Source organism: Lontra canadensis, unplaced genomic scaffold, assembly GCF_010015895.1.
Source record: "Lontra canadensis isolate GAN:19392208 unplaced genomic scaffold, GSC_riverotter_1.0 scaffold105, whole genome shotgun sequence".
NCBI classification, from domain to species: domain Eukaryota; kingdom Metazoa; phylum Chordata; class Mammalia; order Carnivora; family Mustelidae; genus Lontra; species Lontra canadensis.
The window spans coordinates 2,532,939-2,674,165 of NW_022631099.1; the positions used below are offsets into that span (position 1 = coordinate 2,532,939).

The window sequence follows — 141,227 nt, forward strand, 5'->3', positions numbered from 1 at the left end:
GATGACATAGCTTGAGTCACGAGCCCACTCCACAGTTAAGGAGGGCAGGGTGCCCTGACCGACCTTCTTTCTAGATGGTGTTGGAAAAAGTGGTTTTCCGGAAACAACCAGAGGGTTCAAGTACTAGAAGAAAGACAGGATGTTGGGTGCAAAAAAAAAAAAAAAAAAAAGAAAGATCACTGCAGGTAATATAGAAGTAAAGAATGGTTCAAGAGGGATCACTTTTGGGAGCTGGCTGACCTTAGCTCAAACTTAGCTCTGACCTTTGGTCAAACCAATTCAACTCTTAACCTTCAATTTCCTCATCTGTGTGTGTGATAAGAATGAGATGTATTTAATCTACTAGAACATAAACTCTTGTGGGTAAGGACTTTTGTCCACCACCCCCTTCAAAATGCTCTATCCCCAGCACCTCCCTGAGTGCCTGGCTTGTAGCTGATGCTAAAAACATATTTATTGAATGAATGAGCAAATGAACTCTACATTTGTCCCAGAATACCTTTTATGTAGGGAGCTACTTTGTTGAAACTATAACATGATAGGTGCTTGGAGCGGAAAGTGAGCACCTCCTCCTGCCTCTCTGGCTCCCTCCAGGGAGGGAGGAGAAGGAAGAGAAATCCAGGCAGCCACTGGGGTAGATGAAAGGACCTCCAGTTTGCAGACTCTTCCCCTGACACACTCCCCACCAGCGCGCTGACCGGCTTACTCACATCAGTCACTGCTCTCATCCTCGCAAGTGAGGCTCTTTGGCTGAAAACCATCATCCCACGTTGAGTGCAGGATGGATTCATTCTAGCGATCTCCAGGACGTCCTGGTATAACGTTGGCGTGTTAAACTCTGCTGATAGGTTTGATGGGTTGGGAAGTCTGCAGTCACCACGCCTCTGCATTTCACAGTGAACCACGACACAGAGTGGCAAACGGAATAAATCACAGCCCTGGAGAATGCGTGCGCTGTCAAAAAACAAAACAAGACAAAACACACACACAGCAGGACATCACTGGTGAAATGAATGCATTTCGACTTTCTCAGTCTTGTTTTCATTCACCAGTCTCGACAAGACGAAATTCTGAGTAGTTTTGTTCCCCAGGGCCACTGTAGAAATACAAAGCATGAAAGAAAGAGACAAGCTTTGAAGAAATAGGGATTTGAGTATACTTGGTCCCTCCCAATAACCAGCACCTCTGCCTTATTCATTGTCACCTGCAGGAGCTTGGCCATCAGCATGCCCACAATTACCACCATGGCCGCTGCCACCACCATCTCCACAAAGCCACCAATCCCCATAACACCACTATTTACCATTACTGTTTTTATTTTAAAATTTATTTATTAATTTGAGAGAGAGAGAAAGAATGACAGCAAGCAGGGGGGAGGGGCAGAGAGAGAGAGAGAGAGAGAGAGAGAAGTTGGGCTTGATCTCATGACCCTGAGATCATGATCTGAGACGAAACCGAAAGTCAGACGCCCAACCGACTAAGCAACCAGGCGCCGCTGCTATTACTGTGATACCAACATCATTACTGCCACCACCACCATGCCACCAACTGCCATCAATACCATCGCCACCATCCCAACCAAGCTTAGTGTTACCAGCAGTGGCAGTAGCCCACCCCCAACCGCAGCTACCACTTCTAGTATTTCCATCTCCATCATCATCATTGTAAAAATGATCAGCATGCTCATCACTACATAGTAGATGATACCGGGACCCCGCCCAGATGCCCTTTACCAGGCTGGTACACTCATCTCTCAGCTGCTGTGAGAGTTGGTTGCTCACAGGTCATGGCTACTCCCTTCTGAGAATACTCCCCAGCCAGTGGAACTGCTTGGCCAGGAAATGCCTGGGGAGTTGCGCCCCTGAAGGTAGCCTGCACCCGTGACTTGACTCACTGGATGACTGGATGTGTAAGTCCCCGCCCCCTTGCTGCAGGCTGGGATAACCCACTGTCAGTGTTCATGCTCCTTGAACTCTCTTTGAAATTAGACAGAGGCAAGACTTTTTTTTTTTTTAATTTGGCCAATCTTTCTTCCTGTCCTATTCTGCTTTCCTTAGCCCCTCGAAGGCTTCACCTAGGTGTTCCCTCTAAATCACTTGAACAAGAATTGCGTGTCAGACCTTGCTTCCAGAGAACCCAGACTAAGACACACTACCTCCACTTGAACCATTATTCTAGGAGACATCTTTTGGCATGCTTTCCCTGTCCATACCCCCTTCTTGGAAAATTTCCACCAGGCATAGACTGGCCAGCTCTAGCTCATGAGGGTCAGTTGCACTCATTCTTCCCATCTCTGTGTCAAACAACATCGCATTGATAGCTTGGAATCAGACATGGTAGGAGGATTCACACAATGGAAATTGGCCAAAACATTTTTTTGTTATTGTTTATTTTGGAGTGCTAGTTGTGAAATATTTACTGGCATGGCACTGGGCATAGGTTGATCAAACAATTCCAAAACTTTGTTGGAAATGCCAGCTCTGAGGTGTAACATAAGGGGCGGAGGTAGACTCCTACCCCTGGGGGGACTTACCCATAGGCTTTTAGTGGCGTCTGAATTATGTGGTGAGAAAAAATGGCTTAGGTCTGCAGGTGTCTCATGGCATTGGGAAACCAATAAGTTGGGGCCAGTTGGCAAGGAGAATTGAATAATGCTAATAAGCATAGTTGCCATTTATTGAATGCTAAGCTAAGTATGTGTTGTGCTAAGCCCTTTGCATGTATTATCTTGTGTAAGTCTTATGATACCCCTTGTAGGAATGCTATCACCCCATTTTATCAGATTGAACAAGCTCAGGGAGGTAAAGTCCTTGCCTAAGGCCACATAGCTTTTTGGTGCAAGAACTGACCCCCCAGTCTTTCTGACTCCAGAGTCTTAGCCACAGCCACTCCTGAAACAGATGTGGGGGCCCAGATTGGCAAAAACCACAGGCACAATGATACTAGGAGTGAACAGAAACCAGAGTAAGGCAAATGTGCTTGTCAGGACACTTTGGTTTCAAGTTACAGAAACTAAACTTGAGTCAGTTTCAATAAAACAGGATTCTTCCTTGGCTCAAATCTATCCTCAGGAGGGACAAAACTAGGGCTGGTTTTAGGGCAGACTGGAAGAAGAGTCTGGAATACCAAACCAAGCAATCAATTCATTCTCTCTCTCTCTCTCTCTCCCCCCAACCCTGCCTCTTTCTTTCCCTTTTCCCCTTCTTTCCTTTGTTTCTCTTTGCAAGACTTTTTTTTTTTTTTAATTTGGCCAATCTTTCTTCATCACAGGGATGCATCACAGGGAAAGGCTGTCCCAGCTACCCTGCGCTGTTGGTCCCATCTGACTTCAGAGGGTAGCTATCCAAAGCACCCAAAGGGTAATGGGGTCCTGAACCCAGAGTTCATGCCAGGTGACTCTGATCAGTGAGGAGACAGAGGGATTATGAAGAAGATGAAAAAAATCTCATGGGTAGTAGATAGTCTCCATAGCTCATCATCTTTCCCCATGATTGGAATTCCTGGACTTGACCACAAGTCTTGCCCACCAGCAGGTTGTGTGAAATGGAAGAGAGGTAGTGCAGGTTTGGTGTCCAGGAGATCACGACTCAAACAGCAGCTTTCTCATCCCCACTCTGTACATTGCCTGGGAGACATTTGATGGTTAACCGGCAGTGTGGCTTTGGGCAAGTCGCTTCACTTCTCTTAATCTGAAAATTCAGATGCCCATCTATGATGTGGAGATGACCATCATGCTTAGCTAACAGCATTGTGAGGATGAAATGAATAAGGTGAAGTCCCTGGACCAGAGATGGTGCTTAGTCAGCGTGAGTTCCCACATCCACTTGCTTTCCGGCAGAATCAGCTCTCCTCTCTTAGGTTATTTCCAATTGGGCTTGTGGGTTGGCCTCCACTCTTACCCAGGGATACAGGAGAAAGGGAAATATATTATATTATAAATATCTGGATGAGGCCCTAATTCTCTGTTCTGCTAGCAGTTACATAAATCCTAAAGTCATTTCTATCTTTCCCTGCCACCCTGGCTAGCCTCCAGACCAATTAAACATTGATGATGTAGCTATACTTATCTCCAGTTCCTTCTTCCCACCAAGGCTTGGTCATCAATTCTCTCTTTCAAATAAAAAATTTAACCCTCACATTTTTTGAGTTCTTCGGCTTATGAAGTACTTTCAGATTCACTGGTTTCACATACTTATTATAGCAGGTAAAGCAATATGGAAAAGTACAAAGAAAAAAGTGAGAAAGTCAAGGAATGAAGGTCAACATCACGAATGGTAAGTCATGTTGATATTATGTGCCCCTGTTGTGATGTGGTAAGAAGAGTATATCGCTCTCCCCCAAAACCTACAACCTCAGTCTAAGAATGAGAAAACATGAGGCTCACCAAAATGGAGGACATTCTACAAAATATTTGATCAAAAATGTGTCAAGACTATGAAAGACAAGGAAAGACGGAGAAACTGTCACAGGCCAGAGGAGCCTGAGGAAACATGACATCTGAATGCAATATGGTATCCTGGTTTGGAAACTGGAAAAGAAAAAGGACATCAGTGGAAAAATTGGACAATCCTAATGAAGTCTGTAGTGAGTTAATCACATCTTACCTCTCACCAAGTTAATTTCATTTTGATAAATGCACCATGCTTATGTAAGGATGTTAATGTTAGAGCAAGTTGAGTGAAGAATAAATGAGTTGGGACTTTTTGCACTGTCTTTGCAACTCTTCTGCAAATCTACAATCATTTCAAATTTAAAAGTCTAAAAACAAAAATAAACTAAAAAGCCTGGAATTTGCATAATTCAAATGAACTGAAAGTCATGCAAGCATCTTTCAAGGCATGTACACAGATAATCAGGAATAATTTTATCAGAATCGTTTCATATTACAATACTCTTTCTCAATTTTGAAAGACATTTCAAATATCTTTCATCATTTGCATCATTTATTTGGCTGGGATTTAACAGAATTTTTGTAAATGAAAGTAAAGATGAAAGACTGAACTTTAAATAGCTCTTTTTCCACCAAAAGCAGTATTAGCTCATCAAAGATCCCTCCGGAAAACATCAGGAGGTTGCAGTCTTCATTGTTTTTAGCTAAATGTTTCGATTTCAGTTGGTGACTACCTGCAGTGAAACATTAGCACTGTTACGCTTTTCCCCATCTCTTCTCCCCAAACTTCTCATTTTGTAGGGTTTATTATTATATTTACATTGTTGGGTGAAACAGTTAAAGATTGCTTTTAGCCATGGGTTACAGTAAACCAAACAGTAGCTTAAAAAAACAAGTACTGAAGAGTTAGACAGTTGTTGCTGCCTCTGGTTCAGGGCCTCAAGGATGTCAGGATTGCAGTCTCTATAAGTCTCTTGGGGTTTTCCTCATTATTACAAAAGAGCTGCTACAGCTCCAGCCACCATGTCCTTATTCCACTAAAAGAAGGAGAAAATGATTCTATCAAGAAAGTTTTCCACAGATTCCTAGCCTATATCTCATTGGCCACAAGTGCATTATATGCTGCCCCTGGCTGCAGAAGAGGCTAGGAAATGTGGGATTTTTTTCTTACTAAACACATTTGACAGACCTAATAAAATTGATATTTCTTAGCAAGGAAGGAAGAGCTGCTAATTCTCATAGTTATTTTTTCTTGTTCTATATTTAAGCAGATTTAATATTTACAGGTAATCTTATATACCAAATCTTCTTTATACCTAAATTCTTTATTTTTATCCACTTCTTGGTTGGCAGGATTTCATTGTCAGGGATGAGCTGAGGCTTAGGAAGCAGCCACAAAAACCTGCCCTGCACCCCCTCTCATTTCTCCACTGCCCTGGAATCAGACTCTAAATGGAAAGAGAGAGTCATGGGAGCCCAAACCCGGCTCCCTTACCCAGGCAGAAGCTGTCCCTTTAAAAGAGAGAGGAGGAAGAGATGGCTTACTGCTGCCAGGAAAGGCTTCTGATTGACAGCCAGCATGCTCCCCAGAGGTCTGATCTCATCGCCAGTGAGCAACAGGGCCTCTGACTGGCAGCAGAATGAGGAGCCCAGGAGCTAGGAGCCGTTGCAGTTGTGGGGTGACTGGGACGGTTCTGTGCAGCACCTACCCCAGCAGCCTTTGAAAGCTGCAGTGATTTGTCTTCAAGGCATTCCTTTGAGTCCAACCCAGGCTCTTCAGAGCGTCTCTCTCAGCTTCACCTACCAGGCAGGGCCAGGCACTGAGCTTCCTTCCTCCATTCTCTCTGTCCTTGGAACTGCGGTGTCCTGCCTGCAAGACCGGACTCCATATCACGTCCAGAGTGCCAGATCTGGGGCACAGCTGGATCTCAAGTGCACGGTCTCCTCCCCACACCTTCTCCAATGATGAACTTGACATTATTTTTTTCTAACTGTAAAACTAATATAGACATTGTTTAAAAAGAAAGGAAGGGGACGCCTAGGTGGCTCAGTGGGTTAAGCTGCTGCCTTCTGCTCAGGTCATGATCTCAGGATCCTAGAATCGAGTCCCGCATCGGGCTCTCTGCTCAGAGGGGAGCCTGCTTCCCTCTCTCTCTCTCTCTCTCTGCCTGCCTCTGTCTACTGTGATCTCTCTCTGTCAAATAAATAAAATAAAATCTTAAAAAAAAAAAAAAGAAAGTTTTCCTTCCCTCCTTCCTTTCTTTCTGGGTGGCTCAGTCAGTTGGGTGTCCAACTCTTGATTTTGGCTCAGGTCATGATCTCAGGGTCATGAGATCTAGCCCCACCTTGAGCTCTGTGCTCAGCGTGGCATCTGCTTGAATTCTTTCTCTCCCTCTATCTTTGCCTCCTCTGCTTGTGTGCTCTCTCAAAATAATAAAATAAAATAAAATAAAATAAAATAAAATAAAATAAAATAAAAAGAAAGGGAAGAAAGTACCCATTGACTCTTGGACGTTGGTGACCCCCAAGCAATTGAAAATCACGTATAACTTTGGACTCCCCAAAACTTAACTATGAACAGCCTACTGTTGACCAGAAGCCTTTTGATAACATAAATAGTTAATTAACACATATTTTGCATGTTATATGTATTATATGCTGTATTCTTACAATAAAGTGAGCTAGAGACAAGAAAGTGTTAAGAAAACCATAAAGAAGAAAAAATACATTTACAATATTAGACTATATTTATTGAAAAAAAATGTGTATAAGTGGACCCGTGCACTTCAAACTGTGCTGTTCAAGGGTCAACTGTAGAGAGCACTATAAAGAATAAAATGAAAATTATATTAGCAACAATCACCACTATTCCTTTCCTTCAGGACTTTTTCTATGCATTTACCTATTTTTTTTTTCTTTTTTAGAGGAACAAAGCTTATATAAACTTATATAAAGCACACAGATTTTAATTATACAACCGGATTAATTTTTATGTATGAACAGACAAATGTGACCCCAACCCAAATCAAGATCTAGAACATTTTCAGCAACCTAGCAGACTTCCTAATTGGCAAACCCCCTCCCCACAATCTTGATCACCACACTCTAGTCTTTCCTACTTTTGAACTTCACAAAAATGGCATAGAGGCATTTAAAAAGTTAAAATGGGACATAGCTGTTCTACAATTTTTTTGGTTAGTATATCTTTAGTATTTCCCTGTCATAATTTTTTCAAAACTTCTTTTTAATGGCTATTATTTCATCATATGATTCTACACGATTTACTTAATTATCCTTCTGTTCTTGCACAATTAAGTTTATTTCCAAATTTTTGCTATTCGAAACAGTGCTAAGGGGCACACCATTTTTACACAGCTTTCTGGAGGGCAGGAGAGTGAGGTGGCTCAGAGCATGGGTTTCAGAATTAAGAGATTGGGGTTTGAGCCCCAGCTTATCACTTGCTTGGCAGGCTTGAATTTGTGTGATTTATAAGCCCTTGTTGAGCCTCAGTTTCCCCACCTGAAAATGGACATGGACATGGCAATAGTCATCTCATTGGATGCAACTGCAAGGTCTAATTGAGGTAAATGTAAAGACCTTAACATATTGCCTGGCACCGAGTGAACACCCAGTAAATGTTAAGCTGCTATTATTCATCTTTGTGTTCACTTCCAATTATTTCCTTAGGAGAAATTCCTAGAAGTAGAATTGCTGGATCAAAGAGTGCTTGTCTTTAGGGTTTTTCACACAGTCTGCCAAATTGCCCTCCAGAGAAGCTGTGCCAATTCACAGAACCACCAGCTGCGCGGGACAGTGCCCTTCCACCACAGTCTCTCAACAATCAGTATCACCATAAAGAAGAGAGGGAGTGAGCAAGCAAAAACAAAGGGAAGGAAAAAGCAAAAAAGAAACCTCACCAATCAGATAGGTGTGTGTGTGTGTTGGGGGGGAAATCCCTTATTGTTGTTTTGTTTTCTAGTGAGATTGACCATTTTCTTTTCTTATATTGGCCCTTTGTTTTTCTTCATTTGGAGATTTGCCTGCTCAGGTCTTTTGCTATTTTTTTCTTGGGACATGTGCTGGTGTTTCAATAATTGGACTGTTACCTGGTTTAAGAAGTCCTATTCTTCCTTGTATGGGCTACAGTTACTGTGCTGGGTCTTTGGCCCTGCTCCTCATTCCCAAGTTCCTACCTTGGTGGTCTACCTGATGTCCTGGTCCCTCTAGGTTTGGGCTTCTGCTTCATTCTTGCCAGGGCCATTTCTCTCTCACTATCCCATAACTTGCCAACCTGAGATGGATAGTGCCCAGAGAAGCTAATAATCCAGTGTCTCTTTTTCCCTTTAAATTCATGTTTGCTCGCCATCCAAAGAAATGAAATCTTGCCATTTCCGACGACGTGGATGGAACTAGAGGGTATCATGCTTAGCGAAATAAGTCAATTGGAGAAAGACAGCTATCATATGATCTCCCTGATATGAGGAAGTGGAGATGCAACATGGCGGGTTAAGGGGGTAGGAGAAGAATAAATGAAACAAGATGGGACTGGGAGGGAGACAAACCATAAGTGACTCTTAATCTCACAAAACAAACTGAGGGTTGCTGGGGGGAGGGGGGGTTGGGAGAAGGGGAGTGGGGTTATGGACATTGGGGAGGGTATGTGCTATGGTGAGTGCTGTGAAGTGTGTAAACCTGGCGATTCACAGACCTGTACCCCTGGGGATAAAAATATATGTTTATAAAAAAATAAAATTAAATTAAATTTAAAAAAATAAATTCATGTTTGCTCAACATTTGCTTAGAAGGGAGGCTGGTTGAAGCATAAGAAAAGAGCTGGGAAGGAAGAATCCTTGTGGCAACAAGCAATTCAGCTCTGCCCCGAACTTGCATGACTGGCTTGATGAGATTAGTGGCCTGTAGTTGAGCAAACCCATCTTCCTTAGAAGGCAGTTTAACAGTGCAAATCACCTTTTCCCTCCCCCAGTACCGAAGCAGTTTAAGTATCCTTTTCAAATGAGCGTATTGGTATCCTTGAAAGGAATCCAGGTCAGTACAATTCTTTCCATCTCATTTCGTAGGCAAGGTTCTTTCAGAGCCTCAGAGATGCACAGCACTTTTGACAGATTTGAACTCTTGTCAACTGACCATCTGATGATTGCTTTCCTGGTTCCACCAGGTCCCGGTAGAGGACATTTTTGTCCTGGTGGGGGACATCTTTGGGGTCATTCCTTGCCAAAGAGGTGATCCAGGATACAGAGTCATGAAGGGAAGTGTCTAAAAAAACCTGGCTGTCCTGAAAGAAGATATTATTCCCATCTATTAAAGTGGAGAATATTAAAAAAGAGAGCGAGAGGAGAGAAAATGAATTATCCAGAAATTAACTTAGCCAAGCATGTCAGAGAAAGCTCACTAAAGGAGAGGTTTATTTCTTGGATAAATAGAGATATATTTGTGAAAGGAAAGGCACAGCATTGTCATGGTGTCAACACATATAATTCTAACAAATATTTGGAGAGAGAAATTGGATAAACCAATTCTAAAATTTGCATGAATAATAAGTTTCCATGAGTAGCTAAGACAAAGTAGTCTCTAAAAAAGAGCAAAGATGGGGATCTTACCCTACCAGATATTAAGATATAGTATAAAGTCTAATTTTTTGTAGTGTAAGCAGTACAGACCGATGGAACAGAAGAGAAGAATCCAGAGAGACCCATGCATGTTGATATTTGTATGTGATAGAGAGGGCAACATAGATCAGTGGGGAAAGGATGGATTATTTTAATGGTGTTAGGAAAGTGACTTCACAGTACGGGAAAAAAAATAACATCATATCTCATACTATGTAAAGACAAATTTCAGATAGCTTAAGAAGCTATAAAAAATTGAAAGGCAAATCTTTATGATATTGAGTTAGGAAAGCATTTCTTAAATAAGATACAAAACCATAAAGGAAATAACTGATGGATTTCTGTTCAATAAATTACATCATGAAGTTAATGAATGATTAACAGTCTAGGAAAAGGCACTTGCAGCATATGTATAACAACAGATGATAAAAAATTAAAATCTCAATTATATGAGAAACTTAGTAGCAAACTCACTTTCTGAGGAACTCAAGTTTTCTTACAGGCAAACTCACTTTCTGAGGAACTCAAGTAGTGAATAAACATATGAAGAAAAACAACTTACTAGAAATCAGAGAAACAAAAATCAAAACAGTGACATTCTACTTTAGATTCATCAGACTGGCAAAAAAAAAAAAATCAAGTGCTGGCCAGGATGGAGGGAGATGAGAACCTAATGCATTTTAAATTATCATAGCACTCTAAAGTGTCATTTCCAAGTATTTCATGAAACTGAATACATTTTACTCCATTATTTTTCAAACTGTGAGTCATGGGCCATTAACAGTTTACAAAATTAGATTAGTAAGTTGTGATCAATGTTTAAAAAAGGAAATTGAGTTAAGTAGAATAAAACAAACCAGAATGTTTTTCTTATGATAAAGATAAGCATTATTTCACTAAACTTTTGTTTCAATTAAGTTCATGGAGAGACCCTTACCAGATTCTGATGTAAAAAATGTATTTCTTACAATGTGTCATAGTCAAAAGAGTTGGAAAGACACAGCTAGGCCTGTCACCCAACAATCCCACTTGTGCTTAGAAACTCTAGCAGAGGTAGAGAGACAGGTATGGAGATGTTCATCACAGCGTTGTTTATAACAGCAACATGATGGCAACAAGTTCCATCAGTCTGCAGGTGAATCTCAAAAATAAAGACAACAATTAAGCAGTTGTTAAAAGAAATGACTTTGAGTTACATAAGTTAGCACAGATCTCAGTAAAAAACAAAAACAAAAACAAAACACTTGTATTGATTGAACAAAAAGGGGCAGTAGAATGTAATACGTAACACAGTAGCCTTTACATGAGATTTTATAAATGGCCTCTCAAAGCAATATTGTATATTGTTTGGGGATACACACACATATATATAAACAAAGGTTTTGAGGGTGGATTGTCCATGCTTACACATCTGACATGTGAAGTGGGTGCCCGGTGGTGGTGGGGAGTGGGAGCTATGCAGTCATGGGACTGTGATAACAAACACCAAAAAAAAAAAAAATCACAAAGAGAATAGCTCATTTGAGAGAATGAGGAATAATGTCATATGCTTCTGGAGAGTGAAGCGTGGGCCAATATTTCTCAGGGAGATTTGTCAATACTTATTACAAGCTTCCAAAACATGCATCATTTTCAACCTGTGCGTCCACATCTAGAGAAACTATTAAGTGTATGTCCAACAGCTGAACTGCAAAGAGCATTTCTTTGAATTTTAACATGAGAGCAAAACCATTAAATCATATGAAATGTTATTCAGTAATTTAAAAGAGTGGCATAGAGGTATATTTACGGTTGTGGGAAAATGTTCATGATAGGAAACTAAGTGGAAAAAAACAGACCACAGGCCATGAAACTACTTACAGTACTAGACCATTAAACAAGCACTTTATATGAAACACGGTCAAAGTGGGGGGAAAGGAGAAAACACATCAGGTTAAAAAGTGGCTGTCTCTGGGTGGCATGACGAAGATGATTTTCAATTTTGTCTTTGTGCTTCTTTTCTTCCCACAATTTCCTGAAAGGTGCAAAAACTATTTTTGTAATAAAATTCATGTATTTTGATTTGAAAATTGAGCAGCCTACCCAGATGATTTGTCAAATGGAAGGAACTAGGTTGAGAAGAGAGAACGAGGCACAAAACTATCAGGATGGGAAACTAGGAGACAGGCAAGAAGCTCAGAAGCAGGGAGGGCAAGGAGAAAGTCTAGAGAATAGAGGGTCTGGCAGTGTCTTATAGGGACCCTGCAGCCTAGGGGGTTGGCCCGGAGGGAGTGGTCAAGGGTCAGAGTCTCAGCCCTGACCCAGCCCTACCTCCGGCAGGCAGGTTGCCAGTCTTCAGATACCCGGTGGCCAGGACTCCACCATCTCCCAGCCGTGATCCTTCATTTCATCACTGTCCTGTTTGTCAGGCTGGGAGTGAAGATCCCCCCAAGTATAGGCTCTGTTTACCAGGGGGAAGTTCAAGCCACTATCAGCCTCAGCTGGGTGCATCCAGCTTGGTCGCATGTCATAGCCTGCAGTCTAAACGGTACATAAAGGAGCCATCCAACTGGGCAGGACCTGGAGAAGCAATAGGACAGAAGGAATGTCTTAGTCATGTATTGCTGAGTATCAAATTACCATGTACATAAGGATTTAAACACACACACACACACACACACACACGCACGCACACATGCATTTATTAGTTTCTGTGGGTCCGGAGTCTGGGCAAGGGTCTGCTGGATTTTCTGCTTCAAAGTCTCTTGGGAGGCTGCAGTCTAGGTGTTGGCCTGGGCTGTGGTCTCATCTGCAGACTCAACAAATAAGCATCTGCCCCAAGCTCACATAGTTGCTGGCAATATTTGGTTCCTCTGGGCTTTGGGATTGAGGGTCTTTGTTCTTAGTGGGCTGTTGGCCAGAGGTTGCCCTTGGGCCTGCCTGACATGACCCCTTGCCTCATCAAGCATGCAAAAGGAGAAGGGCGAGAGAGAGAGTTTGTCAGCACTGTGGATGTCACACTGAACGTGATCTAATCATGGGCATGACATCTCATCACTTTGGTCTCCTGTTACAGGTTGGAAGCCATTCACAGGTTGCATCCACACTCAAGGGTATTCGTGGGTACTTGGTGCATGGGCATGGATCCAGGGTGCGAGGATCATCTTGGAGTCGACCCACGAAAAGGGTAACCCAGAGAACAGCAAGCTGAAACAAGAGGGTGTGAGATTAAGGAATGGGATGGGAGTCCCTGGGGACAGGATGTCCAGAGCCATCTCAATTATAGCCCTGAAAAAACACCTCCATCCCAGGGAAACCAGAATGGTTGGTTGATCATCCCACCTAGCAGGACACAAATGATGTTAGGCAGTGTCACACTACCTAACGTAGGAGAGTCTCTGTTTCATGGACAAAGTCTTTACTCAGCGATGCTGTGTCTTACCACTTCTCTAAGACTGTCAACCTGCCTTTTATCAAAGACATCTCTGGCTTCGGACCCAACCCTTCTGCAGGCTAGAGTATCTCCCTATAACTTAATGTTGCTTCAGTTTTGTCCTATTTACTTATCTGGTTACTTTCTATTTATGGCAAGTGATACTGGGTTCTTCATTTATATAGTGTTATGAAATTTTCATCTCAAATAAATGCATTTAAACAAAAATTAAGTCAGTTTAAGGAATAGCAGCAAAATAATAATGTTTGTGGCTGATGATCATTGCACAAATCTGGAAGGCCCGTACCACCTGCCACTACTGTCCGTTAGTACCTGTGTGACCACATGTGTTCCACCTTCCTCTTCATTCATTCACATTGGCCACCCTGGCCTCCTTGCCTTCTCCTCAGGCCAGCAGGCACACTCCCCAGCACAGGGATTTTGCACCTTCTGTTCCCTCTGCCTGGAACATTCTTTCTCCAGTTGTCTGCACGAGTCATCCCTTCATGACTTTCCTCAAGTGTCACCTTCTCATGATGTCTTCGCTGGCCATCCTGTGTGACATTATCAGTCCCACTCTGGACACTCCCAATTATCCTTCTCTATTTCATATACTTTTTTCAATAGCACTTACTGCCATCCAAATGCTACAGTTTTTTTTTCTTGCTTATTTCTCTTCTTTATTCTCTGTTTCTCCCCATTAGAATATCAGTTTCATGAGGACAGAAAATTTTGTCTGTTTGAGAATTGTTTTCTGTACTCCCCAGGACATAGAATGGTGTCAGGCTTAAAGGGAGTGCTCCGTAAATCCTCTCCAAGGGCTTTGTGATGTGGTTCGCAGGTACAAGGCTGGGGAGATGGCTGTCATTACCTTACTCCTCTCCCACACTTTTCCCCCATGGTTCAAGACCTGCACTCATATTCTTCCTTCCTGTCTGCCTCTTTTCCTGCAAATCAGTAACAAAGACACCTGCCAAGAAAATCAACATTTAGGGGCGCCTGAGTGGCTCAGTGGGTTAAAGCCTCTGCCTTTGGCTCAGGACATGATCTCAGGGTCCTGGGATTGAGCCCTGCATCGGGCTCTCTGCTTGGCGGGGAGCCTGCTTCCCCCTCTCTCTCTGCCTGCCTCTCTGCCTACTTGTGATCTCTCTATCAAATAAATAAATAAATAAATAAATAAATAAAATCTTTAAAAAAAAGAAAATCAACATTTAGATGTGGCTTGGACAAGCTCTGGCTGAGTCTGGGGTTACTTGGTAACCAATGAAACATATTGAAGAGATGCAGGAGAATGTCAAAGAATCATTGGCAGGAAATAGAGTCAGATATGTATATCCATAGGGTGCTTTTGGTGACCCAAAACAACAACACACACACACAAAACCCCCAATAAAAACAAAAAATAAAAAACAAAACCAAAAGCCCAAAGCAAAAATACATTAAACAATAATGAAATGTAAGTGCTAACACTTACACCAACCCACTAAGTAGGGCAGTGCCAAGGTTGGTTAATTCAGTGGCTCAATGACATCATTAAGGATCTGGGTTCTTTTACCTGTTCTGCTGTCCACTGTTGCAGCTTTGTCCTAATTTAGCTTCCCTCTTGGTTGCAATTAGAATATGTCCAGCCATGGAAAAGGTGATGTTTCTCTCTCGTGTCTATTTTTCAAGAGTGCAGGCACCTTTCCAAGTAGCTGTTTCCCCCCCAAATTTCACTCGATTCACAATGGTCAGAACTGGGTCCTAAGCGTACACCAAATATGGGCCAAGAGAGATGTGGGGTTTGTCGTGGAAGGTGACTTACTCAAATAAAAACAGAGGAAGGGGCAGGAAGATGGATTTGGGTGGGCAACCTACCATGTAGGTTTCAGGTGACCTTATGTAGGAATGGAACCTGGAACGGAAGTATCAGGCATCGAGGTAGCCTGCTCCCTATTCCCACAGCTTGATTTGCTCTGTTCATTTGCACAGAATTCTTTTTCGCTCCCCTGCTTCTCTGGGCAGCCTGGCTTTCTTCACTCCCATGGTCCATGGCTCAGACAAGGCTCCATTACCCTCGACTTCAGTCTCCTTCCCGTTAAAGTACAAACACCCAGTAGTGAAGGTGTTCAGCTGGGGAAGGCGAATGCTGTAACAGACACGTTTGGAATCTCAACAACTTCAGACAATACGATTTTATTTCTTGCTTACATCCCAACCCAGTGTGGGTCAGAGTGCCTGTGTGTGTGTGCGCGCTGATGGAGGGTGACCCATGAAAAACAGCAGCATCTTCATTCTGGGGCTGCTACAGGTGAAGCCTTGCTTGGGGGCACCCCAACCGGATCTGCAATAAAGCTCCAACTTTGTCCGCTGTCTTCCTGGCTCGCATGATCCCCTCCCTCTCTCTTGCTTCTGCCTCTACCTCTTTGGTTCTTGTGTCTCTCTGTTACTCTGTCCCTCTCTCTTTTCTAGTCTCTGTCTCTTTCTGCCCTTTGTTTCCTTTTTTCTCTGTCTCTTGTCTGAAGTGGTGGTTTATTGGATCAGAAATCACACCCAGTTTTTTTCTCTCTTTTTTTAAATCATTAATACTCTTCACCAAATGGTAACTGAAGATACTCTTTGTGAAGAAGGGAAGAAGGTGTATACCTGCTCCCTCTGCTCCCTGTTCCCCCCACACACTTGCTCCCTGGAGCACATCAGATGCCTCCCCAGAGGGAGAACAGAGCCTGGAAGTCGTAGGAAGGAAGCAGCAGAAAGCAGGAGACGGAGCCATGCAGTGGTAACAAGTCTTGGCTTTGTCCCAGCTCTGTCTGCCCCTCCAGATGACCCAGGACTGCCATCCTACATAACTATCGGATCTCTTGGCAGTTTTTAAATTACAGGTGTGCTCAGAATCTCCGTAAGGCAGATTCTATGGCGAGGATGCTCTATCCGTTCCGTGGGTCCAAGGAGGGCACAGGCTGTATCCAAGGTCACACAGGAAGTTGGTGGTAGAGGCACTTAATGGCTTCTGCTATAGGGAAGGACTCACCAGTTTCTAGCTCAGGGGTGGCCCTTAGCAAAGTGCTATTGAGAATTGGCTGAAATATACCGGCCACTGCAGTGATGATGACGATGATAGTTAATATCGTAAGCACCTACTATGTGCTCTGCAGTGTGCTAAGTGTTTCATATGCAATAGCTCATTTCATTCACTGTGCCACTCCCAGCCCTTTAAGGTAGATACTTGTATCATCTCCATTTTATAGGTGAGAAAACCAAGATACACAGAAATTTAGTAAATTGCCTGAGAGAGAAAACTACACAGCTAGTAAATGTCAGTGCAGTTGAGATGAATAGGTGGGTGGCTGGATGGAGGGGTGGCTGGATGGATGGAAGAATGAAATAACGGTTAGGTCATTGGTTAGGGACTTGGAGTTATAACATAAAAGATTTTAATATCTCTAGGCCTCTCAGCTTACTCATGATTTAGCCACTTGAAGACAAGGAGTAAGCCAAGGAAATACTAAATTCTCTCTCAAGCTACCAGTCTGCATGGACAAGCAGCATTCACGCCCAGTCAAGGCTGAATTCATACCAACCAGGATGCAGAGAGGTAGATACAAGCGCACAAGAACAGAATCTTACAAGGATATACAAATACTACTCACACAACTTGGTTACACACACACATACACACACACGCGCGCATGCCCCAGGATGTATGGTACCTTTAAGACCAGACTGGACTCACTTCACACAAGAACACACCCCTTGCAAGGACATGTTTAGAGACAAGGTCATTCACAGACAAGGACACAGATATGCAGATATGCCCATCTTTTCTGAGATATGCACACATAAACAGAGATGTTTTACACACACATGCACCAGCACACCCACACACCCACAGAGATATTTTACACACACACATACACGCACAAGCACACGCACACACACACACCCCAACTCAGACAGGATCAGTCTCTTTCTGACAAAGCTGCAAACCAGGCCGTGTCAGATTTAGCTATATTCTAGCCACTTACTCCTTTTTCTAGAAAGGCACTCACCTGGGTCTTGATAAATATGCAAAATTTAGGGACCTCATCCCTCAAATGCTTTGTCTTAGAGAACTATTAAACAGGAGATGTTCCATCCACGTGAGTGGTTTTCTCTTGATGCTTTGAAGCTGGGCAGTGCCCCTGTCTTTCCTTTTCCTTCCTGGTCTTCACTAGTCCAGTCCATCTCTTAGTCTGGCTCAAGTCATCTCTGGAACTTCCTCAGGGTTAGCCTTTCTGGCCCCTCCTCAGCCTTGTCCTTTGTTGCCTCCTGCCAATGTCTGGAGACTTAGGACCCGGCGGGGGGGGGGGGGCCCTCCCTCCTCCACTTCACCTTTCCACAGCTCAGCCTCCCCAGCCTCTCCTGGGGAGGAAAGAGTCAGTGGTCTTTTGGTTCAAAGTAGGACTTATCTGAAGAGGAGGAGGAAGGCATCCCTCTGAACTGACTCCAATCTATTCCTTCCAGAGAAGCCCCAGAGGTTATTTGAACATGCACATGTATGGGCAGTGGCTTTATTTTATTTACTGATAAATATAAATACTAATAAATATGTCTATCTTCTCAGGGCCAAGAACAGTGCTGGGCACAGAATAGGTGCCATTCTCAGCTTAAACACCACCTCCCCAGGGAAATCTTCCCAGATTCCCTCAGGCAGGATTAGATCTGCCCTACCCCCTCACACACTTGCAGGTGCAGACAGGCACACACATGCGCTATAAAGCATGTAAATATCTGTCTTGTATGACACTCATCGCAATTGTAATTGAAATTATTATTACAATAGAGCGAGTATATCATGTTATAATTAAATAATTATTGGCATAATTATATGTTTAATGTTGCCAGTTTATAAGTGCCATGAATTCAGGGACCAGGTCTGTTTTATTCCTCTGTGTGCATTTAGGGCTGAGTACAATGACGAGACTGGGTGGACCCTGCAAATTACTCAATGAATGTATCTATTAAGTACCTACGATCTGCCTGGTAGTAAATTTACATCCCATCTTCACCATGACTTGGCAAAGTGAATGCGAATTATGCTCTTTTTTTGATGGGAACCCTGAGGGGACTTGCCCAAGGTCGCACAGCTAAACTAAGGATAGGCACTTACACTCAAGGCAGGCAGTCCTTCTTCAGCTCCGATCTACTGAGCTGTCTGGCCCTTGGCATCCTCCCTCTCCCTGGGCTGTGAAGCCCACACCACCAGTTTGTTCCTGACTCCCCACTGTTCCCTGTTCCAGACTCACCACTTCCCCCACCCACCATCTCGAGCCTTCCCACCATCAAACTTGTTCTTAGAACACATGATTCATATGCAGGTACGAGTAGTGGACAACTTAGACTTCCCATGGGAAAAATGATCTATTTACAAGGGATCAAAGATTTAAGCTTACAGGGCCAAACCTTACTGGGGGAATTTTAGGCATGAGCTAACCAAGAAAGGAGAATTCACACCAGGAGTCCACTGCCTATATTGCTGGCCGGAGGCCAAGTCTGTTTCTGTTGGCTGCCTCTCCTCCTTGACACTGCCAGCTTTGTCTGCATTCACCCCAGGGGCCCCCTGCCTCTCTTGCCAGGTGAGACACAACCTGGAGCACAGCAGGAAGAGCATCGGGCCAGCTCAGGACACTTCTGTTGTGGTAACAGCTCTGCACCCATAGGCTATGCAGTTTAGGAAGTCCCTTGCACTTTCTGGGCCTCAGTTTCCCTCTCTCCCAGCGGAGGGACGCATTGGATGACCTTTCCGATTCCTCCCAGCTCTGGACGTCTGCCTCTGACAGATGGGGCTGTCCGATCCCAAGCTCACACTTGCAGAACACGCACTGTGTTTGGGCACTGTTCTAAGAACTCCACATTTATAACTCACTCTGTGATGACACTCACACTGGGAGGCATTGTCCCCATTTTACAACTGAAGAAACAGGCCTGGAAGAAGTTCATTTGCTCGCTCAAGGTCATGATTCCATCATGGCCTACAATATTATGCCCAGACTTAGGGTGTCAAATGACCACCATTTATGCTGTGGCCCAGGAATTTGGGAAGGGCTCAGTGGAGCAGCTCCTGCTTGTGTGTCCGTCATGCCGCTGCCATCAGATGTCAGTTGGGGCTGCATCAAAGTTAGACACCCGAGATCACTCACTCACAAGCCTGGGAGATTGTTGTTGGCTGTTGTCTGGGGGCTCAGCTGGACCCACTGTGGCCTCTCTAACAAGAGTGGCTCAGGGTAGTCAAGGTCCATATGTGGACGCTGGCATCCCCCAGAGTGTGCAACCCAAGCAAGCCAGGAAGAAACTACAGGAAACTTTCTGACCTAGCTTTGGAAGTCATGCATGTTGCTTACTGCATTCTACTGGTTACAACCCAGTCACTAAGGTTGACCCAGACTTAAGTGGAGGGGACAGAGACCCTACTGTTCAGTGGGAGAGCGGTCAAAGGATGAGCACACAGGCTTTAAAACCACCACAGCGACTCAGATGATAAGTGGAAAAGCTAGAATCTGAGCCTCCAAGCGGGGTCTGCAGGCTGAACCAGCACACATGTCTACTTTCAACATTTAGGTGTGTTTCCTGGGAGTCTCACTGCTGGTCAAACAGACATGCCTCATGGGTCCCCGAGACTCCTTCTCCAGCTCCAAGCCAGCCTTTCCTGGCCTCTCTGTTGTCCTGTCCCTTCTCTAGGCCGCGGAGTGCTGCTCTCCCTCTGGCCTGTCTTCCTTGTGCTACGGTCTTAGGTGGCCAGCAGGGCAGTGGCTGGAGTACTGGCATTCCCTGCTCTCTGTCACCTTGAGTGTGTCATTGGCCCTCTGAAAGTCTCTGTTCTTCATCTGTCAGCTTGATGGGAAGGTATTTATCTAATCAAGGATCTACTGAGCACCTGATTTTTGCTAGGCATCCTTCTAGGCTCTGGGTAGGAGAGAGAGACAATAAGCAAATAAGCATGAAAAAATATGTATAATGCCATATACATATACGTATGATATGTCAGAAAATGATAAGGGCTAGAGAGAAAAATAAGGCAGAGTAAGGAGGACTAGGCATTTCAGGGAGGGGTATCGCTACTTTACAAAGGGTGGTGAGGGAAGACTTTATGAAGAAAGTGATGTTTGAGCACAGGTCTGTGAGAATGAGCCACACAACTCTCTGGAGGGAAAAGTGTTTCAGCCAGAGGGAACAGCAAGGTCAGGACAGTGGGTCTGGAGCTGAGTGAGCCAGAGGAGTGGTAAGAGGTAGGCCAGAGAGGGAGCAGAGCCAAAGGACTTAGGACCATGTCCAACTTGGACTTTTACCCCTAAATGAAATGAGACCATGGAAGGGTTTTTGGCAAAGGAGCAGCCCCCTCTGATTTCCGTTTTTGACATCCTGATACTGACCTTGAAGATAGAGGAGGCTGTAAGCAAGAACCAGAGGGCCATTTCTAGGAGTTAAGGGCAACTCTACAGCAACTCCCCAGCAAAAGGCCAGCAAGGAAACAGGGGCCTTGTCCCTCAGCTACAAGAAACTGCAGGCGGCTAATGACCTTACTTTTACATTACAATTGTAATGAGCTTACAAGCAGATTCTTTTTTTTTCTAAAGATTTTATTTATTTATTTGACAGACAGAGATCACAAGTAGGTAGAGAGGCAGGCAGGAGAGAGAGGGGGGGGAAGCAGGCTCCCTGCTGAGCAGAGAACCCATGTGGGGCTCAGTACCAGGACCCCGGGATCATGACCTAAGGCTTTAACCTACTGAGTCACCCGGGTGCCCCATAAGCAGATTCTTCTGCAGAGCCTCCAGACAAGAGCCCATCTGGCCGAGACATTGTGAGGCCCCAAGGGAAAAACTCTGCCAAAACTAAGATTTCTCACCTACATGACTGTCCACTAATACACGGATGTTGTCAAGCCTCTTAGTTTGTTATGCAGCAACAGAAAACTAATGCACGTGTTATCTTAATCCTCACAGCCATCCCAAATAGAGGGTCTCCCCATCGTACAGATGACAGAGCACATCAGTGAGGTGAAGGGCTTTGCTCTAGGCCACACAGAAGGGTAGTGTCACAGCTGGGATTGAAACTCTGGGATCTTGCCATCTCCCCAGGCTGCTTTGTAAAGAGTGTGTGAGAGCAGCTGGCAGAGGTTAGACATCTGAGGGTTGGCTGCATGGGGACCTCAGGCCCTAGGTTAGAGAATGGAGTTTGGGTTTCTGACTGTGATTGTGTTCATCCTGGGGGCTTTGAGCGTCTGAAACCGTGTGTGTGTGTGTGTGTGTGTGTGTGTGTTTGTGTGTGTGTGTCTGAAGATTGTGGGTCCTGGAGGCAGATATGTGGGTGTGTCTGTGTGAGCATGTGATCCTGGCAGAGTGTGTCTCATTGTGTGTGCATCTGAGGGAATGGATCCACCACTGGGAGTGACTGAGGCTGTATGTCTGTGTCTGGGTGTGAGCACGTGTGCCCATTGAAGTGTGTTTGAGTGACTCTCTGGGTCTGGGTCTGAAGGTAACCGTGTATGAGTTGGCCAGTGTTTGCTAGCATTTGTGTGTATGAGTGAATCAGTACTCAGGGAGTCAGTGGTCAGGGGCACTGAGTGTCTCTGTGTGCAGATCTCAGAGTGCGTCATCGGAGTGTGTGTGTCTGTGTGTGAATTTTAGGATGTCTGTGAGTAGTGTGGGTGCATGACTGTGTGTGTGCCTGTCTGAACTTCTCTGTGGGTTTGTGTGGGATCTGAAGGTCTCCCTGTATGGCAGGGAGTGGGACAGTGGGGGGGGGGGTGTCCCTGGTTTTCACTCTGAGTGCCTCTGCAGGTCTCCTTGAGAGTCAGCGTGAGTGTGTGGGTGTATCTACCTCTGTGGATCTTGTGTGAGAGTCTGAGGGTGTCCACAGGTGAAGGTACCTGTGTGGGTCTCTGGAGACCGTCAGAGGGTGTCAGGGGATGGATTCAGCAAATGTCTCTATGAGTGAGTGACTTTGTGGGTGCATCTCTCCGGGTGTTGTGAGTCTGAGGGTGTCTTGCAGAGAGAATGCACTCGTGTGGGAGCCTATCTGAGCTCCCCTGAGGGTTCACGTGGAATCTGAGGGTCTCTGAGTGGGAGGCTGAGTGCCGCGCGCCGGTCGCTCTGAGTGTGTCCCTTCTGAGCCTGTCTGCGTCCCCGGGTGAGGCCTGTCTCGGTTGGTGCCTGGACTCCTGCATCCGGGGCGAGTCTGAGGGCTGAGTGTGGGGTCGGGACAGAGCGGGGGGGCACGGCCCTGGGACCAAGGCGCAACCCGCTCGTCCCGCTCCTCCCACCGGGCGCGCACACCTGCCCCGCTGGGGGCCGTGAGAAGGGGCCCAGCCTGCGCCCTCCCGGCTCCCACGCCCCCGCGCGCGGCGCCCCCTCCCCCGGGCGGCGCCGATTGGCTGCGGCTGCGGCTCCGAGCCCGCCCCGCGCGGCCGGCTGGGGGCGCCGCGGGCCAGAGCGCTGCGCCGCCACCTCCGCCGCCGCCGCCACCACCACCATCGCCGCCACCACCGTCGCCGCCGCCGCCGCCGCCACCGCCGCCGGGAGCACAGCGCGCTTCGGGCTCCGCGCGCCGCCCGCTCCCGGCCCGCCCGCAGCCCGCCGGCCCCGCCGCGCCCGCCAGCCCCGCCGCGGAGCCCCGGCCTAGCCCCGGGCCGCCGCCACCACGCCGCGCGCCGTACTCCGCGTCAAGAATGGGGCGGCCAAGCTGCCCAAGCCGCCCGCCGCCGCGGCTGCCGCCGGCGCGGCCGAGGCGCCCGGCGCCGGCGCGGGCATGGAGCGCTCGCAGAGCCGCCTCAGCCTGTCCGCCTCCTTCGAGGCGCTCGCCATCTACTTCCCGTGCATGAACTCCTTCGACGACGAGGACGCGGGTAAGCCCGCGGCCCGCCCCCATCCCCGGTTGGGGTGTGTGTGTGTGGGGGGGTGGTCCCGGGAACCAGGGCCGGAGGACCCCTGCCCGACCCGGTGCACCCCGAGAGGGGCCCGCTCTCTCTTCCCTACCCACAGCCCTGCTCGGGATACGCCCCCACCCACGGGGCCCCAAGGTCTGCCTTCCAGCCTCCAGCCGCCCCCAGGGACCCCTAGGCCCTCTGCATTCGTCCCTTTCCCGCAGGTGGGTCCCTTAGGGTCGTCTGGACCAGCTCTGTTTACTCACCTGAGCCTGCTGGATGCCCCCTGTCTTGTTCCTGGATCCGACCTGCCACCCTCCCTCAGACTCCCTGTCGCGCCCACACCTCGAGCCCCGGGGCTTTGGCCGCCTCACCCCTGGGGCGCCGACGCGCACCCCGTCGCTGGAGGTGGCGCGCAGACCTTACCTCTCCATCTTTGTCTTGCCTGCATCCAGAGGCTCCCCCAAGACCCCCCGCCCTGAGCCCAAGGCCTTGAGCGTCCTCATTTGGCTCTCTTCCCCTTCCCCCGGAGGCTGGGGCTCCAGACTCCTGGTTCCTATCAGACTGGGGCGGACCGCGGGGAGACTGGCCGGGTACGGCCTTTCCTCCCCTCTGATCCCAGAGGGAGGCGTAGGGCGGCGCCAACTCCTCACCTGCGCACCGCCCGGAATGTGCCCGGACCTTGGGTGCTCTTGTCGCTGGAGTAGCCCTTCTCGGTGGGCTGAACCCGGCCACCATCTAGCGGCCCAAACCTCGCGCTCCCGGGCCTGCGCGCAGCCTCAGCCAGAGCCCGAGGGGCGGGGAAATGTAGGGAAACCTGCTCTTTGGGGCCCTGGAACCAGGCAGAGGGAACCTGAGGGCTCCAGGTAGATTTCTGTGGTGAGGAAGCCAATCCACCAACAGGTGGGGTAGCAAGAGGGCTTGGGTGAGAGTTCCCCAAGGAGCGGCAAATTGGGAGTCAGAACCAGGTTCCAGTCTTGCTTTACTTATTAGCTGTGACCTTGGGCAAGTCATGTCACCCGTAGCCTCAAATCCTCATCTGTAAAATGGGATAACAGCGCCCAAGACACATGATGCAGTTAAAAGTGTTTTCTGAAAATCTGATGTAACAGAAGCTGAACATCTGAGAGTATTTGAGTTCAGTGAGAGGACAAAACGGAGAGGGGCGTTTGTGGTGGGGAGGAGCAAAATGGCTTCACGGACACTTTTGAGAACCTGACGAAAATATAGACTATCTCTTCCAAACATACACATATGAACCATCCTCAAAATTTTGTCTGCAGTTTTAGGGCATTTATGGGTCCTGCTTAAGACTCTCTGCCTGCAGGGACCCTTGTCTGCTCTCCCAAGTTATCTGGTGAGACATGGGATGAAGTGGTGGGTAATGGGTGTCCACCTCTTCCTGCTGGAGCAGGATGCAGGCAGGTGGGGGGGGAAGATTCTCCGGAAGACTTTGTTGGCCTAGTGAATGAATGAGGGGTACGTGAGGCAGACTCCCGACAGACCTAGAGTTGGGGGTGGGTTAAAGATGGTTATTGCAAAGCCATTTTACAGAATCACCATTTTATGGAAAAAGTGAGTGAGGCTCAGAGCACTGATGAGCTTGATGTAGCTGGGGGAGGTCACTATTCTGGACAGGGCAAAATGAGAGGAAGTGGGGAGGCTGGCTAACACAGGCCTGCACTGGAGGAGATCAGGTTAGCATGAGGGCTGGGAGAGGGACCCCCACCAGGACAGGTGAGCTGACTCTTCCTCCCTTCGCCTAACGGTCAGGGACTCGCCTGAAGTTCAGCAGGCCGCTTGGGTCTCAAGAGGCCGGTGGGGCAGGAGCAGGGGTTTGTAGGAGCAGGGACCCTTAGGTTTTTTTTTCCTCCTAAGTCATGCTCGGTGTCCTGGATCAGGTTATCATTGCTGGTTGCAGGCAATGAAGTCAGAATAGAGAACTTCATGTAGTAGTAGAGATTTTTTTTTTTTTTTTTGAAGACCTACCTGATGTTTTTTCCAACAAGTTTCTTCAAATTCTTGTTTTTGCACTTGAAAGAGACCTAGAAATCATCCTGTCCAACCCCTTTTTGCCCTCAGATGAATATGTGTGTGTTTCTGTGTGTGTGTGTGTGTGTGTGTGTGTGTGTAACCCAAGGTCACCCAACGAAGTAGGCACAGAGCTGAGACTAAAATCAGGTTTCTGGTTCTCTTTCCAGTAAACTACTAACCTTCTCTCTGAAAGAGGATTTTTTTCAAAAGCCAAATCTCACTGTGTGGAAAACGGTTCCCAGGTGAGGGGGTCCCAGGGAAGGGCTGACAGCCAAGAGTTTGCTGTGGGCATCTTGTGCTCATTGTCTGCTCATCTTAAGGGATGCTTTGAGTTTGGGAGGGGGAGGGAGATAGTCAAGTTTCATTTCCAGGAGACTAATGAAGTGTCTGGGAAAAATCGGAAGTAAGAAACGTTGTCTTGGTGCTTAATTTCTCTTGTTCTTCTCAAAGTCATTAATTTTCTCCTAAAAAAAGCCTTTTGGATTTATTCTTTTAGAACAGCCCCGTGCTGAACTAATTTCTAAAAGCAGTTTGAATAATCTGTCACATACTGGACAGAGACTGCTTCGGTAGGAGGGCTACTAGACCTGGCTTCGCTCCGCCTTCCTCTTCCCTGATCCCTCCTCTGGCCCATTAATGCCAGGCTGTCTGATGGCTCAGAGGTGTGTCCGTGATGGCTTCTGGCTCGTCTAGGTGCCTACTCTTTGATGCTGCTTCCAGATCCTGTGGAATGCATCTTGTCCATCACCCAGGTTGAGCCAGAGCCATCTGAGGGCTTTACCTGCCCCTTCAGCTGGTTTCCTGAGAAACTGTGAGAAGCCTATCTCATTAGTCTTAACTGGGCCAGAGTACTTTCCTGTATTGGGCTTGGGAGCCTTGGACGTTTTGTGAGCATAGGAAGCTGCTCTTTCCTCCCCCCCCCTCCCTGAGGCTCAGGATGCTGATCACTGTAGGCTCCTAGAATTCCTCCCAAGGAGCTTCTTCCCTCTCTTTGTGCTCTGAACTCATTTCTTATGCTGCCTTTGTCCCTTTTCCAAAGATGCTGGGGACTTTAGAGAGACATGACCTGGGGGCATAATTGGGTAGGTGTCATCATTGCTCAGCCTTGTTGGCACTGGCTTTGTAACTGGGGAGTTAGATGCATGACCTCAGCTTTTTCATCTGGATGAGGAATAAAATAATAGCGTGGACCACATAGGATGACCTGCATAGGGTGAACATTTTTAAAATGATTACCTTTCGAAAGGCATCCTCCTAGGTATTTTAAAGATATTAATTCTTTCCTCATAGCAACCCTATAAAATTAACATTTAACATCCCCATTTTCAGATAAGAAAACTGAGGCACAGAGAATATTCATTCAAGGTCACTCAGCCAGAAGTGAGGGAGTTAGGATTTGAACTTGAGGTATCTGACTGAAACATCCCTGCTTTTGATTATTATATTGTTTGTGGTCTGCAAAGGGCTTAGTACAGTATCTGGCACGAGGTGGGCTCTCAGTAACAGTTAGCTATCATGTAATTATCAAATAAGACTTGTTTTTGAGCATGACTGTAAAAAAGAATCTGTGGGATCTCAAAATGTTAGCTTTTATAATTTTTAGAAGCTAATTTTGTTGCATTGTTGTAGCTGTTAAGGCAGTGTTGGATGCTCTTTTTTTGGCAGGGGTTTAAAGACGGGGATTTGGGGGGGCTTGCATGTGGAACAAGAGGGTGGGGAGCGGTCCAACTCCCTGTTTCCCTGTTCTTCCTGAACAGTTAGTTTTCATCACATCTATAGTCCTACCCCTGCTGTGGTGCACTGGGGCATGGCTGGGGAGCAAGGGTGTCTCCACTTTCCAACAAATGCCAAAGGGCGTTGTTAATATCAGTGTCTGGAATTGATGATGGTGTCCCCGAGTCTCACCAAGTGGTTTTAGCATCCAATTCTCCCTGGTCTGGGAGAAGGGCGGAGAAGCCGGAGCAGCAAGCTCTGATTTGCCCATAGGATGCTTCGATCCAGCACAGGAGGAAGTTACCATGGCAACACTGGGCCGGCTACCGGTCCCTCTCTTAGCGGTTAGGGCCACATCTCTGGGCTGCAGAGCCCTTCACTGCACCACCCTCTTCCGTTCAGGCCACATTTGGTGGCTGGGGTGGTATGGTAGATGGATCCCACAACTAGTACCAAAGCCCACTCCCTCTGTTTTTGGACAGAGGGAAATGGAGGGGTTGTCTGTGTTTCTTCTCCTGGATTGTGGGGTGGAGATGCCTGTATCTTGCCAGACAGATCCCCGGAGGGGGAATTAGAGCTCTAATTCTTGCCCACACCGAGGCACCTGGAATGATAGCACTGGACCTCCCTACACGCCCCCCCCGACCCCCAATTTACTCCATTTGGCAGAGTTTTCTTTCCCAGACCAAGTGCGAATTTTTGTCCTTGAAATTTGACCTGATCTTTTTCTGAGAAACAAAATGTCATGCTGTTCCACCCCTTTAGTGCTAAGAGGGTGGATGGGAAGGGAGTACTTGAGCCCCAGAGGGGGTTAGGGCTGAGTGGATAAGGGCGGATGGTGAGGGAGAGGCCTTAAAGCATCCTTTGGGATCAGGTCCACTTCAGGTGTGAGCCTGAGGTTTTGAAGCCTCCATTCCCACCCTCTTTTCTAGGGCACACCACTTCCTGTCCCCTCACCCCCCTCCCGCTCCCTCCCCCAGTTTACCACCAAGTGCTGTCATCTTCTTTGGTTTTGGGAGTTGGGCAGAACTCTTTTAAATTTGGGTGACTGAGGCATGGTAAAGAATTGACCCAACGTTCCCCTGGTTCATGTCATGGGGTGGGATGAGAGTATGAACCCAAACCACTTTATCTGAATCAAATTATCCTGAAAGAAGCATCTCGGAAAAATCGGGTGCCTGGGGATTCAGCCCCTCCTCCGCTCCCCAGCGCACTGCCCTGCAGATCTGCCTGGATGCCTCTAGCGCTCTTTCCTTAAATCCCTCTCCATCCGCCCCCCCCACCTTCTCTGTCCCCAGGCAGCCAGACTCCTGGCTCCGGCTTCCTGGAGTTTGCAGAGGCAGGAAGGCCTGTCTGGTTCCGTTGGGTGGGAAGCGGCAAGGAGGGCTCCAGGCGCCTCAGGCTGCTCCCTGGGAGGGTGGTGCTCTGGCTCGCTCCCCACCCGCCTGGGCCCGAGGCGTAGCCGGTTCTGCCGGCAGGCTGAGTGAGGGCGGGGCGGAGGTGTGGAGGAGAGCCGAGTGTGAGCGCCTCGGAGTCAGCTGACCTGCTCTCCAGGCTCTGAGCCTTTTACTTTGCCTCCTCAAACGTCTTTTCATTACGACCTTAACAACCATCGTTTCAGCATTTCTTTTAAGAATTGTTGGAAAAGTGCCACTTGTGGAGAATGTGTTCTCAGGGGTACACACGCGTCCTGCCCTGTAATCTGTGCCCCCCGCCCCCTCCAAGGCTACTCACAATCCCACGGTCTTACTCTCAGAGCTCCAGGTTCCCTAGCGCCAGTCACCTGGAGGGACCACACTGCAAACTCCTCTCTCCCCCACCAGTTTACTCCATGGGGCTGGCACTGGATTCCACTGTGGCTCTGGGGCCTCAGACAGGTCCTTTAGTCTTCCCTGGCCTCAGTTTCCTCTTCGAGAAAAAAGGGTTACTTATCCTTGTCTGAGCATTGCTTAGGATGGTAAAAATAAAATGACTGAAAGTGTTGCTTGGCTATGCTCTGTGCATTCCATGATCTTACCGAATCCTATAGCAACCAGAAGGGATTGCTACTGTTGCAGATGTACCCATTTTGCTGACGAGGGAAAGCCCGGCAGCTTGGAGTCATTTAGTGACTCGCTTGGGTGGCACAGTGGTGATTCAGCCTGAGGTGTGTTTGACTCCAGAGGCCACCCTCTGCCTCTTGGCATGAACCCAGAGTCCAGGTGGGAGAGGGCTGTGCACGCCCTGGGGGCTGTGCTTGTGCTGGCAAGTAACAGCAAGTGACAGAGGCTGGGGTGTGTGGGGTCCTGTTCAGATTCACACGTGCCCCTCCAGGGTCCACCGTCCCACTACAGTCCACCCCAGTCCGCTGGATCGACTTTCTGGGCTTCTTTTCCTGGGTGATCCCCATCACTGGGCTGCCTGGCCTTCTTGAAGAATCCAGTTGTCTGCCGTGGCCCTAGGGGCCGAGCCATCACCTGCCTCTCTAGACCGATGTAGGCCAGTGCTGGATTATATTTAACGCTGTGCTATTTCCACTTGACAGCTCCAGAGCGTCATCCCCCCTCCCATTTTCTCCTTCCTCCCTCCTCCCTTTCTGATTCACTCGGAAACTGACGTGGCTGATGTCAGCGCCTTATTCTTAGCCCCCGTAATTGTAACTGCATTTAGCAGTGCGCACTTCATTAACGGTTTCTGCGATGGGGGAGTGAGATGACTGCGTGCCTGGGCAGGGACACGGGTGGGGGGGTGAGGAGCTGTGCAGGGACCCTGGCCAGCTGCCTCTTCTGGCCGGACTGACTGGGTGGGTTCCAGGCCTCACTTCTCAAGACTGGAAGTCTTCAGGAGAGCATCAGGTCCAGTCCCCTCATTAGGCAAGGAGGGAAACTGAGGCTCAGAGAGGCAGAGTGGTTTGCCAAGGTCATGTGTTAAGGATCCAGGACTCTGGCCTCTGAGTCCAGGCTTTCTTCCTTGGTATCTACTTATTAACCAATATTTAATTGGCTGCTCAGTGCCTAACAGTATTCTAGGTGCTGAGGATGTATTGGGGAACAAGGCAGACATGGTCTCTGTGCTCATGGAGTTATGTTCTGTGGTGGGGGAAGCAGACAATAAACAGGGAAGCAATTAAAAAATAAGTAATTTCAGGTCGTGTTAAGTGAAATGAAAATAAAACTGTTGGGATAGCGGATAAGAGTAGGTGAGGTAGGCAGGGGAGGCTCACTGAGGAGGTTACATTTGAGTTGAGGCCTAAATAACAGCCAGCAGTGGGCCTCTGAGGGGGAGGGTGATCCAGGCAGTAGCAGCTGCTGGTGCAAAGGCCCTGAGGTCAGTGTGAGTTTGGGTGTTTATGGAACAGAAAGCAGACCAGTGTGGTTAGAGAGAATGGGTGAGGGGAGACAAGGTCAGAGACATAAGCTGGGAGCAGATCATTCAACCTTGCAGCCAATCAGGAGTATCAGGTGGGGAAACCACGGTCCAACATGGAAGAGAAAATGCCCCCTAACCGTGTAAAGTCAGAAAGAAGCCGAGAACTCATGCCTCCTGAACCCCTGTCCTTTTTTGTTCCTTGGACATAGGTGGCTGCGCCTTTAAATGCATCATTTGGCTTCTTTTCACCCTGTAGTCTGGGCAGGGCTCTTTCTGCCCTGCCCCCCACCCTGCCCACCTCCCCTTCTTGATTCTCACCTGACCCAGCTTTATAGCTCTCTAAGCTGATATAGCTGTGAGAGACCTCAGGGAGCTTCTCTTGTAGGATGGAAAGAACATGGCTACATGGCTTTGAAATCTGACAGACCTGAATTCTCATCCTGCTTCTGCCACTTCTAAGTTGTGTGACTCCGGGCAAGTGGCTTTCACTCTCTGGGGCTCAACTTCCTCATCTCTAAAACGGGGGAGGCATTCTTCAAAGGGTTATTGTGTGGGATACGTGACGTGATGCACAGAACTCACCTAGTCCAGAGCAGGGCGTGCGGAATGGAGGTTTCCTTGGTTACAGGGATGAATGAGATCGTGTGTTTCATGCTGAGCACATAGTAGATGCTCAGTTAGGGGGAGCTGCTGCTGTTGTGGTTGTTCCTGTCAGTTTCAGTGGGTCAGAATAACCTAAGGGACTAGTGAAATCACCAATTGCTGGTGCCACCCCAGCATGTTTCATTCAATTTGGAGTAGAAGAAGAGCATCTTATTTTTAAGAAAGTCCCAGGTGATGCTGATACCAATGCTGCTGCTCCAGTGACCCTACCTTGAGAACTGCTGGGTTAGGGAAGAAAGATGGAGAGAAATGAAGGGTTCTTCTCCACTTAGGATGTCTCCTGCCTACCTGTGTCTTAGATGTGGGGACGCTGGATACCAAATTCAGGAGCTAGGAATAGTCTTCAGGTGTTCCTATCACCAGCACATGGTTCTAGATCAAATGAGCCTCCAATGCCCTGCTTTGTACCGGGTTTAATACATGGGACCCCATAAATCCTTTTGGAAGTCATCAAGATAAATGATAAATGAGTCGACATGAATAACACATCAGGTCTTAATATCCTTTTGTGGGATATCAGGCTCAGACAGTTCGGGGATTCTGAGGGGTTCATGTCTAGCATCTGTACCAGAGGGAACAGGACACAGTCCCTTTCCTGAATTGGAGAAAGGCAGGGCTATGTCTTAAAACCAGGAGGTTCATTTGAGGACAAGGCTCTGCTGGGAAGAAGTAAATCAAAGGAATCATCGATGTAAAGGGGCAAAATGCTTGGAAATGCTACCAAGGGAATTTACTGAGTCAGTTAATTTAGATGTTTCTAAGAAAAGGGTCGCTGGTAATTTTCGAGGGAAGGTTTGAGATTTAGCTCAGGTTGGAGGAAGTAGGGGACAAACCTTATTATGTGATAAGGTTCCCACCCAGGCCTATGAAAGTCTGAGTCTGAAGACAAAGGCATTTACAGATAGTTTCCAGGTGGGACTTGTCTTAAACTGATAGGAAACACTCCAAGAGGGGTGGCTCAGGGTCATAAAAGAACCCAGGCTTTGGGTTTGAGTCTCTGCCGTGTACTGGCTGAAGCTATTTTTTTTTTTTTAAGATTTTATTTATTTATTAAAAAAAAAAAAGATTTTATTTATTTATATTTGACAGAGAGAGCATGAGCTGGGGGTGGGGTTTGGGGAGAGGGAGAAGCAAGCTCCCCGCTGAGCAAGGAGCCCACCCTAGAGCGCCACTCCAGGACTCTGAGATCATGACCTGAGCTGAAGGCAGAGGCTTAACCGCTTAATAAACTGAGCCACTTCAGCACCCCACCCCCAAGATGAGTCTCTTAACTGTGATATGTAACTGTTCTGCTCAGCCTCATCCTTTGCAAAATAGAGTGATAACTTTCACCTTGTGAGAATTAGAGATAATGTATGTACTGCTCATAGGGCATCCAGGAAATGGAAGCTTCTGCCTTTCCTGCTAGGGTTGACTGCCCAGGTGCAGGACTGGCAGGATGGTGGGCGCGCACATCTGGGGTTGGGCCTTGTGGCTCTGGTCTGGATACTGGTGTTCACTGTGGTCTGAGGGGAGCCCTAGAGGCTGCATGAGGAGTCAGAAGGGGTCTCTGTTCAGCCGCTGAATTTCAGTGTCTTCACTAGCCATGTCCCTTTGTCTTTTGGGCCTCAGAATTACCACCTGCAGAACGAGGGTGGTCTAGTGGGCTTGTTTATTACGTACAACCAGAGTCTCCCAGAAAACAGGACACTGGCTCAGTCCCCTCCCCCACCCCCCCGCCAATGTCCTCCTTTGGATGTCTCCCCACCTCAGCTACAGCCCCTCTGTGGTCATTTTTATCCCCAGAGCATCCCCTCCTGCTACAGTTTCTCTCTGGCTGGTCCTTGGCTGATCGGTCAAGGAGTACTTTTGAAAAGATTAAGTGCTGTTTGCAGTAGGTAATAAATGCAGATGGTGTAGCATTTACAAGCCGTGAAAAGTGTCCTGGGCACCTCCGTCCTCTGACTCTCCCAGGACAAACACTGTTTCCAGCTCTTTCTGCTGTTACTGATATGTTACAGTAAACAGGCCAGGCAGCACCAGTGGACACCCAAGGGGGAGCATCAGCCTCCTCCCACCTCAGCCACCCAGGCCCACCCTCAACACCGTCGTGGGCTTGTAGGCTGCCAGCTTTTTCTTTCTTTTCCAGATACCACATTCTAACTAGGCACTTGTGGCGGTGTTTAGCTCTGTGCCAGGCACTGTGAAGGTGTGGGAGTGGTCAGCTTAGACTGGGCAGTATAGCTTGGTGATGGTTATGATACAGACTCTGCAGCCTCATGGCCCGGGTTTGAAAACTGGCTTTGCTGCTTATTGTCTGTGTGTCCTTGAGGAAGTTAGTTAGCTTTGCTGAACCTCAGTTTCCAGGACTATAAAATGGGTTAATAATAACCCCTCCCTGCTCTGAAGCTATCATGAGGATTAAATGAGTAAATATTTGTAAAGTGCTTCATAGGGAGCCTACACACAGTAAAAGTCTGTCAAGAGTGTCCGCTGTTACTGTCTTAGAGCCTCCCAGCTGGAGTCCCTCTGAAGTCATCTGCTCATCTTCATGCGAGGCCCAGAGGGGTATTGCATGGTTTACCCAAAGGCTCACAGCAGGTCTGTGGCAAAGCCAGGAATATAACTGATGGTTCTGTATTTCCCAGCCAGGGCCATTTCTTCTCCTATGAGGTACCCCAAGTGACTACCTTGGACCCTATTTCCACGTGAAGCTTTAAGTCCTCACCCTCTATCTCCAGCACTTGGTGTCCCTGGGAAATCCTGCCTGGAGTCACCTGGGGAGTGGGTGGGAGGATGTGTCCTAATTGGGGCCTGTAATGGAAATTAGTTAGTTCCTCAGCAAACGTCTCAAGAAACATCTTTTCATCTGCCCAGGCCCAACACCAAGACTGGACCAGGTGCCTCTGGGGCCGCCCAGGCCAGCCTGTCCCCAAGCCATCTGGTCCCAGGAATCTGGCACTTTTGCCCATCCTCTGTTGGGTGCGCTGAGTTCTGGGAGAGGGACCCCCACACTGGGAAGCCTGGCCCTGTTGGCAATCAGGTGGGTGCCGCTAGCTTGGGAGGAATGAACAGGAGACGTATGCTCAGGCTCCTCCCAGGAGTCTTCAAGGGGAAAAGATTATAGGAGAGGGGAGAACTCTTCCCTCTTGTCGCTGCTGTCTCAGCCTGAGACATGGGCTCTTGTGCAGGTGAGGGGCTGTGCGGTGCTCTCGGGAGGCCTGTGAGAAGGATGCATGACAGCAGGAAAAGGAGCAGTTAAAGCTGGGTCCTCAGCTGCAGCCTGATTTGGGGGAAGTTCTTGGGAGCAGGTAGCATTGCAGAGTTGACTGGTCGCCTGTATTCCCATATCAGTCATTGGCTATGGGCAGTCCTGAAGGTCAGGACATAACTTTTTGGGAAAGTCGCTCCCATCTAAGAGCAGTTCACAGAAGGGGAAGCTGGGAGCCAGGACCTGCAGCTACTCGCAGCAGCCATGGGTTGGGTGTCCTGCTTGGTGAAGGGGATCTGGCTGACCTGGGGACTTCTAGCTGAGCAGTGTCCACCCCTAATTCAGGTCACCCTCCCCACAGTTCCACAAGGTGTGTGTGATCATTGCAGCAGGTGGGCTGGAAGAATCAAGTACCTTGACTTGGCTGTGGTCATACAGCTAGTGAAGGCTAGCACAGGGCTTCACATCCTGGTGTGTCTCCCAACACTTACGGTCTTTCCCAACACTCTGTACTGCATTTCTTTTTTTCTTTTCTTTCTTTCTTTCTTTTTTTTTTTTTTTTTTTGTGAATGTGTTTGTATAAGCTTCTTAATGGGTTTCTGAGTATGTCTTTGAAGGGTGTCTTTCTTGATATTCAAGCCTTTCAGGTTTGACAGAACATTTTTGTCTGTTTGATCTCACTTGATTGTCATGGAAAGTTGGCCCTGTTTCCAGAGAGGTGGGCTAGGGTCCTCACAGCCTGCCTGAAGGGAAAGGTTAAGGGGTAGCTGATTTGTCATGGAATGAGCCCTGGCTTTGTCATAAGAAAGCCTGGATTTGAGACCCCATATCTGCCAGGTTGCCAGTTGAGTGACCCTGGGCAAGTCATTCTCCTCTTTGAGCCTTGCTTTCCTCTTCAGATGAGCAAATCCGTGGCTGTAAGCCACAGGTAGCCCTGCAGGTATTCTAATAATACTGCAAGGACTTGGCAAGGCTTTGACTGGTGTGGGTGTGGGGTGTTCAAAACTAGGGCTGACTTCTGCCATGTATGTACAGGGAACAGTCTCAAATTAGGACCTATCTGTCAGATGGGCACAGTGACATTTACCCTGCTGTCCAGGTTTGGGTTCCCCCAGAAGCAGGTCCCAAAACAAGGCTTTGAGTACAAGTATTAGGATGGGCCACATGAAATTGCTATTTTTAGGGGTTAAAACAGTTGTATGTTGTTTGTGTGGTTCATGGAGGTGATGGATGAAACTGCAGGAGAGGCATTAGAGAAAGTGAGTCAGGGAATGGTGTGAGGAAACAGTGTGTTATCTGCCAACTTGCCCCTAACTGAGGGCAAGTGGAGTTGAGACTTGCTGGGGCCTTCTGGGCCAGACAGTGGAATTTTAGTCTTTGTGGACCATAAGGTCTCTCTTACCACTGCTCACACAGTTGGAGCTCAAAAGCAGCCCCAGAGAATATGTAAATGGATGGGTGAGGCTGTGTTCTAATAAAACTTTATTTACAACAATAAGCAGTGAGCTAATTTAACTCGTGGGCGTTAGTGTGCAGAACCCTGGAGTCGAACATGAGCCTTGGTTATCCCATCTAGGGGTGAGGGAGCTGGGGTATTTATACCAGTTCCTGTCAGTCATGGCTTGGGGGCCATGGCGGCTGGGCTGGCGATATTCCTTCCAGTTGTTTGCAGCCGGCTACCAGGAGGGGGCCCTCAGGCCAGGGAGTATATAGTTCCTGGACCAATGGTCACTGACAGTAGTGAAGTAGTGAAGGTGAGGGCTACAGGACAGGGGACCACCAGCATTGCTCATGCCAGCTCAGGGGCATGGCTGTGTTTGAAGAGTGGACTGGAAAGAAGGTGGCCGGATGAATACATTTTTGGGTCGGGTCAGATTATTTCACTTCCTGTTTCCAGGCTTTCCAGCCGTTTGTTACTTTCAGGAAAAATTGGCTCCTCTATTCTCAGCAGTTTTGTTTTCATTGTCTACCTCCATGCCTCTGCTTCAGATCCCTTTACTGGGATGCCCGCCCTCCCACCCCTCCCTCCCTTCCCTACAGGGCTCCAATGCCACTGCCTCCAGGAAGCACACCTGTCTTCTCTCACACGGAGTTGATCTTGCAAAGTGCGGCTTCTCTCATGCTTCCACTGCCACACCGAGAGACCCTCCAGGGCAGGGACTGTGTGATTCCCTGTCTGCATCCCCCCCATTGACCTGGGAAAGGTGGAGCTGAATCCCAAACCCTTCCCTCCCTCCTATGCTCCCTACACTCTCCACTTTTCCCTTTTTTCCACCAGAACTCGCTGAGGGGCCAGGCCCTGTCCTAGGTGCTGAAGAGCCGGGAAATGCCCCGTCTTTGCTGGTCTCATGGAGTTTACAGTCTGGTGGGAGGAGGGGTTAGGCATTATATTACTCAAAGGAATAACTAAAATTCGATCACTACTGTGGTGAGTGCCGTACAAGACAACTGGAGAGTGCCAGGAAAGGCTGGAGCTGGGAGGACTGACCTGTCCTGGTTGGGAGGAGAAGGGGGTGGGGACGGCTAAGCTGAGACCTAAGGGATGAGTAGATGAGTTTGCCAGGCACAGGAGGTGGGAGTGAGATAGGATGCCATATGCTGAGAGGACAGACTTGGGAGTCAGTTTTGAGAGTGGGGGGGCTTCAAATCCTGGATTCTCTCAATCTGTGTCTTTGTTTTCTACCTCTTTTTTTTTTTTTTTTTTTTTTTGGTGGTGGTGGGTTTTTTTTTGTTTGTTTGTTTGTTTTGTTTTGTTTTGTTTTGTTTTTTTGTATTTTCCAAATTTTCTACAATGGATGTGTCATGGTGAAAATTGAGGGCTTCAGAGTCTGGAGACCACACTCGCAATGGTAGTTGTGTGACCTTAACCATGTGATTTAATCATGTTCTGCTTCTCCTCCCTCTGCAAAATGGGGATAATCTAGTGGTGATTAATACATGCTACCCCTCACATTCTGACACTTCCCCTCCATTAATTTATTCAAGCCTCACAACCACTCTGTGAGCTAGGTACTATCACTATGCCTGTTTTATAGCTGAGGAAACAGGATTAAGTATGTTGCCCAAGATCACCCAACTGGTAAGAGTCAGAGGCAGGATTCAGACCCAGCTGTGTGACTCCAGAATCTGACTTTAACCACTTGGCTCTACCACCTACTTCACAAGGTAAGAATGAAAATCAAAGAGAGGACACCTGTCAAACCTTTAGCATAGTGCCTGACACTCAGTTAGTGCTCTATAAATACTGGCTCCTGTTCTTACTGGGAGCTGTGTAAAGGCCCTGTGGTGGGAGGGGCACATGGTGTTTTGAAAGCCCAGGGAAGGGAGCATGTAGTTGGCAAAGTATCAGGACTGGCTCATACTAGATCTTTTAAGTCAAGAATCCTAGACTTGAGCTTATAGACAGTTGAGCCCCTGTTGGGTTTTTCACAGGGAAGCCACAGACTCAAAATCTATGGTTTGCAAAGATTCTCTGGCTGCAGGCGGGATGAATGGAGCCAACAGGCCCAGGGATGGCTCCTTTTGGTTATAGCGACTATCCTTAAATGGGTCTGACCATTCCAGCATTAAATCCACAGACTGTGGCAGTGAAGATCTTCCAGTGTCTGGGCTGGCTGCGTGGGCTAGAGCGCAAGACACGAAAAAGTCAGGAGTGTGTCACCAGCCTGGTCTGGTGATGCTGGGAGGCTGGGAAGTGCTGGTTTGAAGGCAGGAACAAATTACTCTCCTGGAGGTGAGGCCGGGCCAATTCCTGCCGTGTTGCATTATTAAATTTGTAATCTTCATTTTTATACTTCCCAGCAGTGAATAAGAACCAAATTTAAAATGCCGGCTTTACATTTCTGGAATGAAGCTCTTTGTCAAGAACTCTTGAAACCCATAATTTCTCTCCAGAGGTGAATGTCTATGTCTTAAAAAAATATTAAAATTAAAACATAAAAGAATGTCACTGTTGTAGGTAGAGTTTGAACTGGAAGGGTTGTCTGAAACCCCAGCCCCGACCAGGAATCGGGAGTGGGCCTTCTCTGGGGCCACCCTAGAAACAAACCCCTAAATCTGGGCTTTGCCAGGGAAAAGAGGGGAGAGAAGCCTTATGTTCACCTCACCCCCAAGTACTTGGCAAATCTGTTGATTTTTGAAAGGGTTTGGTAAAAATGAGGACACAGTCCCTGAAAGAATGGAGCCACGTGAGGCTGTGGTAAGTTTTCTTGTACCTGTGTGGGTGAGTGGTAACCCTGGCTGCTGGGCAAGCCATGGGCCTTGCTGTTACTGCCCTCATACCTGCCCAGAAGGGCCCTGATCTGGGGCCTGCAGCATTATTGGGCAGCTCTCTGGGCGAGGAACCTATAGATGTAGGGGCCATGCCCACCTGGACCCCTCCTTATCCTCAGGGTATGTGGGACCCTGGAATTTTGTGTCCAGATGGCCCTAAGTCATCTTCTTGGGTGTGTCCAGACCCCTTCCCTAGGTCCATCCTTCCGAGGGTGGAGTCTGCCCATTGCTGGTGTCCCATTAAGTGGCTTCACAGTAGCTGTTTGTGGAGGTGAGGACAGAACACAGATGTGCAAAGTGGGCCCCTTTATATGAGGGGGTGGGGATGAAGGAGGGCCAGGCTGCAGCTGAGGGCCGGCTCCCTCCTCACTCCATATTCAGCCATGGAACACTGTGGATTCTAAATTTGAACCTGGGCTGGACTTCAAGGTCATTATGTAGGCCTATTTGTCAGGATAGAAGGATAGAGCATATTTTATTTAATAGCCTCATTTATAACTTTTAAATATTTAGAATAAGTATGAGGGCCTCCATGTACTCTTGCCCTGGGCCCCACAATATTAGGGGCGGGGGTGGGCGGTGGCCTTTGTGTCCTTCTCTGAACCGAGAGTGAGACCAGCCCAGGGATGATCCTTCTCATGGTCCCATTTGTGGTGCACATGGCTTGCATGGGACGTTTGTGCAGTTAGAGAAGAACACTTCTCACACCCAGCCTGGGTGACTGAGTAAAGAGATGGCACCTCCTATAGAGGGATGAATCAGAAAAAGGCCCCCCTTCTCCAGCGCCAGCTCAGGAAGACAGGCTGTATTTCTGCCCTGGGCCCACCCTCTGTTGGCACCTTTATACCGACAGCAGCTTGCCCCATAGTCCGCAGGGCCCCCTGAACCTGAACCAGAGAGGAGCCGTGGGCAAGACCATAGGGAGAGTGCTGAAACTGTGGGGTCCCTAGAGAATCATTACGTCATCTTACGTTTCTCATAATCATCCTCGTGATAGCAAACGTTTAATTTTGTTTCATACACGCGAGGTACTCTGAGCACTTTCCCTGGATTATCCTATGAAACATCAGCATATGAAGGGGGCAGAATTGTCCTACCCATTGTACTGATGAGGAAACTGAGGCTCAGAGAGGCCAGGCTCCTCTTTGGGCCAAGGTCATTCAGCAGGAAGGTCAAACAGGCCTGCCTGGCATGTGAATCTCTTAGCCTGACCACTGCCATGCACGGCCCTTTATCATTTTTAAAAGCCTTGTTTATGCAGTCAACGTATTTACTGGGCTCTGCTCCGGTGTGCTGGTTGTTTGAAGGTAAGCTGGGGGCCTCCCTCAGCCGAGGAGGAAAATGAGCAGAACAGGTAACTGGGTGACCCCATTGAGCAGGGGGTGCTGAATGTGGCTATCAGGATATGTAGTCAGGGAGGGGCTCCCTATGGTTTATCGATGTCTTGTGGGGGCGACGGAGATACATCAGGAGGAGATAGGTGGTTGGGAAAGGTGCTAGTGCCCCTACCCTACTTGGAGACTAGAACTTTCTCACCCTCTTTAGGCTTCCTGGGCCCTTGCCGACATGGGCGAGACTTATTGTCCAGCCTCCACCACCAACCTTTGGAAAGGGAGAAAAGTGAGATTGAGAGGGTGATTTGCCGTGTCTTTGGCTGGGATGGATTTGGGACCCAGGCCTTTGAGCCCTCCTGGGCCATGGCCCAGTCCCTTCACTGGTCTCCTGCTATGCTGGGCGTGGTAGAGTCACTCCTTATCACTTTAATTTTTTAAAACCATATTGCGTTTTGACTAGTCACAAACACGTGTAGTGTTACACTAGCTGACATTTGCTAGCACAGACCATGTTCCAGATGCTACGCTAAGATATCACACGTGTTACCTTGTACAGTCCTCAGTCCTGTCCAGTCCTGTTGCTGTGCCCGAATTCCCCCAAGGTCACAACCTAGCCAACAGCAGAGCCGATTTCCTTGGGCCTAACATCTTCAGTCAGTGCCATGTGTACCCATGGTGGAGATTCTGAGAATATGCAGAGAAAGCACACAAAAAGAAAATAAAAATGACTCTCATTCTGTCATCCAAAAGCAGAACGTTTAACCACTGGGGCTGTTTCTCTCCAGTGTGCGTGCGTGTGTGTGTGTGCGCGCGTGTGTTTGCAGGAATGTGTTTAAACCAAGGCAGGGTCATGCTGTGATACTATTTTGTAAACTGAAGCCAAGACTTAAAAATCACCTTAAAAGGACCTTCACAGGCTGGTCCGCCCCCAGGGACGCTCTGATTTCTAGGATCAGGTTTAGAACTATGTATGATCCTTCTGTAGACCTCAGCCCCGCCAAGGCAGGCTCAGGGACAGCACAAGGCCACTCACCCTGAGAGCCGTGGCTCATTTTTGTTCTTGCTTTTTGCTCTTGTTCTTGTAGAAGATAAATAAATAAATAAATCAAAAACTGACAGACACCCAGGATTTTATTCCATGCCCGGCCTCGCATTTAAATGCGAGAAGCAGAAGGCTTGTGAGCTATAAATAGCACAGGCCGATTCTGAACAGTGGCGGGGAGAATTTGTAGGTTCTGTTTCCTCCCAACCTGGTGACCTGGATTACTTCCTTCCTGCAGCGATGGCTCTCCTCCCTGCCTCCTGTGCCCATCCTTCATGGAGCGGCACAAGTCCCTCTTGGCAGGTGTTCAGTGAGCACCTACCCCGGGCCAGGCCCTGGGTGCTGGCCATGTGGATCCGAGTGAGCCATCCGCCCCCATCACAGCCTGGGGTGGTGGGGGTATACGTAGACACAGATGTTTGCAAGTGGAAACCTTGTCATTATGGAAGCTCAAAGAGGGGTCCCTAGCTCTGGGGGTGGGGAAAGGCATCCCCGTCCTGGAGGGTGTGATGCTGGAGGCGAAAGAGGGCAGGAGGAGATAGGAGCCCCGGAGAGGAGGGGTCTCTGGGGCAACGGGTGTGCTGCTTGGCACCGAGCAAGGTTTTGTTGTTACTCAGCGATTGCATGCTTCTTGGGGGCACTTCCTAGCTTCCTTCAGTGGCTCCTGTGGTTTCTAGAATCCCGCAGTCCTGGGTAAGGAAGGTGCTCAGCGTTTCACTAGTCCAGTGAGTCCCAGTCCGCTGTGCTCATGCTTTTCCACCTGACACCAGGATCCTGAGCTCCAGCCCGATTACTCAACTGTAAGTTTCAGGTGGGACCCAGGAATCTATTTCTTCACAAGCTCCCCAGGTGATTCTGATGTTTGATCACACTTGGCATTTGCCGTACTGATCTGGTCTCCATCTGGGGACCCGCCTTGGTCCCCTGTCCAGTCTCCCTTGGTGACAGTGAGGGACAGTCCTAACTGTGCAGGGCAGTTCCTTCCATTGACAGACAGCTTGATGGCAGAAAGTCCTTCTTTTGTGCCCAGAGTCACCTTCACCATTAATCCTAATATAATAATGATGCTGAAAATCAAATTTGCACAGCCCTTTGTTGTCTACACGATTACTTATTTAATTTGAGAGGCAAAACCACATAGATTTTAAATTCAGAGGGACCTTCATTAAAACCTTACCTCTTTTCTTGTTCTGCTTTACTGGCTGTGTCCTTAAACCAGTGAACCTCTCTGTGTCTCAGTGTCCTCATCCCTTAAGTGGACATAATCATAGTATCAGGGGTCATGGAAGGACTGAGTAGAGGGTGATATGGGCTCGGGACAGGAGTAAGACACCAACTTCATAATCATCGTCATTATTTTTACTGCTACTATGTGAGACATTTACACTCTGCATTCAGAGTTTTTATGGAGCGCATGATGTGTGCCCAGCACTACCGTGGGTGATGTGGTACATCGCGAAAAAGCTCTCACTTGTTGGCAGTCGTCATCAGTATTGTTAATGTCACTTGAACCTTCAGAGTTGCTGGAGCCTTCGAGCGTCTTGCAGTCATAAAGGAGCCCTTGGGGAGAAGTGTAGGGTCTGGCTGCTCCGCTGGCTCTGCTGGGTTGGGTTTGCAGCCCGAGTGTGGTTAGGGTCTTCACATCTGCTCTGGCAGCTGCGGGTACAACCCCCACTCCACCCTGAGTCACCCCCCGATGCCCACAGCAGGACTTCCCTGAGTCCAGGTCTGACCAGATTGATTGGGTCCAACGCCGGCCCTGGCTGCCTATAGAACGCCGTCTGCTCTCGGCCTCCTCACCGTCCCAGGGAGGTGAGCAGGAGTTTTGGGCACTGAGTTCTCTCTTCCAGGCGGGGGCGGGGGGGCTTGCCACTCAGCCTCATCTCTCTCCAGTAGATGAAAGGCCCCATCTCCTGGTAAGGAACCACGGACATCAGCAAGGAAATGAGAAGCCTTGTAGTTAAAAGAGGGTCCCTGTAAACAGAAATTCAGGGATGTTTGCTGCTAGCAAGGTGGGTCCCAAGCCAGTGACTCACATATCTTTTATCCTGTATTAGAGGTCGATCTCAGCTTCCCTCTTAGGAGCCTTTCTCTGAGCTCATTTGCTGTCTTGTACAATTCCAGCTGCCCTGTTCCTGCCTCCCCTTCCACCCACTTCATCTGGCAAATCTCATTTCTAGTAGCCTCTGACTGTGGGAAAGCTCTAGGTCAGGAGTCAAGAGACTGAGTTGTAGACAAATGCTGTCTAACAGAAATTTCTGTGATAATGGGAATGTTCTGTATCTGTACTACCCCGAATGGGTAGGCAGTAGCCCCATGTGGCTGTGTCAGCTCTTGATGTGTGGTTAGTATAACGGAGGAACCAAATGCTTCATTATTAAAAATTATAACTGATTTAAGTGGCCACTTGTAGGTAGTGGCTACTATGTTGGGCAACACAGCCCCAGAACCAGCTCTGTGTGTGCTGAGCTGTGAGACCTTGAGCAAATGTCTTGCCCTCTCTGGGATTATGGAGGGGTGCAGTTGGAGAAACCAGAAGGAGACTGTCTGGAATAGAGACTGAGGTCTGAGCCAGCTAGATCTGGGGCAGATTCCAGCTCTGTCAAAACCAGCTGTGTGGTCTCGGGCAAGTCACTTAACCTCTCAGTGCTTCAGTGTCCTCATTTGGAAAGGGTGCATAATAACAGTCATCCCACAGGGTTGAAATGAGGTTTAAATGAGATAAAACAAATCTACAGGTGACCCACTCCCAGTAGGCTCTTGACACATAGTAGAAGTAGTTGTGGCTGATCTTACAGGAGCCTGTGTTCTCCTGCCTCTTTGGACAACTCTGATAATTCTTGCTTTTGCTACAAATGTGTAAAACGTGCTTGCTTTCAGGGCCAGAGGCTTGAACCTTGAACCTCTTGAAATTATGTGTAGGTTGTGTCATTGTGCACCTGTACTTTTTTTCTGGAGAAAACCAGACTTTTTTAATAGAGATAAACAGCTTTCAGAAGATTTTCAAAGGAGTCTGAGAAGTTAAAGAACTCTGGGAAGGAAAGAAGCTGGTACTCACGGTCTGTGTGCACCAGGGCTGGTGTGTTCAGGAAGACAGAGGCTTCTGGCCCCAGACTGCCAGCCAACTCCAAGCTGAATAAATATTGCTGAACCTCAGCTTCCCCATCTGTAAAATGGGGATAAGATAGGGCCTCTTTCATGGATTGCTGTAGGGATTAAATAAATGAATCCACATTCATTGTGTAGCCCACACTGGGCATGTGACCATTGTCCAGTGAATGCTGGCTGCTTCTGACATCATCATCGTCATCGTCACCACCACAACCACCACCCATTGTTTCCATGCCAGGCCCGGTGCGAGCTGTGTTGTCTGCCAGAGTCTCTCCTTCTCCTGCCGCCTCATCTCAGACTTCACCTCGTACCACTGTCCCATGTTCATTCCACTCCAGCTGCTCAGGCCTCCTTGTTTGTCGGACGGGCCTGACATATGTCTGCCTGCGGGTCTGTGTTCTTGGAGTGCTGTACCTCCAGGCATCCATCTGGCTTGTCCCGTTCCCTCCTTCAGGTCTTCACCTGCATATTATAATGAGGCCTTCCTGACCACCCGTCCCTCCACTCGTCACCCTGTACCACCCTCCATATCTTCATGTATTTGGGTGGTTCAGTGTTTCCTTCTCTCTCCTAGATTGGAGCTTCAGGAGGGCTGTTTGTGTCCCTTATTTTGTTCCCTGCTCTAACTCTAGTGCGTAGGACAGGCCCTGACACAGAGAAGGTGCTCAGAAAAATACTTAGTGAGTCAGTGAATGAACGATTGGATCTCATTCAGTCTGAGGTAGGCTCCTGTAGGCTCCTTAAGCTCCAGAAAATGTCTTCTAATACTTTCAATCAACACATATTCTCTGAATCCTCCTCTGTGCCAGGTTAGGTGTTTGGTTCTGGGGATAGAAAGATGAAGAACATGTCAGCTCTTGGAGAGCTCACAGCTGTGGAGGTGACCACAGTGTAGTCCCCTCAGTTGTAACTGTGGAATTGGGCTATGACACTGGGGTCTGTCTTCCACCCTGTCCTGGAAGGGTCCGGCGGACCAGGGCCCCCATCTACCTTGCTCCATGCTGTGCCCTCAGCCCTCACCAGAGGCTGGCGCACGTGTGTGCTGGGTGCGTCAGTGAGCAGGGTGTAGTGGGGTAGGGACTGGCAGAGGGTCTATGGCTGCGCTGAGGAAGAACACAGCCTCCCTCACATGGGAGGAGAGGAACACTCTCCCGTCCCTTGGCAGCCCGCTTTAACTCTTACTTGGCCAGTGATGCAGCATCTTGGGAACCATGGGAGGATGGTGGCTTCCCCTCCATCAGGAGGCTGGGTGGCGCGCCGCAGCCCTTCTGTATTTCAGCTTCTGCCTGGGCCTCTGTCCTTGGAGTTAAAAATAGCTGAGGATGGGAGTGCAAGGACATGCTGTCCTTCTCTGCCATGGAGTGGGGATTCTGCTGCCGCATCTCAAAAGGGGCGGCAGGTTTGAGAAACCAGCGGCTTAAAGAATTATCCCTTCTTGCCCTCTCGAGGACAAGCATGGACTTCTCTTCCCCAATCTGGGATGACTCTAAATGAGCTATGGAATGTCACAGCTGGAGGGACTCTAGGGAGTAGGCTGACAACTGGCAGGAAGCCAGTCGCCTCCAGGCCTGGGACCTTGGCAGGCATCACCAATCAATTAAAGCCCCTCTTTCTTGGGCACATGGCAGGCATCACCGATCAATCACAGCACCCTTTTCTGCCAAGTCCAGACACAGTCTAAGAATTCTTAACACCAGAATATTTCAGGCAATAGCTATCAGAGTTGCAAAGAAGAGAAAACCAATTTATCATTGTAATCTAGTCCAGTCCCCTCCTGGTGGGAAAACTGAGCTCAGAGAGGGGTAGAAACTTACTGATGTCACACAGAAAGTCTATAGTAGAGCTAGGACCAGACCCCAGGAGCTCTAACTCTGCTGGGGCTTTTTTTGTTCTCTGTCCCCTATTGCATCTCTTTTTTTTTTTTTTTTCAAATGAGAACGAAAGTGTGTCTGTCTAAAAGAAAGGCTTTTCACTGGACTGCAAACCTCAGAATTTTATGCAGCGAACTATGTGTATATATGTGCTGACAAGTACTTTTCTAGGGAAGAGAGAATAGCTCTTGTCAGCTTCTCAAGAGGCTCCTTGCACGATCAGGAAAGGTGAAGAAATCCAAGTGCTGCTGGAAGTGTGGGCCACAGACCAGCGCAGGGACCTCACCTGGGACTTAGAGATGCAGAATGCCAGACCCCACCCAGGAGCTACTGAATCCGGTCTGCATTGTAAGCAGATCCTTTGATTCATGTGCACATTAAAGTTTGAGAAGCTTAGGGCTGGAATTTGGAAGCTCCACCTTTGATTTGCGCAAGTGTGTGGAGCGCCTGCTGAGGGCCGGCACCTTTGCAAGTCTGCAGGGAAGACACGACCCTTGCCCTTATTTGAAGGAGTGGAAAGACACTGAGGCTCCTTGGCCAGGATGGGGCCCAGCTGTGCTCTGTAGCTCTGCTAAGGCCAAATCAAGGGAGGCATTTGTTTAAACTGTTGGAAGATGAAGGGTAGCAGTTCACTCCAGCGTGCATTAAGCAGGTGTCGGGGAAGGCCTTGGCTGGTAAGCCTTAGTGGGCTCCTGCTTAGCTTCCCTCCTGCAGAGCAGTGTGGAGGGGGCCTGGGTGCTAAGCAGCCATGATCTTTGGATGAGCCAGAGTTTGAGGCCAGGTTTACCAGTGGCCTTTGGTGCTGAGAACAGCTCATTGAAGGTGGGTTTGCTTTGGTGAGTGCTGGGGCTGGTGGTTCCAGCTGGTTCTAACTGGTCGCAGCTGATTCTAGTTGATTCTTCTGAGTCCAGTAGGCTCTGAAGCCGGCTGACCATATGTAGACTGAAGAAGGTGCCAGTGTGGAGCCAGAGGCACAAACAGAAGTCTTGCCTCGGTAGGGCTGGGAGTAAGGGATTCCTTCTCTCTTTCCCATGTGCCCACTGCATGTCTTCATCTGTGCGCCTTTGTGGGGCTGTGAGTGTACGGGTGTGCTTTGGAGATGGCACACCTCGGGTCCAGAGGCCTCTTCTGGCCTTCGCAGCAGGCTTCCCATGCTGGCCTCTTGCTCAGCCGGAGCCCTTTGCTGCCCCTGTTGGAGGCCTGCGCTGACCTGCAGAAGCCTTACCCACCCCCCAGCTACTGGCTTTGTGTGGAGTGTCAGTGTAGAGTAGGGGATAAGAGCAGGGCCTAAGAAAGAAAATGGTTGCATATGGAAAGAAAGCTATAACCATAGACCACGCAATTCACTATGTAATGTGGACAGCTCAGGGGTTGTTAGCACACTCACCATTGTACAGTCCCAATTGTGGGACATTTCCATCTCCCTGAAAGTAATCCCTATACCCAGTAGTATTCACTCTCCTGTCTCCCCTCACCCCTACCCCTAGAAATGACTAATCTTTCTATCTCTATGGATTTGCCTCTTCTGGAAATTTCATATATATAGTCATAGACTATGTGGTGTTTGATGGTTCATGTAGCTTCTTTGATTTTGCATGTTTTCAAAGTTCATCTGTGTTGTAGCATTCATCAATTCTCTATTCCTTGTTGTGGCTGAATAATAATATTCTATTAAATATATATAAACATATACGCATACATGTGTATATATATGTACACATACATGTAAAATACATTTTGTTTAGTTGTTCATCAGTTTGGGCTGATTCCACTTTTTGACTATTATGAATAATGCTGCTGTGAACATTTGCGCTCAACTCTTTATGTGGTTGTGCAGTTCAGTTTTGCATACTGCCCCTCTGCTAACTTGCTGTGGGATCTTGGGCAAGCCGCATTAGTTCTCAGAGCCTTGGTTCTCTGAGAGTTTCTGGGAATTGGAGACACTGGTATCCATCTCAGAATATTGTTGAGAATTTACTGAGTGCCTTTAACTTAACAGTCACTGTACATATGTTCTGTCATCGAGGTCAGCCCCGCATGGGACACGAGAGGATTTATTTCACAATTAATGTGAATCTGCGCTAAAATAGGCTAACACATTGCCTTGTTATAACAAATCACTTGGTGGCTTAATGGGTTCTCTTTGCAGTGTGAGTACAGGGGAGAGAGCTCCCCCAACTCCTCTATACCCTTAGCCTTCTCACATTATTAGGGGACATATTTCTTATCTATCCTTTTGTATATTCTTAAACATGCTTAAATATATGTAGAGAAAAGCACAGCGGCTGGAAGAGCTGCCTCGTGGTTTCATCATTTCTATTTTCCCTCTGCCATGAGATATCATGTCCCAGATAGGGTTTGCTCCTTCCTCCTGGATTCCAGAAGAATTCATGGGATACAGCTACAGCTAACTCATAAGGGATGTTTCATGTGAGCAAGCACTAAAATTTATTTTGTGAGCCACTGAGATCTGGGCGTCGTTTGTTACTCTAGCATAAGCTAATGAAAGCTGATCAATATTACAACAATGAGAAGTGGGTTCTATTATTTCTCTTTTATGAGGGGACCAAGGCCCAAAGAGGTTTAGTAATTTTCTTTAGTTTATTCAGAATGTGGCAGAAGGATGCTGTAAATCCTGAACCGTTATTCTGGCTTCCAAGCCTGTGCTCTTAAGAAGATGGAAGTATGTGGGCTGTATTTGGTTAATGATGAGTGATGCAGTGTGGACAGAACACCTGGTATGTTTGTGATGTCAGAGTTGTAGTATAGGTTTGGGGCAGGTTCTGGAATTGTGAGGGTTCCCAGTGCCAGATGGGACCATAGACTCTACCTTTTTGCCCACAACCCAGCTTCTTCCAGAGCTTGCTTGGCTTGCCCCAAGGGCTGTTGGGAATGGCTTCATGGGGAAAGGTAGCCACATGTGGGGGCTGTAAATTGTTTTCCTTCCAGTGGTTGCTGGAATGACTTTCCCCTGACCATCCTGATAAGTGTAGGATCCCTTCCTTCCCCAAATGCCTTTACTCTGCATTCAGAGTTCTTTGTCCTCAGTTGACATTTTGGTTTTGCCTCTTTGCCTTCTCCCTACATATTTGTCAATATGGCTTTTGTTTGTAAACTCCCAGAAGGTAGCATCTACGATAAAATCTCACTTTGATTTTATTTGCAACCAAGTATATAACTCAGTATTGAAATAATAATTCTTAAAACTGAAGCACTGCCTCTACTTCCAGTGCTGTATTAATTACTCCTCTGTTCCCCCAGTACCATGTGTATATCTCTCTCCTTGAACTATTGTATGTTGTAATTATAACAGCTTGTGTTATAATTGCCCGTTTACTTGTCTGTCTCCCAATAGATTGGGAGTTTCAACAATGTCTGGGTTTAATTCATCTGTATTAGGAGTCTCCTGCTTAGGCCCTGGCACTGAATAGGCACTTGGTAAGAGTTTGTTGAATGAATGACAGTTACTTATCTGTTATCTTTCCCATCCCTCTCTGCCAACTGTAAGCTCCTTAAGGACAAGTCTTCTTCTAATCTCCAAGGCCAGGAAAAGCATGGGATAGGAAATGAGCTTCCATAAATGCATATTTCATCAGACAAATGAGAACAGTTATTTCCTTCCAGGGGCAGAACTCTTTAGAGTTACAAGGCACATTCATATACTTTACCCAGTTAATTCTCTCAGAATCTTTAGACTCTCCCTGTCTAGTGTTCTCAGATTCCTATCACGTGCCCTTTGCCTTCCTTGCTCCCACCAATTTCAGTCTGTGTCTTTATGACCTCTCCCACTTCCCCCTTCGTATCCTCTTGGACAACGTTCTAAGGAATTCACACACAGCCCTCTCCTCTCATCCCTTCAGTGTAAAGCAGCCTAAAGGGCAAATTACACTCGGGTCTGCACTGAACCAAGATCATTCTCCCACTTAACAGCTTTGCCATCTTGGGCAGGTTCATGAACCTCCCTGAGTCAACTTTCATTTCTGAAAATCGAAACAGTAGTGGTTTTGAGGATTAAATGAGGTAACGTAGGTTGAGCTCTGGGAGCTCGGTAAGTGGGAGTTCCTGTCTTTTCGTGGAAGGGTGGAATCTGAGACATTATTAAGCCGGTGGAAAGGAATTGTGGCTTAAAAACGAACATGGGGTGGGAGTTGCTTTGTCCTGAGATCTTCCCTCCCTGTGAGCTGCTACCTCTGTCCCAGGCAAGTCAAGACCTCAGCACATGAGACAGCACCACGGACAGTTCCCAGCACGTAGGTCTATTTCGTTCCTGTTCTGTAATAACTCTAAGAGACCTTCACTTCCAGGTCACAACTTTATTTTATACACCTTCAAGAAATAAAACGTCAGAATTTAACAGATGTGCCCTTGGTTGTCATTCACATCCGAATTTCAGAAGTCTTAAAATTGTGTGTCTTAGAATCAATGAAATAATGACAGTATATGAAAGGTGGTATCAGTGAACCATTGGCCAATGACCCTTGAAGAGGTTAATTTTAATAGGCATCATTTATTGAATGCTTACTGAGTTCCAGGCCTTTTTTGCCCCCCCTCTTCTGTCTTGGGTGCTGTCTGCCCTTTACACATTTACTTAACAAATGTTACATTTGGGGAATATAAATGTGAGCCAGATAGACAGTTGGTCAGCAGTTTTCCCACCATCTTTCTTCCCAAAATATTTAGCTCTGAGCCTCATTTCTTCAGAACATTGCTTCCTGGTAAAGGATAATCTGTGTTAACCTTTCCAGTCCACATCATGCTTAATTCATTTAAAAAGCATTTTAAATGCATATCCTTAATTTCACCCCCAGGTTTGTGCCTAGAAAAAGTGCACAAATGGTCAAGAAAAGACATATATGAGAGTGTCTTTGGCAGAGCCTTTTGTAATATCCCTAAACTGGAAAATACAATGTTCATCAGCAGTAGAATTTTGACATATAAGAGTATGAGAATGAATGAACTGCATTGAAACAGTGTGAATGAGACTCAAAAACGTAATGTTGAGTTAAAGAAGTCAATCTTGGAGAATATACAGTAGATGATTCTGTGTATACAGAAGTACAAAAGAGGCGAAACTAACCTGCGGTGTTAGAAATCAGGATAATGCTACTCTTGGAGAAGTAACCATGGCTCATGAGGGGCTTCTGGGGCATTGGCAAGGTTCTGTTTCTTGATCTGGGTGCTGGTTCCAGAGACGAGAGCACTTTGTAATATTCATCAAGTTATACACTTAAAATTGTACATCATATAATTGTACACTTCCATATATATTATATATACGCGTGTGTATACACACACACACACACACACACACACATAGCAATTCAACAAACAGAGTTTTTTTTTTTTTTAAAGATTTATTTATTTTAGGGGAGGGGCTGAAGGAGAGGGAGAGAGAGTCTTTAAGCAGACTGCTGAGCACAGAGATCAGTGCAGGATTCAGTCTTAAGACCCTGAGCTCATGACCTGAGCCGAAAAGAAACCAAGAGTTGGACGCTTAAGTGACTGCACCACCCAGGCGCCCCAAACAATTGTTTTTAAAAGCATCTTTCTCCAGAAGAGAAGGGGATGGTGAGAATTTTATATGCAGGATGATTGGCAAGACATTTGGGGGTAGTTGGTCACATGGGATGTTTGGAATTACCTGAATTATTCAGTGTGAATGGAATGGAAAGCACATTGGAGAAAAGGGAAAAAATAGGCTGAGAATGTAGATTGGAAGCAGATCCGAAAGGCAGTGTGTGTTAAGGCCTTTGGAATTTATTCTGTAAGCATTGAGGTATGATTGGAGGTTTTTGATCAAAGAGATGACATACTCAGGATTGAGGTTTTAGAAAGTTCATGCAGGCCACAGGGTGGGGAACTGGCAAAAGAGAATGCTCTGGTGCTGGGACCCTAGTTGGAGTAGAGGCTGACCACCTGACCAGGCATTCGGGGCACCTGGGGATCTTCTGAAATTACAGATTCACAGACCCTACCCTAGCCTACTGAAACAGAATCCCCAGGAGAGGAGACAGAGGAAACTGGGTTTTTAGCTAAGTTCCCAATGTATTCCATACTGTCGGATCAGCACTGGCCTCCAGGTGGATATTTGGGAGCCTCTACATTCATTGACTATTGCAGCAGTCCAGGCAAGTCCAGGCAAGCTAAGGCTGTGACCTTGCTGATACCAAGTAGGGCTGATTTTGAGTCCCCAGAAGGAGGCGTGGAGACACAGTTTACTTAATTAACAAATACTTATATGTCATTTACTCAATAGCACTATGTGCCAGACCCTGTTCTAAGTGTTTTTTTTTTTTTTAATTACCAAATATTAACTCATTTTATCCTCATAAAAATGTTATGAAGAATTTGCCATTGTTTTCTCCATTTTTTTGGAGAGGAGGAAACAGAGATACGGAGACTGTAAGTAACTTGCCCAAGATCACATTACTAATAAAGTGACCAGGGCCAGTTATACAGCTCAGGCCATTAGGCGCCATTGTTCATGGTTTTAGTCACTACTCTCCAAGAGTAGACTTTGCTATTTCCGGGACATGCTTCAGAAATAGTGGTGAATGGCTATTTATGGTGAAAGGGGCTGAGAGGTTGACAGTGAAGAGACCTGAATTCTAATTTCAACATAGTCATTGACGCATGTCCCTCTGTAGACTTGAGTTGCCCCTCTACACAGGAAGACATTAGTCTGGATGACCCCAAGTTCCCTCCAAATGGAATCTTCTCTGATTTTAATGGAAGGCAGATTTTGACAGCTCTGGAGAGAAGAGGGGGAGGTAAAGCGCCCTCAGTCAGGGTTTATGCTTCCTCGGCCTGTTTTTGGAGACAGCCAGAGGCAACATCAGGCCTAAGGAGGTTTGAATGCTTGCATGTCATCTCAGCCTTGATTTTCCGATGACTTTTAAGGCATGGACAAGGGAGATATATGAGGCTGAAGTCACTTGGAATAGTAGGCCAGGGAGTGGTTGACCATGAAGAAGAGGCAGCAGCTTCCAGGGTATTCATCTCAGAGGAATAAGAAGGGCAGTGCTAGTGGGTAGGGGGAGCAGTGAGTCCCAGGGGCCATGATACTTCTCCGATCCTGGTTTAAAATAACAGACTGACCCAGAGCTCTTGTGTCCAGGGGACTTCACAAACTGTGATATGGATCTGTAGTGGGCCTTTCACAGAGACAGGAATTCACTCTGGTCAGTTATGTGGTGAGGGGTTTTTAGAGCCTGGGGATCTGGGGTAAGTCTTAGGACCTCTCTCAGCTTTGGGCTCCTCATCTGGAGAACAGCTGTGAAGACCCATCTTTGATAAAATGTCAAAGTGGAGAATAGTTGTATTTCTTCCTTCCTCTACCTCCCACCAGCACATTCTTGGAATCTCTAGTGGTTAAGAGTATAGGATCTGCTTTCACACAGATCTGGGTTTAAAATCTACCTGTCTTGTCTGGCGTAAACTTGGATAGGTAGCTGAACTGCTCTGAGCCTGGTTCCTTTTTGTAAAATTAAGATACCCAACCCTTGACTCTCAGAGTTTTGGTTAAATTATATCTATCTATCTAGTGTCTAGCACAGGGTAAGTTCTAAGAATGATGGTATCTACTCTAATTTTTTTTCTTTTTTAAATTTTTTATTTCTTTTCAGCGTAACAGTATTCATTGTTTTGTTTTGTTTTGTTTTTTTAATTTTTTAAATTTTTTATAAGTCTATAATATATTTTTATCCCCAGGGGTACAAGTCTGTGAATCTCCAGGTTTACACACTTCACAGCACTCACCATAGCCTATACCCTCCCCAATGTCCATAACCCCACCCCCCTCTCCCAACCCCCTTCCCCCCAGCAACCCTCAGTTTGTTTTGTGAGATTAAGAGTCACTTATGGTTTGTCTCTACTCTAATTTTAAATTTATCATTATGATTGTTTTATTATCTCGTTCCTTATGAATGCTTGTTTTTGGGAGAAAGTACATTAAACACATTTATATTCAGGTATAAACACCTGAGTGAAACTTATTTGTTTTCTTTATTGGAAGTTTTGCATTTTTCTTGGGGGCACGTCCTAAAAATAAAGCCAGTTTAGGGGCACCTGGGTGGATCAGTGGTTTAAGCCTCTGCCTTTATTTGTTTAGCTCAGGTGATGATCTGAGGGTCCTAGGGTGGAGCCCTGCATCGGGCTCTCTGCTCAGCAGGGAGCCTGCTCCCCTCAACCCCTCACCAGCCTGCCTCTCTGCCTAATCGTGATTAAACACTATTCATGGGGATTAGACACTGTCCTTGGTGCTGAAGGGAAGTAAGGGAGGAATGAGCTTACACTGTAGACTTAGGTACCCACTAGTTTGACTAAGGACTGTGTTTCAAGGTGCAGTGGAGTAGATAACTTCAGGAGAGGTGAAGATGAAGTGCCCCTGGGACTCCGGGAGTCTAATCAGGGAAGAGATGTGGAAGAGATGACATTTGAGTTCTGTGGTAGAGCTTAGGGAGTTTAGTTTAGTGGTTCATTAAAAACATGGTTATTGGAGTTTGAAAGACCTGGGTTTGAATTCCACCTCTGTCATTAGTAGGCGTGTGTCTCTGGGAGTGTTCCTTAACCTTCTGAATTCTTATTTTCCCCTCCTATAAAATGGGGCAGTAACTGTTTTGCTCACAGTTTATTGTGACAGTTAAATGATATGATGCCTCTTAAAATACTGGGCACAACATCTGACACGGTGGTGATAATAATAGTAATAGCCATCTTTATCAAGTGCTTGTGGTATGCCACCTCCCACCTAGGACATCCTGAAGATTAAATGTTAGTGTTATTATATTACTTTATTGTTACATTTAATCTTCATAACAGCCCTGAGTTTGCTGAGTGCCGAATAAATTGTGTTATTTAAAACTTAGCTCTGGAGGATGGCTAGAATTTTGATAGAGAAGGTGAGGAAGGGAGGAAAGTAAAGGAGAGAAAACCAAGGTGAGGAGTTGCTGAGAATGTATCTGGGGTGTGAAGAATGGGGGAGACCAGTAGCAGATGGGCTAGGAATCAGATGATGGCGTCTTGAGTGCCTGGATGCAAAGGTTGAACCTAATTTGACATGCAGTGGGGAGCCATTCCAAGGTTTTAAATAAGATCATGGCATGATTGAAGTGATTTACTTATAAATTTATATTTCACCTTCACTTATATATAGAATTAATACATTTAACTATAAAAAATTCAAAGGTCATAGAAACATACAAAAGAGAAATAAAACTTTCCCAATGTGATGGTTGCAGTGTAAGTTGGTACAAATACTTTGGCAAGTCATTTGGCAGCTGAACAAATGCTTGCCCTGTAACCCAGAAGTTCTGTTTCTATGTATATTTCTGAGACATACGTGTGAATCTTCCCTAAAGGCCAAGCACCGAAGTAATCATGGCAACATTGTTCCTAATAACCCCATACTGAAAAAAAAAAAAGCCCTAAATTATACAATGGATAAATAGATTGTAGTATATTCATACAGTGGAATCTGTATAGCAGTGATAACAAGTGTCTACAACTACATACAATGTGACTGGATCTTATACATTCACCATAACACTGAGCAGAGGAAGCCAGCTTCCCCCTCCCCAAAAGGCCATTCTCTGCCTTATAAAGTTCAGAAACAAAAATAATATCTGGTGTTAGAGATCAGAATAGTGGCTTCCCTTGTAGAGTGAGAGAGACCAGAAGATGGGGCACAGAGGGCTTCGGGAGTCTTGGCAATGCTCTGTTTCTTCATCTGGGTGCTGGTGATATAGGTATGTCTGCTTTGTGAAAATTCATCGAGCTGTACGCTTTGAGTTTGTGCACTTTTCTTTTTTTTTTTTTAAGATTTTATTTATTTGACAGACAGAGATCACAAGTAGGCAGAGAGGCAGGCAGAGAGAGAGGAAGGGAAGCAGGCTCCCTGCTGAGCAGAGAGCCCGATGTGGGGCTCGATCCCAGGACCCTGGGATCATACCTGAGCCAAAGGCAGAGGCTTTAACCCACTGAGCCACCCAGGCGCCCCTTGTGCACTTTTCTGTATAGATCTTGTAGTACTTAGATTTGAAAGTTACAGAAACACATCTGTCATACCCCTCTTCTGACAGTGTTTCTCCCTATAGTTATTCCCCATTAACAGTTCGGTTCATATCCTCCCAGATTTCCTCCCAAATATATATAAGCTATCTATAGCTTTACAAAAATGGTATTATGATTTACATAGTGTCCTGCAGTGTACTTTGTTAACAATATGTTGAGGCAGTCTTTCTGTGTCACTGTGTGTGTAAAATCTAGATGATTCTTAAAAAAAAAAAAGATTTTATTTTTAAGTCATCTCTATACCTAGTGCGGGGCTCGAACTCACAACTCCAAGATCAAGAGCTGCATGCTCTCCTGACTGAGCCAGCCAAGCACCCCTAGATGATTTGTTTTCACTGTTACACGGTATTTTATTGTGGGGATGGGTCATTTAGTAAACTAGTCCCCTACCGATGGACAGTTAATTCCAGCATTTCACTGGTGTGAATGATACACGGGGAGCCTCTTCATGCATATCTTTGTGTACTTTTGTGACTATCTGTGTAGAATAAATGAGTGGGAGTAGAATATCTTTGTCTGAAGTGAAAATTTAAGATGGTTAATCTCTTAGTGACTTGTTGGGTGGGTGGGTTGGAAGCAGGGAGACCAGTTAGGAGGCTGCAGGCATAGTTTGGACTTGAGGTAATCAGGGTGGTTGGCTGTGAACATGGACAAGGAAGGGGAGAGATAAGAGCTCTTATGTGCAAAGACCTTATAAGACCTGCCATTTGACGAGAGAGGGAGAAAAGTCAGGTCCTGAGGGGATTCTGAGTCTGGGTGGCTGAGTTGATTGGGGGAAGTAGGACCAGGGGTGGGTTTAGTTTTGGCCAGGTTGCCTCCTGGGATTCTGCTCGTCACCCACGCAGTGATGCTCAGAATGCCATCGGAAGTGTTGCTTTGGCCAGAGTTAAGGGGTTCAGGTTGGGGTGGGATTCATTTGCATAGGATGGTCCTGAGGTTGTGGGAGGGGAATGACGTCATCAGGGGGCAAGGTCTAGAGACAGAGAGAACCCAAGGACTGCATGGCGAGGGCCTCATGTATAGGGATGGAGACAGTGGTCAGAGGGACCGGAGGAGATTCATAAAATTTACTGTCAGGGAAGCCAAAGGAGAAATCTGAGGTGACTTTATTCAAAGACTACAGTAATCAGTAGCATGCATTAGTCCCCCTCCCACTGGCCCCCCAGTGGCACTGTCACTCCATTTTGTACTTGGTCTTCAAAGCACTTACAGCACTTGTGTTTAATTGTGCGATCATCTGTTCAGGGTCCACCTCCCCCTCTGAACTGTGAGCCCCGTGGAGGCAGGGACCATGCCACTCATACTGTCCTATCTCCAGCATGAGGCACGGTGTTCAGCACACAGTGGTGTTGGTACCCCAAGTTGTTGCTGTTCACACTCTGTACCACCACCCTACCCCCACCGTGCAAATTGTGAGAAGAGGGATACTTAGGACCCTGTGGGAGAAAATTCAAGCTGCTCAGTTCAAGTTTTGGGTACAGCAAGTTGTGAGTGGGTGGCCAAAAGTGGGTCATCCAAACTCCCATTTATTTGTACATTACAGTAGCCAGCTACAGTTGGTGCCCAAAGCCTATAGGACTCAAACTCCAAACCTTTCCAGTGAGGCACTGTGATAACCGGGAACAACGTAGCTTCTCCTTTGCTCCCCTTGCCCATCCCTTTGGAGAGCAGGCCCTTGCCCATGCCCCCTCTCATTATGCACCAGCTCTTTTTATCACCACATTCATGAAGGGAACAGTGTTCCCATTGTGATGCTGGAACCCACCAGTGCAAAGATTTTTGAACTTCGACCTCCTTAGGGTGCCAGTCAAGGCAGGTGTCTTAAGTCAGGTTTCCCCAAAAAGTACCCTGAGATGAGATTCATTGACGGAAGTGTCCCCACAGGAGACTGGGGAAGCAGGAAGCACACGTGGTGTGGGGTCAGGCAGATCCCACAGAGGGCAGCTTCAGCCCCTTGCCCCCCACTGGGTTCCTCTGGAGCCTATGTAATGCCTCAGAGTTGTTCTGACTTGAGGCATAGGACCTGAATTGAGGGTTCGTTCTCCTGTTCCATTTAGGCTTTGACTAGGGGGATCACATGTTATAAACCTCCAGGCACTTCTGCTTCTGTCTAGCTGGGGGCAGTGTGGGCTTAGTAGCCCCAAGGAAGACTGAGAAACAAATGAAAATTTGGCAGGTAGATGGCTTTCAGGAGCCAGTTGGGGGAGGGGGTCACAGGAGTGGGAAAAAGGGAGATCTGTGAGGTCTGGGTGGAGCGTCAGCACTGTCTGCTACAACGGGTCAAGCCTAGGTCTTTTCCTGGGACCTGATGGACCAAAAGCAGAGGCTGAAGCACCTCTCTGTCTTCCGTCCACGTGCACTTTATCAGTGGAAACCAGCCCTTGGAAGCACATTTCACATCTTCGTGAAGTCTTCCCACTGGACCAGAAGGCACTCAGTAGACGGGCGCTGCGAGAATTGGAAGCACCCCAGTTCAGGAGCGGGGGGCTGAGGCGAGGCCCTGTCCTTGGTCCCGAGCAGCCGCTGGAGACTGGCTCAGGAAGCTGTGTGAATGGAATGGAAGCCACACTGCCCAAAATGGCAACATGTGGTTGTCTGTGCTCAGAAGGAGTTTGCTGTTTGAAGGGGGTGGTGGAAGAAGCGGAGCCTTGAGCAGACTTAAAGGAGGAGTGGAAAGAACCAGAAGAGAGAGAGGTGGCAGATCCAAGGCCCAGAGAGGACAAATGGGAGGATGAGTTCCTGGTGCAGGTGGGAGGAGGTGGGATGAGGAGAACAGGTGGTGGATCAGCCTTGGCCAGGAGAAGGGTTACCCCCTCCTCTGAGAGAGCAGGGGAGGGTCGAGGGGCGTGTCAAAAGGTCTGAGGATGGTGCAGGTTGGGAAGTGAGAAGGAGCAAGTCACAGAGACACATCGTTTCAGCCAAGTGGGGGAAAGGTCATTGGATGGGGTGACGGGGTGACGGGCTGGGGAGAGAAAGCATTGGCACAGTCACTTTGGGGACCTTGACTGAGTCATCGAGAGATGGCCAATGGAGGATGAGATGGCTGAGGGTGGATGGCAGAACTTGGTGTGGTTGGGCACCAGATTGGGGACACCCACGGTGGGGAAGGTGGCAAATTGAGGGAAATGGAAGATGGTTGGTGTGAGCAAATTTGGAGAGTATTGAGAGGTCTTACTCCGCAGTCACCGTGGCTACTTCCTGTTTCGCACCTACTACGTGCCGGGCTGTGTGGCAGATGTCCAGCAGCTCCATGGGGTCGGTGCTACCTGACTTGCCCAAGGTCTGGCCACCAGTGGTTGCAGAGCTGGGACTCTGTTCCTGCCCCGACTGATTGCAACACCAGCCTCACCTGAGGCCCATATAGGGTACTTGGCTGTGAAATGCGTTGGTGCTGAAGAATGCCACACAGATGTGAAGCACACCTTTCCAGAGCGCCTCCTTAGCCCCCATGGGGACTGAGTTGCGTCATGCTTTGGTTATCCCTCTTCCAGGAGAAATGTTTCAGACCCTAGTGGGTGGGGACAGACCAGCGTGAGTGTCCAGAACACGGCTCTGCAGGGAAGTAGAAAGCCCAGGCAGGTGTCTGCAGCCTGCCGGGTGCTGTACCCCCGATGTGGGGGGAGTGAGGTTTGTCCCTGGACAGTATGTCTGCACTGTGTGTGTGTGAGTGAGCTGCTGAGTGAGCATGTGTGTGGTTCTGGGTCTTACTCTGTCTTAGCACCTGCTACACACAGAGGAGCATAGAAGTGGTTGGGTGGATCGCAGATACAGCTTAGGGAAAGAGCAAATGGTAGGATGAAGGGAAGCTCAGAGACGGGGACACACGTGTTCCCCCACGTGTCCAGAAACACCCAGGTGACACACACACAGAAATGCACAGTGTCAGTTTCTCTCTGTGCTTTCTTGAGTGGGTTGGCGTATACTTCTTATGGCTGTGCATCTGTGTGTATGACTGGCACATACCCCGTTAGCCTTAGAAGCACAGCATGATGGAGACTCACGGAAACGCGCAAATACCAATGCTCAGACATACATTAGTGTGCTCTGTGTCTTTGCATGTGTATTCCTGCACGTGTGTGTGCTACCATGTATTTTTCTGAGTGTGTGGACATCTGTGTGCCTGAATAATGCAGATACATGTGGGAGACAAACGTGGGCACACACACTGAGAAACACAGTGTATGTGTGAGTGTGAGTGTGTGTGTGTGTGTGTGTGTGTGTGTGAAAGTCAGGGAGAGAAGGGAGGAGAAGGCCAGTGGGAGGTGTCCTGGTCTCGCTCTGCCTCCTGGCATGCAGCCCCAGGGCCCTTACCTCTTGCTGAGCAGGATGGTGGGATTTGGATGACACTGCTTCTCTCCAGCGGGTTGACCAGCCAGCACTGAGGAAGCCCCTGAGGTTTATGAGCTCGTCCCAGCCTTTGTCAAGACCTGGGGAAGCTCTCCCTAAAGACCTAGCCCCACCTCTAGTGCACCCGCAGTCCCGCCAGGTGCCGGGGATATAAAACCCACCCTGATAAACCGGGCTGTGGAGCATGGAGCAGAGAGACCCTCCTGGCTCAATTCCTGGTGCCAACACCCCCCCCCCCTCGCTTTCTGGCTCTATGGGTGTGGACAAGTGGCTTAGCCTCTGTGTCTTGTGTCCTTGATGCTTAAGTGGGAGAACAGACTCATCTCTCTCATGTGGGAGTTGAAGAGTAAGACCACTCTCAAGGCAGGCAGTTGTCCAGCAGTTATTAACTGAGCACGTGCTGTGGCTGGACCCTCTTCTTAGCCCTGGGGCTTCAACGGTCAACAAAGCAGAGTACCATGTCCTGAGTTCACCTGCTCTGGGGAGGAAGCTGGTCAGTAACCCAGTAATGCACAGACATGTCTGGGGTAGTATTGGGAAGAAAGCCAGAGCAGGGAGACAGGACAGGGGCTAGGTGGCAGGGGCTAGAGAATGGCAAGGAAGGTCATCTGAGATGACATTTGATTACAGAAGGGAAGCTAGCAGAGGAGAGGGTATTTGAGGGGAGGGAATAGCAAGGGCAGAGGGCCATTCGTTATAAGCCTGTTGTTCTCCCATTGTACAGTTGAGGAAATAGAGGCAGAGAGAGGCTGAGTGATTTGCCCAAAGTCTCACAGCCAGTGAGAAAGAGATCCACACTTGAACCTGGGCAGGCTGGTTTCAGAGCCAGTGGTCTAAATCAGTGGTCGTCCGTCTGGGGTGACTTTCTCCCCCCACCCCCACGCCCAGGGGATATTTGGCAATGTCTGGAGACATTCTAGATGGCCACCGTGGACTGGAGGGTGCCACTAGCATCTGGTAGGTAGAGGCGGGGGATATCGATCGACCTTCCAGAATGCACAGGACGTCCCGACAGCTAAGCGTGGTTCCATCTAAACTGCTGGTTGTGCTGAGGTGGGGAAAACCTGGTCCAAATGCAGGCAAAGCGCGCAACAGAGTGTGACACAGAGTAGGTACTCAATAAAGAGCAACTGGAGAGGAGGAGGAGACAGACCTGCAGAGAGTCGCAGGGGAGAGGTGAATCCAAGGGGGGAAATGTACCTGTAAATGAATCCGTCCGTTACCGGGACTCCTGCGATTCTTCTTGTGGGGTGGGTGTGAAGGGCAAGGCCGCCCCAGGGAGGGGGCTGCAGGGGAGGCTGGTGGTAGGAGGAGGGACTGGGGGTGGGGGCCGACCCTGGGCAGGGTCCAGACACTAACCAGATGACTTGTCTCTCTGTCCCTTCCCGTACCTTGTCTCTCTCCCCATTGCTCTTGGCCTCTCCGCCTAGAAGGGGACAGCCGGAGGCTGAAGGGAGCCATCCAGAGGAGCACGGAGACCGGCCTGGCCGTGGAGATGCCCAGCCGGACGCTGCGCCAGGCCAGCCACGAGTCCATTGAGGACAGCATGAATAGCTACGGCTCCGAGGGCAAGTGAGTGTGGGGCCCGGCCCGCTGTCAGCCCTGCTGGCTCTTGTGGGCCCTTGCGGCGGAGGGGGGGGGGGCGCCAAGCCACACCGTCTGGAGCCCTGGCTCAGCCTCAGGCCTACAGAAGGGAGGCAACGAAGCACGCAAGCTCTAAGGGGGCAGCAGAGCACACTGGCCGTGTGGCCCTGGGTGAGTCCTTCTCTGCGCCTCAGTTTGCCCATCTGTCAAACCGGCTGATGCTGGCGGCCTCAGAGGGGGTGTTGTGAGGACTCAGTGGGTTTGTACTTACAGAGAGGGGAGGACAGCGTTGGCATGTGAGTGCCGAATGTCAGTGTTGAGAAATAAAGAGGGGGGTCGAGAGGGGTTTTATCGTGATGTTACTCTTTCCTCTTTACTTTCTTAGTTTCTAAAATCATGATTGGTTTTTAAAGATACAGATTCCTGCTTGATAAGGAGTTTCACACATGTCAGACCACGAAATATTAGATATGACCGTGTCCTCGCCCGTGTTCTCTCTCCCCTGAATGTACATAGCCCCCCCCTGGGTATTTGTTTCCGATACAGACTGCAGACCCCATGCCCTGAGTCCGAGCCTCTGGGAGTGGAGCTCGGAACTCCGTTTCTTAAGGGCTGCCTGAGGGAACATATTCTAGACTGAGGGTTCTCGTCTTTGCAGCAATTATGGGCTCTTTGAGAGTTTTGGGCAAGTTTTGGGCCTTTGTTCCCCTAAGAAATATGTGCACCTACACCGTAACACACACACACACAGTCATGGAGTCGCACTCATTCCCACACGCAGCGACACGCGTTCTCTCACACATACACTCACACTCATTCTTGCACACAGTTGTACAAGCATACTCTTCTCATAATTCCAGTGGGTTCCCAGATTCCCCTAGAGCCCATCCATGGATTCTTAGCAAAGAAGCTTGGCTCGCAAGTGACTTTCTCATTGTACAGATGACCAGGGCACTCAGAGAGGCTGGGGAGCTTGTCCCAGGTCACAGAGCATGTTAACATGTCTGGAACTTGAGTCCTGTGATTCCCGGTGGGGGGCTCATTCTGTGGCAGCACGTCGTTCCCTTGTCTTAGTAGACCTCAGCCAGGGTCGTGGGGGTTCTCATCACCCTCATGAGGACACTGGGGCTTGGGGAGGGTCCGGTACGGTGGACACCAGGCATGTGGCTATTGAAATATAAATTAATTTAAATGGAATGAAATGAAATATTCTGTTCCTCCACCGTGCTGGCCATGTTCCAAGCGCTCAGCAGCACGTGCCCCGTGGCTGCTGTTTGGGACAGCACGGGGATAGAGCATGTCTGCCCTCGCAGATGGTGCCATTGGACAGCACTGGCTAAGGGGCCTCTCCAGGCGCAGACACCAGGGCAGGCCCAGAGCTGGGGCGTGGCCGCCACCTTCTGCTTTTCTCCTGTTCCTGGCGCTACCTCCCAGCTGGGGGTTCCTGCTGGCTGGAAGCCTTCCCACCCCCAGCCCCTCCTAAACTGGGCATCTCCGGCCTCTGTGAATGGCCTTGCCTTGGCAGATGCCGCTGTTCCACCCACCTCCTGGGGAGGCTTTCCGGAGGGCGAGAAGAGGAGGAGGACAGGCGGAAGGGAGAGGAAGAGGAGGAGGAGGAAGGGAACAAATGTTTTCTTTAACCTGAGAAATTTGGCAAGGCAGCAGTGCTTGGAGGAAGGTATCATAGACCTCAGGGTAGCAGTGGGTCTCTGCCGAGTTCCAGAGGGTCAGGAGGTTTGGGTCCTAGTCCTGGGTCTGCCAGTGACCAGCAGGTGGCCTTGGGCACATCTCTTGGCCTCTTAAGTGTCAGGAGGCTGGGAAACATCTGGTCTGTTGGTCTCATAGGCAGCTCGGGGGGAGCGTGGTGTGGTGTGGGGATTAAGATCAGGGGATAAAACCCAGAGCCCCATTTTACGGATGGCTCCAAGAAGCCCCGTGACTTGTCCAAGGACAGCAGCATAGGAGGGCATCGTGAAGGAGAAATGAGCTGATGTCTGCACAGGACAGGTGCTTGGGAGGTGGCTCTTGTGTCATTTGTTACAATGTGCTTTAAGGGACCAGAAAGTCTGAGTTAGAGTTCAAACCTGGAGTCAGACAGGCCTGGTTCGTGCCTCATTTCTGCTTCCCAGTAGCTGTGTGACTTTGGGGAAGTTACTTCCCCTTTGTGAGCCCAGTTTCTTCATCTGTGGAAAGGGGACAGTAATAGCACACAGAGACTACTCTCAGAGTTGTTGTGTGGCTTACATGAATTAACACAGGTATGGGTGCTTAGGACGGAGGCTGGCACTAGCAGGCACTATTAGTCTGTTGTTGTTGGTTGGGATTCTTGTTGTTCCTTGTTGGTTTGCCCCTATTAGTTGGGTATTTTGCTCCTTGTGTCCAGCTGTATCTTGCTGGATACAGGGGCTGCCCCAGATGCAGCTGTGTCTGTAAAGGACTTAGCACAGAGCAAGCACGGCCTTGATGTTGGCTGTGACATTTAGGATTGTCAGAAGGTTTGGGTGGCTATCTTGAGCCCAGCTGAGAAAGGATCGGGTGGGTTGGAGGGTACCGGCTCCAGCAGAGGGGAGAGTCTTGATGGAGCCCAGCCAGGCTCCACCACTCCACCTAACACCGGGGTAAGGAAGGGGTATAGAAAGGACAGGGGCACGTGGAGCTGTGGCCGGCCTCCTCCTTGTTCTGGAGGTATTTTGGGTACTGGTGGGACCCAGATGTCAGGCTCTGAAATAGGAAGGGGTGTGACTGTCCTCCCCTTGGGCTCCTGCCAGCCCAGCTGAGGCTTACTCCGAGCCAGTGGGCTGGAGCAGCCCCCATGAGCCCACAGCCCCTGGCGCTGCTGGACCTGTCTGCCTGTGCCCTGGCTCACTGGCGTGTATATTCCTGCAAGTGGGCGCAGGGGTTTTTCTTTCAGCAAATGCGACTGAGTGCCTACGGTGTGCTAGATGGTTGGGCTGGACACCTGGGAGGCCCTGCCTGGCACTGACCAAGCAACTCGCAGTGAGTTAAGAGCTTCCAAGGACAGGCGTAGAGAACATTGGAAACCCTGCATCCTCACCAGGTCTCTGGGCTAGGAATGGGGTGTGTATGGGTTGGGCCACTCTGTCACTGAAGCTCCTTGGGCTCCAGGCTGCATGGTGGTAGCTGGCAGTGACGTCAGCCTTTGCTGTTCCCAGTGTGGCCCCCAGTCCAGCATCAGCAGCATCCTCTGGGAGCTGGTTAGAAATGCAGGGTCTCCGGCTCCACCCCAGACCTCCTGAATTGGAAGCTGAAGCTTTACAAGCTCTCCTGGGGGCTTGTGTGCACGTGGAGGCTGAGAGGCCCTGGCAGTGGGAGTCATGTTCTAGAGCTGTCCCTTACCGGGCACTTGCTCTGGGCAGACACTGTGCGAAGTGCTTTTATATATGTTGGCCCATTTAATCCTCACAACAGCCTGATGACGCCAAGACTGCAAATGTCCCCATTTTACGGATGAGGACACAGAAGCCAAAAGAGGTTAATTAACATGCCCAAGGTCACTCATCCAGTAAGTGGCTTCAGATGCCAGGCTTCAAATCTGGGCCTTGAAATCTGCCCTTAATCTTTACACTTGACTCTTTTCCTTCATTTAATGGTTGCATTCATCAGGATTTCGGGAGGCGGACACTTCAGGGTGGTGTGGTGGCTCAGGGAGTCCCTTCAGCTTTTCCCTCCCGAGATCTCAGCAGGTTGGACCGACCCTGGTCTGTCTTCTGGGGCTGGGGAGGGGCTTTCCTTCCCAGACCCCCTTTCTGCCCGGTGGAAAATTGGAGTTCTCTCTGTTAAGGATGGAAGGGAACAGCTCTGGGTTCGGGAGAGCCGAGCTCCGCACCCCCCTTCCAGCAGTCCCATCTCCCCCAGATAAAGGTCGGGGGTTCAAGCCCCCTGAGAAAGGACCACGAACAGCGCCTTCCCACACACCCCCCTGAACCTGAGCTGCTCCCTCGGTGACTGCTACAGTTTGGGTTCCCCAGAACCAAACCCGAGAAGTGGATTTGAGTGCGAGTCATTCACTTGGAGATGATTCCAGAAAACCACTGTGGAGGAGCATGTGTGAGGTGCCGAGCAGAGCAGGCATCCAGAAACATGGGCTTTAAGAATCGAGCTGCCACTGTAGGCTAGAGCTTGATCCTTCCAGGATCTCTGGGAGCCAGGTGGAACACGCACCTGAGTGCTGTCCCCCGGTGTTGGGGGAGCCGAAGTAGTCACAGTTGACCCTCCTTCTTAGGGATTGGTGGCTGCTTTCTGGGGACTCTGCTACCCTCCCTGCAGCACAGTGCTTGCTAGATGCAGGAGGGGTACAGGGACTGGCAGTGAGAGTCCGAGAGAGTCTGTGAGCACGGATGAGGGGAGGGTCTGGAGGGGGGATGGTGGGGAAGGAGCAAACAGCGCCACTGGCTCCTCCTGGCCGCCCAAACCAGAAACCTGGGGTTCTCCCAGGCGGCTTCCCCTCTCACTTTCCATTTCCATATCCAGCCCCCCGTTGGGCTCTTCCAGTTTATTCCTAACTATCTTTGACTCATCCATTTCTCTCCCTCCCACCCCCCTGGTGAGGCCCCTCATCACTCTTGCCTGCATGCTCGCAAGTCTCCCTTTTGGTGGAGACTCAGCAGTCTGTCACTCAGCATTTACTTCTGCTGATCCCTGCCATCCTCCCCCAGGCCCCGACCATGTGCCCCCTGCTCCAGCGCCCTGAACGTCTTGCACTTCCCTCCGTCTCCCCTGCCGGTCTTCGCTTCGGCCTTCGCTTCCTCTACCTGGCACTGCCTTTCCCACCTCTCCTCCCTCTCCACCCTCTGACTCATTCCTCCTCCAGATCTCAGCTCAGAACTGGCACATAGGCTTCATCTCCGGCACCGGCTCCAGCTAACTGATAGTGGCTGCCTGGAATGCTGTGCAGAGAAGGATTCTGGAGCCTTGTCCAGCCTTGGCAGGAGTGTGGAGGTTGATTAGTAATGTCTGCCCTGGGAGTGGGCAGAGGATGGGGAACGGCAAGGTCAGCCATTCCTCTGGCTTCATCAGCAGCTTCCACGGTCTGTTCTGCCTCCCACGGCACCCTCCACTGGTCGTTAATGGTCACGGGTATATCTAGTTCAGTGCTGCCCAGCCTAGGACCCGGCCTACAGGTGATATTTTGCAAATTTTGATGGATAATGGGTAGGGGCTATGAGCAGAAGCACCCCCACATTCCACTCCTTCCTGCCCTTCCTTAACCTCCATCACACAGAATCACAGCCTCAGCATCTTCTCTGGGTCCCAGAAGCTCTGGAAGCCAGCTCCCAAAGCCTCGTCCTCCTTCCCTCTGTCCCTTGTTGTCCTGAGGCGTCTGGGTCACTGACATCCAGCTCCTTGGGCATCTGGGTCACTGTGCCCACAGCCCTGGAAAGCAGGGTGTGGGAGCTGGTGCGTGGCCACCTCACCTGGGCTCAGGGTCATGTTTTTGCCAAGTCTATGTTTCCCTAGTCACCAAAGGCCCCAGGGGTCCGGCGGGTGGCTGGGACCCCCTTTCCTTTGCCCACCTCTGCTCTGTAACGGTTTGTGCCTGAAGGATGGACCGGGACTGGCTGGGGCTGTGAGCTAGGAGACACGGGGGTTTGTTTTGTTGTGTTTTGTAAACATTAGTATTTATGGCACATTTGGCTGTGCCAGATTGAGTTCTCAGAAGTTCATCTTGCTTAGTACTTAAAACAGCACCGAAGGGCACCCTGTCATTTATTCCTGCCTCACCAAAACGGAAACCCGGATTCAGAGAGGTGAAGAATGTATCTCCACAGCTACAAGCGGGGGTGGGGGTGGCATGGGGGGCCGGGCTCCCAATCCAGGCCTGCCTGACCCACCCGGAGCCCAGACTGCAGACCCTGGGGCTTGGCTCTGGGCAAGGGGACGCTCTCCCTGGGGCGTGTAGACACATCAGAGCAGAGTGGTTAAACAGATGCACTCTGGAGCCAGACTGCCAGTGTCTAGCAGAGTGATCTTGGGGTTATGTAACATTTCTATGCCTTGGTTTCCCATTCTGTTATTTATTGGATAAATAAAAAAGTCAAATCCCTGGCATCAGGCCCGCGAGCCACACTCATGTGCTTGGGGGCAGGTGTGGAAACATCTGGGTGCTTGAGAAGCTGGAGTTGGGATTGTGGATTCTGTGTCTCCTGGCACACAGCCAATTCTGCAACACCGCTTGTTTTGAAAACATGCATTTGTTCCAACACAGTTGAAGTATTAGGGAATAGTTTGAGCACGATACAGATTTTGCTTTTGCTCAGGTGTGTTTCATTCTGAGAAACACGAGGGGAACGCTGAAAACAGCACCCACGTGGGAGCACCCCATACAGCCCTCCAGCCGCTCCCTGCTCCCGCGGCTCCTGCCCCCTGCCCCCTGCACACTGGGCCTTACAGCTCTCTTCCCCGTCTCAGACAGCCCTCCTCCGCCACTTCACAACAGCTCGTGGGCTGCGATCCTTCTGACACTCATTTCCACAAGCAAACTTTAAGGTCATTGCCTCGGTAAAGCACCACGTTTATTGTAGTCTGTATGTATTTCTTAACCATTTAATGTGTTTAAAGACTGTTTTTACTATGTTCCTGTTGTGTGTGTGCGTGTGTGTGTACATGATACTGACATAGTGTTTGGCTGTTGTGCCCCTAACCCTGTTTTCCCCAAAAGCTCCGTGATTTCTTCTGGGAGGATTTTGCCCTGCAGAGTGATTTTTAGGAATGTCTAGTTTGCATGATAGCAAATGAGTGTAGTGGAGGCTCTGCGGGTCTGTGGGAGGGCAGATGGATGGGAGGAAACATGGGGGCAGACAGTGAATGGGAGAACAGCAAACCCGTAAACCACTAAAACCTTTCAGAGCCACATAACCTATAATCACCACGAGGGCTGTGCAGCCTTTTAATTTCGGATGCAGTTGACATAGGTGATCCATGCGGAAAAGAGAAGAGTCAACCCCAAGTAACCCAGTTAGTTCTTTAACTGTCGAGAGCACAGAAAATCCAAACAGAGCTCCGGCCAAATGGAGCTCAAAGGTTAATAATAAAAGACAAATGGGTTTCAGTTCTGCAAACAAAACTAACAAGATTTGAAATGCAGGAAATCTTATTTCACCATTAACACAAAATAAAAGGCCAGCGGCCCATGGGTTGTAATCCTGTTTCAGGCCTGTGCCTCTACCCATGTGGCTGGTGTGTGTCCTGGGGGGGAACCAGCTGCTGCGGTCCTCCTCCATTTTCCCCCCATCCATCCTCCCCTCCCCACCCCCCCCCCCACAACACACACACCTCCTCAGAGCCTGGCCTTGGTCTTAGGCATCCAGATGCTGCAATTCCAAACAGGTCTGGAGTCAGAAGTGCCATGAAAGTACCATGGCAAGGGAGAAGAGGTCCTCCCAGGGCAGATAGCAGAGGCCACATTCATTCACCTGGCATATATCGTGTGCTGGGGCCCGTGCCGAGTACCTTGCCTGTGCCTTCTCGCTGACTCTCCCCACAACCCAGTAAAGTGATCACAGCTTATCCCCCTTGCATCCATGAGGAAACAGCAGCTCAGAGTGGTTACAAAACTTACCCCAGGTTGCACAGCACTGGAATCCAAGGTCTGTTTCAGGCCAGACTCCAGTCTCAGCCACTGTATTTTCCCAGTTTGGGACCAGCTGAAGGGTTTGACAGAGAACATTTTTTTTTTAAGATTTTATTTATTTATTTGACAGAGATCACAAGTAGGCAGAGAAGCAGGCAGAGAGAGGGTGGGGGAAGCAGGCTCCCCGCTGAGCAGAGAGCCCGACGTGGGGCTCGATCCCAGGACCCCGGGATCATGACCTGAGCCAAAGGCAGAGCCACCCAGGTGCCCCTGGCCGAGAACATTTATTGAGTTCCTACTACATACAAGACATGGTTCAAGAACTGGCATGTGTATGGTATTTAATTCAGCAGACTCTCTTCTATCCCTTTGCGAAGGGACCCTATGAGCAGAGATTTTTGAAACTTTTAAAGCTGATACAGCACAGGCACCCATGGGTGGCATCACTGCACACTGTCCAAGAGGGAGGTGGGAGTGGTCTTGTGTGCACATGAGACAATTTAAGCACAGAGATGCCAGCAGCTTGCCAGAGATCACAGAGCAAGCAGGCAGCCAGTGACTAGAACCAGCTTGGACTTTTGTCCTCTGCCTTTTGTCTTACTCCAGGGAAGATCCCGAGGTGAAGTGAGATCTCTGATACAGTCGACCCTCAGGCCAGCCCGAACCTGCCACTATCCCTTCTTCCTTCCTCCAACCCCATGGAGGATGTGATAACCCATTCAGGGCTTCTGGGGCATCTGCCTGGTTCCTTGGCAGCCAGTGAGGCACCCTGGGATGGGAAATCAGGCAGCCGCCCAGATATTATAAACAATTACTGCTAATTACCAGGCCTGCCAGTTCCCCATTGTCTGCTCACGATCCCACCAGGAACCGAGGAGCAGACAATGGTGATGTTGGAGGGAACTTTCAATTTCAGTCTGCAGAAGCCTCGCTCTGCCTGGGAGGCTGGGCCTTTTGGTGACTTGGAACTCAAGAGGCACCACTATTTCTTGGGCTTCTGGAGCCCAGACTCTCCTTACAAAGGGAGCCTGGAACCCACAGATGGCCGGGAGCACGGGGTGAGAGAGAGACAGGGCCGAGGAGGAAGGCCCATGTCACCAGTCGTGACAGTCTAGGTCTTAGCTTTGATGTTAATTAAGGATCTTTGCAAGAATAATAGATACACATTTCTATCCCTCGATATTTAAGTTGTTTCCCCCAGACTCTCTCTGTGAGACTGTTGCATAATTGCTGAGATAATAGATTCAGAAGCCGGACTGCTTGGATTCAGCACTCCTCTGCCTGTCTTGGTTTGGCCCTCTCTCGGGTGTGCCAGGAACATATGCTTCTCTTGGGCTTGGAGGGACACACAGCCTGAGTGACAGGTTCACGTGACGACACCACACAGCCATTTCTGCAAAGCATCATGCCCTTTTCTTAGCTCCGCCCAAGAGGAAGGATGGGCACAAGTCTCCTCTGCTTTCAGATGCCTCAGGCCTGTGTGGGGGTCCCCAATGGGTCTCAGCAGCACCAGCCCCGTCCAGGGACCCAGGCCTTCCCTGAGGACCCTCCAGCATCCCTGCTCTCCCCTCCTCCCTGACTTCCGCTGCTCCCTGGGGCTGGGGAGTTGCCCTGTATCTGGGGACAGGACAGCCTGGTTTTTGCACGTATCCCCCTACGTCTATTTCTTCTTGGATTTGCAACTCAAAGGCCAAGAATCTGACCGGCTTGTTCATTGCCTTCTACTGGTTCATCACTTATCTGAGACTGTTGCCTGAATGGAAGAGGGCGGCAGGGATGGTAGGAGATCACGAGAAGGAAAAATAGGCTACAGTGTCAAATTATCATTCTGCCATCGAGCCTGCCAATAACTTGAGTAGAGAGAGAAGTTCCTGGCACGCCACTCAGGTGCCCCCCATGGGTGAGAGAGCAGCATGAGCAGCGAGGCCTGGGGGGCTGGTTCGGGGCTCTTGGGGAGGGCCGCGCACAGGGCTCCGTCCTCATGACTTTCAGTCTCTGGGATTCTCTTTTCTTGTTTCCTGGGGAGTTTTTGTGTGAGCTTGGGTCAGGTGTCTAAGCCGTGGATCCGTCAGCTCTGCCGGAGAGGAGGGGAGGGGGCCCTGTATTTAAGTAAAGCCAGTTACCGTAACCGGCCTCTTTAATCGATGACTGAATGACAGCACCCGTTTCTGGTTCATGTCAATTTCAGGGCAGGTGTTTCTGGTCGTTGGGCCCAGGCTCCCTTTTTCTTGTGGCCTCACCATCATTAGGGTCCCTGATGGGGGAGGAGAGAAGGTATATGAGGTTCCGAATTGTGGTAAAATACACAAGATACCAACATCGTAACAGTTTTTCTCATTGAAGTAGAGATGACACAGTGTTACATTGGTTTCAGACATACAACATAGCGATGGGACAACTCCGCCTGGGACTTATGGTTCCATAGCTGGAAACCTGAGCCACCCCCTCCCCTTCACCCATCATTATACCTTTTTTTTTTTTTTTTTTTAAAGAGAGGAGGGGTTTTGGGGAGAGGCAGAGGGAGAGGATCTTAAGCAGGCTCCTCGCCCAGCACAGGGCTCAGTCTCATGACCCTGAGACCATGACCTGAGCCAAAATCAGGAGTCAGACACTTCACTGGCTAAGCCACCCAGGTGCTCCCGTCATAACGATTTTTAAGTGTGTTGGTTCGGTGGCATTAAGTAGTCACATTGTGCGACCATCACCACCGTCCACCTCCAGAACTCTTCATCTTGTTAAAGTGAACTCTGTCCCCAGAAAACCTGAACTCTTTATTTTTCCCTCCCGCCCACCAGCCCCAAGCCCCTGGCAACCGTCCTTCAGTCTCTGAATTTGACTGCTCGAATATAGCCTACCAGTGGAAACATCTAGTGTTTACCCTTTTGCGACTGACTTATTTTGTTTAGCATGACATCTTCAAGACTCATCATTACAAATTTTACACATTTGTAAAATGTGTCACAATGTCTTTCCTTGTTCAGGCTGAATAATAGTGCGTCGTATGTATAGACCCTTTGTCCTCTGATGGACACTTGGGTTGTCTCCACCTTCTGGCTAGTGCAGATGATGCTTCCATGAACAAGGGTGTACAAATGTGTCTCAGACACCCTGCCTTCAATTTCCTTGGCATACGCCCAGAAGTGGAATTGCTGGATCATATGGTAATTCTATTTTTAATTTTTTGAGGAACTGCCATCCTGTTTTACAGAGCGGTTGTACCATTTTACATTCCCACCAACAGTGCAAAGGATTCTGATTTCCCCACATCCTTGCCAACACTTGTTATTTTGTTTTCTTAATTTTATTTTGTTTTTGATAGTAGCCATTTCAATGGGTGTGAGATGGCATCCTGTGAGCCCTGGCAGGTTTGGTTTTGTTTTGTTTTGTCTCTATAATGCCAGTGCCTGACTTCGGCTCTGACTGCTGAGGCGTTCATTTCAAAGAGGCAAACAAATTTGTCAGCCACACAGAGCCGGGCCACCTCCTCCACGGTTGAGGCTCTTTTGTTTTAGAGATCTTGACTGATTTCGGTAGCTGACCATTTGGGCCACTTGTCTTTTCTCTTCCCGTGCTTTAAATTGCTGCTCTTATGTTTTAAATTCACCACTAAAGAGTGAGCCCTGAACCCCTAGGCGCCCACCCTGGACCCGCACAAAAGCAGAACCCCTGGTCTGTGCGCTCTCTCATGACCACGCTGTGTAGTCCCAGGTGTGCTGTGCAGTTTCCCAGGTCTTGTAGGTAATAAGCCTTTATTTCTCCAAAGTTCCCTGGTGATTGTTGCTTACAACAACAAAGATCCCTGGTGATTGAGGTATCTTGCCATCTTAGTAAGAACCACAAGGGTCGGTCCAGTCCTCACACTGGTTTGGAGAGGGGGGAGGTCTGTGGCAGGTACGCGGGGGCCCAGGTGAGTGCTCCAGACATTTCTAGCCTAGGGCGTTACTGTCCTTAGGCTGAGACTGGCACAACGGACGGCATGGGGATGGGCCTGGAAGGGGCCTGTACCCCTTCAGCTCACAGGGGCCACACTTGGTTACAAGTCTGGGAGACAGACTGAAATGTCTCTCCTAAAGGAAGAGATGAGGCGAGCCTTCACCACACTCAGAAAGGCATACCGGGCTTCTGGGAGCTCACCCCACATACTGGGACCAGTCCTAGACTAGGGGAGGGTGTTGTATGCCGTGGCAGCTGCCTGAAAGGTGTCTTCCACAGGCTGACTCGGGTTCTAACTCTGCCTCTCCACCCTCTTACTGTGTGACCGTAGACAAGTGGCTTTCCCTCGCTGAACCCCAGCGTCCTTGATGTTAGCTCAATAAAATCATGCCTGTTTCCCTAGAACCACTGCAGAAGTCACACCAGAGGGTATGGCCCATGAGGACAGGAATTGATAAGCCCTGGAGCCCTGAGGGGTGCTGGCACATAGTAAGCCCTCAGGACTGGGGTACCCAGCCTGAAGTAGGTGGGCCGGGGACTGGGTGTGTCTCAGTATATTGTCCTCTTTGGTCATTTCTTCAGCAGCAACACATTTCCCCCAGCAAAATGGTGGGTTCCTAGTGTACAGGGTCTTGTCTCAGGAAAGGCACCGGTGGTTCAGAAGCAGGAGGGGGCACGTGTGTGGAGTGCATCCCCAAGCCCCACCTTCCTTGGAAGCTCTTGGAAGCTCGTCTTGCTCCTTCAGGTTGAGATCCCAGCAGGTTTCCGGAGAGGGGAAGCTTTGGTTGGTGGGGGTGGGGGGTGCTCTCGGGCAGTGAACCAAGCGTTCTCTGCCCCCGAGGCCCCAAAGCAGTTTCCTCCTCCTGCTCAGGGACCTCCCTGGCTGCTGCTGGGCAACCTGCCACACCATAGGCACTTGTTAAAAGTCCACTAGTGTTCTTGGGACCTGCCCAGGTGGAAAGTCACCAGGGCTTGGCCTTGAAAGTGTTATATTCAAGTGCTAACTCCCTGGGAGCTCTGTGGCTTTAGGCGGAGCAGGACTTCCTCCTCTTCATCTGAATAGTGATGGTAAATCTGAGCCACCAACCTCTTGGAGTTGGAGTGAGGGTCAGATGAGGAAGTGGGCTGCCAGTGCTTTGCTCCTAAAGATAACAGTACTCATCTCATTTAATACAACAGACCTAGGAAATGGGAACATTATTATTCCCATTTCAGAAATAAGAGAGAAAAACTATAATTAAAATGGGCTGAAGCAAAATAATAATAATTTGTAATAATAATAGTTGTTATTGACTTATGTAACCAGAAAAGAGATGAAGTATCTTGCTTCAGGTAGAGCTTGACCCAGGAGCTCACGCAAGGCCTTCTGCCTATCTGATGGCTTCCTCCTTTGGGTTCCAGATGGTAGCGAGATGGCTCCAGTCTTCTGTCTGAGGTTCGAGTCTGGTGGGAAAAGTGAGCTTCTTACTCCCCACAGTTCACGGGAAGCTTCCTAACTAGATTCCTATGGCCTGAATTGGGCCATGCACAGCTCTCTGAGCCAGCACTGGCCAAGGGAAGGAATGTACTGATGGCCAGGCTGAGCTCACACCTGGGCCCTGGGGCCTGCTCTGCTCTGTTCCATGGGAATTGGTGCCTTGGGTGGGGGGGCTCTTCAAAGAAGATTTGAGGTCTCATTCCCAACAGAAAGGGCAGTGGCCTTTGGGCAGCCCCATAACAGCAACAAATACAGGCCGCTGAGGCTGAGCCACGGGTCCTTTGCATCTCAAATTATCAGGTGCAGACAGGTCTGCTGGGGCTCTTGTTAAAAGGCAGACTGATTCAGCAGGTAGTGGTGGAGTGGGGTGCAGATCTGTTCCTGATTAGCTCCTGGGCACTGCTGCTGGTCCCTGCACCACACAGTGAGCATCATGGCGCTAAGCCACGGGAGCCTGGCACTGACAGCATCACCTCCCACGCGTCTTACAACCACCCCAAGAGGCAGGTATCATCAGACCCATTTCACGGAGGTGGAGCCTGAGGCTTGGTGAGGGGAGGTGAGGGGATGGTACAGGACACAGAAGCTAAGAACTAGAGTTTTGAAGTTGACACGGAGATGTTAGGACCATGAACATGGAAGGAGGGAGAGATAGAATAGAGGTCTGCCCACGGCCGGGCGGTGGATATGGGCAGAATCCCTGGGGACTGAGAGGAGCTCTGGAGGTGAGTGCCTGAGTCATCAGAGCCCCCAGTCAGAGCTGGGGAACATTTGGTTTTGTCGCCTCCTTCCTTCTCACAGCCTTAACTACGGGGGCGTGTGCCTGGCGTCTGACGCGCAGTTCAGCGACTTCCTTGGAAGCATGGGGCCGGCGCAGTTTGTGGGCCGCCAGACCCTGGCCACTACGCCCATGGGTGAGTGCCCCGAGACCTGTTCCAGGTCTTTCCCCTACTCCCTCTACCTTGGCTGCATCTACTGAGCACCCAGCTTAGAGCCCGGTCCCACCTGCCAGGCCCTCAAGCAGTCGGAGTTGTTTCTGGTCTTGTTTTGGCTGGGAGCAGGGGAAGGGGGTTTCATCTCTAGAGAGGAGGGGCTGAACCCTTGGGCAAGCTTCTAAGTTACTTCCAGTCGCTTTGCTTGGGGCCTCTTGCAGGGGATGTGGAGATCGGCTTGCAGGAGCGGAATGGCCAGCTCGAAGTGGACATCATCCAGGCTCGGGGACTGACGGCCAAGCCAGGCTCCAAGACACTGCCAGGTGTGAGGACTGCCCTTCTTTCTGCAAGGCAGGGGTGGACGTCGGGGAGGAGTTCCTGAAGAGTATTTGGGTCGAGAAGAGAGAAAATTGGGCCCAACTACAAGGGGACCCCTTTGTCCCAACTCCATGACTCACATGGGACTAGTGGTTTAGGGTTGGTTCTGAGGACACACCTGAGATTGTCAGTTGACCTTATTGGTTTCCTCCACTGGTTTGAGCTTCTGGAGGACAGCCTTGGCACAGTCAGGCTGAGCAGATGTGTCCGTGATGAGTGTGGAAGCTGGGGAAGGGGTGAGCAAATCAGGGACTGAGAGAAGGAAGAGGTCAGTGCAGGCAACTGCCCAACGCAGGCTGCACCCACCCCTGTGGCTACCTACCCAAACCTCAGAGCGGGGCAGTCTGACCCCCAGCAGTGACTAGGCAGCATCCCTCTGCTGTGCCATGGGCCCACCGTTTGGGGCCCAATTGGAAGTTACCTCCTGGCCTCTGTCCTCAGCGGCCTACATCAAGGCCTACCTGCTGGAGAATGGCGTCTGCATTGCCAAGAAGAAGACCAAAGTTGCTCGCAAGTCACTGGACCCGCTGTATAACCAGGTGCTGCTGTTTCCTGAGAGCCCCCAGGGCAAAGTCCTGCAGGTGAGGGGCCCTGGGGCAGGGGTGTGTGCGAAGTTCCTGAGGGAGGGGGGAGCGCTCCTGGGAGGAGGGGAGGGCCTGGTGGGGGGCGGGGGCAGCTGGAGGGAGTGGAGCCCTGTGGTTGGTCTGAGCGCCACAGTACAGCTTGGAGCAGGTTCCTTTCTGAGCCTCAGCCGCTTCCTCTGTAAGATGGTGGGGGGAGGGTGGGGGGCTGCCTGTGTTACCTCCGGGGAACATCACTGTGACAGTTGACGTGTGTACTTTGTGCAAGAGAAGTGTAAGTCTGGCCTATAGGGAGCATGCTGCGTGGCTGCTGCCATCGTTCTTGTTGTTCACGTCAACACGGCCGGCTCTGGAAGCCAGGGCTTGGCCTGGAGCACAGAGATCATCCGCTGGGAGGCGGTGAGGGGCCAGAGAAGTGAGCCGTCTCCTGGTCGTTAGGAGGTCCTCGGGCTGACTCGGATGAGGAATTGGAAGTAACCGCCCATCACGGGTGTCAGCAGGGCCCAGGTCGGACGCCTGTGGGAACCATGTGTCCACCGTCTCAGGACCGCCGCTTGGGCACCTCAAGCTGCTGCCTCCCTGCCTGCTTCTAACCGGGGCAGGCAGAGCAAACGAGGGCAGGCCCGGGGCGCTCCAAGTGGCCAAGGCAGTGGGACTTCTGCCCAACTGGGAAGCCCAGGGCCTGTCTGGGGCAGAATTTTTCAACGTGAGGGTTAAGACCCATCCGTTGAGCGGAGAAATCCGTGTAGTGGCTCTCAACACGTTTGTTTGCTTGTTTGTTTAATGGGCTGGACTGAGAAAGGAAACATTTATTGTTCTTCGGGAGACAAGTGGTCGCTGGTGAGGCACTTGCTTCCTTTGGGAATCCCGTGTCTGCACCCCGTGACGCTGTGAAGCTCTTACTGTATGTCCCTGTCAGAAAAGCTTGGGGAAAGTCTTCCAGCCTAGAGGCATGTAAATACAACGTCAAACCCCAGAAGACCACCCAGGGGCCACATCTGGTCCTCTAGAGGAAGCTTGTGCCTTCTGGCCTGGGTGTCTTCAGAGAAGCCCCGGAGAGCACCCTGCCTGGGATGTGGAGGGCGCGGGGCAACAGACAGCCTAAGGGGTCCTTGCTGTGGAGCGCTCTGACCGCCACCAGAGAAGGACAGACCCACCGGCACCATACTCGAGGTCCAAATGCTAGTTGTGGTAGTGTGCGAGGGCTGCCGTGGCAAAGTGCCACCGGCTGGGTGGCTCACATAATAGAAATTTCTCACGGTTCTGGAGCTAGGAGCCCAAGACCAAGGTATTTGGTTTCTTCCAAGACCTCTCTCTTTGGCCTGCAGACGGCCACCTTCCCTCTGTGGGTCCTCGCGTGGTCTTTTTGCTCTGCACACGTGCACCCCTGTGGCCTCTCCATGTGTCCTGATCTCTTACAACTCCAGTGGGACTGGATTAGGGTCACCCTAATGGCCTCATTTGAATATAAGGCCCTGTCTCCAAATCACGGTCGCAATCTGGGGGCTAGGGCTTTAACATGAATTTGGGGGGAACACAGCTGAGCCCACAACTCCAGTTTAAAATGAATCCCTGCATGCACTAGAGGTGGGCTCCTGCTCAGCTGCTTCTCCCAGTTGAAACAACTGAAACGAGCGTTTTTGTGGGGTTGTTGGGAAGATGGCCTCTAAGGCCAGTATCACCTTGGGGCAGTCCGACCCCGCGCCTCGTGGCGTGGGTTCACACGGTTCTCATCTCCCCTCCCGTGTGCTAGAGGAGCTGCTAAGAGTTCACAGGGAACTTTCACATCCGCTCCTCTGATCCTTACCCGCGAGGTAAACTGGGGGTGATTTCATTTAGAAACCAGACCTCAGAGACCCCGGGATGTTAGATGCCTTGCCCGAACCATTAAGCCAGGACTGGGATCGGGACCTACGTGTGTCTGAGCCTGGAAGCCGTGCGTGCGTTCCCACAGGCTCTATGGGGCCGCTGAGCCGGCCCACCTTCAGAGAGGGCACGGGACCTGAGCACAGGAACCCCCCAGCTGGCTGCCCCAAGACAGTGTAAACCACACAGCAGGGAAGGCACTGCAGAAAGGAGGCTGTTGGACACAGGGAAGGGCATCGTCAGCCACTTATAAAAACTTTGTTTCACGTGGGGGGTTTCCAAGGATCTGGAAGCAGAGTGCCTGGTGGGGGTTGTATCGGGGACCAGGCAGGGGACTCCCCATGTAGGGTCAACCCTCAAGGCTTGGCATTCAAGGTGGAGGAGGGTGCGGAAGGTGGAGTGGAGAGGGCTGGATGGGAGGCAGGGAGGCAGGAAGCCAGTCGTCCAGGCTAACAGTAACGGTGGCACCAGAGCCAGGAAAACGCAGTCAGGCTTGAGCCATTTTAAGACGGTAACATCCCCAGGACTCAGAGGTGCAGGCGTGGGGGTGACCTGGAGTCTGGTTCTGGGCCTGTTAGCAGCCCCGGCAGGGTCTGACCCACGGTGTCTCTTGCCCCGCAGGTGATCGTGTGGGGAAACTATGGGCGGATGGAGCGGAAGCAGTTCATGGGTGTGGCCCGTGTGCTACTGGAGGAGCTGGACTTGACCACCCTAGCCGTGGGCTGGTACAAGCTCTTCCCCACCTCCTCCATGGTGGACCCGGCTGCGGGGCCTCTGCTCCGGCAGGCGTCCCAGTTGTCCCTCGAGAGCACCGTGGGGCCCTGTGGCGAGCGATCTTAGGGCCGGGGTGGGAGGGGCTCCCCGACAAGGCCTGGAGAACGCCCAGCCCCAACCTGGGACCCCAGGCCCAGGGGCACATTGAACAGAGGAGGATGGGGTTCTCCCCCACAGTGGGGAAGCAGAATGGGGAAACCTGCCCCCCAGGGCCCCTCCTCACCCACTCTTTGCCTCCTATCCCCTGAGACCTTCCCTCTCCCAACGGGATTGGCTGCACTTTTGACTTGGCCGGTTCTTGCCCTGGTGGATGTGGCTGCAATCCGGAGAAAGGAGAGACTGAGGTGGCAGAGCAAACCATCCTCCTGTCCCAGACACTGTCCGACTGCTCCCCCTTTTCGCCTCCTCAGAAGCTCGCTGCCCGGAGCCAAGTCCAGAACCCAGCGGCCATCTCCATGGTGCCAATTACCAGCAAGTGTCTTTCCTGCGGCACCGGGTTCAGGCAGCTACTCCTGCCCCAAAGCCGATGGGGCAGGCTTGCAAGGATCCGGAGCCAGCTCCGGGGGGCCCAGAGCCTCCTGCTTGATGAGGAGCTTGGCCTCCCTCCGCCTGCCGGTGGAAGGAGCTTTGCCGCAGCCTGTCTGAGTCCATCTGTCTGTCCCTTCCTGCCTGCCCCTCTTCCGGTGGCTCTAGGAATTGGGGTCCAGCAGGGACCAAAGGAAAGGAGGCAGTGCCCTGGGCCTGGCACAGACCCCCAAAGTGCCCTGCTCCGTGGGACTGCAACAAGCTCGTTTGAAAATGGTGGACTGGAAAGAACTGGGTCATCTGCGTTTTGGTGAAGGTCTGCGGGACCCTGATTTTTGAGAACCCCAAATCCAGAGAGCTCACTGCCTCTGAATTTTGGAGATGCTGGATTGGAGAGGGAGTCCGAGTAAAGCCGGGATTGGGACTGGTGGTGCCAAGGCAAGGGTTTCTCAAATAGGAGAATCCCTCCTCGTTGGATGAGGTCAAAGGTCTTCTTGTCTACTCCTCTGCCTCCAGGCTAGGGGTTTGGGGAGGCAACAGAGCTTCCCTATTTTAGTCTTTTTAAACAAACCATCCTATACTAAGGGCAGAACCCACTGCCCTGGCCTCAACTACCTTGGCTCATGAGTGTAAGAATTGGGAGATTCCTTCTCAAGCAGGCCTGGGTAGCTGCCTTCCTGGCCCGGCCCTCCCCGAGGCCTACGGAAGCCCTTTTGCATGCTGGGAGGACACAGGCTGGCCCCTCTATAGAAGCACATTTCTGCCACCTCCCCCTGGGAGGCACCCAGCAGCCCACCACCCCTCATTACCCAGTCCCTGCTGTGTAGGGCGTAGTCCAAGTTAGCTGGGTAGACTTAGTGTTCCAGGCCCCAGGGCCTGTTCTTAGCTTGCATATAGTCCTTACAGAGCTCCAGGACAGGGGTGGAGAGGAGACGGCGGTCTCCCTGCTGGTCTGGGTCTGGGCCTGGGCCTGGAGCCTGGGTCGTGGGAGGCCAGCCAGCCATTCTTCCCCTTCCCTCCCCCCACCCCCAGGGTTGTAGCTGGAGCTGCCCCTTCTACTCAGATGTTCTGATGTATTATCCTTGATACAGGTTTTATTTGTGAAGCACTCCTGAGGGTTGTGGGCCTCGGTGGAAGGGTCTGGGCTCCGTTGGACGGACCAGGTCGTCTTCCACCCGGAGGCCCAGCTGTGTTCAGTCCCACCTTCTCCTTGGCCTCACTCTAGGCTGTGGACCAGGCGATTTCTTCCACCCGGAACCTCTTCCCTCCCCTCCCCGCCCTCCCCTCCTCTCTCTGCCCGTTTAAGCCCTGGGGAGCCTTTAACGTTCTGGAAGAGTTATCTTGCCTCCATGGAGCTTCCCATGCTGCACTGGGAAGGGGAGACGGAGATGCCCCTTTCTTTTCTGGATGAGCTCTCCGGAGCTTCCTGGGATTGTGCTGGGTGGAATCCCAAGGCTGGGGCAAGAGGCCTCCAGGGCCCTGGAGGGCTTCCCATCTGAGGCCCGGAATCAGCCCCTCCCCTGTTTTTTTTTTTTTTAACCAGTGTGATTTCTCCGCTGTTCGTTTATTACTCACCATTTGGAATATTTTGAGCCAGGAGAGCGCCTTCTCTCTCCAGCCGTCACTGCTCGGGTTGTTCAGGGGTAGTTTTTCAAAGACGGGGCAGAGCCTGGCTGTCCCACATAGAGGGCGAGGGGGCTCGGTGCCGCCCCACCCCCCACCCGGCCAGAGCCTACCCTCCGGGGTCTGCACAGCCTTTATAAAGAGAGAACGCGCTCCAAAGCAATAACAACATCTGGGGGTGGTCACCGAGGGCCCCCCTCACTGACTTTCTTGTTTGTTCTGTGAAATCTCAGTTCACCTTCGGGTGGGGTGGGGTGGGGCTGGAGCCCTGTTTCTTTGTCTAATTGTTGTGAGCACGTGCCCTGCTTCCAAGGGGCTCTGACCATTTGGTGCGGGAACCACTGTCTGTCCTCACCAAGAGATGGGGTTTTGGGGGAGGGGGTGACGGTTCTCAGTGTTAGCTTGTCCCCACTGCTGCCTGACCCTTGGCGCACTCACACTCCACCTGGAGAGGAGCAGAGACGGGGCCCCTTAGAAGTTTGGGAGCCGCATGCTAGGGGCTGATTCTTTTCTCAATCACTGGGCCAAAAGTCACACGCAGGGGTACTGTGGGAGGATGTCTCCATTTCCCTTTGCCAGAATCTGCTTTTCATACAGATGGGAAAGGGCCTTTGGGACCATTAGTGAAGTCCATTTTACAGAGGAGGACTGAGGCCAGGCGAGGCCTGCCTCTGGGATCACCTGGGAATTCAATGACACCCCCTAGCCTGGGTCTCCTCCAACCCCAGGCTGAGCTGGAGCCAGAGTGGGACCAAGTGAGGCCGCCATTTCACACAACACTTCCTCCTCCCTTCTCTCTGTAGAACCTCTCAGTGGCCCAGAAAAGATGGGCACCCTGTAGCCCCTCTGAGAGGTGAGGCAATTAAAGCCTGGAATCAGGAAGTGACTTGCCCAAGACCCCTCAACAAATGATCCATGGGGACAGAACAGGGGCTCTGTCCTGCTTCGCTCCTTCCTGGGACCTGAAGCCACTGACCAGGCAGGTCTGCCATGATAAGTATTTGTGGTCTTTAAGTCCTGGGCCACCCAGCCCTGCCTGGTTCCATCTCCGAGGACCCGGGTTTGGGGGAGAGAGTTGCCATAGAGACTTAGCTCTCCTGGGGTCTGGTCCAGCTGACTTCGGGTACACGGATCTGGTCTAAGCCTCGGAGTCTGTCTGGGCAGAGGCTCCCGCTGCAGGAGGGGCCATAGCCCCATAGGACCAACCTGAGGGATGTGAGAAGCACCACTTCCTGCGTGGGGCTGGGTGCGAGCGAGGGGGCCGTGGTACACCGCATGTGAAGCCTCCCGACGCCTTCAGATGTAACGATATCTGACCTTCCTGTTGTGCTTCTCAGACTTTTGCTTTCAAAGTGCTTTGACGTCAAGCACACACTCCCAAGAGCCCCTGGGCAGTAGAGGGGGCCAGTATTATCAGCCCACGTTAGCGACGAGGGAGCTGAGGCCCGGGGAGGGAAGGCATCGGCTAAGGTCCTACTGTGGGGCCATGGCTGTGCCGGGACTAGAACTCAGTTCTCCAGCACTGGAGAGCTGTAGGAGGTGAGGCAGATCGTGTAGGGGGTGGTTACACACTTTACAAGCTGATTCACCATCCAGTTCCTTAAACCAGGAGCTCCTGGGCACCATTCAGTGTCGAGAGGCGGCGCTGAGCACCCCCCCCCCCCCCCCCCACCCCCCGCTTGGAGCACAGCTGTTGCGTCAGGCAAGGCCACCTGCATTTATTTATTGAGCAGCAGCGCCGTGCCGGGCCCAGGGGACTGAGCCCCCTCCCGCTCCCCAGTAATGATCCCCTTGGCTCTTCGGGAGGGCCCCCTGTCTGTATAGCAGCACTTCAGAGTGGACGGAAAGCCGCCACATCTGACTCACACGCCCTGTCGGGGAGGTGGACTGTGCCCATCGCACTCCCAGCGATGAGGAGTGGCACTTTGTGAGGGCAAAGTGGAGACTTGAACCTGGGGCCTCAGGCAGCACATCTTGAATCCTTTCACTCCACGGCTGCCTCCTAAGAGGGTGGCAGGGAGGCCGGACCCCGGGTCCTCAGGCTGGGGGCCTTTCCATCCGCCCGCTTTTCCCTCACTCCCTCTCCGGGAGCAGGAGCTGCTCGGGATTTTGGGGAGGGAGGATTTCCGGGGCCCCTGGGTGGGTGTGGGTCACGTTGCATTGTGTTCATGACCATGTAGCTCATGTTGAAAATTAAAGTTTTTGGCTTTTCTAACCCGGCTCGCTCTGCTTTGTGTTGAGAGTTCTGTCTGGGAAGCCAGGGGTAGTTGGTGTGTGAAGGAGCGGATGCTGTGGGATGCCAGCACGCCCCACCGTGGGCGCGGAACCTTCTAGAGATGCATGGCGGCTGGGGCTGGGGGGTGGCGGATTCCAGTCCTGTTACAGAGCTGGAAACTGAAACCCAGGTAGGAGATGACATTCCCCAAGGTCACATGATGGGTAGGTCCCAGACGACGGCTCTTCCCACAGCAGGATGCTGCGTCCAGGTGCCCCAGGGGTGCGGGGGCTGCCAGCAAGGCCCCCCTCACCCTGAGGTGGCATGGCCAAGGATGAAGAGCAGCAGATGAGGAGGGGAGGGTGTGCTGCATTCACACATGGGCCAATTCCACCCTACACCAAACTGCCAGAGAATGAACAATCATTTAAGTAGTAGGGATTTGCCCACTCCTCCCCACTGCCCAGATGTTTCCCTGCCGTCCATCGGATCCCCGTGCTGCTGGTGCTGTAAGCGGCTGGCCTCACTGTTGATTCCAGTGCTGAAGGTCGCCCATCTCCCCCGAAACACAGAAAACCTGCCCACCTGTTCCCACTCCAGAGGGCGGGCTGGTGGAGAGCCTGGGTGGGGGGGCTGATGTGGCCACGCCTTCCTGAAACAATTTGAACCACAAGGGATTTGGGTCTACAGGGCAGCTGAAGCGTGGCCCTCGTGCTTATGGTGCTGCTTTAGGGGCTGGCCACAAAAGGGAAGGACAGACTGCCCGTGGCTGAAGACGGCCTGGGGGCCATAGTCCTTCACCCCTCTCCGAGCTCTGGGGAGGGTGCACTGACAGGTGACCCCCGGCCCCGGGTCAGAGCTGGGCTGTCAGATGGACTTCCGCCGGGCCGGGAGCCTGCCCGCCCCGCCGCTGCCCACAGCCCCAGGACTGGAGGGGGGCGAGAAGCCCAGGTTGTCGCGGGCCCCGATCTGCAGCTGGTGCACGCGCGAGGACACGGAGGTGGAGCCCCGGGCGCGGGTGGGGCGGCGAGGCGGGGAGCGGCCGCGGCTCTCGGGCGCCCCCAGGCGGAGCGGGCTGGAGCGGCGGGCGGCGCGCTCGGGAGCGTCGGTGCTGGCCGCCAGGAAGCGCAGGACCACGAGGTTGAGGAAGGCGCCGATGACCGTGAGCCCCAGGAGGATATAAAGGAAGCTGAAGGCCACGTAGGGCGGCTTCCTCTGCAGCGCCTCGTCGCTCTGCAGCGCCACGAAGTCGCCGAAGCCGATGGTGGTGAGGGTGATGAAGCAGTAGTAGTAAGCGTGGAAGAAGGTCCAGCCCTCGAAGTGCGCGAAGGCGGCGGCCCCGAGGGCCAGGGTGGTGGCGCATACCAGCAGCCCGGCCACTACCATGTTCTCGGTGGACACGCGTGGCCGCGGCAGCCCCAGGCAGCGCTTGGCCGCCAGCAGGAGGCGCCGCACCAGCGCATTCAGTCGCTCGCCCAGGCTCTGGAAGGTGACCAGCGTCAGGGGGATGCCCAGGAGCGCATAGAACATGCAGAAGACCTTGCCCGAGTCTGTGCCTGGCGCGGCGTGGCCATACCCTGGAGGGAGAGCAGAGGGTGGGGGTGGGGTGAGCGCCGGCTACGGCCGCCCTGCCCGGGCTCCCTCCTCAGCCCTGGAGCCCGTGTAGCATCTTGAAGTACGGCTTCTAACTAGGCCATCCCCGCCTTTGAACCCTTGCGTGGCTATCCCTAATCGCCCCAAACGGTAAACAACCCACCGACCCTCAGCCGGGGAAGGGCAAACGGCCTGCGGTCCATCCACACAGCGAGGTTCTGTTCAGAACAGAGGCATGAGCTAGGGTTACCTGCTGCCGCAAAGGATGGCTCTCAGTTGCATTAGGCAGAGTGAAGGAGGCCAAGCTCAAAAGACAACATACTGCATGGTTGCCCTGAAATGACATTCTGCAAATATTCTGGCACAACTATGGGGACAGAGAGCAGATCTGTAGTTGCCAGTCCTGGTGGCTGGAGGAAGGGTAACCGGAAAGAGGCAAGACAAATTTGGGGGTGATGGAAGCCTACCATGTCTTGGTGGTGGCTGCAGTTGCCTGACAGGCCTTCATTTGTCAAAAGTCGTAGAAGGCTGCTACACTGGAAGATGGTGCATTTCATTGTGTAAGCTACACCTTGATTTAAAAATAAAGCAAAATCTTCCACGGTGCCCCAGTACCCACAGGAGAAAGTATCCACCCGTTCTCTCGCGGTGTCCGAGCTCTTCAGTGATCCAACTCCCCTCCCACCTGTCCAGCCTCACCCCGTGTTGCTTCCCCAACCCACATGTCCCACCTCCTCATGCCTCTTCTCATGGTTTTTCCTCCCCTGGACTGCCCTCCACCCTGCCCCCCTTCTCCTTCCCACATCCTGCTCCAAGCCAGCCCTTGCTAAGCCCTTCTTCAGTCTGGTGTAGCACATGTTCTCTGTCGTAGGGGGACCTATGCGCCACTGGGCATCCTTGAATCCTGGACCACTGTGCCATCGCCGGGGAATGAGCATTCCTAGAGAGAGGAGCGAAAACTTTCTTGGTATTCTCAAAGGGGCCCACAACCCAGGAAAAGTCAGGTGGACCTTCCCCCCAAAGAACACCCCTCCTCTAGCAGATGGACACCACCTGCCAAAATGGAAATACGCAAATACACAAACCCTGGAACCATGCTGTGCCAAAGGGAGCAAGTCAGTCCCTCCCACACACGCGGGCAAAGTGAGGGAGGCACGTGGGTCATCACCGAAGCATCGCTGCTCGTGGTGAAAACTGGACAAGCTAAGTGCCCATGGAAAGGGGGATGCACAGCAGTGGCTCCAACCGAGGGTATTGTCCCTGACGGGGACATCTGCCTCTGTCTAGAGACACCTCTTATCACAAGTGGGAGGCAGTGGCTATGTGCTACCGGCATCTACGGGGTGGAGGTCATCGATGCTGCTAACCATCCCACAGTGCACGGGACCGCCCCTCGACGGGGTTATCCAGTCCAGCAGGTGGATAATGCCAAGGTCAAGATACGGCTTTCAAGCAACCCAATGCAGGGTCAAGAGACTCGCGACCCTAAGATCAAAACCTGAGCTGAGATCAAGAGTTCGACACTTAACTGACTGAGCCACCCAGGCGCCCCACGGTGGCACAGCTTTTTAGGGATTTTTTTTTTTAATCACAAAAAAATATGCGGTGAAAAAAGGCAAGAGGCCGAACAGCGTGTACAGCCTAAGATCCCTGCCGGCTCTCTGCAAGGAGGGCTTACGCAGCCCCGAACACACGGCGCAAGCTGGCGCCCCCAGGTGGCCAGAAAAGGCAAAACTCTGGTTATTTCCATTCTGTAGGTCTCTTTCCCAGGCTCCCAGATGCCAGCCAGGAACCGGCGGCAGAGAAGACCAAACCGAGCTCCAGAGGTCTCCAGATAGCGTGAGGGTGGGCAGAAGGGGTGGATGGGGTCCCTCCCACTGGGCACGGCAACAGAGAGTCTTGGGCTGAGCCCAGGTAGGGAAGCAGGGGTGCCCGTGTTGACAGGAGAGGCCATAAAGGGCTGAATGGGAGCTGGGCCCACAGCTGGCAAACAATGAATTGTTATTACTAATTAATAGTGCCTATTTAGCCTCAGGCACCACACCAGGCATTTTACACACTTGACCTCATTTAAACCTGGCAACCACCCAGTAAGGTAGCAAGAACTGCATTTGCAGTCGAGAAAACTAGGGCTCAGAGAGGTACATCCAATTGCCAGAGAAATAGGAGGCAACAGAGATGAGAACAGAACTCTGGGCTAGGTGACTGTAGAACTCAGGCTTTTAACCCACAGCTCACATCCACTTGCAAGGACACTATGAAAAAACTTTCTCCAGTCCTTGGACTTCCAGAGTGGTGATCCAAACTCTGGCGTTGTGTGTGGGGGGCATGCCTAGATATCCACACCTGGAACCTGGGCCGGCCTGACACCGGGCCTGGAGCCCTGCAGAGCCTGCTTCTCTCCTCTCCTGTTTCCCCAGGCTTCTGCTCAGCAGGTACCAGCCAGACGGTAGCCATGGCAACGGCTGAAGGTCCAGATGCTGCAGAGAAACTGCTCTGGATCCCCGAGGGTGAGGTCCAAAGCTTGTGGTAATCAGTCATTCCTTCAACAAATATTTATTGAGTGTCTACTATGCGCTCGGCTGGGTACACTGCAGTGACTAAGACAGACTAGATCCCGTTCTCGTGGAGTAACAGAATAATTATAATACAAAAATCAATCTCTATTTTTTAGTGCTTTGTGTGTGTCAGACCCTGCGCTAAAACTTTCCGCATGCATTATCTCCTTGGCAATAATTATCTCAGTCCAGCCCCAAGAGAAGGGAGGCCTATTAGCAGCCCTACTTTTTACAGAGGGGGAAACTGAGGCGCAGAGAGGTTAAGCAACTTGTCTGAGGTCACACAGCTAGGGTGATGCAGCCGGGCAAGGAAGCCTCCATCTCCAGCCACTCGCGCGCTCCGGCCCGCTCCATCTGTCTCCCAGCCCCCGGAGGTTTCCTGAGCTGTCCCGCGTGCCACCTCTGGGCGAACTTGAGCTCCTGACTCCTCCCAGCCCCGCCCGCGTGGGACGCCGGCCCCCTTCGGCGGAGGGCAGCTGAAATGACAAGTCCAAAGCCACCCAGGCGGGCAGGGGCTCGAGGAGGGGTTCGAGCCCCGGGAGCGGGGTGGGGACGTGGGCGCGCCGCAGGGCCGCTCACCGATGGTGGTGATGACGGTGATGGCGAAGTAGAAGGAGCCGGCGAACTTCCACTGGCGGCCGGCGCGGTGCGGCTCGGCCTGCAGCGCCAGGCGCTCCAGCTCGCGGTAGTCCTCGGCCGAGAAGCCGTACTTCCTGCGGAACTCGCCGCGCTTCTGGGCCAGCAGGCGCTGGCGGCCGCGCTCCGCCTCGGACTCGAGCGCGTCGAAGACGGCGGCGCCCACCAGCAGGTAGGACAGGATGCACAGGATGAGCGCGGCCGTGCGCACGCTCTGCTTCCTCATGGCGGCGCCGCGGGCCCCGCGCCCCGGGCCGGTCCATGCGCCCCGACGGCCGCTCCGCACTCCGCCCTCCCGCCCGCGCGGCGGGAGCGTGCTGCGGGCCGCCGGACGCGCGGGCGGGGGGGCGGGGAGGGGACGGAGGCGGGGCCTCGAGGGGGGCGCGGAGGACCGAGAGGGCTCCTCCCGTCGCCCCGCCCCCTCGCGACACCTGCCTTTGTTTATCCGCCGGAGCTCTGGGCGCAGGTGTCTAAGCAGCGACCGCTGGAGCAGAGCGTCCAAAGCCCGGTTCTGCAGATGTCCGGTCTCCACCGCTATGGGCCTGTCACTTTGGGCCAGTCAGCCAGCAAAACTTTACTGAGCACCTACTAGGACAAACAAGCGTCCTGGGCTACACGGAGCCCATATCCTAGAAAGGAGGTTTGGCTAACAGACCCACAAAGATCATTGAAGACAAGCGTGAGACAGAAGGGAGTTAGTCTCTGGGGGAGGTGGGCGTCGCCCCACTGAGGTGGTGGGAAAGGCCTCCAAGGAGTGACTGGGGTGGGAGCGTCCAGGCAGCAAGTGTGAATCCTTTAAGCAGAGAACCTGCGTGAGCTGGAACCGGGGAAACGGGGTGCTGGGGGGTGGAGGAGCAGGGAATAGGAGGACAGAGAGGGGACCTCACACAGGGTCTTACAGGCCGTTAGCCCGGAAAAGCTATAAGCAGGAAAACAAACACACACCAGTGATCTGATTGACATTTTTTCAAAAAGAGTGTCCTGGCGGTCCGTGGTAAAGGGGTGTTGGCTAAGAGTGAGGCCGCTTAGGAAACTCTGTAGTCCAGGAGCGTGGTGGGGCCCGGGGGTGGGGGGAGGTCGTCAACCAGGGACACGGCCTCGGAGGTGCAGAGAAGCTCATGGATGGGAGATAGGGTGGGGACCTGGGGCTGGGCGCACACAGCTAGCCATATTTCCCAGCCTCCTTTCCACTTACAACTGTCACCAGTGGCCTGTGGGCAGAAGTGACCTGTGTCAATTCCCAGGCCTGGCCCATAAGCCCCCTCCCATGCTGTCCTCCACCTGTCCGCCCTGACCTGTGGGCTGAATGCAGAAAGGTAAAGTCTTTAGCAGAAGGCACAGACACAGGGTGGAAGGAGCCCGGGCACCCGGGTGACCCCGCAAGGCCGCCCCCACGCCAGGAGCACCGATTCTGAACTTCTGTTGTGTTGAGCCCCTGAGCTATGTGCTCAGTCTGTTACCCCAGCTGGTGTTACCCTGATGCGTGAAGCAGCAGCACGTGCTGGTGGGCTGGATGTAGGGGGCAAAAGGGGACTCCAGATGACGCTGGGTCTTTGGCCTGAACAGCTGGGTGCTTAGACTGCCTTCCGTTGACCTCACTCCCCAAGGAATGAGGTCATTGCTGCCGCCCAGCACCAGAGTCCAGGGTAGGTCTTTGTGGACACTCTGGGCAAGCACCTGGCAGCCTCTCCTGCAGGTGTCCAGAGCATCTGTGTGGCCTGGTCTCTGTGGCAGCCTTGGCACCCATCCCCCATCCCCGCATCTCTCCTCCCGCCTCTCTCCCTGCAGCCCCTTTGTGATTTTTTTTTTTCTTCAGACACACTGAACTATCAGCTCCTTGCACAAACTCTTGCTTTGCTTAGAACAGTCCCCTTCCCATCACACTCAATAGCCCACATTTCTTGAATGACTGCCAGGAGCCAAATGCCCGGTGAAGCTCTTTGCAGGTATCATTGCATTTTGTCACGACAGCCTCCTTACGCTGTAGGCATGGCTGGCGGATGCCCCGTTCCTCCTTCAGCTCCCAGTTTACTGGACGTGGCCGTCCCTGGCTACCCCACAGGTGGCCTTCTTTGGTGCTGGTCTTTGGCCAGCCCTCCTACCCTCTTGCCTTCGTCCCCTGGCACTGTGATTCTCCCATTCCATATCTGTGTTCTTCTGGAGGATAGGGATCCTACCTTGGTCATCTTTCTGTCCCCGGCACCCGGGTCCGGCACAGCACACCTCCCGTGATTGTGGACAGATGAGCAGCAGCGGCCCGTAGGAGTTCAGGGCATGGACTCTGCAGCATGACTGCCTGGGTTCAGATCTCAGTCTGCTGCAGGGTTAGAAAAGTTCCTATCTCATAAGGTGCTGTGCCCCGCCCCTCTGCAGAGATGCCCATGTTCTTTCCCTGGAAACTATAAATAGGGTAAGATACACAGCAGAGTGGAGGGAGGGTTGCGGGTGGAATGAAAGTTACTAATCCGCTGACCTGGAGGTGGGAGGTTATCCTGGACTATCAAAGTGGGCCCGGTGTCATCATAAGGGTCCTTATACGTAGACACGGCAGGCAGAAGAGGGACAACCAAGGAGGTTCGAGAAGCCGTTGGCCCGATGTTGCTGGCTTGGGAGATGGACCAAGGGGCCACAAGCCAAGGAGAACAGGTGACCTCTAGAATCTGGAAAAGGCAAGGAAATGCCTCCCTAGAGCCTCCAGAAGGGAATGGAGTCCTGCGAGTCCCTCAGTTTTAGGCCAGTGTGACCTGTGTAGCCCTCCCGTCCTATAGAAGGGGGAGATGGCACATGGGTGGTGTTCAAGCCACTACGCTGGTGATCATTTCTTTGAGCGGCAGCGGGAAATGACGTCAGAGATTGTCAGGACGGAGGAGCCCATAGGCAAGAAGCACTAAGGGCAGCCTCTAGCCCTGAGGACTCATCTGGAAGCGTTAGCCACTGTTTCAAACATCACAAGTGAGCAAAGCCCCCAGGCCCCCAGAGACATTATAGCATGTGTTCTGACTCAGTTCTGGGGCCAAATCAGGGGACTTGCACCTCTACCCCTCTGGGAAGCCGGACTGCTGCTCCGCAGCCCAGAAGCCATATTTGCAATAGTGTCTTCAGCAAGTTTGTTTTTCCTGATTCCTGCCCAGCTTTCAGAGGAGCCGGAGCCTGGGTCACAGTCTCGATGGCTGGGGGTTGGAACATCATGGATTTACTGCCTGAGAAAGGGCTGGGAAGAGCTTTCTGGGGACAGTTAATGAATCCTGGTCACTGACACTGGGCTCACAGTCCAGCTCCTCCACTTTCTAGGTGCGTGAGTGTTGCAAGAACACTCCTCTGGCCTTGGTTTTCCCATCCGAGACACGCTGCTGGTAATGATGTCCACCTCGTGGGGACCATGCCGAGAACATAAAGGATCTTGTGTGTCGCTTCCCAGGAGCCCGGTAGCAGTAGCTGCGTTTCCTCCCTTTGTACAACTCACTGTGTGCCTGCAGATGTCAGGAATTCTTTTTCTGGAAGCGCGTGTCTGTGCTAGGCATATTCACAGACCTTCCTGACAGAACCCTCACTTTCCAGTGCGGGAAACCAAGGCACAGAGGGGAAGACACCCCACTTGCCAGGTCCTGATTGCCGGGTAGCAGCTGAATGAGGGCCATGTCGTCCCCAAGTTCACAATCCTTCCAGGGCACCATGCCACTTCGTCAGGCATCATGCCGCCAGCTCTATCCCCCTCCCGTTGCCTCTCTGGCCTCCACCTTCCCCATCTCTAAGCTGGAGTGGAGGACCCCCGCTGGCTGCCCCCAGCACCGTGAGGGCCCCTGTGACACACAGCTGAGCCCGCGGTGGGGAGGGGGTATTATTGGGGCCATGGAGGAACTGTCTGGCCCTGCCAGGCAGGTGACTCGGCCGTGTGCTTGGCATCTTGGGTTCAGCAGCTCTATTTTAAGCCAGAAGAGGTTAGAGTTTGTGGGTGTGTATTTCTCTGCTTGCAAAACTGTCAGCTGCCATCACCAAAAACAGCAACACTCCAAGGCACCCCCTTGGGCTGCCCCTCCCTCTGCCTCCACCACTCCTTCCTCCCTCGGGAACCTGAGGGGACCCAGTGATTTTCCTCTGTCCCTTTATGCCAGAGTCACACGCGGGGCCCCTCAGCGAGGACTTGGGTCCTCTTCCAGGACCCCAGGGTCACCGGCTTGGAGGATAAGGAGGAAGGTGATCCCAGTCCCCCACTAGACCCTGGGTGCCTTTCAAAGCATTCTGCATCCCTGTGAGTCTAGAGCCTTCTGAAAGCTTTGTGAGTCCTGCAGGCCATGCCGTTCCCATGTCAGAGAGAAGACACAGACTCAGAGAGTGTGTGTCACGTAGGGTGACACAGCGCAGGGCAGAAGAACGGGAGTTTCTGAGGGAGGCAGACCTCAGTTCCCTCTTGGACCAGCGACTTCACCTTCAAGCCTCAGTTTCCTCATCTGTGGCATGGGCGTAAAGATATCGGCCTCTCAGTATTTCTGGGAGGATTAAATGAAAATGTGAAGGAGCGCTCCACACAGAATGGGTGCCCAGGAAGTGTTACCCCTTCTATCCAATTAATTTTTTCCTTCCCCTTTCCACACTGCTTATTCCCCAGGCCTCCTGGGATCTTAAAGGATTGATTTTTATAGTTAGAATATAGTTCAGTAATTTTCCACAAGCCCAGAGGGCCCAGGTGTTTTTCCTGATAAGATCTCTCTCTTGTCTCTGTCCTAAAAGAACGGATTATTTTGGCCTCAGGTGTCAGCTCCTTCGAGAAGGCAGCTGTAACCTTTCTGAAGCCTGAGTATCACTTAGGGATCTGGGCGGCAAGAAATTAAAAGCTGCCTCTTGCCAGTTTAAAGAACATTACAGGCAAGATCTGGGGTTCTTTCTTGCAGAATCTTCCAGGCACTGGCACACAAACCGTATGGTCTGAGGGACCCAGAGAGCTGGAACCTACATCAGGGAATCACATAGCCATACCCAGTGTCGGGGCGGAGGGCCGGGGGCACCATGGTTCCCAGCCTGATGCAGACACCATTCGGGGGACAAGTCCAGTGTCAACTATCTGAGCATGACCCTGTCTCTGACTGTTGGGACCTGCCAGAGCTGCTCAAAGGATTCCCAGCGTGAGTCTGTGGCCATTTGGTTGGAGCCTTCAGGAGTTCTCCACTTTCCTGAGGTTGGGTATCTTTGGGTTAATGGAGAGATTAAAACCTTTACTCTAGTTAATAATTTTAAAAATGAGGGGCACCTGGGTGGCTCATTTGGTTAAGCGGCTGCCTTCGGCTTGGGTCATGATCCCTGCGTCCTGGGATCGAGTCCCACATGGGGCTCCTTGCTCGGCAGGGGGCCTGCTTCTCCCTCTGCCTCTGCTGCCACTCTGTCTGCATGTGCTCGCTCTTTCTCTCTCTCTCTCTGACAAATAAATAAAATCTTTTAAAAAAATTTTAAAAATGAGTGATAGGAGAACAGGAAGTTACTAAGCCATTCTGTGTCCTTTCATGTACGATGGAGAATTTTCACAATAAAATTGATTTTTAAAAGAACCTTTCTCTCTCTCCATCCCCATCCCCCTTTGGTTTCCACAGGAGGGTTTCTCTGTGGGTTGGAGTGAATTGGAAGGACATTTGCTGAGCAGTTACTAGGATCCAAGCAGGAAGCTGGGTGCTCAGCAGGTGTCTCTTCATGTCATCCTCACACCAGGACTTTTCATCCCACCTCCCAGGGGAGGAAGCAGCTGTCAAGGGGAGAGGGAGCCGTCCCAGCCTGTCCAGCTGGCAAGCTCTCGCTCCAAAAGGCCACACTTCCCCTGCCCTGAGGAGCATAGCAGAGTACCAGGATAAGATGGCAGTCTTGGCCGCATGGAAACTGGGGTTCAGGCCTGTCCCTTCTCCTGCTAATGCCCACCCCTCCCATTCCCCTGTCAGCATAATGGATTAGAATTAAGGGACATCTGAATCAAAGGGGACAGGTTTAGATTTCAGAAGACATCATTGTCTGGAAAGGTCAAGGCAAAGACATAAAAGATACTCAGCAAGGCATGTCTTCAAGTTAGTGTAGCATAGAGCTGCTCTGTCCCCTGTGGTAGCCACTAGCCCTAGGTGACCACTGATCTTTAAATCAATTAAAATTCAATTCAGCTTTAAAATTCAGTTCTTCGGGGCACCTGGGTGGCTCAGTGGGTTTAGCCTCTGCCTTCGGCTCAGGTCATGGTCTCAGGGTCCTGGGATTGAGTCCCGCATCGGGCTCTCTGCTCGGTGGGCAGCCTGCTTCCCCCACTTTCTCTTCCTGCCTCTCTGCCTACTTGTGATTTCTGTCAAATTAAAAAAAAAAAAAACAACTTAAAAAAAATTTCAGTTCTTCAGTCACACCAGACACAATTCACGTGCTCATTAGCCACAAGTGCCAGGCTAGGACATTGGACAGAGCTGGTCAGAACCTCTCTGTCATCATGGAAACTTCCATTGGACTTTGCTGGTATAGGGAGTCAGCACAGACTTTGCAACCAGACTGGCTGCTTTTGAATCTCGGCTCCACCATTTAGCTGCTGTTATCCTGGGCCTCAGTTTGTTCACCTGTAAAATGAGGCTAATAATCCTGGAGAACCCTCCATATCCAGCGCAGCTGCGACCAGGGTTAGTTTGCGAACATGCGGAATTATTTTAAATGAAATACGCCTTGAACGTTTGCCATTCTTATCTTCGAGTGTGGAGCTGTTAATTGGCTTTTCACGTCGCCCTCCTTACATAAGCTACTGAATCTCTCATCTGATTTCTGATTTGGGTTTATTTCAAGCGGAACAAGCGTTTGAAGACATGGTACAGCCGCTTGAGCACAGAAACTCTCATGGCTGCTTTTTTTCTGGCTCTCTTGTCATTGTTTCTTCCTTGCCTAAATTGACAGTATTTTTTAGCAACTCATCTCTATCGAACTTTCATAAAAACAAATCTCTTCCTTTTTGCACTCATATTTCATCTGCGTGCGGAATATTGTTACAATAACAAGCGTGGCCCGTGCAAACTGGTTTGGGAACAAACCCCACAGACTCTTGGCAAATGTGCCATTTGTCTTAGCTCAGGCTGCTATATCAGAACACCATAGACTAAGTGGCTTACTTAGCACGGCGATGGAGGTGGAAGTCGGAGATCAGGGTGCCAGCATGCCGGGTTCTTGGTGAAAGCACTCTTCCTGGTTTACAGACAGCGGTCTTCTCATTCTCGCTTCCTATGGCAGAGATCAGAGAGAGGGAGCAAACCTTCTCATACGTCTTCCTGTAAGGGCACCAATCCCATACAGAATGGCTCCACCCTCTTGACCTTACCTCCTGACACCATCATTGAGGATTAAGATTTCAACATAGGAATCTGGAGGTGGGGTGTGTACAAACGTTTGATCCAAAACGTCATTCTGTGGTGGGGAGCAGAAGGGGGGCAAGAGTGCCAGAGAGTGGCCGACCAGCTGTGAGCATCCGTTATGCCTGGGGCAGAAGCTGTGTTCAGAAGGAATGCGGAGCACAGGTTAGTCTGGTGAGCTGATTAAACAGACATTGGTAAAGAAAGCTGCTTTGTGGGGAGCCTGGGTGGTTAAGTAGCTGCCTTAAGCTCAGGTCATGATCTCTAGGTCCTGGGATGGAGCCTCACATTGGGCTCCCTGCTCAGGGGAGAGTCTGCTTCTCCCTTTCCCTCTGCTCCTCCCCTGCCTCATGCTCTCTCTCAAATGAATAAACAAAATCTTTAAAAAAGAGAAAAGAAAGAAAGCTTCTTTGTCACACTAACTAAAAGGCTAGTGTGGTGTTGTCTCTGGAAGATACCTGCCCAGACAGAGACTACATTTCCCAGCCTTCTTTGCGTCTTAGCAGGATCACATGACTAGTTCCCACCAATGGAATGGGAGTGGGAGTGGCACACATCATCTCCCCGCCTTTAGGGAGCAGGTGAGCTTCTCCATCCCTGCCTGCAGTCTAGCTGCAGAAGGCTCCCAGGCCCAGGAGTGTGGTGGAACCACAGCCTGTAAGCCTCCTGGCTGACCACATTAGGGATCTCCAACCAGAAACCACCTGCCTTGGAATATTATGTGAGTAAGAAATAAATTTCTGTTGCGTGAAGCAGTTGAATTTTGGGGTTTGCCTGTTATAGCAACTACCATTACCCTAATCAATAAACTTACCATATAGGGCTGTTGTAAGGATGAAATTTGATGACAGACACGTCACAGGCTCTTCAGTGAGACTTTTCTTGTCGCCTCACATTTCCAGTTAAAACTACAAGATGCTAAATGCCCCCCATATTCCAGAAAGCCACAAGACCCATGTCTGTAGGGCCTTCTGAAGGATGCCATGCCAGCTTTTATCCTACCCCATCCCGGCCCCCTCAGCATAAGCAGAAGATTCTTCTCCATAAGCAGAAGATTTGAATTTGAGAATGAATTTTTAGAGTAAGGAGAAATGACCTACTTTTCCTTTTTCTGTTTTCTTGGGGAAAGAAGAGAGGGGTACTCCCCTCATCCTGACAGATTCTGCTAGTAGATATTTGGGGTTCCTGCCAGAAGTAGTGAGTGATATCTGATTCTCTGACTGCTTATCAGGCAGACTCGCTCATCTGCCCGTAGTGTTTGTTGAGCTGGGAGAAAGTGGTTCAAGAGAGATGGCAGGGCGGGTGGGGGGAGCACTCTGCACTCCCAACCGTTTGGCCATGAAAGGATGGGCGAGCTTCCCATGAGCTGAGTAGGTGCTGGGCCATCTGCTCGGTATCCTGCCCAAAAGGGATGATCGTTTTGCTTTCCAGGAAAGAGGACTCTGGCAGAAAGACGCTGTGAACTGTACTTCTGGGGACAGAGTTTGAGAGAAGTCAGGGCTCCTAGGTCTCCCCCCAACAGACTAGAGACCACTACAAGGGCCCTGAATAAGCTCCTCACATGGCCCAGGGATATCAGCCTTTGAACACTTGCCACGCAGAAGGAATCCATCCCTCTGAGAGGACCTGAAGCAACGCCAGCTAGATTTTTGCCCCCTTTCCTTCACTGCTCCCTTTAGGCCTCATAAACAGGAAAAGCTAGAACTTAGACGGATTGGGGGTGAGAAAGGTGTGAGAGGGACCCTCACATTGCTCTCAGGGCTGCGGAGAACTATAAGGCCGACATTAAGGGCAAGATTCTGGAGCCAGACAGCTTGGGTTTGAATCCTTTGTCTATAACTTACTAGCTGTGTGACCTGGGGCAAGTTGCCTCACCTCTCTGGGCCTTAGTATCTGTAAGATGCCATTAATAATAGTACCTGCCACATAGTGTTTCAAAGTGCACCTAGTTAGGCCACTTAACTGTTTGTTAAGTTAAATAACAATGCATTCTTGAGGTGAAGAGTCAGTCCCGATTTAGCAGAAGCATTCAAAAGGTTATGATGAGATGTTCAAGCCTAGATTGAAAGGCATGGACAAGGACAGGTTTGAGTGAATGTGTTCGAAGACAGTGGTTGAAGAAAAACTAAACTCATTTCTGTGCGTCCTTCACCAAGTTCAAATTGGTCAATAAACCAGAGATATAGGTCAAGTATTTAGATCAATTTGGGACACATTGAAACCCTCAATACATGTTAAATATTTTTGTTATTCAAACCTCTGCCAGGTGGGGGATCAAATCCTCTCTAAGCTAGATTAGTTTGGGGTGATAATATGAATAGCTTTTTTTGTGGTCTCCTACTTGGTGGTCTTTGTAAACCACCAAATTTCATAAAATATGTGTGAATTTAAATAACACTCCTAACTCTGTGAAGAACAATGGGGGAGGAATCCACAGGTATTGTTTATAATCATCCTCAGCTTATACAAAAATGAATTTCATCACCTCTCCAATTAGGAAGGTCATCAGTTCAGGGTAAAGGATCGTCCTACAGATGGTGTCCTTTTGACTTAATGACATTCCACTGTGTTGTCCTTATTTTTAGTCCCAGTTCACTGGCTGGTGTCTGAAGACCTCCGATACCAATTACATAGATTTTGCAAGCACCTAGAGCTGTTGCTCCCTGTCCTCATGGCTGCCCTGTAGGACTGGGATCGTCATCTGCACTTTCATGATGAGGGTGTTGAGGTTCAGAGAGGGGCCAGAGATTCACACAGCTGGCCCCAGAGTCTTGATGTTCCCGGAAAAAAATCCATCTTCTCCTCTGGGTTGAATATGTATTACAGGGGCCTCTGCTCCACGTGGTCACCCAGGAACCCAGGCTCCTTATTTCCTGGGTTCCATCATGCCTAAACACAGAGACTCTTATCCCGGAGATGAGGGCTCTATGGATGGAATTTAAAGTAGTATTAGCCCTACTTACTTGTTGCCAGTAGAAATCACAGGCACTTTCCTATCTCACTGCAGTTACAGCAGACATCACAAAGTACTCTGACCCTCCTTAGCCGCCACACTGAAATCATAACAACTAGACTCAATCTTGTTAAAAAAGAAGCCCATATATAATTGTCTCGCACACTTTTTTTGTTTTAGTGACTGTATTTCGATCGTTTGTTTCCTTTGTAATTCCATATATTTTATTTTATCCATTTACTATTACTACTCCGAGAAGGAGATCATAGATTTTACCAGCATAGGCTCACAACTCTCTTGGGTGCTTCCGGGTATAGACTGAAGCCAGGTCCCCATATGCAGAGGGCAGGGAGAGACCAAAGGAAGAAGCAGGACACTCCAGGTTGGTAGGTGGCAGGTTTTTTTGTTTTTGTTTTTTGTTTTTTTTTGTAGGTGACAGTTTTAATCCTAGCCGGGGAAACTCCCATATGAGGCTTGTCTTGGGCAGCAGCAAAACCAGTGACGCCTTATACCTGCCCCCAGATCTTAAAAGCTTATAAAGAAGCCCTACCTGGGCTCAGTCACACACACCATGCAGGTGTATTCAATGCCACATCAGCATCTCAAGGCTGTATTCTTGGAATGGTCCCAGGGAAGGCAAGTGGAACCCACATTACAAGGACAGGGTCGAGGGTGGGGAGTCTCTGAGTTCCGGGTACACCTGCAGTCCTCTTTTTTATTGTGTCCCCAACAAGCTGTCTGAGGAGACCTAGGCTCATAAAGAATAGTTAAGAACCATGTTCAGAGCCTTGAAGTCCTCCACTGGGTTCCCTGCCTGGGACCAGAGAACAAGGAGCAGAGAGCGAGTGCGGTAGCTTGGACAGTGCAGGGGAGAGGGGGCTTATGGTTCACATCTGGAATCATAGCCCACGGCCAGACCTCAGTCACCTGCCAAGAAGATGTGGTCTCTCTCTGGGTTCCCAGAAGGAAAAGACAGACAGTTTGGAGAACAAGCATCCAGCTTCCGCCCCATTATCATGTCACTTACAAGGACTCAAATTCAAGGAGGCACTGGGACCCCTTGTCTCCGTGATTTCTGTGGGAGGCAGGGGCCCACCTTGCTCATCTCATCTGCAGGTGCATCAAATCAGATGTTGCTGGGAGGTGGTGCTGGGGGCAGCTGAGGCTGCTCTTCGCACATCTTCCTTCTGTTCTTCCAACATGCCGTCTGCTTTGTGTCCCAAGAATCCACAGTCTGTCGGGGGCTGGTGAAATTAGGACAAAATGTACATCCTTGAAAATATAATTATAGCTCCCATGTATGTAGAGCTTTCGTTTGCCAAGCACTTTCATAAGCCTGGACTTATCGGGTCCTCACCGCAGCCCTCGAGCAAGGCAGGGCAGAGACAACCATCTCCACCACAGCGGGAAATGGGGCTCGAAAAGGAGACTTACATGTTCAAGGTCACAAACCAGAGGCAGAATCGGGGTTGGAACCCAAGTGTCTGTCGCCATTCATCAGGGATGTGGTAAATACTTACCATGTGCCAGGTCCTGTGCTGGCTTCAGGGACACAAGGATGAATCAGAAATCTACTTGGCTTCTAGTGAGCGAAGCCCAACAGAAAAGCCAAGAATAGACCGGTAATTACACTGCCCTCTACAATTATATTTACCAGGACTCTTTTAGCTCAAGTGATAGAAACCCAACTCAGCCTCTTTTAAATATAAATGGAATTTATATTGATTCACATAACCAAAACATTTAGGGATGTATAACTTCAGGCATGGCTGGATCCAGCAGCTCAAACCCTATTGCCTGGCATCTGTTTCTCTTAATTACTTGGCTCTGTGTGATTTTATTTTTCAGGCACTCTCTTCTCGGGGTGGCAGACATAGCTTCTGGCAACCAAAGTCTTACCCTGTAATCATTTGGCTACTTGAGTCAAAATGGTGGTAACCCTATCCCAGTTGTTCCAGAAACAGTCTTGAGGCTTTGAATGGAATGACTGAACCGCCTACCTGACCTGCTGGTGCCATTCTGGATGCAGGGAAGGAGAGGATGGGGTGGAGCCCTAAAAGCAAAGGAGCCTGAGTCTGTTTCATAATCATTTTGTGGAGGAGACCACCCACCAGAAACACCTGCTAGGAATGTTATGTAACTGAGAAATTGTGGTTTAACCAGTAAGCTGTGGTGTGCCGCAGGGGGTCATGGTGGTGGGGTGGTCTGCCCCCAGATGCAGTTGACAAAGGGGGGGCCTTGTCTTTACAGACATTTAAAACTATAGTAAAACTGGCTAGATTCTATCTGCTTTTTAGCATCACCCCATACCAGTAAATCTAAACATGGCCAGCGTTACAATATTCCTTCCCCAGGAAGAATGCTCCCAAGGGTGGCGGGGGTGTGGGGTGTGCTCCTTACTACTGTTCACTCCAGTTTAATAAAGACCTGATTCCGGGTTTAGGTAGCCATATGATAAAGACCCATATGTACACCACACTGATTAAGGAAACATAACAAATAGGACTGTTGACGTGAAAGTTTAAAATAAGTGTAAGTTTCTTTTGGAGATCAAATTCGGATGGCTGAGTAACCTGCTGAGTGGAAGGCCCCAGGGAGACTTCCCATCAGGGGTCTGCCTGGCCATCTGGAGTAAGCAGTGAGATGGTGCATCTGGTTTCAAGACCTTGGGCTTCGATGGGGATGAGCGTGGGGCACAGGGCAGGGACCTGGAGAGGACAGGAGGGCCACGGAGTGCGAAGAGGATGTCTCTGAGACTGGGGGAGGCAGGAGGGTAATCAAGACATGGAGGTCCAGTCCTCAAGGGGAGAAGAGGGTCAAGGTCAAAGTCAACCACCTGTGCTTGGCTGCCGCTGGCTTGCAGCTCGGGTTAATATTGCCCATCCCACCCAGAGTGGATGGAGAGACCTCGCCCAGCAATGCGATTCAGAATTCAGGAAAGTCAGTAGTGAGGGGCCAGGAGGCAGTGAATGGGCCACAGATAAGAACCAGATCAGTGTGATGGGATACTTACAACTGTGCTCATTGGCCAACCTCAGGGTGTCCAAGAGGTCTGGGCTGTTGCCCTTGGGTTCCTCCTGATGTTGTCATTAATCATAGCAGAAGAGGAGAAAGTTCTTGAGAATTGGCTCAATGGCGACCCTGTTGCTGAGAATGTGGCTGAGATTCTAGACCGCATTTTAGCCATCAAGAGGCAGGTGGATTTTTTTTTTTATAGTACCGGGTACCCCCAGTGAGGCTGCTGGAGTTGCCCCTTGAAGAAGACCCCCTGCCTCTTGTTAGTGGAGTAGCCAACACACGTGTGTGTTGATGGGAATGATCTGGAAGAGAGGGAGAAATGGAAGGCGCAGAAGGGGAAAGGGGGCCTTGTAGGGCTGTATCACCCAGGAGGATGAGAGGGGTGGGAGCCAGTGCACAAAGGGAGGGTTGGCCTCAGGTAGACGTGGTAACTGGCACTAAGGGAGAATAATCAGGGGACATCCAGGCTAGACAGGAGTGGAGGGTAGGGAGATTGCCTCCAGGGAGCTGGAGTGGGGAGCCCCAACCACCCAGTGTGGTGGGGCACCGAGGAGGCCTGTGAGTCATGGAAAGAGCCTGGACCCATCCCAGAAGGCAGCTCTGAGCCTCAGAGGGGTTTGAGCAGAGTGATCTAACCATAACTGTGCTCCAGAAAGTGCCTCTGGCTGCCGAGTCTAGCTGCGGGAGGAGGGGGGAGCTGGGCTGTGAGAGGAGCAGGGAGTCGTCTGGGGACAGCTGAAGGGGCTCTGGGTCAGGGCAGTGCAGGGGTCCTCACAGGCATCTCTGTAGTATTTGAAGGAAAGGGAACTGCGACATCACACAAACAGGGAGGAATCCCAGGCCAAGTTCTGTCCCTGCCTCCCTCCAATGTCCTTGGCTTCACCGCCACCTCGGGCTGCTGGGGTCACAGCAGGCAGCACAGTGCCACGAGGGGGCAGCAGCACACCACTGTCTTCTCCCATTCGCGAGCCACACTCCAGAAATCATAAACAAACTTTAATGAGATGCAGGACTTGTTAACCCACAGACTTCTGGTCCCATCCCAAGAGTTTCTGTGAGTCTGGAGTGGGACACAAGATATTTGCATTTCTAACCAGTTCCCAGGTGATGCTGATGCTGATGCTTCTGGTCTGGGAACCCCACTTTGAGAACTACTGGAGTTGAATGTTGGGTTGGGATGGGGGCATGTGGCCACTGGGAAATCCCTGTCACCTGGGCTTTTTCAAAAGGAAGATCTATTACTTCATTCATTCAATAAGGACCAAGCCTTGTTCTGTCCTGGGTACTGTTCTTCTAGGTCCTGGGAATTTATCAGGCAACAAAGCAAAAAACGGAAGCCCCAGCCAGCACTTATGGGGTCAATGAATAATAAATGTTATGAACAAGTCAGATAGTGTGTTAAAGCTTGGTTTGTGCAACATACATTGGGAAGATAGAAGAGGGTGGCCGAGGTGGGCTCTCCATGAAGTGTTAACTTGCGAGTCACACCCGAAAGAAAGCAAGGGGAGTAGCCACAGGGGTATCTGGGGGAAGATGATGTCAGACAGAGGGAAGAGACAGTGCAAAGGTCCTGAGGTGGGAGTGTCTAGCATGTTCAAGAAACAGCCAGGAGGACAGTGAGGTCAGAGCAGCATGAGCAAGGGGTTGAGGGCAGAGAGGTGACTGGGGCACAGAGTGGGGTCCTGTGGGTTGCCGTGGCGTGGTTTGGCTTGGTGTTCACAAGATCCCTCTGGCACACACTGTAAGGAACAGGGAGGAAGCCAGGAGAGCAAGAGGAGGCTGCAGGGGTCATCCAGGCAGAGATGGTGGTGGCCTTGGCTGGGGAAGCAGTGGGAAGACAGGGGTGGTAAGAGGTTTATACACCAGCATACACACGTACTTGTCTGTGTTTCTGTAACCAAATGGCCAGGGCAATCTGTGTGAGTGACTCTACTTCCCAACCCGAACTCTTGTCTCTCTGTCTGTCCATGTCCCCTGACCCATCTTTGATATCTAGCGGCCTCCAGCCACACTGTCCTGGGTGACTACTTCATCCTCAAACTCAAAACATTGAGGCACCCCTCCATCTGCCACCTGTAGGGGCTCCCCACTCACCCCAGTTTCTGGCAGTGTGGCCCCTCCATTCTGCCATCCTCCAGCACAAAGCCCAGGGCTGTGTTGGGTATCTTAGTTCCCCCAGTGCTCACATCCACCCTTCAGACAAGACCCCACAGGAAATGTCAGGTCATGGCGATTCTCCCGTTTTCTCTTTCCTGCTCCCACCACCTGTCCAGGCTGGCTTGCCTTATCCCTGAACCCTGCAGTGACTGCACACAGGGGAGCCTGGTGGCCACGGGTGTGGGCTCTTGAGCATGACCCCCTTCGGTTTGAATCCTGGTTCTGCCAACTGTGAACTCTGTGAACTTGGGGTATTTCCTTCATTTGCCATATCTCAGGTTCTCTGTGAAATGGGCATAATTATACTTCAAATGGTTACTAGGAAGGTCAAGTGAGTGATTACATAGAAGATGCTTGGAACAGAGTCTTGTATGTGGTGAGAACGTAATGAATGTTAGTTCCTACCTTTATGGCTTATGCAATAAGTCTTTACTGAGCATGTATTGGATGGAGACCTGCATTGTACTGGGAGATAGTCTGACCCAGGATAAAGAATGCAGACCCTAGCAGCTCTGCTCCTGGATGTTTATCCCACAGAAACGTTCACCAATGTCCAGCAGGAGATGTGGGCTAGAATGGGACCAGGCTTCGTAATAGCCCAGACTGGAAACTACCCATTAAGTATAGAATGGATAAATGAAGTGTAGTATATTCATGCAATGAAATGCCACCCAGTGTTGAGAAGGAATGCACTCTTGTTACTTGCGACAACATGGATATTATAATATAAATACAACTGGGGGAGGGGCAGTGCCTGGCTGGCTCGTTTCGGGGAGAGTGCGACTCTTGGTCTTGGGGTTGTGAGTTTGAGCCCCACGTTGGGTATAGAGATTACTTAAAGATAAAATCTTTAATTTAAATATAAATAAATATATAATGGGGAATGGCTGGGCCCGGTACCTCTGGGCTAGGAGTTTCAGTGGGGGTTAGTCTGATTTTTACCTGTAACCTTGCCCCCAACACCACCTTCTCTTGTTTATACACAAGAAAATTCTCAGCCTTTGCCTCATATCACTCTCTGACTTGCAAAGAATCGTGGAGGCAGGATTGTACAGATTATATTTCAAGTGAACACAGAGGAACGACTGACCTGATACAACACCGCTACGTGATGGGAACTCGCTCAACACAGTGATCGCATAGGGCGGGCACTTCTATTTATGCCCATTTTACAGGTGAAAAGACTAAAGCACTAAAAAGGTCCAGAGAATGATGGCTAAAATTGTTATTTAAATCGCACAGTACTCAACAGCCCTCTGTGTAGAGTACTGCCGTCATCGTTTTAGAGGAAAGGACACTGAGGCATAAAGAAGTCAGGTACCCTGCCTAAGATCGAGCTAGGAAACCTCAGAGCCAAGGCGGGGCAGATGGCCAAGCCCACCCTGTGCCACTCTGTTCTGAGCTGCTGGGTAGTGAGGTCGCAGACCTTGCAGCCAGCCGGCCAGGGGTCCAGCACTACAACCCCAGGACAACTCACTCATAGTTCCGAATCTCCATTTATCCCATCCTTACAATGGGAACATCAGTAGCACTTTCCTTTAGGGTGTGTCCCAAGTGCAACATAGAGTTGTGGGGAAAGCCCCTAGCAGCTGTCTTCATCCTGGCTGTCATCACTTCTAGAGACAATACCTGAATTTTTCCTGGCCATGTGTTCAGAGTTTACCTTGCGGAATCTGACCCACTGAAACTCTCAGCGTGTGAGAGACCATCAGCCCAGTCTTGAGTCAGGTCAGCTTGGCGTGGGCTAAAATCTCTCCCCAGCAGCAGACCAGCTTTTGGACAGACCACTTTCCCAAGCAGTCTCCTCTTCTGTGCCCTGAAGTTAGTTCTATTCTGTGAAGACTGAGTTGTCAGATGCTGCCTGTGATTCTCAGTCTGGGGTTTTGGGAAGAGGTGGTCCCTGAGCAAAGTCCCGGGGGCAGCTGTTCCGGGGGGCGGGTCGTCCTTCCCCTGCTCAGCTTCATACCTCATTGCCCCACACTCCCAGGCTCCCTTGCCTCTTACCTTCTCAGTGGGGGTGACCCATGGGAGGCACCCCTAGAAGCTGGGGCGGGGGTGGTGGACTGCAGAAGCCAGGTCTGCCTCCCCAGCTCTGTCGGCTTTTTGTTAGTTCTGTAAGGCTGCACCTGCTCCTGGTAGAGGGACCTGCTGTGATTCCATCTTCCGCTGGCAGGTCCCAGCTTCTGGGCTCTCCTTCAAACCCTCCATTCCAACAGCTGGTACCAAGTGAAAGAAGCCATTCATAGAAGAGTACCCAGTCTATTGATGTGAAGTTCGAGAACCAGCTTTCCTTCCTGTTTGGTCATAAAACTCAGAACAGGGTTTGCCTTCAGGGGCGGAGGAGATGACCAGGAAGGGGCCAAAGGAAACTTCCTGAGATTCTGGAAACGTTCTGGACCTTGATGGAGGTCTTGATCACACAGGTGTTCACATTTTCAAAGACTTTGTAAACCGTACGGTAAGAACTGTGTGTTTCACGGCATGTAAACCGCGCCTCCATAAAATTAATTTAATAAGAAGAAATCCCTGTTTAAATACGGAGAGTGGTCTCCAATTTCCTGGTTGGAGTCTGATGAAAACACAGTTTTTATTTTTAAACATAACATGTAGATCACAGAAGAGGATGGAAAATTTGTACATAGGTTTGTTTGTTTTTTTTTTTTTAAGCAATAAAACATGAGACTTCAGACAGAATTTCACACTTGGGTTGGTTTATTTCAGGCCACGTTTCCCAGGCCCCAGGGGGCTATCCTTCATGCTCCCCTACTTTTCTCTGGTCTTAAATGTTGCGAAGCATCAACCTATATATAAAATGTCTAGCTCTGCGCCTGGTACATTGTAGGTGCCTGAGAAAGGTTCATTCCTGTGAATACAAGTCGGGTTTAATAGATCACTCTCCGGCCTGTTTTCCGACTTTCTTCCAGAGAGTGTGATTTCACCTTGTGACTTTCACAAAACGTGCGACCTCTGAATTCTACCCTAGATGGTGGGGTGTGGGGGAGCTTTCTCAGACAGCATAAGCCTGACCTACAAGCTCTTGCACAGACACATATACAGGGACATTTTTATGTCACTCCAGGAAAGGAAGCAGGAGATTCAGAATATCTGTGTGCCCCTCTTCACCACACCCCCAGAAAAATAGCCAGTCCAGCCCAGCACCTGCCTCGGCCTGATGATTAAGGGACAGCTGGTTGTCCTATCTGCTGGGAAGCTTGCCTATGCACATGTTTGATAAAGGCTGTTGGGAATGGAGCAGAAGACCCTGGAAACCTTGGCCAGCCCCCTAGGCCATGAGGTAGAAGAAGGGGGCTGGGGCAGACATCCCGGCTCTATCTCAGGGTCCAGATGGAGCAGACGGCTTGTGAACATTCTGGTCCTCCAGGGCCTGGATTATGTTGCCTAGCCAAGGGCGTGGGGAGGAGCCATCTGCCTTCTGCTCAGGGCCCAAGCGCTGGCTTGCCTGCTGGGGAGGGTGGTCCCGGAGCCCCCAGATCCCCAGCCCCGCTCTAGAAGGCGCTGTTCCGTGGGCCGCGGCCCCTGGCAGGTGGACAGGGCCCAAGCAGGCAGAGGCGGCGCTGGGTCTCCAAGCGGCAGAGGCGGTTCTGGTTGGACACCCGAGTGGCCACGCCCAGCCCACAGGTGGTTGAGCAGGGGCCCCAGGCTGTGCTCCACTCTGGGCAGGGGGCTCCAGGGGGTGGGGGAGCGACAAGGCCAGAAAACTGGGGTCCTGGGGGAAGAAAGAGAGGTCAGCACTGTGAGGTCCGGGCCTGGCAGCCAAGTCAACCCAGCTGCCAGCAGCGCCCTCTTGGTCACGTCCCTTAGCCTCTCTGGACCTCAGTTTCTTCCCATGTAAGTTTTCTAATGGGTGATAGTTAGGACTGAGTAAAATAACGGAGGGGGCATGCTTAGCACGGTGCTGTGAGCACCTCGTTTGTGCCGGGTACTAGGCAGCTACGGTGGTGCCGGCCATGATGGTCCCCCAGTACGTGGTGGGTTTCTCATTTCTGCACCCCATGGCATCTTCCAGGAAGAAGGTTGTGGCCTGTGAGTAGAGGTGCTGGGACTCAGTGGCAAAGCTGCTAGGGTTTCTGAGGCTGTACCTGGAACAAGATGGGAGGGTTCAGCACCGTCTAGCTTCTCCTCCTCCTCACATCTTATTCCGCTTTCTTAATATTGTGGTCTCCTTTCTTCCGGTCCTTATTAACCAAATGGTTCTCAGCTGGGGGTGACTGTGCTCCCCTCCTTTTGTAATGTCCGGAGACATCTTGATGGACACGGCTGGGACTGAGGCTACTGGAACCCAGCAGGGATGTTGCTAAACACCCTGCAGGGCACAGGGCAGCTCCCCTACGAGAGCATCACCCAGCCGGAGTGTCACTCGTGCCCAGGTTGAGAAAGCCTGTGATATGTGTGATATGCACCTGTGTGTGTGCAGGGCGTATGCGGACACACACACACACACACACACGGACACACGTAATGGAGATGAGATTGCATTTACAGTGTCGCACCCAGATTTTTCATATATGAGATGAACTCACTGTCATTCTCCTATGTATTTACGTGGATGTGTTCCATTCCACAACAGGGATAATGACAGCCACCACGGATGGAGTGCTCTGTGCAAGCTGCTGCTGTGACTGCTTTCCTTGGGCTTACTCATCCAGACCCCTACAACAGCTCTGCAAGTTAGACACACTTACCCTCATCTTATAGTTGGGGGAACTGAGGCACAGAGACGTTAAGCAACTTTCTCAGAGTCACACAGCTAGGCAACAGAGAAGCTGGGCTTAGAACCCAGACAGACTCCATGCTGAACCCCACCCTACTCTACTCTGATGCGGCACCACCATCAATGAACCGATGCCTTCTTTTCAGCTGCTTTTCTTTAAAAAGATCATGTTTATATAATTACAATAACCCACTAATGTAACAGTAACAAATTCTCTAAAACTGAAGAGTTTATAGCAAGAGGTAACTGTCTTTCCTCCACCTCTGCCCACCCCTAAGCCCACACCCCAGAGGTAACCATCTTGCCTGGTTCAGTTTTGAGTTCCCCTTTGGATAAGCCCAAATAACTACATATTCATAATATTACATAATATTTAAATTATATAAGTGTATTATTAATGCATATCAATATATTAGAAATAGAATACTAATGTATATCATAATAGTATACCTCTGCTATGAAATGGGAGCATTTGATCCAAGTATCCTAGCCCTCCCTTCCCTTCCCCGTTCCTCCACCAATTTTTATCTTCCATTATTTATGATTTAGAATTATTTACTTGTTGCTTTGTCAGTTTAAAGAAGTCTTGTGACTCCTCCCGGGCTTTCCGAGTGTCCTCAGCCACCAGCCCCTCCCAGCAGCGGTCAGGGAAACCTGTGCTCTGACAAGTCCAGGTGTCCCAGCTGCTGGGAAGCCCCACCCCTGGGTGGCCCTGGCCCTGGCCTGGGCCCACCCAGCACTCACCTTGGGCTGGGAGAGGCTGGACCCCCAGCTCCCTTCCCTGGTCGCACACCCACTCAGGGCAGCACTTGCCGGGGACCTCAACCCTCCTGGGATGCGGACAGTCCCAGCTGGGCAGCCGAACGTCCTCGCTGCACAGGGGCACACAGGTGAAGCCCCCGTCCTCACACTGGCAACGAATCCTGCAGTGGGGCTGGAAGGTCTCCCCATCCCGGAATAGGCGGCCGTTCACCTCACAGCTCCCGTCATCCTCTCCCCCTGCAGAGGAGAAACCGGACCCGCATTCATGACCCCCAGCTTTTCCCTGGGCAAGACCGTGCCAGCCGCATCCTCCACCCGGTCTCTCTGCAGAGCTGGCCCAGATCCGGCTGGGGACCAAGTCCCTTCGGCATCTGCTCACTGCCAAGGCGCTCCAGCCGGTCCCCATCGCCAGCCTCCCCTGGTGCCGTCGGGAAGACAGTGTGGTGTACCGCATCCTGGCATAGGGGCTGTGGGGACACTGGCCTGGTTGGAGCCCCCACTCTGCTTTTTATTAGCTATGGAGCTTGGCCAAGTGACTTTACTTCTTCTTACCTCAGTTTCCTTATCTGCAAAATGGGTTATAATGGCACTTATTTCACAGGGTTGTGGTAGAGACCAAATGAAATGATATATGTAATGAATCCAACATAAAAGAGACCTTCAACAGATCCCAGATGCTCTGTTGTTATTATTAATGTAATTAATTAATATATATTATATTACTACATACTATATTATTAAATATATAACTTACATACACACTGAGAGTTCATGCAACACACTTTCAATGTGCCTCTGCCAGGTTGTAGTCATCCCTGCCAGGCCTGGGCTTAACCTGCTGGCTTTGTGACTTTAGATAAGTTCTTTAGATAACTTCTCTGAGTCGCCTTAACAATAGCAATGATGAGAATAGCTCCATGCCTTCCAGTACAGAGACGATATTCCATAACTTCTAACACCGTGCTAGGCATACAGTAGGTGCTCAAGAGACACTCTTCAAATGAAGCCCTCAAGATACAGGCATTATTCCCACTTCCTGCACTGGGCAAGCACTCCCTGAGGGCCGGGGCCGCCCTATGCTGGCTCAGAGCATGGTTGGGACACACCCAGGTCGTTTGAATGAATGCCTCGTGCAAGACCCAGCAAAGAAGAGACACTCATGAAAGGGTTCTGATTTCTTACAGTTCCGGAGATGTGTTGTGTGCCCCTCCTGGGTGCCAAGCCACTGGGCTCCTAGACAGGACTAAGACATAGTCCTTGTCTTGAAAGATGGAGCACCAGGCGGTGGACAGATGTGAAAGTCACCATCTGCCAGACAGAATGAAAAGCCAAGGAGAGGCATAGGTGAGCCGCCCAGGGAGGGCAGAGCAAGGAGGAGCCGAAAGTCCTGGAGACTCAGGGGTAGTTCAGCTGGGTCTGGGGAAAGATTTGCCCGAAGGCAGGTTTTCCCAGGTCTTCAGAATAAAACCTCCAACAGGCCCATACCTACGCAGGGATCTGGGACCTGCGCAGATGTGGGTGCCAGCCCCTGTTCCCACTTGTTAACTGTGGGACTTGGGACAGGTCACTGCACCTCTCTGAGCCAAATTACCTGGCTCCCAGGGCCACTGGAGGATTAAAAGAACTAGTGTACTTAAGGCATTTTGCCGAAAGCCTGGAACATAGCAGATGCTCAGTGAACGGGAGTGGGGGATGTCCGTTCCTCGGGGAGGACGGAATGAGAGCCAGCTCTCTCCCAGCTCCTTCCAGACCACAGCCCTCTGACGCCAAATCCCTGACCTTGGGCTTGGATCATGTGGCCGCCAGTTTCCTGGAAACTAGGGGCAGCTGCCCCTCAATCCTGAGGGGTCTCCCACCAGACTCCTGGGGCCACAGCCCTGGGTTCCTGGTCTCCGGGAGGATCTGGTAAACAGAGGGATTGTTTCGGAAAGTCAGCTGGAGGGGTGATAATTTTAGCAAGGTTTCCTGGCACCTCTCCTGGTCCTCCAGCTCAGAGCTGGCTGGGGGTGGGGCTGAGGATCCCTGGGAGGCCACTCCCCACCCTGGGATCTGTGTACCTTTGTGCGGGATCCCAAACACCAGGAGGCACCTCCAAACGTACTCCTCAATCAGCCACCCCCTGCCCCCCACCAACCATATACACATATAGTTGCCAAAACCCTACTTCCTCTTCCAGGTCCTTCCAATGCCCCCTTGTCCGGCAACCTCCCTCAAATAACTTCAGAGCCCAGTCGTGTCATCTGGTGATCTCTGCGTCCCTCCTTCCCTCTGAGAGTCCTTTGCAGGAGAAGGAACAACAGAGGATTTTTTTTTCCTTTAGCTACTTGCAAATTGTGTGACCTCAGGCAGGTGACTTTACCCCTCTGAACCCCAGTTACTTCATCTGCAAAATCATTTTAATAATAGGACCTACCTCATTATTAAGGGTTTATTGGAATGGTGGGAGAGGGAACACGTTCATTATTAATGAGATCACATGTGTAAAGGGTGTGCCCACAAGACACGTGCCCTGAACGATCCCTGTTATTGCCAGCCTCTCCAGAGCTTTTACTCTCATTGATGCATTCAGTCAGTCCTTATTTACTGGGGGCTTACTATGTGCCAGACATGTTCTAGGGACTCGTGATACAACAATGACTAAAACAGGCAAAAATCCTGCCCTTGTTGGAGCTTTCACTCTAGTGGAAATAAACACTATAAACAAGTAGAGTTTATGACGTCCAATGGTGGTTAGAGCAAGAAAAATAATGGGGGCAAGGTTCAGGAGAGGGCTGTTGAACATGGTGATCAGGGAAGGCCTCCCAGAGAAGGTTGTATTTGAGAAAGATGAGAAGGAGATGCAGGAACTTGCCATGCAGATACCTGGGGGAAAAGAACACTGGTAGAGCAAACAGCCAGTGCAAAGGCCCTGCAGTGGGACCTCCCCTAGGGTATTTAAGGAACAGAATAGGCCAGCATGGCTGGAGCAGAGAGCAGGAGAGAGAGAGGGAGTTAGGCAGGGTCAGAGAGAAAACAGGAGCAGGACATTACAGGGCCTTGTAGCCACTGAGAGGACTGGCTTTTACTTGGAGGCAGTGGGAAGCCGTTGGAGGCCGTGAGGAGGAAGAGGGATGTGATCTGATGTACGTATTGAAAGGAGCCCTGTGGCTGCTGTGTTGGGAACAGAGTAGGGGGTGAGGACAGAATTAAGGAGGCTGTTATAGGGCCACTGCAACAGCCAACACATGAGGTGAGGCTCAGACCAGGCCGGTAGCCGTGGAGGGACTGAGAAGGGACCAGAATATCAGGTTCTAGAATATTGTGAAGACTTCGCTGGTGGGCACTATGTGGTTGTACAAAATGACAGATATCAAGAATGACTGTAATTCATGACTGTAAGGTTTTGAATTCAAGCTGCAGGAAGGGTGGAGATGCCCTTGGCTAAGCTGGGCAGGCTGCACACTCGGGGTGTGGGGTGTCAGGAGCTTATGGTGGACACGCACACAGCTCAGAGTCTGCTGTCAGAGGTCTGTCGGGCTAGGAATTGACTGGAGAGTTTGAAGCATCATATTCCCTCCAGAGCTAAGACCTAGACTCCGCCTCTGTAAGGTCTTATCTGTGGGGTTCACCAGCCTCCAGATCTGGCTCATGAGCACTCACTATGTTGCCTGACCACGGCTGGGAGTTGTAGGAAGAAGCAAAGATCAGCTACAGTCTAAAGTCTGAATCAAGATGGAATAAGAAAAGCCCCTTAGCAAACTTAATGACGGGAACAGCCAATATGTACTAATCATATGCTGAGAATCAGGCAGTAGAGGGATGGACAGGAAGATTGTGGAGCCAGCTCCCTGAGTTCAAATCCCAGCTCAGCCACTTATGAGCTGTGTGACCTTAGGCAAGTTGCCTAACCTCTCTGTGCCTCTTTTTTCCAACTGTCTATAAAATGCAGATGACATTAGTACCAACTTCATATGATTTCTGTGAGATTAAATGAGGTGGTATTTGTGAAGCCCTTAGTGCCTGGCTCATGGTAAGGGCTATGAAAGTGTTGGATAAATAAAATGCTTCCAAATGCTTTAGATGTGTCCTGGCTCGTTGAAACAGCAGCCTGGGAAGATAAGTGATACTTATCTCATTTTTTCCCTAGATACATTTTTCTTAGCAATCATGTATGAGTTTATAAAACAAATCACTATCTTCTCATGATTACACTCCCCTGATTTAAAAAAAAAGTGTTTAACAAGGATTTAGTATTGATAACTTTATGTCTATTAGTCTTGTTGGGTTTTTTAAAACTTGCTTTTTTTCTGTAAGTGGACTCATTATCAGTGATCCATGAGCCCTTGTTCTTTTTTTAAAGTGATACATGCAAACAGATGAAGACATAGATTGCTCTTTAAGACTTATTGAGAAAAAAAAGAACACCCTCCCATTTTTCTATTTCTCTAAAGCAGTAGTTATCTGTTGGAGATGGTTTTGTTCCCCAGGGGACATTTGTCTGAGACAGAGTGTCACGACTTGCGGGTGAGGGACATGCTAGGGGTGTACAGGGAACAGAGACCAGGAATGCTGATGAAGGTCCCGCCGGGTACAGGACAGCTCCCCTCCCCCAATATAGAATGATAACAAAGAATTGTCCGGTCCAAAAAGCAAAGTTGAGAAACTCTGATCTAAAGCATCCAAGGGCACGAAGGCTTGGAATGGTGGGAGAGGGAACATGCTCCAGGTCACCAGTAAATGGCAAACTCAGGATTCGAACTCAGGTCCTAGGGCTCCCACTCCAGGAGGAAGGCAGAATGAAATGTTGCATCACACCCTGTGTGGCCCAGTCCCGAGCTGCATAACAGTAATCATGCTAGTTAATATTACTGAGCCTCGGCTGGCTCATCTATAAAGTGAGTCTGGAAGGACTTAGCTCGGAGGGTCCTTGTGAGGATTATGTGATTTATGTGAGGGTCCTGGGGTAGTTTCAGCATACTGCCTGACACCTATTACTCCATGCTGCCCCCCCTACCCCCCCGCAAGTAAACAGTTGCACTTTTATTTTCTCAGAAGTGTTGTGAAGGTCCTGAGAAAGGATAGTGATTCCCGGTTTAAGGAATCTGAGAGGACTTCTCTGGGGAGGAGTGTGTGAGGTTGGCTTTGACAGTCGGTTGTGGTTTGGACAGATAGGAATGAGGGGACGCTGTCCAGGTGGGCGGCATGGTGGAAGCCAAGACAAGAGGGGAGGAGCCGAAGGAGGGCCTGGGGAAATGTGGGCCACCAGCTGGTGCACCTGAAGTGAGGAGATAGAGAAGAGCTTCTCTTGGTCTCAGGACCCCTCAGCCTTGACCCTCTCAAAAACACCCGCATCCGTCCGGCAAACCTGCTTACAGAGGCACACAGCCCCTCGGCGTCCAGGGCCCACCCTGGGTTGGCAGACCAGTCCCTGGCTGGGGTCGCAGACGTGGAGGTGGTCGCAGGGCTCCCCCAGCCGCCGTGCGCACACCCGGCAGCAGCCACAGCCGTCCAGCACCAGGGGCACCCCCAGTGGGCATCGTGGTGGTGGCCAGGGACAGGCACAGGGCGTTGGGCACAGCTGGGCACACACCTGCAGAGACAGAGCATGTCACTCGGCCACGGGCATTCCAGGTGGGCAGTGAGGGGTCCACGCTTTGGCCCCAGGGTCACACAGACCTGGCCTTGGACCTTGGCAGTGTGGCGACACCCTTCCCTAAGAGGCAGCGTGGCCTTGTGGTCGTGAGCAAGGACTTTGGCCTAGAGTCGCAGTCCTGCCTCTGCTCCTTATTAGCTGAGTGACCTTGGGCAAGTTACTCAAGCTCTCCAAGTCTCAGTTTCTTCATCTGTGAAAAGGGGCAACAGTAATATTTAACTCAGAGGATTGTTTTCAGGATTTCATACATGAAATGATGCGTGTTAAACCCTGAGCACAGAGCCCATGCTGTAGATGCTCATTGCCTTAGCCATGATGATCACCGTCGGGAATTACAAGGGATGACCTGGGCCCCGCCCTCAGAAGCTTACAGAAAGGCAAAATCAGCAAAACAAAGGATTACAATGGCAGGGCACTGCACATTTTCTAGCATGTAGACTGGAAATATTTGTCTTGACAACTAAATAAATCACACAGTATCATAGATGTTTTTGATCTTTGGAACAATCCAGAGTATGTTTCTGGATATGTATCCGATCTGCCAGGAAACTTGGTAAAATACTGATCCCCAGGCCTCCGCTGGGACTTCCCAAATATAACGTCCAGGGACATGCTCTGGAATCTGTGTTTTTACCGGGCTGTCTTGGGGCTTCTGATGCATAGCTAGGATTTTGACACCTCTGCTCCAGTTCTAACCCCCATTCCCCTGCCAGGGAGAGATGGGGGAAACTGAGCTCCAGCGAGAGAAAGCATCTTGCCGAGAGTCAGAGTGTGTTAGCTGCAAAGCTGAGCCCACTTCCTCCTTAAGGATCCTGTAATTGGGAAAAGCCTGAGCCAGGGACCCATCCCCCACGGAGAGGGTCAAGGTATTGATCCAAGTGTCCTGGTTGTCCCTCCACACTCAGGACAGAGAAACAATCAAGCCAGAAGCCAGATGCCGTGGTCTCCCCATATGTCCATGTGAAGGTGGGGACCCAGAGGCCGGCATAATTCAAGATATTCCCAGGTAGCCCCCTTGGTGGGGGGTCGATCTTTAGTTCCATAGGCTCTTTGGAGGACCAAAGGGTTTCATCTGGAGGATGGAAGACTTACAGTTTACAAAAATAGAATGAATCACCTCCAAACTTCTGTGTGGCCCCAAAGCAGGCAGTGAAACCCTTGGCCCTCTTTGTTCCACCCGTAGAATCCCCCAGTCCTGCAAACTTGCCTTCAGTGGACTGCAGCTTGCACCCCAGCCACCAGGGGCCGCCCCAGACTGGCCAACCAGCCTGGGGGGCCGGGATGGGGGTGGTGGCTCCAGGCAGGGACAGCACTGGTCAGGAAGCAGGCGGGCAGCTCTGTGCCCCGGGCCTCACAGGGGAGCGAGTCGCCATCTCTGCAGGAATTCCATGCTGGAGAGTGGGTTATACTGGAGAGATTCTAGAGAAGATGGCCTAGCCTTGCCCCTCAAAACCTGGTCTGGACCAGCAGCATCCGGCTTGTCTGGAAGTCTACAGCAGCATCTAGGGTCCCTCTTTATGAACCCAAGGCTGCACTGTAATAAATCTGGAAACAATTCTCATGGAATCACCCTGAGGAGCCATCAGCCAGACTTTGGGGTCCCTGTGTAAAGCAGAGGTTGGGCTCCCTTGGTTACTGAGTAGTGGGGCCCCTGACCAGAATTGGCTCTTGGGTCCCTCCCAGGCCAGGCCACAAGCCTTCTGCTTTGTACCCGGGTTCCCGACCCAAGCTGCCTATGGGGTGAGCTTGGCTTAGGGGGATGTGCTGGTCCTGACACCCAGGCGGGACCACTAATAATACCGATGATGTGGCCAGCATTGACCACAGGCATGCTGTGAGCTGTAATGTGCTAATTCAACCCTTTCAGATGAGGTACTCGCTTTGTGTCCACAGGAAAGGCCAAGAAACAGAAACTCAAAACAGTGTGGGGACGAGGCCAATAAGAGGTAGAGTCAGGACTGGAATCCAGGTCCACGTGAATCCAAGGCCCAGGCTCTCATCACCACAACCCACCTTTGTCCTTGGGCAGCTCTGTTGCCAGCTTAGCCTCTGCCTCAGTTTACCTATTTATTCAGGAGGGACAGTGAGAGGTCAAGGGAGCCCAGCCAAGGAGAGACCTGTCTTCTCTGAACTCCCTGGATCTCCAGGGAGACTCACGCTGTTTCCCCTGAGCCTTGCTGCAGTCACCAGGGGGATGAGCCCTGGACATGGAATATTCTAGAAAAGAGTTGAAATCCAGGTTGTACCTGGATAGGCTGTGTGACCTTCAACACACCATGTAAATGCTTCGTGGGGAGGAGGCTGTTTCCTTCTCAAAGGGGTGAGACCACCTATCTGGAAATGCGGACAGGGATTAAATGAAGTCAAGGCTGGCTCTTGGTCACGGTGACTTTGTCCATTTCCGGGTCTCTGCCACCTTCCCCTGTTCACAGACCTGAGCCCAGGAGCCCACAGGCTGCCAGAAGACTTAGAATTCTCTCCCTGAGGATGGTTGTGGCTTTCTGTATTCATGATGACTAAGTCCCTGATTCTGTGCGGTATGCCGCCCGCCCAGCTCCCGGGGACAGAGAATAAGGGAGGGGTGGACAGTGAGTCCCAGACAGCTTCCTTTGAGTCTTTCATTTAAGCCTGGCCCCGGAACCCCAAGTCCCCTATTCCAACTACCCAAGCCACTCACCCGGGCATCGGGTGTTGCTCAGCCCCTTGGGGGAGAAAAATAGTGGGGTCAGGATGCCAGCTGGGCTCACAGCCTTGCCCCCCACTCCTGCTCAGGATCCAGGAGAGAAATGCTCCTGCCATGATCCTCAGAGAAGCATGAACGTACAATGAGATTGTGACTTGTGGTGGGGCCAGTCTCCATGGCATCGGGAACTCAGCATTTGCTGAGGGAATGATGGGGCTCGACAGCTGGGGCCTTGGTCCAGGTAGGGGAAGAGGCACGGGCAGCAGGAGAGGCACAAATAGAAGTGCCCCTTCCCTACTCCCCACACAGCCAAGCCCACCTGGGCTCCACCGCCTCGATTACTCTGATGTTTCTTCACTGTGTGATTTTAGGCAAGTTGCTTCCCCTCTCTGAGCCTTGCTTGCCTGAAAACGGGGGATAATAATTCCTTATGAGGTTGTTGGATATGCTAGGCAAGGTAGATATTTCACAAACCTTGTGAAAAATGTTCCCTGAGAGGAGATCGCTATTCCATGAATGTCTCCCTGTCCCCCTTCAGCCCAGGTCTGCAGGTCACTCACACCCAACAGCAGTAATGCCCTTGCGGTATGAACTTTCCCATCAGGTAGACACCAACATCCATCCAAATCCTGGCTCCAGGTAGGCAAAGCAGGTTGTATGTTGCGTCTTCCCATATATAATGAGGACACCCCCTTCAGTGCTGTAGAAGGGCTCTGGGGACCGCCAATAGTCCTGGCCCTCTCCTTTGGAACACCTGTCACGGTCCAGGTCCTTCTGATGAATTACCATTGTGATCTTTGCAAAGACCTTGTGATCATTTTGCCCATTTAGCTGAGGGAGCAGCTGAGGCTCAGAGAGTAGGGACTCGCCTGAGGCAGCACAGCAGAGCTGGCCAGAGACAAATGTCTGGGCACCGGGGAGGGAAGCTGGGCTGTGCCCAACACCAGGGACCTGCAGGAAATCTTCCAGGGGATCTTTGGCAATGATCCCACACCTCTCCCACCACACCAAGGAAGTCAGCAGGACATTTTGGGGCCCGGGGCCCCCCTTACCTTTGAGAGGAGACAGAGAAGGGAGAAGGCCAGAAGGTGGGTCTGTGGCGTGCCTCTCATGTCACTGTGTCCCCCACGGAGCCAGCTTTGAGCCTGGGAGGCAGGACCTACTGTAAGATTTTATGTTCCGGCGGCTGTGAGGTCACTCCCAGGCAAACACACACACGCACACACACACACACACACACACACAGACGTGTGCGCGCACACACTGGCCTCTGCATTCCCCCTCCTGTCCCCATCCTCATGCTCCCACTGATGAGCCCATTTACCTGAAGATGAGACCGCAGAGGCCACCGAGAGGGTGCCTGCCAGTGTGAGTGTGTGTGTGTGTTTGAGCGTGTGAAAGCCAGAGCCAGTGCCAGTGCCAAGAGCCTGTGACAGGATGGCAGGGGCCTCTCTTGCTCCTCCCAGCCCAAGGGGGTGGCCGCCGCAGCCCTGCCCCAGACCCCAGCCTGAACCCAGGGACGCTGTGGACCCAGCAGGAGCTCCGTAGGACACCCCCCTTTGCAGCGCTGACCCAAGTCCTCCGAAGCCGTGTGGCCCGGACTCTGGGCAGTTTCGGCTGGGCCTGTGGTTTCTGGCAGGAAGATTGGCAGACACCCAGAGGCGGGTGTGACCCAGAGCAAAACTTCCCTGGGCGGCCTGTTTGCTTTTGGCAACAAGGGGCCTCCCTCCCACCGGCTTTCCTGGGCTCTGGAAGGCGGCCCACGGTGCATGAGTCCGTGCAGGCTGGACCTACTGTGTGCCGGCCCTGCTGGATGGTCTGGAAGAACCAAATCCATTGCATTGAATTTAGCCATCTCTGAGGCCCCCTCTGTGGGAGCTGGAGACACAACAGTGACCTTGGAACAAAGCCCAGAGAGGGAGACAACAGCAGGAAAACAGGTGGAATTCCTGGGCATCCTGAGATTCTTGTTCAGAGGGAAGGTGAGGGATGGCTTTCTGGAGAAGGTGTCTTTACAGAGACAGAGGGGATAAGAGCAGGCAGGGTTTGCAGGCAGAGGGAACAGCACGTACGCCTAGGCAGGAGTCAGCACAATAACGATAACGTGCCTATTCTGGGAGCCAAGGTGTGGCTGGAGCTGGGGGAAGTGGGGAGTGGTGCTGTATGGGGGGAGCAGAACACCCAAATTCAAACCCTTCAACATCTCCAGCATTCCAGCCAGCGGGGGTAAGGGGTGTGAGGACATGGGCTTGGACTGTAGAATTTGGTAAAGGTCACAACAGGGGGTGTCGAGCAGGGGCTGGGGAAGACTTTGGCCCCCATAATCTCCACCAGGACCCTAAAACTCGAAGTGAGGGCCCTGGCTTCCAGAACGGGTGGTGGGTGAGGAAAAAGAAGAGTGACCAGATATAGGGTCAGACGGAGGGACTTGCTGAGGCAGAGACTTCCTCCCAGTCCTGGGGAAAGAGGCGATGGGATGGGGGACATAGATGGAAATGCACACTAGGTCTCGGTGGGTTCTGGCTGGAGGAGGAGGGCAGAGTGGAGCGGCGGTGTCCCCAGGAGGGCAGGGAAGGAGATACATCTATTTGTCTATCCATGCTTATGTTTTAGTCCAAGGCGAGCCTGGGTGCTCTTTGCCCAGTTCCTCGTGGCTGAGCTCCCCACTCCTTTGCACGGCAGGACTGTTTTCAGTAATGACCTTGAGATGAGACAAATAGTCTTCATGTATGAACTAAAGCTTGCACTTACCAAATAAAGACAGCCCCCCCATCCTTCGCAGTCACACTGTTTCACTGTTTTAAATTTTATTTTTATTTTTTTAAGATTTTATTTATTTGCCAGAGAGAGAGAGAGAGAGAGAACACACAAGCAGGCAGAGAGGCAGGCAGAGGCAGCGAGAAAAGCAGTTTCCCTGCCGAGCAAGGAGCCCCATGTGGGACTCGATTCCAGGACCCTGGGATCATGACCTGAGCTGAAGGCAACGGTTTAACCTACTGAGCCACCCAGGCATCCCTCACTGTTTTAAATTTTAAGCACAAACCCAAACTCCAAGGACTCACAGAGAACGAGAGAATTGAAATACCTGTATCTTCACCATCCTCTGTGACCACTGTTTGCTTCAAGTCTACTGTCGGGGTGCAGAACCGCATCCCCAGGGTTGGAGACAGGGCTGAGCAAGATTCTGAACTCTCAGGAGCTTCTGCTGCCAGTGCATGCGTGCTCCTGAGTTCATGGGCGCTGGGCCGCTGTCTTCCTAGAGATCTCCAAGTTCCCTTCCACGTAGGATAGGTTTATTAAATGGAAAGAAATTGGGGGAGCCTGGGTGGTTCAGTTGGTTAAGCATCTGCTTTCAGCTCAGGTCATGATCCCAGGGTCCTGGGATCGAGTCCTGCATCAGGTTCCCTGCTCAGCAGGAATCCTGCTTCTTCCTCTCCCTCTGCCCGCTGCTCCCCTGCTTATGCTCTCTTGCTCTCTCTAAAATAAATTAATAAAACTTAAAAAAAAAAAAGGTAACAAATTAGGGGGCGCCTGGGTGGCTCCATCGGCTAAGTGTCCAACTCTGATTTCAGCTGAGGTCATGATCTCAGGATTGTGAGACTGGGCCCCAGACTGAGTCTGCTTGAGATTCTCTCTCTCCCTCTGCCCCTTCCCTTCTCTTGACCTCTCTCTCTCTCTCTAAAAGAAAAAAAAATAGAATAAGAAATTAAAATGTGCTAAATTCGAAGCTTAATTAAAATTCAACAGTTACTACATCAATTGTTGAGAACTTGGACCAAGACAAGATGTTTTCTGGACAAAGTACTTTACGATGGACAGGATTTACATTTATATACTGACACGGTTTCTATTTATATACTGACTTCTCATCGGTTTCATTTGATCTTTAAATTCTCTGCAGACCCTGTGCCCATCTTATTGTCTGTGCTCAGGGAAGACCAGTCCTGGGCCCCACCCGTCCTTGCTAGGACCCCTGGTTTTAAGAACAATGAAAGTGATTACATAAAGGGCACGCAGAGGAAGCCAGCCCTGGGCTAAGTACTTCTTATAAAAAGTGGTGTTTTAATCTTCGCAATCTATGCCTCAATGAGGGGAGGTTCAGAGAGGTTAAGTAACTTGCCTAAGGTTGCACAGCAAGAAAGTAGAACCAGTTTTCAGTGCAGGTCCCCCGGGCTCCCAAACCTTCTGTCATGGTTTTGGTTGTGATTTATTTTGGCTACTGCTTATAAAACTCTCGGTGGCATATATTTTTTAGATCAAGGGGAATGTGCCAGTGTGACGTATACATCTTGACAACTCTTCCTATACGTGCACACCCCTGTCACCACCACTCAGAGCAAGATACATTTCCAGAGGGTTCCTCATACTCCTTCCAGGTACTCACTCTTCTGACCTCTATCATCACTGATCAGTTTTTCCTGGAACCTCTTCTCCATCTGAAGCGAGAAGGAAGACAGGAGAAGTTGGGCGTGGGGAGGAGCTGGCGGGAGGCACACTGCTCACGACCACATGGAAGGGATGACCTCTGCTGACAGCCAGGCGATGAGGCTGCCGCGGGCTCCCAGGACAGTGAAGGAGTCATGGGTCAGCGAGCACCAGGGAGGTGACAAGAGATGACTCGAAGTGCTCCCTGCACCATCCTCCCCCTACCCCTGCCCCTGGGGGCCTCTCTGAGTCAGAGTGTGGCCGTGTGCTTGGAACGTGTCCTCTCTCGTCACTGGGGATGGCAGCATGCGGTCAGCAGGAGGCCCCGGGGCCTGGCCAGTCCCGGAAGCACGTGGGCTGGCATCGGGGTGTTTGGTGGTATAAGTGTCAGAGATGAGCCTCCCACACGCGGTTCGGGGTGTCGAAAGCCCTGCGGCAAGAACTGCCGCTTTGCTGACGGCTTACACAGGGGTGGGCCCCCCCAAAGGGCCAAGCTCGGTGCCAGAGGGATGAGACAGTCCAGAGAACCCATGAGGCTCTTGGCGGTGGCTGCAGCTCCCCCAACAAGACCCCAGAATGAGCCCGGCTGTTCTTTGCGTTACTGGAATAAAACACGGGCTCCTAAATCCAAAGATCCTGGCTTCGAATCCTGACTCTGCCCTGACTCGCGGTGCTGGGCTTGGGTTGTGGTAAGAGGTGCTCCTAGATGCCCCGAGCGAGCACCCCTGGAGGGCCCATCCCTCTCGGGTGCCCCCACCTCGTGCACTGAGCCCCCCTGGGGAATGAGTGCCGCCTGAGGAAGGAGGCGTCTGCGGCCCAAAATGAGTTCATGGCAGCAACTCAGTGAACGCTGGTTGCCTGACTCAATGGTACTCCCTCCTCCTAATGTGTTAATTGGGGTACATTAGGCTATGCTGAGGCCACAAATCCCCAGATCTTGGCGGCTTGACCCAATGGAAGGCTGATGTCTGCTCCCGAAGAGTCCAGTGGGGTCAAGCAGGTCTTCTCCATCTTGGAGCTGACCTTGTGGCTCTTCCCTCTCCACGTGTGTGCTGGGGTGTCAGCACCCCCCAGGTGCTCCTGTGAAATGTGGAATCCCAGGCCTCGCCCAGAAGCAGAATCTGCATTTTAAGGAGGCCCACCCGTGTTCTGTATGCCGTTTCCGTTTGGGAGTCACCCAAGGTCACCTTGGAGGAGAGGGCGGAGAAGGCACGCTGGGCCTTCATTGCCTCCACCCAGAGGCCATGCCCAGCACTTTGCTTGTGCTTCCTTGGCCTAGTCTGTGCCATATGAATTTTATCCTAGGAGCAGCTTTGGGTTCTGTTGTTTTTCCACATTCTTCTTTGGTTCTCCAGTTCATTGATTTGTCCCCAGAAGTTTTTCTGTTCTGTGCAGCTGGACCTCAGTTGGGCCCTCAGATGCCAACATGTTCCGTGTCTTCAGCAGGGTCACCTCCATCAGGAAGTCCACAGGATGGGCCCAGTGAATGGCCGTGGCTTTCCAAGGTCTGGGCTCCTGCCCCAGAACATGAGGCCCCATCTCTCCAAGACTGGCCGTCTCCACGCTGCCCTTGCTGATGGCCACGCTGGGAGGAGCTGGTGGAGCTCTACCTGTTGCCGGTAGCACCAGTCTCGCCGCCCCCGGCGCCTCTCCCCGGCCCCTTCTTCCACACATTCCCCAGTCTGCACAGGAGTTCAGAGGTCTGCCCCCCGACCCTGAGATCCCAGATGATCAGCCGTGCTGAGCTCCTTCTCCCATCCCTGGGACAGCTGTGGGGCTTGGACAGTCTAACACCTGGTTTCAGTCTGCGCTGCCCATGTTCTGTGTGCAGGGACCAGCATGGTGCTCCCCGAAAGAGAGGCTGGGATGTGGAGCTCTCAGCACACACATGGGATTGCCTCTGCACACGGTTTCACAGCACTGGGACCCGGGAGGCCTGGCAATGAACTGGTTCTCACTTGCTGGGTGAGGGGGTTGGCCCAGGGGCTGTGCCAAGGGTAGAGCTGGTGAAGCATTGATAAGCCTTCTGGGGAGCGGGGAGGAAGTCATGAAGGGACATGGAAAGGGCTTTGGAAATTGGCACGAGGGTTTATTTACAGGCTTAGTATGCCAAGGAGAAGGCGCTGAACATGGCAAACATTAGGTGCTAGATACGGCTTTGGTGCGTGTGTGCATGAATGAATGAATGAACTGGGGGACCAAAGCTCTAACCCCAGCTCTGTAGCTGTACCTTCTTGGGCTGGTTCCTTGGCCTTGCTTGGCGTCACTTTCTTCATCTGTTAAATAGGAGAGTGGCAAACTTCATATTTTGTACAACCTCTTGGCTCTAGGAATCTGTTTTTGTGCCCAGAGTGGCAGCTCTGACCCAGAGGGGGGGCATGGAGGGAGGGCCCTCAGGAATTCAGAGTTCCAGAACATCAGGAGGCAAAGGGGGTTCCTATAGACTCGTTGATGTCGACTAATTACCAGAGTTCAGGAGACCCCACTGAGTTGGAACAAGTCGTTGCTCATGAGGGACTGGGTGTCAGGGAAGAGCTAGCTTTGCTCTTGGCCAGCTATCTCTTGGAGGAGGCAGATAATAAGTTAGATTACTCCCTCCCCATCCAAGAGAGCCCCTCCATCAGGGGGGATATCCAGTCTCCAGGGACTTACTTCTCACTGTTTGCGTCCCAACAGGTGCCATTACCCATCCATCCATCTGTCCATCAATCCATCCATCTGTTCGAGCATTGGTCCATTTGTTTGTCCACTCATCCATTCAGCTATAGATCCATCCAATCATCCATCCACCCATCCATCCATCTATCTTTCTATCCATCCATCTGTATATCCATCCCCCCATGCATTCATTCAACAAACACTGAATGTGGTGGGCCATCCCCTACTCATACATAAAGAATTAAAATAAGGTCTCTGCCCAACGAGCTCACAGATTAGAGGGGAAGAGAGAGACAAGTGGGGGTAATTACAGCACGGTCAGTGGGAAAGCAATGAGAAGAAGACCTAACCCAGTCCGGGAGGTGGGAGACGTGGCTTTGTAAGTCTCTCTGGAGGAGGTGACTGCTGAGCTGAGCCTTGAAGCAAGAGGAGGAGTTTCCAGGCAAAAAGGCAATTAAACAGAAGATGGGAGAACAAAGGCCTGGAGGTAGCATGAGAGCAGGAGCCATTTGGGGAGCTGTGCCTAGCTGAGTCCGGATAAAGCCTGGAGAGCCAAGTGGGAGGTAGACTGAGATAAAGCTGGTTACGGAGGGCCCTGTGTCAGCTGGGGAGGACATTTGTGGCTGGGGGCAGGAATAGGGACAGAGACATCCAGAGACAACCAGAGATGTAGAAAAGCTCCGGGTCAGTCATCAGAATACCACCTTCCTTCCTCCTCTCTACTACTGAGTGGCCTTAGGGAAGTCACCTGCCCCTCTGGGCCTCAGTTTCCCCACTGTGGCATGACAGGGTGGCCCTCTGTGACCTCTTGGGAGCCTTCCAGCTCTGAGGAAGCCCTTGAGTCACATGCGGTTAGCAAAACCAATACCCACGTGAACATCTGGCCTGGCCTGAGGCACAAGTTAATTGTTCCCAGTCCCTGTGTGTGTTGGGGGTGGAGAGGGCATTGGTTAGGAGCACCCCAGTTAGGGGCCGCCCCCATAGGGCTCGCGGTCACAGGACAGAAGGATGTGCTAGGCAGGAAGTGAGTCACCAGCCAGTCACCAGTTCAGGCCCAGAGTCCCCAGGAAGGGGAAAGGGAGCTACACTCCTAGCTCCTTGTCACCCCAGAGCCCCCTTCCCAAGACAGCAGACCTCCATTCAGAACAAACTCCCATACAAAACTCTAATATTTAATACAGGCCCAAGGAAAATGGTTTAATTGGTTTGGTAGGAAGCAGAGGGTGGGGGCCCTCAGCTGGGGCTCTGGGTCCTCTCCACCCCCCAGCAGCCCCCAGGGCCCTACCACTGTGCCTCTTTAAAGGTGGTCTGGAAGCATCTCCTGGTTTCTACTGTTTGGGATTCAGATAATAAGATAGAAGTGATTCAGAAGGAAGATAGAGACCCAGTCACATCCTGGCTCTGTCTTCGCTGTGTGACCTTGGGCGAGTCACTCCACCTCTCTGGGCCTCAGTTTCCAAGTAGAGTTGTCCTGAGACTTACAGGCTGGGAGATAGCTGCACTCAGGGGATGGCAGCTCATGCCGACCAGTCCTTCCCCCAAGTTTGCAGCTGCTGGCTTTGGGCGGGGAGGAGGCCGGAGCCACAGCTGAGACTTGCTTTTCCATTTTCAAGCCGCCTGGCTCTGTCTCTAAGAGAAGCTATTTCTCTAACCCCACAACCCCTCAGAAAGGACGAGCCACTCTCCCTCTGGGCGCAGCCCCCACTCTCAGGATCCCAAGACCTGCCCCCTCAGAGATAATGTCACCCTCAGACGCTAGAGGGGCATACGGGCTGCCCGAGGCCGCAGTGAGGGGCCTCCGCACCAGCTTCCAGGAGCCCAGGGCAGGAAGTGGGACAGGGAGGCCCCCAGCGCCCCATCCCCCCCACCCCACCAGCCCCAGAGAAAACACTTCATTACTGGAAGCCCGGCCAGGAAGAGGGGGTGGAAGTGGCCGTGTGAGAGGAAACCTCACAGGGTCAGCCAAACCTCGGCCCCCGAGGCCAACAGCCCACGGACTGGCCACATGGGGCTGGCCTGCTCGTGTGTTTACGGAAACACTGGCCCTGGGGCCGGCCCAGCTGCTGGCCCAGGATCCCCCGAGGCACCCCCAGGCCTCAAAGTACCAGCCTGTGGGGGGACATCAAAGGCTGCAGCTGAGGCCTTGTTTTCCTCCCGGCACACCTGGGGAGTAGAAGGCTGAGGAGCTCCCCAGGGAATGGGGGGTGAGGTCTTCAGGACCGCCCTGGGTCCTCCTGGTCCAGCTTCCTGAGCTGGGTCAGGGGGTCAGGCCCTTTCTGGACACCCCTGGAAAATGGCATCAATGTAAGAGAGGCACGTGGCCCGTGGACTCTGGAGCCAGGCTGCCTGAGTTCAAATCCGGTCCTTGGCCCTCCACTGGCTGTATCACTCTGGAGAGTTCGCTCAACTTTTCTGTGCCTCAGTTTCCCCATCTGTAAAATGGGGGTGACAATAACAGCACACACTTCATGGAGATGTTGATAGAATGGAATGATCTTGTATGTGCTGGGTGCTGCCCCAGTCACACCTCAAGTGCCGTGTTTGTTACGGAAGTCTTTTCAGCTTAAATATCTGCTGAGCGTCCCTATGGTGATTGAGATGCTGAGGTTATGGAGAGAAATCTGATTTAGTTCCTGCCCCAGCAAGATTCAAGGTCAAGGTGAGCATCTGGGGGGTTGGGAGGTCGGGGGTGAGAGGGGTGGGACTAATGACCATAGTCACAATGGATATGAAAGGGTGAACATCTCCCTCTCTGTCTCTGTTTGTAGGAGCAGGGGCCACACGAGCCCAGTCACCCCTCTACCCTTACACCGGGCACGGAGGCCGGTAAACAAACACCCATGCTTTCTGAGGGCTGGAGGGTGGCAGGCCCTGAGCCCAGCGTGACACCCTTCCAGCTCCTCAGCTCCCAGATGGAGCGGGTCGTGTCATTCTTTCTATGTTCAGAGAAGCAAACATAGGCTCAGAGATGCCGGCCCAAGGTCCCACAGTGGGTAAGTGGCAAAGCCAGGTCTGAACCCAAGCCGAAGTTCAGAGCCTGCATTTTTAACCACTAAGCTCCCCATCGTCAGTGCGGTATTAAATTGCCCAGCAGCCCTCTGGCCTGGAGCTCAGAGCTGTGCCCAGCCTGGCCTGAGAACATCCAGAAGCACTGTGGGGGAGGGAGGACCCTTTAGGCAGAGGGACTCGCCTGTGGAGAGGCAAAGAGACAGGCCCAGGCCACTGTACTACTAGCATGAGCTGCTTGTGCACTAGCAAAGACTGCAGTATGCAGGGCTGGGGTGTGGGAGCGGTGCGAGCAACAGCGGGGAGGACTGAGGGATCTCTGCAGACAGCCTAGAATGCCAGGGAAAGGTTCAGACTGTCCTGCAGGGTGTGAACCCCGGGCCAGTCCCGAGCAGAGTTTGCATGTGACCAGATGGGATGCCCACTTGGGTGGCCAGGATCAAAGATAATTACCAAGGAAGGAGTTAGGATACAAGGCGGGGGGGGAACCAATTGGTGCAAATGACAAACCTCAGCATTGTTGCTGGCGATGAGCTATCTCACCCAGATCAAACCTTTCCTGCCCCGTGTTCCATTTCATCCAAAGCAACGTGTGTGTGCCTTTGGGGCCCAGGGCCGGGGCGTGGAGTGGCCAGCCCAGGAGTCCTTGCAGCCCAGAAACGTGTCTTCTTCTCCAGCCCAGCCTCAGCCCTAGCCCCAGCGATGAACGACTCCTGGGCTTAATCCCACTTTGCTCACCGTGGCTGCCAGCAGCTGGAGGGGGCCCGGAAAGTGTGACTGGGGGGGCAGCTGTCTACAAGGTTCTCAGCATCCAAGTCTTCACCACCCCCCCAGCCCACCTAGAATTCAAGACACATGGGGGTTCACTCTTAGATCTGTCATGTATGTGGGCTGTGTCCTCGGCTAGGTGCCTGGAGGTCTCCTTTGTTCATGACATAGACAATCATGAATGAGAGGGGTGTTGTGAGGACTGATCGGGGTCTTGGATGTGGGGCATGGAGCCGCTGGCTCAGGGCAAATGCTCTATGCCTGTGAGCTCAGTGTCATGACCACAGCAGCCTGAAGGCAGAAACCGCTGTCTGGTCTCGGAAGAGCTCAGAAGCTACCCGCTGTGGTCTGGTGAGGCCCAGAAGGCATCTGAGCCATCCCCCTGTGACTTAGCTCAGGGAAGTCAGTTTCCCCCAGCGGGCATGGGGGTCCCTGGCTTGAGTCATGTGCCTGCACCTCGTAGGGCACAGGCTGGTAAAAAGCAGAAGGACTCATGTCTGGGCTCTATCACACGGGCTGTGCGGTTAGACCACCCTGGCCTCCCCTGAGCCCCGGCCCTCCACAATCCATCCCAGGACGAGTTACGTCACGTTCCAGTGCCTTGGCTCCTTCATCTGCAAAATGGACATATCACAGTTCCCACCTCATTCGGTCATGGTAAAGATTAGGAGAGGGGGCCGCTGGGTGGTTCAGTGGGTGGGGCGTCTGCCTTCAGCTCAGGTCATGATCCTGGGGAGCCTGCTTCTCCCTCTCCCTGCTTGTATTTTCTCTCTCACTCTCTCTCTCTCTCAAATGAAAAGAAAAAAACAAGATTAAGAGTGGGGGTATATACACACTTAGCACAGGGTCTGGCACGTGCTAAGCACGTGGTAAATATTAACCATCATTGTGAAGCAGGAGCCATAAGACAAGAAAGGTCAGGAAATTCACAGCAATTAAATTCTGGGAGAAGGGGCGATAAATCTTGAAAATTGTGCTGTATGCACAGGTGGGCAAAGACGCTGGCCATGGAGACAGCCGGGAAACAGGGCCGCGGCTGGGAAGCGGCCCAGCCTCCTTCTGAAGACCAGTCAGGAAGAATAACAAACAAGCAGTGGCATTTCTCACAGAATGTGCCTGAGGCATGTGCTAGGCACGGTGCTTGTGAGCTCTGCACAGAAAAGCTCATTTCTTTCCCATGACAGCCCTGGGAGGAAGGGCTGGGATTAGGGTTGGCAGTGAGATGACAGAGGGACCTAATTTACGAGGCACAGAATCTCTCCTGCCTCCTTAAATGTCACGTCCTGGGCACTCGGCTTGCCTCTTCCTAGTCCCAGGTCTGCTGTGAGTTGGGATAATAATTACCTCCATTTGATAGATGTGAAAACCGAGCCCTCGCCAGGCTGGGCCCCTGTCCTGTGTCATAGGACTAGGAAGAGGGAGACCCCAGGATTCTTAGATTTTGAAGCTTGGACCTCTTTTACCTTAAGGAGCTGTCTTCTAGCCTAGGAAGCCAAGGTCCCAATTCACCTCCCCAGAAGGCCCAGTGACGGGGAGAGCTGCCTGGAACCGCCCTCCTCTGGCTGGCCCAAGGCGGCCCAGAGAGCTGGCCTGCAGGGCAGAGGCCTGAAGGTTCCGCCCCACATTCCTGTGGGTTAAGTCTGGGGACCCATGCTCCCAGCATCAGCCATCACGTTCCCCAGAAAGAATCTCTACTCATAACAAACCCTAAAGGTCACTCATCTGGGAAGGAGCGTTCCGTCTCCACCCCTGGGCAAGAGCGAGGGCTCCAGCTTTTACGGAGACCACCCAGGTGCCCGGATGGGGATGACCTGCTCCTGCCTGGTCTGTGCACCCTGGTCTGCCTCCCCTGGGTCTCCTCTGTGGATGGTGGTTAGATGGGACAGGTGGACAGAGAAGGCAAAGGAACATCCCAGTAGAGGAAGCCCCATAGAGAGTTCTAGTGCAGGAAATGCCTGGGTTCTGGACTCAGCCTGCCTGAGCTCACATCCCCCTTTCACTGCCTCCTAGCTGTGTGTCCTCAGACACATTACTTTGCCTCTCTGTGCCTGTTTGCAGATGATAATAACAACTTGCGTGAGGATTAATTAAATGAGACCCATTCACTCAACAGCTATCATTGGCCTCCAAAAAATAAAGCAATGAATAGAGGAGACAAAACTCTCTGCCTTCAAGATTTTAAAGAGGAAATATCATGACGAATATTATTTACTTTAGCAAATGCTGGTATAAAAAAAAATTTGAAGCAGATAGAGTAAAATGTTACCAGCAGTTAAACTAGGGGATGGGCAAATAGCAAGTGGGTGTTTTCTGCGCTTAACTGTATGTTTGAAATATTTTATAATTACAAAGTGCAAAAGAAAAAGAAGTGAGATAGAGAAAGAACAGGAGGGAAGAAGAGAGGGAGGGAAGGAAGGAAGGGAGGGAAGAAGGAAGGAGGGAAGGGAGGCAAGAAGGAAGGGGGGAAGGAGGGAGGGAGGAAGGAGGGAGAGAGGAAGGAGGGAGGGAGGAAGGGAGTGCGTGCATTTTCCCCGTGGCTGTGTCTCCGTGCGAGGGTGTCTCGGGCCGTGGCTTAGACACACCACATGACCATTTCATCTTTCAATGCCTCACTCTGCTTTTGGATTCCTCAAAGCTGTCTGGGGTCAGGCTGACCCACAAAATTCAAAAAATATTCACTCATAGCTTCTTCTCTGGCTCCCCTCCCAGCTTTCTTGTTTGGGAGAAGGAGAGGAGGGAGGGTTGGGGGAGATGTGTATCTGTCAGGGTCAGCTAGGTCACAGTGCAGTAACAACCACCCCCAAAGCTTGTTTCTCAGTTATCCTTGCTGCGTGCCCCCTCAGGCCTCTGCAGCTTTGTGGCCCCTCACCCCAGGATCCAGACCGATGGAACAGCCACAGTCCCAAAGGCTTTTGAAACCTAAAAAGCGATGCTCTGCTTTCACTGGAACATCCCTTTCCTGAGTCAGTAGCTGCTCCATAGTCCAACCATCTGAAGGGGGAACAGAAAACACAAAGGGGAAAATACATGCAATCCAAGACTCCTAGATTTGAGTATTGTGCCATCCTAGATCGGAGTCTAAGAATGTGACCATCACAGATTTTCAAAACTGAAAGCCCTTTGAATCCAGTATCATTTTCCAAGCAGGAGTTACCTCTACAACCTTCTTCACAGTAGAAGAAGACTGGCCACCAGTCTTTGCCTGAACTCTCCCAGGACCGAAGAACTCATCACCTCCCAGGACAGCCTATTCTGTTAAGGATCAGCTCAAAAAAGTTCTGCTTTTATAAAGTGAGTCAAACTTTCCCTTTTGCAGGCTCTTCAACTCCAGATCCCAGTTATTTTCCTGCAGTCATCACCAGGGCAACCTTGGAGACGGGCTGGACTGGCAGCCAGCTCTGGGGAAGGAGTTCAGGAGACCCTGAGCAGCCCTGGGCACCAATAGTAATATTCGTCTGATGCCCGAGACTCCACCGTCACAGTCTGTGGGCCCCAGTGAGGGAGGCTTATAAATAGCAGAAAGCAGAAAACCTTGGACCCAGACCCAAGTTCAAATGCTGACCTCTTGACCCTGCTTGCAGGCAAGTTTCCTCACCTCCCTGAGCCATGGTTTTCCCCTGTGTTCGGTAGGAATAAGTAGTCATAGCAACAAGAACGCCATCTCCTGCGCACATCCAATGGGCTAATGAAATTAACATCTGCCACCATGCTGTGCACATAGTAGGTGCTCAGCTAGACCTGGGTGCAGATCCAGCTTCTACCTCTTCTTATATGTATGCCCTTGGGCTTCACTTCCACGAACTTCAGATTCCCTATCTCTCCAATGGGGTTGATATTCCTCACACCTCCCAGGGTCTAGTCAGGATTGTTTGGTTCATGTTCACTGACGACATGGTAAACTCTTGACCGGAATTGGACATTTACTCCTCTTCCGAGCAGGTGGACTGTCTTGAAGCACCCCAATGTTAGTCATGAAGAAACTGTGGCACAGAGAGGTTGGGTTGAGTGACTTGCCCAAGGTCATGGGCTGGTGAGGTGATGGAGCCAAGATTGGAATCCAGACATAGACAGACTCTGTGTATGTCAAGGGCCTGGCATGTAGTTGTTCATGTGGTGTTTGAACTGCTGTACCTTCCCCATCCCTTCCCCTAAACAAGCACAATACCATGTAGAGCGGCTTAGGTGTTCTCAGCATTCATTCCTGAGCCTAGGTCAGGTAGGAGATTTGAGGCTGTAAGTGATAGAATTAGCCACCCCAATATTCCTGACTTCAACCTTGAGGACCTTTGGGGTCAAGAAATCTGCAGGTTGGGTCATTCCAGGATTGGTTAGTCCAGAGGCCAAGTGATGGCACCCAGGAAGAATACCACAGCTCCAGCATCCTTGGTGTACTGGCTTTAGTGCTCAGGCTTGGTGCCTCATGGTCTCAACATGGCTGCCAAAGTTTCAGACGTCATTTCCTCACACAACCACCTGAAGGGGAAGAATGGAGGAACTTCTCCCAAATGGCTTCTTAAACTTGAGGCAAGCCCTGCTCAGAAACCCCAGCAAACGTTGTGTCTCCAATGTAACGGGAATGTAACCCAAGAACTGGGTTACATTCCCGTGGAAGCCCGCTAGTGCTCACCAGTAATAGCCTTCTTCTTCCAGGACACACAGTGAGACTGCAATTCCTAGCCTCCATTGCAGTTAGGTGTGGTCATGTGACTGAGTCAGGCCAATGGGATAGGAGCAAAAATAAATGCATCGTTTTCAGGTCTGGCCTATGACCCTTGCTCTCTTTCCCCATCTGCCTGCTGAATGGAGAGGACTCTGGATGGATGAGGAAGGCAGAGTCACAGACAGGAAGAGTCTCAGTCCCTAAATGGTGGCAGAGAGCACAGTCCTCCTGCCAAGACTATGGGAGAAAAAAATCAGGCATTTGTGGTGGAAAGCCACTGAAATCTTAGAGCTATTTGTTACAGCGGCTAACATGACCTAACCCAGCCAATACATGTGCCAGTCCCTGAAAATCAGCCAACAGGACTGGAGAAGCTTGAACGGCTTAGCCCCTGGGGCTGGAGAAGAGATTTCTTGGGCACACTGCCCACCCCATACTAGAACAGAGGCAAGGCTCTGGAGAGAAGGTTGGAGGCAGGAAAGTGAGTGGGCAATGGGTTCTGGACTAGAGTTGGCTCCTGGGCCCCAGAAGGACAGCACCTGGGAGACACAGCCTTCCTCCCAGGCTGCTGCTAAGAGGAGCATGTGCAGGGCAGGGAAGGCTTCTGTAGAAAGCCACGTTTGTCTGGGCTGACCTGCTGTCAGTGGGGTCGCCGGCCCCCCCGTTGGCTCAGCCCTCTAGCCCACACCCTGTGGATCATCCTGTGGCCAGCAGAGAACCGGGGAGGCCGTCAGATCCACCCGAGCAATGTGGGTTTCCGAGAACCGTGTATTTGGGGGCCCTTGGCAAATGGACTCTCCAGAGCCTCGGGCCTAGCAGGCTGAGCAGGGGTGGCTCGGTCTGCTTCGGGGGCCTCAGCCTGGGGAGGGGAACTTGCAGGACATATGAAGAGGCCCGACGTTAGCATCTCAGTTCCACAACTTTCTAGCCTGGTCCGCTGGACGAATGAGCTCCCCTCCTGAACTCGAATCAGGGGAAGGAAAGTGGATTCCTTCAACATGGGTGAAGACGGAATAAAATAATCAAGGTAAAGTGTCCAGCCGAAAACCACGAGCCCAGCTGGCGCTCCTTGCGTCTGGCCGCCGTGGTTACTGCTGGGTGACGGGGGACCACATTCTGCCCTTGCCCCCTCCCCATCTTACCAAGGCTTGGCAGGGGCCAGGCCACTCCTGGTAGAGCTTTCTCTTCCCCGGAGCAGACACGCTGGACAGAAGCCTGCCCTGGCCCAGCGCCGAGTCCACATCTTGCCCATGTGCCACTCATCTTCTCTAAGCCTCCATGTTCCCACCTGAACAATGGGCACAGTCAGGTCTCCTCTGCCTCCACCTCACAGCTGTACCCAATCACTGCACCTCAGTACACAGAGTCCACAGGCACCCTGCCCTGGGTTCAAAGCCAGCGGTGGCCTCCTCGCATTTCATGACCTTGAGAATACCATTGAATTAAGGTTTGGGGGCTTTTGATTGGTATAACCCTGGTTCCTAGCTCCTAGGGGAGATGAAAGCAGACCAGGCATGTGACATGCACAGCTCTAAGCCTGGGACTTAGGAAGGGTTCATGCAATAGTAGCAGCTGTTACATCACTAGTGGCCTCAGAATTTTGCAAAGTCCAGAGAGTGCTGTAAGTTGAAAGCTTCTTAGGTCGGTCTCCATGAGACACCAAAGAAGAAAGTTCCACCTTCCCCTGGAGGCCGTTTCGGTCTCCCTCTTCCCCTGTCCCAGTTGCTCTTCCAGACTCCAGCTCCTATGCCCTCTTCCTAGAATCGGAACCACGTGGGAGCCAGTATGGTGCAGGCCTGGGAGTCGGGAGCTTTGAGTTCTAGTCTAGCTTCCACTGCTCTCTGGCTGTGTGGCCCTGGGCAAGTATATCAGCCTTTCTGAGCCTCCTTAACAATCATATGAGGCAATGGGACTGTGGGCTCTACCCTATGGACCGTATGATACGACATTTATGGACTCCTTCCTCACAACAGCCAGCAGCCAAGGAGAAAGGGTGTGGCTCCCTGGCAGGCTCAGGGTCAGGGTCAGGATCATGGCTCTGTGTGGAATCTGGTCTCTGCTGCCCAGAACAGCATCTCCTGATGCCTGGAATTCCACCATGAGTGACTCATGCCTTTGGGAAATCATTGCCCTCCCCCACACTGAGTAACAGCAGGAACGGTCCCTTGTGGCTTCCCTTCACAGAGAACATCCACACGGCACCGTCTCACTGGGTCTTAGCACGCTCGCTACCGTAAGGTAGGCAGCAAAGTGAGGAAAGTTTGAATCAGATGCAGAAAGCCATGTGTCCAAAGTAACACAGCAAGTTAGTGGTGGAGCCTGGAGTCCTCAAGTCTCCTGGCTTCTTGGTCAGTGCATGTATCCCCCAACAACTTTGCTTAAAAATGCTGCCCTGGATATCTGTGCACCCATATTTATAGTATTATTCCCAATGGCCAAAATGTGGAAGCAGTACAAGTGTCCATAGATGGATGAATGGATAAGCAGAATTTGGTCTATACATGAAATGGAATAGTACTCAGCCCTAAAAAAGGAGGACACTCTGACCCAGGCTATGCCATGGACGAACCATGAGGACCTTCTGCTGAGTGAAGGAGCCAGCCACAAGAGGACCGATGCTCTGTCATTCCACTTACATGAGGTACCTAGGGCAGTAGAAGGTAGAGGGTGGTGGCCCGGGGCTGGGGTAAGGGAATGAGAAGTCCGTGTATGGAAACAGAGTCTGAGCTTCTCAAGATGAAGAGAGCTCTGGGGATGGATGGTGGCAATGGTAGCATAAGGAATGTTCTTAATGCCATGGGCCTGGACATTTGCAAATGTTAAGACAGAAAATTATATGTTGCATGTGTTTGGGCAACATTCAAAAGTTAAGTTTTTAGGGGCACCTGGGTAGCTCAGTTAGTTCAGTGTCTGACTCTTGATTTGGGCTCAGGTCATGATCTCGGGGTCCTAGGATCCAGCCCCACATCAGGCTCTGTGGTCTGTGGGGTCTTTGGGGAGTCTGCCTGTCTCCTTCTGCCCTTCCCCCAACTCTCAATCTCTCTCAAATGAATAAACACATTTTTTTAAAAATTTAAACTACAGTTTTGGGGCTCCTGGGTGGCTCAGTGGGTTAAAGCCTCTGCTTTCGGCTCAGGTCATGATCTCAGGGTCCTAGGATCGAGCCTTGCATCAGGCTCTCTGCTCAGCAGGGAGCCTGCTTCCCCCCGCCTCTGCCTGCCTCTGCCTACTTGTGATCTCTCTCTGTCAAATAAATAAATAAAATCTTTAAAAAAATAAATAAAATTTAAACTACAGTTTTTAAAATAATGCTGCTTCTGCGAGGAAGATGGGGAAGTCCTAACCTTTTTATGACTTACATGTAACTTTGTTTATCATGACATTTATCAGTCAGGATAGACAAAGTCAAGCTGCTGTAACAAACATCCCCCAAATCTGACTCTTGAGTCGAACACGCAATGAACATTACTGCCTTACACACTATACCCTGTACCCCCTGGAACACTCTTTCTCACTGTTTTAACATCACCCTGCTCTGTCTACACCCCAAGCCCAGGATAAGGCAATGGAATTGGTCAGATTCAACCTTGGCTGGCTGTGTGGTGGTGGGTAAGCCAGTTAACCTCTCTAAGCCTCAATGTACTCATCTGGGAACTGGGGACAGTAACAGAAGATATCTTGAGGAGTGTTCCACGTGGCTTAAGGCATGCTGTCAGGCTGTGGGTTTATATAAGCCTCGTGCAGAATTTGGCACCCAGGCAGGAATGGGGTAGGCATTAGCTCCTGCCAGCCAGGCCCTCGGCTTGAACAATCCCAGGAGAAACACCTTCTTCCAGCCAGCCTTGTGTCAGGGCCAGGGAATGGGTGGGACAGGAGCCAGAGGCTGCAGAGACAGTTGTCTCAAGCCTGAAATACTTTTCTCTCCAATAATCTGTTTTCAATCTCTCAATCTTCTTTCCCCCCTTTTTCAAACCCATCCTGCCAAGGAACAAGCATGTAAGTGTGCGTCAGCTCCTGGCCCAGCCAACATCCCACCCTTTGGGAATTTCTGCTTTAAATAGTAGGGCATGGGACCTTTTAACTTACCACGTGTGTTCCAGCCTCTACGCCTTTGCATATGCTGTTCCTCTTCCTTGCCATGCCTTTCCCTGTCTCCTGGGTCTATTCTGATTCTGCTCATCACCTGTCAAGGTTTGGCTGCAGAAACCTGTTCTGCGGCAGCTCCTCTGATCGCTCCCCCAGGCCCTGTTAACCCATCTCCCCAGATCTTCACACAGGTCTTGATTTCTTGTGTCCTCTAGTTACCTAATGCTTTGGAGGGCACAGTGTTGTCCAGTTCTTTGCAAAATCTGAGGCTTTCGTGAGCTGAAGTGTGCCTTCATCACTACCATGTCACGAGGAGGCCATTGTGATTGTTATATCCCATTTCACAGATGAGGAAATGGAGTTCCTGGGAGCAGAAGTGAGTGGTCACATGGGGGGGGTAGTCAGGACATCTAGCCCTGAGGAGAGAGGCTCTCACTAAGCCCCCAGCTGGGCAGAGAGCACAGGAGGTGTGTGCCTACACAGGCGTGTGCCTACATGGGCATCAGCAAGGGAAGGGGCAGGCGTGGCAGTGACAAGTAAGCCTGGCCTATGCAGGGTTCTTTGTGCACACGCATCCGGCCTACATTTCCCAGCCTCCCTTGCAAGGGAAGCAAGGCCTTCTTGGTAGAGTAGTTATGAGAGGGGACTCAACTCTCCATTTCCTACTCTTCCCACGCCCTTTGCAATGTGACTTTGACCTAGCTCCCCTATTCCCCTTTTTCCTTCAAATATGGGTTGGCCTTGGATTTCTCTTTGGTCAACAGAATGTGACAGAAGCAACCTTGTGCTGGTTCTGGGCGTGGCCTTAAGAGACCTTTCCGCTTCCCTCTCTGTCTCTCTCTCTCTCTCTCCCTGCCTCTCTCCGCTTCCTCTCATTCCTCTGCCTGCCCCCCGGACAAAGGGAGAGCACATGGACTGGAACCATGTTATTTCAACAGCTTTTGGGTAACAGACAGTTCTCTGCCTTTCTTAGGTACAAACATGGTCTCCACTCAAATTTTCAATGTCCAGTCAGTGTACTCAGGGGAACTGCCAATTTGATTTGGGTTTAGACCTTCTTCCCTGCTTCTTCCCTGTATTGGGGACGGTGGGATGTGGGGTGGGGACTCCTTCTCCATTCCTTCTTCCCTTCTCTTCAGGTGGGGCTGAGGGGACTGGGTGGAGGCGGCCAGGGTAGAGGAAAGATCTTTCCAGAGCTGCCGCCATCCTGGCGGGCCTCCAGTGCTCTAGCAGAAGACATTTCAAACTGCCCCTTTTCCATCATGGGATGGTGTTGTGGGCTCCCTGAACTTGGTCATTGCTGCAGGCTCCTCTCACTCTTGACCTTGGTGGATGCTCTTCTCCTCCTGTGGGTCACTTGCCACTCCTTGCTCAACCCTAGGAATCCCAAGTCTATCTCCAACTTCTTGGGACCCAAGGTGACCCCCTGCCAGCTCCCCCAACCCCAGCCCCATCTGATCCAGAAACCCTCCCAGGTCCCGGGCCTGGCATTTGGATGCACAGTCTCTGTTTGGCCTTCTCAGTTGGGGGTGGGGGTCCCTCAGGCCTCTCTTCCTATGCAGCACCTCACCAAGTCCTCTCCCCACTTTCTTTAAGTGATGAGGGGTGAAGACTGGGGAGACGCGTCCCACCCACTTCCTTTGGGACTCCTTTGTACGTGGTGATCTGGTCTGGAAGGTCACTTCTGTCCTATCCCTGTGTCATCGGTTTAACATTTTGACATATTTAAACAAATGGGAACACTTGTACACTCTGTCCTCCCCTTGACTTTTATTACCCCTGTATCTCGAATATTTTTCTCACCTTTCCTTAGAAACCCCTCCCTTTTTAGAAGTTTTAATTGTGGCAAAATATGCATGCGTGATATAAAATTTGCGCTTTTAACCATTTTTCATTGTATGGTTCAGTGGTACTCAGTACACTTGCACTGTGGCCCCACCCCTGACCCCATCCATCCCCAGAAGCCTTCTCCTCTTGTAAGACTGAAACCGTAGGCTTTGAACAACTCCCCCGGTGTGTCCCCCCACCCGACACCTCCCCTTCCGCTTCCTGTGTCCCTGACGTTCCTTGCCCTGGGTGCTGCTTCCAAGTGGGACCATTTGTCCTACGACGGCTCATCTCACTGAGCACAGTGAACTCAAGCTTCACCGTGCTGTAGTCACATTTGTCTTCCCTCGTATGGCTGAATGGTCTTCCGTGGTTTTACAGACATGCTGCTCGTTTACCCGTGAACGAACACCTGGGCTGCGTCTCTGTTTATGATTCCTAGGAATCATGCTGTTAAGAACATGGCTGTACAAATATCTGCGTAAGAGCTGACGTTCGAATCGTTCAGGAGTTGTGGAATTGTCCAATGGTATGGTGACTCGACTTCTGTTTTTTGAGGAACTGCCATGCTGTGTTCCAAAGCGGTGACTCCATTTTCTGTCCTACTAGCAGGGCAAAACATTCCATTTCTCCCCATCCTCGCCAACATTTGGTATTTTCGTTGTTTTTTTTTTTAAGATTTTATTTATTTATTTGACAGAAAGAGAGATCACAAGTAGACAGGCAAGCAGAGAGAGAGGGGGAAGCAGGCTCCCTGCCGAGCTGAGAGCACCATGCAGGGCTTGATCCCAGGACCCTGAGATCATGACCTGAGCGGAAAGCAGAGGCTTAACCCACTGAGCCGCCCAGGCGCCCCCATCTTCACTGTTTTGACAGTAGCCAGCCTAGAGGTGTGAGCTGGCGTGCTTCCAGTGTTTTGCTACGGTAAGAAACGGCTGTGGATCATCTCGTACACGCTTTATTTCACGCATGTGAAACCGTATCTATGGTTTAATTCCTAAAACTAGAATTGTTGGACCAAAGGGTTTGTGCATTGTTTGCGAAACTTTTAACAGCCTAACCTACACACGAAACCCAGCACCAATCCTGAGTGTTTAGCTTGGCGACTTCTCGCAGAGCACTGGGGCTCCCGCAGCCAGGGCCTCATCACCAGAACCCTCCAGCCCGCAGCAGCCCCCCTCGTGGCCCACAGAGAGGAGCGGTCATCACCCTGACTTCTGACAGCACGGGTTCGCTTTGCCTCATTTGAACTTCGTGTAAGTGGACACACACGGCGCGTACGGCGTTCTGTGTGAGATTCTTCCGCACCGCAGCGGACACGCGGTCATTCTCACGGCACTGTTGCATGCAAATACACCGAAATTGCTTATCCCTGCTACCGTTGTTGGGCATTTGGGCCGTTCCCAGTTTGGGGACAGGTCCAACAGGGCTGCTAAGGACAGTACTCGTGAAGTGCTGTTCATCTCCAATATATACTCAAGAATCCATTCTCCTCCAATATATACTCAAGAATCAAAAGAAGGGACTTGAATAGATATTTGTACATAAACTCTCATTGCAGCATTTTTGACAACAGCCCAAAGGTGGAAAGCAACCCCAAGATCCACCAGCTGATGAGTAGATAAAAGGGTACATAAATACGATGGAATGTCGTGCAGCCTTAAGAAGGAAGGAAATTCTGACGTGTGTTGCACGTCATAAGCCTTAAAGACATTATGCCGGGTGAAATGCGCCAGACTCAAAAGGACAAATATTGTACGACTCACTTACCTAGAGCAGTCGGATTTAGAGAGGCTGGGACTAGAATGGTGGCTTCCAGGACCCCGGCGGAGGAGGGAATTGGGAGCTGCAGTTTAAAGGGGCGGAGCTGCAGTTTAAAGGGGCAGAGCTGCTGTAGAGGAGGGTGAAAAAGTTCTGGAGGGGGTTGGTGGCGATGGTTACAG

General features: G+C 50.9%; 3 protein-coding genes across 6 annotated transcripts; 1 reads left to right on the forward strand and 2 right to left on the reverse strand.

Moving 5' to 3' along the window:
- The first annotated feature begins 23,026 nt into the window (after positions 1-23,026).
- Positions 23,027-80,954, forward strand: RIMS4 (regulating synaptic membrane exocytosis 4). 2 transcript variants are annotated; one of them, XM_032838577.1, is made up of 6 exons: positions 23,027-23,291; positions 61,736-61,877; positions 75,692-75,804; positions 76,044-76,145; positions 76,642-76,781; positions 79,269-80,954. In XM_032838577.1, the coding sequence occupies exons 1-6, from the start codon at positions 23,195-23,197 to the stop codon at positions 79,485-79,487; spliced, it is 813 nt and encodes a 270-aa protein (XP_032694468.1). In that variant the 5' UTR covers positions 23,027-23,194; the 3' UTR covers positions 79,488-80,954. The 2 variants fall into 2 exon arrangements, with proteins under 2 accessions (XP_032694468.1, XP_032694469.1); XM_032838578.1 differs by having other exon boundaries at positions 61,739-61,877.
- Positions 80,955-84,416: 3,462 nt separating this feature from the next.
- KCNK15 (potassium two pore domain channel subfamily K member 15) lies at positions 84,417-88,880 on the reverse strand. Its single transcript, XM_032838563.1, has 2 exons — positions 88,515-88,880; positions 84,417-85,361 (listed from the first exon to the last, which is right to left on the reverse strand). Exons 1-2 carry the CDS (start codon positions 88,795-88,797, stop codon positions 84,652-84,654), a joined length of 993 nt encoding a protein of 330 aa, XP_032694454.1. The 5' UTR covers positions 88,798-88,880; the 3' UTR covers positions 84,417-84,651.
- Positions 88,881-106,607: 17,727 nt separating this feature from the next.
- CCN5 (cellular communication network factor 5) lies at positions 106,608-119,474 on the reverse strand. 3 transcript variants are annotated; one of them, XM_032838616.1, is made up of 5 exons: positions 119,179-119,468; positions 118,907-118,999; positions 114,892-115,108; positions 109,522-109,776; positions 106,608-107,772 (listed from the first exon to the last, which is right to left on the reverse strand). In XM_032838616.1, exons 2-5 carry the CDS (start codon positions 118,964-118,966, stop codon positions 107,552-107,554), a joined length of 753 nt encoding a protein of 250 aa, XP_032694507.1. In that variant the 5' UTR covers positions 118,967-118,999; positions 119,179-119,468; the 3' UTR covers positions 106,608-107,551. The 3 variants fall into 3 exon arrangements, with proteins under 3 accessions (XP_032694507.1, XP_032694508.1, XP_032694509.1); XM_032838617.1 differs by having other exon boundaries at positions 118,907-119,016; XM_032838618.1 differs by lacking the exon at positions 106,608-107,772 and adding an exon at positions 107,784-108,145 and having other exon boundaries at positions 119,179-119,474.
- Positions 119,475-141,227: the final 21,753 nt, after the last annotated feature.

Coding starts and splice junctions, on each gene's coding strand:
- RIMS4 (XM_032838577.1), top strand. CDS start 23,195: ATGGAGCGCTCGCAGAGCCGCCTCAGCCTGTCCGCCTCCTTCGAGGCG. Junction 23,292..61,735: donor CTTCGACGACGAGGACGCGG/GTAAGCCCGCGG, acceptor CTCTCCGCCTAG/AAGGGGACAGCCGGAGGCTG. Junction 61,878..75,691: donor AGCTACGGCTCCGAGGGCAA/GTGAGTGTGGGG, acceptor TCCTTCTCACAG/CCTTAACTACGGGGGCGTGT.
- KCNK15 (XM_032838563.1), bottom strand. CDS start 88,797: ATGAGGAAGCAGAGCGTGCGCACGGCCGCGCTCATCCTGTGCATCCTG. Junction 85,362..88,514: donor CACCGTCATCACCACCATCG/GTGAGCGGCCCT, acceptor CTCTCCCTCCAG/GGTATGGCCACGCCGCGCCA.
- CCN5 (XM_032838616.1), bottom strand. CDS start 118,966: ATGAGAGGCACGCCACAGACCCACCTTCTGGCCTTCTCCCTTCTCTGT. Junction 109,777..114,891: donor CCGAGGGGCTGTGTGCCTCT/GTAAGCAGGTTT, acceptor TCTCCTCTGCAG/GGGGAGAGGATGACGGGAGC. Junction 107,773..109,521: donor CCAGCCTCTCCCAGCCCAAG/GTGAGTGCTGGG, acceptor TTCTTCCCCCAG/GACCCCAGTTTTCTGGCCTT.